At 38.5% G+C, this 144179-nt stretch overlaps 2 protein-coding genes and 2 long non-coding RNA genes across 9 annotated transcripts; 3 read left to right on the top strand and 1 right to left on the bottom strand.

Moving 5' to 3' along the window:
- The first annotated feature begins 7077 nt into the window (after positions 1-7077).
- DAW1 (dynein assembly factor with WD repeats 1) lies at positions 7078-24342 on the top strand. The gene is made up of 13 exons (XM_005527047.2): positions 7078-7141; positions 8592-8664; positions 9902-10046; positions 13216-13274; positions 13938-14060; positions 15461-15560; positions 17330-17437; positions 18119-18225; positions 19632-19734; positions 20111-20225; positions 21297-21373; positions 23290-23452; positions 24007-24342. The coding sequence occupies exons 1-13, from the start codon at positions 7102-7104 to the stop codon at positions 24039-24041; spliced, it is 1248 nt and encodes a 415-aa protein (XP_005527104.2). The 5' UTR covers positions 7078-7101; the 3' UTR covers positions 24042-24342.
- A 785-nt stretch (positions 24343-25127) lies between these two features.
- Positions 25128-69190, top strand: LOC148183597 (uncharacterized). Its single transcript, XR_015773458.1, has 4 exons — positions 25128-25242; positions 59780-59965; positions 67511-67727; positions 69002-69190. It is a non-coding gene; the product is annotated as an uncharacterized LOC148183597 (long non-coding RNA).
- Positions 28663-92895, bottom strand: SPHKAP (SPHK1 interactor, AKAP domain containing). 6 transcript variants are annotated; one of them, XM_088061115.1, is made up of 12 exons: positions 92680-92895; positions 74770-74872; positions 68463-68573; positions 49074-49133; positions 46292-46426; positions 43630-43885; positions 39624-43356; positions 36137-36313; positions 34213-34299; positions 33153-33205; positions 32884-33068; positions 28663-30856 (listed from the first exon to the last, which is right to left on the bottom strand). In XM_088061115.1, exons 1-12 carry the CDS (start codon positions 92718-92720, stop codon positions 30713-30715), a joined length of 5085 nt encoding a protein of 1694 aa, XP_087917241.1. In that variant the 5' UTR covers positions 92721-92895; the 3' UTR covers positions 28663-30712. The 6 variants fall into 6 exon arrangements, with proteins under 6 accessions (XP_087917241.1, XP_087917240.1, XP_087917242.1 ...); XM_088061114.1 differs by having other exon boundaries at positions 36137-36316; XM_088061116.1 differs by lacking the exon at positions 92680-92895 and adding an exon at positions 92365-92467 and having other exon boundaries at positions 36137-36316.
- Positions 90492-95068, top strand: LOC148183598 (uncharacterized). The gene is made up of 4 exons (XR_015773457.1): positions 90492-90549; positions 91653-91853; positions 93878-94144; positions 94543-95068. It is a non-coding gene; the product is annotated as an uncharacterized LOC148183598 (long non-coding RNA).
- The last annotated feature ends 49111 nt before the right edge of the window (positions 95069-144179 follow it).

Genomic DNA, 144179 nt, shown 5'->3' on the forward strand with positions numbered 1-144179 from the left:
TTAAATTTAGAATACTGCATGGGTAAAAAGCAAACATGCCACAGGAAAAGTAGAGACTAAAATACTATTTTTAATTTTTGTTTTGAAATTTACAACTGCATTTCTATAGTTTTGCTTCCATGACTTCATCTATACCCCCAAAATAAAATAATAATTTTACTTGTAAACACCTGCATTTACATTTTCATGTTCCTGAAATTTTCCTGCTCCCTAACTTTAAACTAAAAACTCTTTTAATTTTTTACACTCTTTTTAACAAGGAGAAAATTTATAATCTGTGTTGAAACTCCCTGAAAAAATAGATATTCTCTAAATAGTGTCCATATATGGAATGTGCTGGATATACTTACAAGAGAGGGTTGCATGAGAGGGATTTTATTCACCATTGTGGCCACACAGCTGATGTACAAAAGTGAGGAGAGAGAGATTGCACATGGCACTTTCTCCTAGATTGATACTGCCAGCAAAGAGATATGAGTATCCAAGGAGAAAGAGCCACCCCTATTCTCAGAAGTGGTTGCAGATGCAAGTGGGAGTTGATGTCGTATAGGAATCTGTCCTACAGATAAAAAGTTGTATCACAGGTTTTGTTAAATTTGGTTCCTTCCCAATTCTTAATATTCATGAGATGCAATCCATTCAGGTTCATTAAATTACCACACATATAAATTTAAAACCCCAACCCCTTGATTACATTTGTTTGTACCTAAACCAGGACAGTATCCAATGCATTTCAGTGTACCAAGTTTTCATGATACTCCTCCTGAAGTATCCTGATTTACCTAAAAATCTAAGCCTGATAATGATTATTTTTTCTAGCCCTCAAAATTAACCCAGACAAACCACTGTAAAACAAATGGTGATCATTTTAGCAGCAAAGCTAGTTGCATGATGTTTCAACACCCAAGTCATGTTTTTGTGTAGCAGCTGTAGCAGTGGAATTTAATGGGAAGGTCATTGTCATGTTTCTTTCAGTGAACACTACTTCCAGTTATCAGAAATTATGATCTTGAGCCCCTTTTTCAGTGCAAACAATGGCTGTTCTAGCTGAGGCTGAAGATGTGTATGTTCTTTCTATCTGTTTGGTTTATAGGGTTTGTTTCTCCTTGACTTCTTTACTGCTGGAGAGGGATGGAATGACTCATGGGCTTTAGAGACAATTCAGCACACCAAGGCTATACTTAGATGTGTTTGTGGCACAATGCAGGGGAGGACACACAGGGAGAATACGTAATAAAGATGTGTTTTTCTGTTAGACGGCACTTGTCTAAGAGACATGCCCATGTTAAGAAGGAGGGAGAGAAACAAATGAACACACAAGCCAGCTTCTGGAAACGGAAGCAGGGTAGCCCATCTGGGCCCACGTGGGCTTCCTGGTGAGAAAACCCGAATGATAGGATCCATTTAATAGACAGTTATGACATAAGGCAACTCAGGGAACACGAAACACTGAAATAGCACAGCTGGGGATCCATGGTTAGTGTAGGCATGTACCAAAGTGTTTAAAACAGAGCACAAAATATTTTTAATTTCTTAGCCAAACTTCAGGTAAAGTGATTCAAACTGTAACTCTTCTCTCCTGGCCACATGCCCACAAGCCAAGGCAAAACAAGTGTAGGTTGGGATGTTCTGTGTAGGATGGTCTAGTACTTTACTCTTTCTATATCTTTTGGATAATAAAATTTAATCAAAACATACATTGTTTTTGAAGGAGCTTTACTTGCACGGGGATAAACGCTGTACCAAGAATTGATTTACACAAATATGGAGGTGCCAGTAGATTGCATCATTAGGTGCTCAGGGCAGAGAAACATTACAAATCTGTTGGGAGCTACAGCCTCAGACCTGCAGGGGAGCAGACAGCTATGAACTGACTGATCAAGCCATCTCATTAGAGTGTACCAGCAGAGATGGGCTCAAGTAAGTGGTCCAATTGGCACTGAAATTGTCATTACAGTGTCAAGCTTAAACTAGTAGTTCAATATCCTTGCAGCATCATTGGTCAAGCACAAAGCCAGTGACAACTCTATAAACATTCAAAGTAGGCAAATGGGAAACTGAGAATGACAAATTTAATGTGGCAGGTAAATCAGAGCTGTAGAGTGGTCAGTGTATAGAGTGACTTCAATTCTTCACTCACATTCATGTATGAATATGAATTGTTACGTAGCTGTGTTTAGGGAATGCAAATCAAAATGTTCACATAAAAGTTTGTCATGCATATCTGAAAAATAATGTTTCAGCTATATGTCTGACTACAGTAATTTCTTTTCTTTTCAAATGTACATTAATAGAGTTGTTTCAAAATGATGATTGTGTGTTCCTGAGAGCATCTGAATGTTTCAGATGTTGTTGTGGCTAGGAATAAATGGTAAAAATATATTTTAGAGATGATGCAAGTCTCAGATATCTGAGATATCTGCAAATCTCAAAGACTTGCTCACTCTATAGCATTCCCCAATTTGATGCAAGAATAGGCAAAAATGTTTCATGAATGTGTAAGTGGGTAGTGTTTTATTACTGCTAATTACAATTAATGGTTGATATGCATGCACCTTGTTTTGCACATCCATACAAAGAATGTCAAAATGATGGTAAAGAAGAGAAGACAACGTAGTGGGACTACCACATTGTGATGAAGGAGTATAGAATCATAGAATGGTTTGGGTTGGAAGGGACCTTAAAGATCATCCAGTTTCAACCCTCCTGACATGGGCAGGGACACCTTCCACTAGACCAGGATGCTCAAAGACCCATCAACCCCAACCAACCTGGCCTTGAAACAGATATGGAAAAAGGAACTGCTTAAGTGAAATGCTTAATAAATTTCAAAATTATAGATAATAAATAAGAAATCAAAAATTAGTAGCTATTTTGAATTTTTAAAAAAAATTATTACAAACAATGGTGAGATAACACACTTCTACATCAGCAAAGTAGTTTAGTTTAGTGTTTTCCAAAACAAAGTGGCTTTCACTACTTATATTTTCCAGTTCTATTGTAGACTTACTGGAAATCTTGTTATTTGGTAGGAGTTTTTGCTGCCTCCTGACTCATGGTTTGACCCAATTGTGCTTTATGTATATGTAGAAGAGCTTCTCTCTTTTCCTCACTGCATGCATCCGGAAAGCTCACTGACCGCAGAACACTTGCATTATACTGTCAGCTTCACCGTCTTGATGGGATGATGCAGAGCTCAGCCTAGAGATCTTCAGCCCCCATGCTCTGGGCCATGGAAAGAAAGATTAAAACCATTTTTGAGTTCTTCTCAGAAGAAGCAAGATAAATATATCTCATTGGGGTTTTTCCACTGAGGATATTTTTGTTGTCAGGTCAACTCATAAACTTGGTAAGGTTAAGAGGAGTAATGAAAAGTGGACAGCAAGGAAAAATTGGTTTCAGCTAGGTGAAAATTCAGCTGAAGCAAGTAAGGATGTATGGAATTCTGTGCATGGTATATGCAAGCAGTTTGTCAGAGATGGAAAATGGAAGAGTAAGGAAGAGAAATACTGTTCCTTTCTGCTGCTTGCTGTTGTCTCATTGTAGGTGAACATCACAAGCAACTATCTGCGTGAACAGAAATTTGTGGGTGACACACTTTCTTGGTAAATTACAACTAGTAATTTTTTTAATTTTAGATTTTTAAATTAATGAAAACAGCCATGCAAAGAGGAAAAACAACCTTTGGGAAGGCGAACATTGTTCTACAACACACTCACTTTTTTCTCCTAGAACAGTTCTTATCTAGCAAAGGGCAAATTCCCAGAACATAATGTCCTTTGTATAAGTAATAGTTTTAACATTTTTCATGGTTGTGGTGTCATGATTGACATTGGAAATAACAAAGCAGAAGTGAGAAGGAGCTCTAGCAATGCAGTGAGTCTGTTTGGGTAAGAGGAAGCAGAATATGCCAGAATAAAACAACCTTGTAAAAAAAGAATCATGTAAATCCATTTAATTCACCAAGCAGAAACAAGGAACTATCAGAGAACTATTCTTCTGCATTCTACAGACCTGACAATTATGAGAAAGGACAGCACACAAAAACCCCCCTTAGTAAAAATTCACTTCACCCACTACTGGCATAACAGAAATAGGAAGTGGCTTTCTACATCTTTCCCTCAACTCAGACTACTCTTGGGCTGGCCTCTCTGATTGAGTTTAGCATACCACAGGCTGACCTACTTCAGAACAAGAGTGTCATGATGCAACTTTAAACCAGGAAGCCTAAAGCCCACTCTTCTCTGCAAGCAAATGTGTTAGGGTGAGAAGCACTTCCTTCATCTACTCCTTAGGGTGGTACATTGGCTCAGGAGAGGATTTTTCAGAACCTGTGTTGGCAGGAAGAACCCAAGGTTCTCCAAAGGAAGTTCTTCATTGTAATTGCACTGATTTTGCTTCACATTGTCTGACAGCTCCCTTCAGCACTGTAGATAAATCTACACTGAAGCCTTTCAAAGCCTCTTGAATACAGACCAATGAGTTTTATAGTATCTTAACTTTTTGCCTCTCCTGGGAGCTGCTGACATAAGCAAAAATGCACAGGGAGCAACTGATACAGAAATTATCTTTCCAGGCTGACATCATCAATACTTTTGATCTATGTACATAAAAGCTGATTATCTCATCCTGGATGTCTCAGCATTTAATTTTTCCTTCCATTGTAGATATTTTTGAACTCCCTATGGTGTGCATTCTTTGAAGTTGGCATTTCATGACTCAGAGGCTGTCTGCACTCTTTAGACACTTAAAAAATAGCAGGGCAACAATTTTGCCCCAGCAGTCTGAAAATATTCCCTCTAAAAGTATGCACTAGATTCTTCTTTCCATAAACTTGAAGAAAAGTTACATTTCTTTCATGATACATCTCAGTCTGCTGTATCGTCAGAATCCCTCTTATCTAGTCTGCAAGTAGCACTGGGTTAGAAAATCCTTCATTCACTCCCTCCCCACTGTTTTTCCCTTTTCTGCCTAAAGCCTCCTCAGATAATCCTACCTGTGCTACAGCTCTGGTTCTGTTTTGTCAGAAGGACACACTGTCGTCACTGTATATGTATTTTGTACCAGGCGTGTCCTGGGTAGCACTGTGGGAAAAGCTTTGTCTCGGCACAGTGTTAGCTCCTTGTCCCCACTCAGGTGGTCTGCAGTTTTTTTCTCGTACAGGAGAGAAGCAAATAAGGCCATCACACCTGGCACAGCTGGCACATCACAGTGCCTCTCTGGGTCGGTCTGGAGAGCAGGCACAGGGCTCAGCGGGATTGACTTCTGCCGTAACGCCACTGCTCCCTAATCTTATGCATACAGACACAAAGAAAGAGGTGACAGGTGAGGCCTGATTATCATCTTCCCACTGTCATTATTACATCGTAATAACAGGTTGCAAGGTGTCCATGTTCAGAGGAAGATTTGGAACAAGAGAGGGGAAAACATACTGATTAACTAGGTGCTGACATCATGGAGCTTGCAGCCTTTCCACCTCCCTCCCCTGTTTTAACTGTTTTAATATGACTAAAACAATTAAATGTAGTACTTCCAGATGGTTTTAAGTAATACTAAAGATACCAGAAAGGCTGCATGAATCTGTGTTTATGATGAACAAATTAAGTTTTAAGGTAAGAAGCAGTGTCCATGCCCTGGTTGTTTGTTCATTTCATTTGAGTTAAAAGAACAGAAAAATATTTATATTCTGAATTTATGATCTGGGTGGATAAATATTATGCTAAAGAAATACAAAAAGTTGTTAAGAAACTGGAGACCACCAAGATTTGGGGTTGTTCAAAAATTTATTTTTGAATAGGGTTGGTTCAAGTAAGTAAATTCAATTGGAAAGCTGTTTGGATTGTTTTCAATAAAAATATTTCTTATCTACCTCAAGACTTTCCACATACAAACAAGACAAAATACTTGAAACAAACAAATGAGAATGAAAAACTCAGAGACCACTTTGTTCCCCAGCAGTGTCCTGAAGTAAGTCGGAAATTGGCCATTGTATTTTATTTCCTGGCTTTCAAAAAACCAAAGGACTGTCTTCAAAGTGAAACTGTAGGGAGCCATATGGGTGTTTTTGGAAAAGTCACGTATTGTTAAACACTGAGTGGGACTATCTTGTATTGATCCCTTGTCAACAATGTGGGCTAAGAGATCAGCCAAATGAGAATGTGTTTACTGCTTCCCCCTATTGATGCTCTGCAGCCATTTCAGCATAAAGCTTGACTCAAATTTTCCATGTTACTGATGCATTATCTTCTAATGATTCCAAGTAGGTTATCTCTTTCCAATTACATTTTTCCCTCTCTTTTTGATGAAATGCACATCCAAAGAAAGGCAGTGAAATTGATGCAGAGTCTGGAGCATAAGCCCATGAGGAGCAGCCGAGGGAGCTGGGGGGACATTATCACTCCCCCAGCTCCCTGAAGGGAGGCTGGAGCCAGGCGGGGTCGGCCTCTTCTCCCGGGTAACAAGTGACAGGATGAGAGGAAATGGCCTCAAGTTGTGCCAGGGGATGGTGATGGTTTAGACTGGTATTAGGAACCGCTCAGGGAACTGGTGGAATCACCATTCCTGGCAGTGTTCTAAAGGCGTGTGGCCCTTGGGGACATGGTGAACATGGTGCTGCTGGGTTAATGGCTGGTCTCTGTTATAAGGCCTTTTCCAGCCTTAATGATACTGTGATTCTAAACTGTATTTCCATAGTTGCACTCCAGTCCTGAGTATCTCTTCTTAAAAATTACACCGATTAGGTTTTTCTCTTTTTTGAAACTGAATTAACATTTGCCCTCTTTCCTTAGTAAGTAGCTACTCACTTTCCAAAGAGCTTTCATACATTTGCTGCGCCGTTACGATCGGCTCTTTGGCACTCCGATTTTTATATATTTTTTTAGTGCACCCCTTTCTAGATCCGCTCCTTTCCCCTGAGTGGCGCAGCCCGCAGCACCCCCTCAGCTCTGTGCGGATGCCGCAGCGCCAACCCCCGGGGGCGGGCCGGCCGCGCAGCCATGGCGGGCGCGGCAGCCTCAGCCCCGCGGCCGGAGCCACGCATGCGCCCCCGGGGCGTTGCCATGGCTGCGGGCGGACGCGCGGGGCCGGGCGGCGGTGGCGGCGATGGCGCTGAGGCGGCTCCTGCTGCGCTACTTCCCGCCGGGTGCGGAGCGGGGCGCCCGGGGCGCTCCGGGTGCTGCCGGCGGCTGTGCCGGGGCTGGGGCCGCGCGCGGGGGGCCTGGGGGTGTGGGGCGTGCGGTGGGGCCGTGCGGGGGGGGCGGGCCGCCCGTCACGGCGGGGCCCCCCTGCCCCGCAGGGACTGGGCACGGCCCGGTCCATGGCGCACCTGCAGCCAGCTGGAAACGGCTCATCGCCCGTCGCGGCTGTAATTAGTGACTTACGGCAAAGTCAAGGCAGTCTTACTCGCATCACAGTAAGGAGTTTAGAAAGTCAGCAGTGACTAGCTGACACCAAAAAAAAAAAAAAGTTTTTAAATGGCTGTTTAGCAAAAAAGGTTGCCACTCTCTGCCGCTACTTGAAAGGAGGTTGGAGACAGGTGAAGGTCGGTCTCTTCTGCCAGGCAGCCAGCGAGGAGAGGACATGGTCTTTAGCTGTGCCAGGGGACGTTTCGATTGGATATTAAGAATAAATTCTTCACAGAAACAGCGATCAGACGTTGGAAAGGGCTGCCCCGTGGAGTCCCCATCACTGACACGTTTAAGGACTGGCACTCAGTGCCAGGCTTTGGTTGACAAGGCGGTGTTGGCCTTAATGATCTCAGAGGCCTTTTCCAACCTAGCTGATACTTATTTTTTGTCCTTGATTTATGAGTTTTCTTAGTGGAGCCATGCTTTGAAAAGCAATGCTGCCAGACTGTCGTGGTGTATACTGTCCTCAGTTGACTCAATGAAATTTCAGAGGTGAAACAAGCTGGAGATGGCTAGCTCTGGTAGTGTATTGGAAAATAATATCTTCCTTTCAAATTAAATACTTTTCCTATGAACTTCATAAATGCAGAATGACACAAAAGTTTGTCAAAATTATCCTTTCCTACAGAAAATCAAGGAGCAGCTGAGCCCTTTATCAACTGTTTCAAAACAGGAAGCCGTGTGATTAAACATTTTAATACTCCAGTGCAGTGAAAGCTGCAGAGATGCCAGAGCACGCCTGGAAATGTAAAGTGTGTTAAGATTTTTGATACATTACTGCACTCAAGCCTTTGTGAGCACTAGAATAAATAAATGGCTTTTGTAAAACATATTTTCCAGGCTTCTTGGAAGACCAAACTGCAGCATCTTCAGGACAATTTCTTTGAAATTAATGCTGATGAAATGATGCAAAAAGCTGTTGGAAAAAAGAGCTTCTTCATTTCCAGAATAGAAAAAACTCAGAAATAATATTGTTTAATATATTTTTTTTATATAAGCATATCAGACTTGCTAATGACAATGGTTAATCTCAGTGAGAACAGCTAACCTCCTTCCAGTTCCAAGAACTGGAATTGGGTCTCCTGAAGTCAGTGGAGCTATAAAAGTGGAAGTGTTGCTGTCTACAGCACATGTTATAAAACTCCAGAAGTCTAATTATGACCTGTTTATCACTTGTTTTTAAAGGAATTTTTTTTGAATATGTGGAAGGTGGTGAGTCAAAGACCAGATCAATAGATCTTCTTGATCTTAGACCTGAGTAAGTATGATATTACTTCAGATAACAGCACTCTCTACCTTTTTTATAGCATGTTAATGTACAACTCTATTTAACTGTATTAGACATAATTGAGACCAGCTATTTTGTAGAGCCTATGTGCTCTACTCAGCCAGCTCTGGTAGGAAGGGCTTCAGAAAAATAACAATATGCCACCATTAAATAAAGTTGCCCAAATCCATGGAGTTTATTAAGCAGAAAGACATGAAGTAATATGATTGTCTTAATACCAGCATTGATATGGAAGAGGCCTTGCATGTAAGCCCAAGTCAGTAGACAGTGTAAGCTGGATATGCAGAATGAAAATTCAAATTTAAAAATTATTAGGTTTTGTCTACCTATGACTGTCCAGTACAGTGCTGTGGGTAAAACCTGTCAAGTCTCTTTGTGAAAGAAGTAAGTTGTCTGGTGTTACTGAATATGAGTATAAACACTGACAGGATACTTACAGGATGTAGTGGTGCCCTTTTAGAAGACTGATGTAGAAAATCCCCTTTAGACTTGAATAATTCCCATACTAACAGAAATGCTTGGCTTTCTTGCTAAACTGATTTTAAGAGTGTATTGTGATTTGACTGCTGGGTATTGTCAACTCTTAGTGTCTCACAGAAAGCCAGAAATCAGTAGTTACCTGTTGATGTGGAAAAATGATCCAGTTGCCCAGACCATCTGTGGCCCCCTCACTGCGGGCTCCAGAGACATCAGTACACTGGACCCATAGTAGTTACTGTCACAACTAAGAGCTGTGGAAACAGACATAGATTTCTGAAGCCACAGACCAAGATAAATTTAAGATTTATTTAAGATTTAATTTATCTTATTACTGCTTCATTGGCAATTTGTTTGGAATTTATGAAATTCCAGTTTAATTCAGATATTTAAACTGACAGTTTGGGACACATGTCTGCCATGCCTGATCCTCCATGGAAGTAATTTGAAAAGATAAATTTCTTGCCAAGCTACAGTTTTAAAAAGTTTTTGCTGTACAACTTCAGTAAGAGAGGAAAGGAGGTATAAAAACCAAGAAAGATTTATCCTTATTTCTGTAGGCCTTTATTGAATGAGATAAATGGATAACACTAAATTGCTTACCTCAGTTTCTCTGCAAGTAAATAGTATTCTTGGGTTTAAATTCATAATTGGGGCCAGAGAATAGAATGTGGTGGGTTTGTGTTTGGGGTATTTCTTGAGTTTGTTTTCATTCTTTTCTCATAATTAGCACAGATGTTACAGCCTTAGTAGAAGAAATCCAAAAAAGAGAACCTCTCATCACAGATTCCTGTTTGGAACATGTCATACATCTAGTACAAAGATTGCAGGAGAAGCTAGGGGAAGAACAGAATCACAAATTCTCCCTTTTTAAGGTCAGAGGCATCTTTAAAATAATTTGGGGCATTTGTTGGGGTTTAAGTTGTGATACTCTGAGTATGTTTATACTGCTGTATATTGTGTTCTATGACTGATTTCTTGGCACTTTTCAGTCCTCTCTGCACTTTTAGAGCAACTGAGTCTGGCCTGGTTTTTCTATCAGGAATTTCCCCAAAAAGGCTAAGAGGTATAACTGTTCCCAGACATTGTTTAAACAGGCTTATGCACTAGGGTGTGTTTTGGATGGAGAGAAATCAATCTTTTATTTGTTGAATAAGAGTTTGTGCAACACCCATAGTTACATTTAAACAAAACCTGTAAATAGACCTGAAGTAAATTAGCTATTGGGAAAGGACCAAACTATTTTCATACATGTGTCTGCTTGTTCTTCGTTTTGTGAAATTTGTGGGATTTATGCTATTATTTTATGGGGTTTTACGCTACATGCAGTTGTCATTACAAATCCAGGTTTTCATTACTTTCTGTCATAACTATTATCTTTGAATATTGATAAATTGAGCTTCGGCTTACAGACAGTACTTGAAATATTATTTCAAACAAGTAGGATTTTTAAGATCAATGATTACAGAGACCTTTCAGAGCTCCATTCCAGGACTGAGTCTGACAAGAATAGTTTTAATTGTTTTTAATTGTGGAAATGAAACTTTCTTCCAGATATGGCATGCTACAATCTGACATCGTTAAACGTTGTATCTTTATTGTGTCAGCAGATGGCAATGTGTAGCTGTTAAGCAATGTTGGTCGGTGCTATGGTGCTTATTGTTACCTTAAATGAAAAGAGAAAAAGTTTTGTGTTGGTTTGTTCAGCTAAAAAACCAATTACATATTTCTAGTATCACTTTGGCTCTTTTGAACAACAATATTCATCTAGGTGAATTCTGTAAAGAAAGATTTATTTAACCTTGAAAACAGAGCTATCTAGCAAGACATCTTAAATTTAAAAAGTTTCTCTTCCAAGTTATGCTCTCAACTGAGATAATGCTGTGTTTTTTAAAAGATTTAAAAATTGTTTGCTCATCACAGAGACTGACAAATCTTCAAATACTTGTTCAAACTTGAGTGTAAATAATGTATTTGTTCATTGTTGGGTGTAGTGCTGTGTCTGAGCTTCTATATTTAGAAATAATAGAAGCAGTCAAATCCAATCAGTGGTGGTTTATTTCCTTCACTCAAGAGTGGTTAGAAGTGTGTGAAAAGAACTTTTTTGATGTTTCAGTTTCATTTAAGGCTTCTAAATGAAACACGAGTGCCAGGTCCTTCTGAGGTATTAATAAAATATAAGAGATGGGTGGGAGTGAGATTTTTTTTTTTTCTTTTCCCTCAAAAAAATGATCAGTGTGTGCATTGTTTGGAAATGAACAGTTTTTATTCCTGTTGCACTGGGGTATAATCTGAAGTGTATAAACTCATATTTTTGTTATTTCCAGTAATTGTGGTGATGGTGGTATGTTAGGCACCCTGAAGAGAAATGAGCTTTTATAGCAATTTCTCAGGTTCTAAACTATTCCATGGTAGTGGTGATTTGCAGATTTTTGTCTTAGGTACAGCTGTAGCAGATTTCACAGAAGAGAGGTATATTTTTTCTAATATTGCCTTAGGGTTTGGTTATTGTATCATTTGCACAGGCAATTCTTGCTGGCTCAGGGTTCTGTGGATGAAGCAACTGCAGCACGAGGCATTGGAGGAACAGAATTAGTCTCATAATCTGAAATTACATAAAAACCCATCTCAATTTCCTCCCTTTTTTCATAATTTCAAAATACCTTTGTTGTTCAGAGCTGCCTGCATGTAGTACTAAAAATGTTATGGGTGAGATTTCCATAAATTTCCATAATTATTGATTCTCATATGCAGATGGATATTGTGGCTCTTTTTAAAAAACACAGTATTTTTGTCATTTCCACATCTTCGTTGCTCATTCCCACTCCTGTAGCCAAAAGTACAACTCGTGTGCTTTCTCTAGAGAGCAGAAATAGCTGTTTCTGTAGCATAAAATACATTTTCTGTTTCTCTCTCCCTCTCAGTCCTTCACTTAACAATTGTTATTTCCATTTTGATGAGTCCCTACTCTTCTGAGTAGATCAGTGAGCCTTCCTCATTTCTCTTTTGGAGACAGGCAGCTTGGAAAACTTGAGATAAGAAAAAGAAGTTGAAGCTCTGGTAATATGTTAGTAATTAAATCTCACAGTTCATAAACAGTTTCTTCTTCATTCTTACACTACAGAAAAGACCGAGTGAACCACTGGGGCATTTTTAACATCCCTTTACTGACTGTCAGCAATTGCTGTGATTTCCCAGTTTATGATTTTATTATGCTTGAGGGGAGGGCAGCTTGTAATAGGTGAAAATTGAGTGCAAACCATGTTTTACAGCAGCCAGTTTATTCAATCACCAACTAGATCATATTTTTTTGGTTCTTTTTAAAGTATCATGGCATGGTGACTTCCATTGCAGAATGTGAAACTATTTTCACCTCTGTTTAGTAGACCTTAGTATGTGTTATTATGGCTATGGGCTCATTCACATGAATGATCCTATATTGTCTGATTAAAGCAGTATTAGAAAGCAGTGACCTCCACAACCTACACAGTACATGCAGACTTTAAAGTTGAAATTCTGTCTTGGAATTTTGTCTTGTTGAATATCTTTGTTGTGGTTCATACCTTGTCATGATCTCATAGGACAGAGCTGTAGCTTATATATCTTTTTCCTGTTTTGTATAACAAAGTCACATACCAACTGGAAGCATCCCATACCCTAAAAATCTCAAATTTAACAGGATTTCTTGATTCACTGGCTAAGGCTTAATATTAGTTGGGATTTCTTTCATCAGTGATCTTACAGTCATGGTCTCCTCTTTTGTTTTTCCCATTCAGCTCTGGTCTAGGGTTGCTTTGCTGGTCTTGGAGAGGGTGAAGAAAATGCAAACATGGGAAAAAAAAACAGTTCACTGAAATAAAGTATAAAATTGAAATCAATAATATATAACATCTTCAGTCATCTTCAGTGATAGGATTAATGAGGGATTTCTTCTCCTCCAACAGGAGGAGGAGAAAAAAATTAATCTGTTGAATATTTTGAGCAATTTTGTTTATTTTGTTCACATCAAATGTTTTTCCTCTCACTGCCCCGCTTCTGTTTCAGGTGCTTAGAACACACATATTGCCTCTGACTAATGTTGCATTTAACAAATCTGGTTCCCGGTAAGTTGCTTTCAAATTCAGAGTACATAATCATTAATTGAAGTTTTGTACTCGTAAATTAAATGGTAACAAAACTTCAGTACTCTTGCTGCAAAAAGAATTCAGCTCTGCTGCTTATAAGCAGCTTCAGGCATAGCTGGGGATTATATTTCAGGCCTCTGGGAAAACCAATAGGAGATATAAAAAAGTAGCAGGTGAGATTCAATTTTTGTAATTTTTTTCTTCCACAGCCATAGTCTGTTGACAATTATCATATTACAGAAAGTACCACCTTTATGGCAATAAACTAAATATTGCTAAAAACTAAATGAGTCTGACATAAACTCATTTGGGAGTTTCACCGTTGTGAAAGTGTAGCTTTCATGTTAATTGATTTCATTGTGAATGCATCTCTTATCATTTTTTCCTTTGTATCTTGAAAGCAGCAACATGCTTTCTAGTTGAAATACATTAAAGATTAGAAAAAAGGTGTTTTTGTGAATAAGATGTTAAAAAGAAAGAAGAAAATGAACCTTTATGGTAATAAATCTGTATTTTTGAAAGAGAGGAGATTTAGGGTCTGAGACAGTGCTAACCAAAATCTGTGGAAATAAATAATTTGGCTGTGCATTGGGACCACTAAGATCTTTGCTGTATTAAGAAATTAATTTCTCTTTGCTTTAGCTTTATCACTGGAAGCTATGATAGAACCTGCAAACTGTGGGATACAGCATCGGGAGAAGAATTGCATTCGCTGGAGGGACACAGAAACGTTGTCTATGCAATAGCTTTCAATAATCCCTATGGGTAAATAAATTTGTTCTGAGATTCTTCACAATTGCTAGCACTGTTATCTTGCAAATACTATAACAAAGAACAGACTATTTCAAATTGAAAGACTTCAGCTTCTGATTTTGTAGAGTTCAGCTATAGCTAATCACTGTAGGATAACACTGTCATTATTTGTACAAGAGATCTATTCAAACATGTTTTCTGTTATCATTTTTAAAAATGAAATATAGAAATTATAACCAAAAATTTAATTAGGTATTCAGTCTTGGAAAAAATATGAGTCAGTTGAACATATTGAAACACAGTTTATTTCAGTAATATCTACATGACCAGACTGTGTTCTGAATGTTAACTCTTCTGCCTCCATGTAGTTGTATGTGATGTGAGATATAAGTACTTTAAACAATCTGTGTTGCTTCAGTTAAGGAGAAAGAAGTCAGTTTCTCCATTTGCCATTACAAATTCAATATTATTTAGGACATGATTTAGAAGTGTCACAGCTTTTGAGTAGTTTTTGTAAAATCCACAAGGTGCTGCTGTGTGAACATCAGATATTAATTTTTCCACCTTTTGTTTTCTCCAGTAATTGTTTGCCCTAGGTTGGCATTGCCACCTGTTAGGTGAAGGGAATTCACCTAATATCAGGAAATAAATGCTAAAAGATTTGTTCTTACACTATTTGAAACTTCATTTCTTTCTTCTATATGAAAAGGACCCTGCTGTGTCAATGTCTTATATTCTGATATTATTCTTTACTTTAGAAATGAATGAAGTTCATTTATATAACTTGGTGAAACTAACAACAAAAATCTGTGCAAAGATCAATAACTAGACTGTAACATAAAAGTGGAGAAGCAACATACAGCAAGACAAAACCTGATGAGATGTTTGAACTATTTTTGTATTAAAAATTGATAAAAAACCCCTTTTTTTCTGCCAATCTTTAGGTTGTGCCCCTTGGTGCATTTTCTGGAGACTTCACTTTAATCTTGCTCTAACTGCAGATGGTCACAACACTTTAACTGGCTTCAGTGGGAATAGAGTTCAACTTATGAAATTTGGGTGAACTGCATTTCTAATTGTTGATAAACATGTTATTTGATGAAATTATATAACTTCTTAATAAATCTGTAAGTGCAGCGCAACATCATCCCTAAAGTAGGTCAATCGTCAGTCATGAACGCTCCTCTGCTAATAGGTAGGCACAGCAGCTCTCCTAGAAACTCACTGTGTCTGCTAGTTTTTTGCCTTGCTGTAACTTGTGTATGTGAAATCCTGCTGCAGGATCTTGTAGTGTGGCAGCAGCTACCAAAGTGCATGGGAGCTTCCAAGGCTGAATTTCTGGATTCTGCTGTATCTGGAGTCAGAGGAATTTTCTACATAAAAATTATAGGATTTTTTTTTTTCCCATTTAGTGACAAGATTGCCACTGGATCTTTTGATAAAACCTGCAAACTGTGGAGTACAGAAACAGGAAAATGTTATCATACCTTCAGAGGACATAGTGCAGAAATAGTGAGTAGTGATGGATGTTTCTTATTCCCTTATGTTTCCTCACACCATCGTTGATGAGTGTGAGTTCCAGCTCTCTGTGAGCTCCCACTGGAAGGCACAGTTATTGTGGCACATCTATTCATACATTCTGGTCTTGTTAACATTTCTGCACTGCAGGGGAAGATATCTGTTCTTGAGATAGAATAAATCCTCATTCACAGTTTGAAATTATATTTTTATTTTTACTTTGTTCCAATTTCCCATGTTTGCTTAACATTAAAACATTGAAAAATACCATAGCAACTGGAATTTTCAGTTTATTGTACATATTTTTTGTTTGATTACATATCACATGTTTTTCTAGCTATCTGGCATTGCCTCTCATATTTGCAGAACTAAATACACAAGAACATCATTGCTTGTGTTGTTGTCTTTCACACAGAGATCTGTACTTCATGTACAGAACTGTAGAGGAATGAATTTCTGAGATATAAAGTGTGTTAACTGGGAATATGTGGGATACTGAAATGTCAAAGATCTATGAAATTAAAACAGTTTAAGCTTAAAAATGCTTGATTTTCTCTCCCATGCACTAGGACCCCTACCAGCAACAGCAAGGACCTCAATGCACAAATTTCAGTTTAAAAGATATGGGCAAAGACACTAAAACTCTGAATTTCAATGATGAATGAGGTTTTTTGGTGATTTTTAAAAATAGCTATACAATCACTGTTCAATGAAATATTGCTGAAAATTGTTTCTGAAAAAAAATAATTTGAATTTAATTGTAGATTGAGGGCCTTAATTAGAGCAAGAAAATGGTGGTTTCCCATATTGGAATTTGGGTTTTGTTTTGGTGTGCTTTTGATTCTCTGGATACTCTGAGTTACCCCTTAAAATGGAGAATGTTTGCTTTTTGAGAAAGGCTGCAGTGATTTTGCTTCCACAAATCAATCAGGTAAATGTTTAAAGGCCTCTCCATTTTTTCTGACTTCTTAGGGGTTAGATTAGACCCAGAGTGTTATGAGTTGTGCTGACAAGTAATTAGAAGAAGATAATTGCCAGCAGGAAATGTGTTTCTCTGAATCAGACCTGTTTCTGAAAGCCCATGATTGCGTCTGATACATTGCTGGCAAGGGCATGCCCATGGTTACTCAGGATGAAAAAACTGAGCTACTGTTTTCCTTTTTTCATGGCACCTGCTATTCTTTATTTGCAGAGCAATGACAATGAATAATTACAGAGAATGGGAGGATGACTACATGATTTTTTAATGTGAAAAATGAATTGAAGTAGTTGAGCTTTTGTTCTTGTTTTTCTTAAATATGATGTTGTGGTGATGCCCTTGGCAAATGCCATTGATAATGACACCTGATAGGGTAAGAGTGCACAGAGTGTGTTTGTAGGTACACAGAACTGTTAGGGTGATCTTTGCCCCAATCTCATCAAGTAACAGAGAACACCTACCAGATGATAGTGCTAGGGAGCAGAGTCAAACTAGACAGTAATTGGAGGATTTCAAAGAGAATTTTGAAATAAAGGAAAAACAAAGCATGTGCTTGCAAGGAGTCCACTTGGTTTGAGTACTTATCCAGAGTTACGTGGTAAGGATATGTTGCTGTTCTAGTGAGCTGTTGGAAGAATTCTGCAAGTTTTCTGTATGCCGTACAATATTATCAGACCTTTGTCTTATTTAAAAATATTAATCCTGACCCTTGTTTTATTTTTTTTAGAAAATATATATAGATGGACTTCTTCAAACTTTTTCTATCTAATGTTTCTCGCTACAGGTATGTTTATCATTTAATCCTCAGAGCACACTGCTGGCAACTGGAAGCATGGATACCACTGCCAAATTATGGGATCTAGAGAAAGGAGAAGAAGTAGCCACTTTAAATGTATGTTTGCATTCCTTATGTTTTTAGAGGTGTTCCTTGCTGTCTTAGTTTTCCAGCTGAGATAAATAACAGTGTAACCATTACAACTGTTTTAAACCTTGCAGTTTCAAACTGCAGTTACAAAACAGAATAAGAAAACTTGAAGGGAACAAGAAAGCTGTGGTATTTTATGAGTCCTATTCATCAAAAGACAGATTTTCTCATTGCAGTGACATTACTGCTATAGATTAGAATCCCTTCCATCACTTGTTAAAACCTACTGTTCTGCTGTCAGTTGTGACCTCCTCTGTAAGGAGGAGGTAAACATGAGCAGAGGACAGCCATCCAGTTACCTCTAGATTGTCATCTCTCTTTGCTCTGCGTGGCTTGCTGGCATTCTTCAGGGTCAGATTGGCCTCTGCTGCTTCAATGCATTTCTCACCCATAAATCCTAAGTCATGTGTAGTGAATAAGCTTCCTGCTTAAGTGGTGTGCCTGAGTTTCTGCAGTTGTTGGGATATCGACTATTCCACAGTCGGGTAGATCTTTCTGTCAAAATTGTGATATACTGGACAAGACAGTAAATAAAATAGTGATGAGTTATGGAAGGATTATGCTACTGAGAAAAGACTACATATTAAACTATATTAATGGAAAAGTAACAATTTGTATTCTCATACTCCTTTTTAAAAATTCTCTCAGGGGCACTCAGCAGAAATTATTGCTCTGTCTTTCAATACCACTGGAGACAGGATCATCACTGGCTCCTTTGACCATACAGTAGCAGTATGGGATGTTGGCACTGGCAGGTACTAAAGCACTAATAAATATAACTTTACTTTGCATGATTTCAGAACAAATTCAATTAATGGAATTTCTTTTATGGCACTTCATAAGCCTTTCTTCTGTGTTATTTCTGTGTATCTGATAATGGTTTCTGTGAGATGTTCTCTACATTGTTATTTATTCTGTTTATTGATCAGATTTTTATGTCAAAGCTTGAAGCTCACACTGCCTTTTTGAGAATTGGAAGTTTAAGCTTTCAGCTTTTAAATTAAAACTTGTTTCTAGGTATTACTAGGTATTTTGGGCATTAGGTATTACAGTAACAGCAGTCTTGATAGCCAAATAATATGTTCATAAAATTAAGCTTTCGTCTGTTATCTGCTTGTTGATTTTTGGTTTTACTGTAAAAGGATCTACACGATTGAAACAGTGTAGACCTCACAGTGTTAGGAAGTAAAAGGAGCAATTCTGTAAAATGCTAAGAATGTAATCAAGTTTCTGTTATTATAAACAAATAGCAAATTCAAATGCTCAGGAAATTTTCTTTGCTGTTCATTTAGCACATATAAACATTTATTTACCTGTATATATATCTTGTGCAATGAATAAAAACATTTCAGTCACTTAAACTCATTTTGTCGTTTTTCTAGTTATTAGTTTATGTTATTTACAGTCTGCTTCTATTAATGATGCAGTGATATTAGCACTGTGATAATAACTCAATTTGCTAATCCTTTAATACACGTATATCTCAATTAATCTTTTTTAAGCTTTGTTGCCTTATAGGCCATCAATTAATAGGAAGCAGTATTGGCTAATTGTAACCTCTCTACTCAGATAAAGCTGAAGAATTTAATGGGACTTGTATTGCCAGTCTTGTGCAGCAAGAAACTGAGGATTAATGAGGATTAGAAATCATATTTCAGTTGGGCTGTCATTTGCCTGTTATTTGGGAACATGCTCGCATTAAGTACCTGATTAACTTCCATTTGATCTTCAGTGGATTTTATAAAAGGTTTAGATTATATGGAGTTTTAAAGATGTACTGTTTACAGTTCATTGAAGTAGGATAATGGGAGAGTAATGTGGAAAATCTTGCTGTATATGCTTAGCATGTAGATGAATTAAAGAAATCTCTCACTGGTACTAAAAATCATCATGTTTTCACTGGAAATACATTCACTAAAATATGTTTGAAAGAGAAGGTGGAATGACTGATTTTATTCCTTACTGCCTCTTTTTGCCAAAGATAGAAAATGGAATTGATGTAGTACTAGAATCCTAAATGAGCTGCACCACTCCATTTAATTGCTTTAATGGTAAAGATTTGACACCTTAACTATATACCATTTTCTAAACTTACAATTTATATGTGTATTTAAAAATACACACTATAAATGTAAATGACTGTTTTTAATTTTTTTTGTAGGTTGTTACATTCTTTAATAGGCCACCGAGGAGAGATTAGCAGTGCCCAGTTCAACTGGGACTGTTCTCTCATTGTCACTGGATCAATGGACAAAACATGCATGGTAAGCTGCTTGAGTAGGTAGTGAATACAGCTACTTGACATATAAAAAGTATATTTTTTAAAATTGAGGAGCATTATTTTAAAGTAGTACATACAATGAATTAGAGAGTTTACAACTAAATATAAAACCTATAATCTTACTCCTTTCAGCAAAGTCTAGTTAAGTCTTGTTTAATCAATACATTGAACTAAAAAAACGTATAGGACTTCATTAAACTAGCTAAAGAGTGACTCATTATTGATTTGTATTCAGCTTTCATGTTATTACATGTCAAACATCAGAAAGGGCCTCTACAAGTTGCTTTATCAATCAACTACATATCTATAAAGTAAATGAGTCCAAAGAAGCAATCCAATGCCCCTGTTTGTGTGTGCAGCTGTGGAATGCTGAGACAGGGACTCACATAGCAACGCTAGCGGGGCACAGCAGGGAGGTGCTGGATGTGTGCTTTGACTACGCCGGGCAGCGCATTGCAACCGCCTCTGCTGATGGTGAGTGAGGGGCCTGCCACTGCTGGGGGAGCTGCAGCTGCAGCATCAAACACCATTGTCCTTTACCTTTGGCTCTGCTTTGAATGTAACTTGGTGAAGAGGAGGACTTGATTCAAAACTATAGATCAAGCAGTGTTTGTTGCATTACAGAAATAGGGCATTAAACTAAAAGTTTTCTCCAGTGACAGAGTTCTTATTTTCATACTTCAATCAACTCAATGTGTCTTTCCCCTTTAACTTCAAACTTGGAAGGAAATATTTCACTTGTGGCTGGACATACATTTTAAATGTGTGTGTAAATAGCTTTTGAGGGGATTGATTTAGTGGCTCAGATTTAGGCTTAAATGAAAAGTGTGGTTTGAATTTTACTGGTGGATTTGCTAGCAGACTTTTCTAATGCACAGCAAGAGAATACACAATAAAGAGGTAGTGAAAGAATCAATTTTGCTTTCTTATTGGTATGCAGAAGTTTTGCATGTTTATTATTTGTCTAGGAATCACAATAAATACTTTTCTGTATTCACCTGCTCAGTCATTTATATTATACTGCATAATGACAATACTGTATTAGTTTTAGATACACAGTTCCAGAAACAGGATACCAGACTGGATGGGGAGGACTAATTGGATCTGTTCTCCTGTACTTGCTACATTAAGACAAAAGACAGTGTAAAAAGCTTCCTGATATTTAATCAATATCTTATTAAATATAATGAATAGATTATTAAATAAAATGAATATCTGAAATATAATGAAAGCTTTCTAAATATATTGTACATGCATTCTGAAATAACAGGCTTCAGTAAGCTGTATTCTTTGTGGACCTTTGTATTCATATTTTAGGATTTTTCCAGGAGAATTCATTTCTGGTCAGGAAAGGAAGTCAATCTTTTCCAACCAGATTACAGATTCTTTTTAACAAACTTTACCCTTGGAGGAAACTCTGTGAAGTTTGCCTTCTATTCCTTCCAACATTAAACCTGAGGATGAGTTCCTTCTGACCTTATTGAGATGTTCTTGCTGAAATGGGTGTTTAAGCATAACAATCACATATGGGTCCCACTGCAACAGGGTCAGCAAGAGTCTACAATGCAGGAACTAAACAGTGCATTGCAAAGCTCGAAGGGCATGAAGATGAAATTTCGAAGGTAAGTTGTGTGTGGTTTGCACCTTTTGTAATTTGACTATGTGTGACATCCAATCCACCAGTTATTCCATGATGCAGGAATACTGTTAATCATTATACCACCACATTCTTTAATATTTAAGATTGACAGGTCTGGCTAAGAAGTTGTCTGTACTAAAAGAATATTCCTTTTGGCTAAAAGCTATCAGACAATGATTGTTTACCAGTTCCCCACTTCTGAGGTAAGACAATACTGGGAGTACTGAGCTGCCTTCCTGTGCTGTCATGTGATTACCATTTGATCCTTTAGAATGGTGCCAGCTACTTAAGTCCATCCCTCCAATGGGTGGACACCTGCCTTTGTTGCCATTGGAATGACTGGATTTCCTTAGCTCTTTCCTTTTCCTGAAGCAGTTTATCAGTTGGGTCTGCACACCCACTTGGTAAAGAATAGGGGAGCAGAGAGGGAGATGCTCTCTGAGTGTTAACAGAGCTCCTGTCTGACCTGTCCTAAACCATGCCTGTGTTATTCTGCCATTGGAGTCCCACAGTCTCTGACAGAATAAGCATCAAGTTTTTAATCTCTTGTTGACATCTTAAGGCTGTTGCCTCTAAGGCTTTTACCATCACCCCTATTCCTTGCTTCTACAAGGTGTGCTCCTCTTTACATTTTGTCATTTCTCTGCACACCTGAATTATGCAATGGAACAGAAAAAAAACATATTTCTGTGGAAAAATACATGGAGAATCTCATTTTCAAAAGTGCATAAAGGATTTGGAAATACAAAGCCTGTTTCAAGAATCATTTGGTCATGAGGAGTGTGCTCACGTGCTTTGCTTGTCTGGCTCAATTTGAACACCAAGGTTCTGTTCCAAATACATGTAGTTGTTTCAACATTGTACATATTTTTCAAATTTTGTTATTTATTGCTTGCAGCTTTTCATTATTCGTTCAGATAGATAATCTCCCTTCTTCCAAGCTAGTGTGCTATGTTTGTGCTGCTTTCTTGGATGTATTTTGACATTGAAATATTAATATTTTGAATCTAGGATGGTTCTTAATGAAAAAAAACTTAAGTGCTTTCATTCTATTGATGTCTGTATAATAATTTTGCTGAGAGAATAAGTTCAGAAGAATTGGTCTTTCCTCAGTTGCTAAAGTCACTGCAATATCTCACACTCAGTGTAGACCCACTGAGGACAGTCTGAACCCCTCTCCCAAGAGGGTGGGTTAGAGACAGCTTCCATCAGGACCTTAGTACTGGCATCATTTCAGTGCTGGTGGAGAGAATCTGCTCCTCTGGGAGCACATGGAAAAAAAACACTTTCTGCAGATATTCTATGAAGATGTGACCACTTAGGAATGTTATTACTTAGAAATTGGATTTCTGGGAAGGAGACACTTTGCCCTCAGTAATTAAGGAATTTTGAATTATACAATAAACTGATATTGTCCAGTTGGTGCTTGAAAAATGTAACTGATTATCTGTAAATCCATGCAGTTATGGCAGTGAATGTTTAACAAATATGAAGACTTATTATCAAATTAATTGTTTCCAGTGCAGATTCTGATACTACTGAGATGTTTGTTATTTAATGTGAGACTCTATAAAATATGTATAAATATTACATTGGAATAATGATAACATTTAAATAAAGCTGCTACATTTACTACTAATTCTGATTTTGGGGCTGATATTTGGAAGTTATGATCCTCTAGTAAGGTCATGGTATATAAGCCTTTGTAAATACACAAAGTTTTCAGCCACTGAAGTTTGCCAGCGTGACTCTAGTGGAATACTATCCTTGATTTTAGCTAAAAAACTGAATGCAAGAGTTGCTGCTTTCTATTTTCATTTTTCAGTCACTTTGATGTGCTGCTTTCTCTAGGCATACTGACTAGCTAAGTAACATAACTCATTTCTGTATTTTTTAAAGGTGTGTTTCAACCCTAAAGGCAATTGCATACTAACAGCCAGTTCTGATAAAACAGCTCGGCTCTGGGATGCTGCTACTGGACACTGCCTTCAGATATTAGAGGGTCATGCTGATGAGATCTTCTCCTGTGCTTTTAACTACAAAGGTGACACAATCATTACAGGTAGCTAATATCTAATATATTCTGCTTTTCTTTCCTTTTTTTATTTTTTTTTGAATCACATTTGAAATTTTGCCACAGCAAAGTCTGAAAACTTTCCTGGGGCCAAATGCAGGTACCAACAGTGACTTACAATATAGTCAAGAAAATCTAGAACTTCTCTTTAGAACTGAGAATTAAGGCACTATGACCACAAATAAATTTGTGCAAAGACATGGGCATGCCCTCCCACCTCTCCAGTGGGCACATACCAGCACCAAGCCATTTTCTCACAATGCATTGCTGTAAGGGAGGTGTGGATGAACAAGAGGCAAAGGTTTCTAAATGGGAGCACACCTTTTGTGTATTTGGTACTGAACTCTCATCAGGTTTCCTTCTTTTCAGTCAGATGCAGGATGATCTCAGCTAAAAATATTGCCCTAGATTTTGCTGCCTGTTAGTTGTGGAGAAAAAAATTGTTGCATTAATACCTACATTGTTGATGTAGGTATTAACAGAAATGTATAGACTGTGTGATACACCTAAGTGATTTCTTCACAATATGTGTTTATTACTAGGGAGCAAGGATAATTCCTGTAGAATCTGGCACTGACTGAAGAAAAGGAAGGATCCAGTTTGATGTATTCCTGCCTACTTTGTGAGCTTCAGACTCAATAAACTCAGCCTTTCAGGTCGGTTTCCTTTTACTCTCTTTGTTCACCTTCTGTTGAAGTAGAACAGTTACCTAGATTTGATAGGCTTGACTTAGATATGGCACCACAGAACTGCAGAAGCTGGAAGATCACTGGAGATCATCTAGTACAACAGCCTGCCCTGCTCAGAACCCTGTCAGTCAAGCAGGCTGCCCAGGACTGACATGGGTTTCAGTATCTCCAAGGATGAAGACTCCACAGTTTCTCTACACAACCTGCTTAGTACTTGATCACTTGCATAGTAAAGAAGAAAAGAAGGGGTTTTCCCCTCTTACATTTAAATGGAATAGCTCCTTATATTTCAACTAGTGCATGTTGCTTCTTCATTGAGTAGCACTAGGAATCTGGTCTGTTATTTCAGTCACCAGAGAGAAATCATGATTAGTGAGAATAAATGCATAGGATAGCTCAATTTCTTTATGTGTAATTTTTAATTTGTAACCTTTAAAAAAAATAGAGCATTATAGTAATCTCTGTTGTGAAAGCAGTGTTGGTTTACACTTGCTTTGAAGACTTTTGTATTAATTTTTTGTGTGTGTGTGTCTGTGCAATAAAATATTGAATTAAAATGCTATTTTTTTATTTTTGTACTACAATGCCCCATTCATATTTCTGGACAAAACCAGCAGCCATTTTTGAGCTGCCTTGCTATTAACTGTTGAATGCATGCTGCAGTTAAACTTCCATCTCATACTTTCCCACATCTTTCCATTCAACCCATTTGTTTCTGCTCAGTCCTCATTCTCCTATTTTGAACTGAGGTAAAAAAAAATTACTAGCCGTGGTGACTCCAACTTGGAATCCTGGCCCAGTGATTAAGTCCAGCATGAAGAAACTCTGCTTAGCAAAGATTGGAAGCCAAGGATCCTGACATAAACTGAGAAGTAGATGAGAAACTCCTGCAAGTTATTTACCAGCATACAATGAGCTTTTAGCTCAAATTAGCATTAATTGCCTCTCCCAGAAATTGCCAAGAGGTTTCACCTGTGTAGTTTGCGCCATTTCCTGAGTGCAGCTGGAAGTGCAGTTGCTCTTTGCAGGCACAGTGAAGGAGCAGAACTGACTGGTCTTCTCCAGCAGACTTGAAAGAAAGTTGAAAAGGTAAAGAGGGAGAAAGAAAGTGTAGAGCAAAGAATGAACTTGGAGATATTTTGTTTATATTCTATATCTCTGGGTGATTGTGGACTTATAAATGTTGTTAAATTTAGTAGGAAGTTACTAAAGCTGGTGTGTTGTGACTACCTCAGAGTGCTTGCCAGCATCTTTGTGTGTAAATGAAGAAACAAAAGTGCCTGTCATCACTTGGCAGATTTCCTGGTTATTTCAAGTAGTGCTGTGCTGTAGAAGAAGTGAGTAGAAAGTTGCAGATAATTTAAAATGAAACTTTCACCAGTGGCAAAGTGGCTGATACAAATATCTCTGTAATGCCTATGGTGCTTCCTGGGTTTTTGTGCAAAACCTTTGCATGTCAAAATATATCTCAGTAAGTTGGAATTGAAAGGGTCAGGAAGGGCAGTGCTGTTCCATGTTGGTTTAGAATTGCTCAGTGTCCCTAGATTGATGGGCACCTGTGACCTGGGAGATTCCCAGCTGACAAAAATGGAGGAGAATTACTATAATGAGATATATACAATTACTGATATGTAGTTAAAACCTGAAATTTGACTTTCTGTCACAAAGTAGAACTGTCTGTGACTGAACTGTCACAAAGTAGAAAATATTCTTTGCACTGTGATTAGGAACTAGATTCTCTCCCCACTCCCCTTAATGTTTTAGTCTGGTTTTCTTCCTCTTGCCTTTTCATTTATGATTTTTTTCTTCTACTACGCTAGTGAATCAGATGGCTGTAATAGCTTTTGGCTTCAAGCTCTTGTCCTATTTTTGCAAGAAATTGTGAATTGAGGTTTCATACAGTAAGCATTGGACTGGCAGGAAATCTGGGTTCTATTTCTGATTCTTCCTAGATTCTTGAGTGTATGGAGCTGCTTTTCAGGCTAAGTAATCTAAGTTTCTGGCTCATATGTGAAGTATTTTCACATCTGGTGTGATTTACTGCTGGAAAAGGTACTGGCTTGGCACCATGGAAGAGCTTCAGTAGTACTCTAGATACTCTCTGTGAATGCTTTGATGTTAGGTTCTCTGCACCTTAGTTTACCCATATATGGATTTAATAAATTATAGAGATATACATTAGGAATGTATCACATAAATGTATCTTCCTGGAACCATTCTTTGGGTCTGGTAGCAGCTTTATCCCTTTCTCTGATTCCACTTTAGTCCCTCAGCCAAAATGGTGAATGTGTATGTTCTAGCTCTATTGCCTGGCACTTTTTTAATCTGCATACTTTATATTATCCAAATGCTACTTTAATCACTGTGTGGTTGGAGTGAGATGTAGCTTTCAACATTACCCTGAAATGCTGACAAACTTGCCTCCCTGTGACCTTATTGAAAAGGATTACCTCAGGAGAGCCCTGAAGTGCTTTAGTAAGGCTTCTTACTGTAGAAATCATATTTGCTGTATTCTTTTCTGTCCTTTAGACTTTGAAATCCTTTCAGGATTAACCTCTGTGAATGTGCAATTCTGTTTTTCTGGGAAACAGTTTGTGTCGCATAACTGCTCTAGGACAGAACATACACTTCACAAGGATGGGGATTTCCATGTAAGCACATGATGTGTACTTGGACTTGTGATGCGTGAGATTCAAATGCTTTCTGAATAGGTGATGACAGTAATGCTCACACCCACTCATGTTTTAAAAGTGGCATTTTGTGTGAATTTCTTTTTTTGTCTCCTTCAGTGGGATCACTCACATTTCCTAGGTAGTTAGTGAAAGAATGTGGAAATATATCCTGCTTCTATTTTCCAGTTTGCTGCACTTTACTATCTAATTCTCAGCTGAAGCTGGGAGGAGAATGTAATACCCATCAGCCAGCCCAGTCTTCACTGCAAATTGTTTCAATTAGTTTGATAGTCCAGCTGTCTAATATAAGTGTCTGTCCTGCTAAATGCTGCACAGCTGCAAGATGCCTTCTGAGGTCCTGTTCTTTGTGGTGACTGGGTTCAGAGTGGGTTGGGAAAACTGAAATAGTGATGTTGTAAGTTTTGCTTGTATGTGGAGAAGGCTTAGGAATGTCTCTGGCTCAAATCCTTAAATTGGCTAGTATGGATGTGCTTCCCTTCTGAGCTGCAATTTGTTTTATTTAAGTTGGTCATGTGGGTTCTTTATTTCAATGGACTGGTGTGTTTTTTCTCTCTGTCATTTTGAAATGTGGAGTTCAGGATTCACAGTGGCATTCCTATGCTTGTCTGTCATGCAGCTCTGCATGAAACAGGCCAAGAGCAACTGTAAAACTGGCCTCTTCAGAAAAGTTATCTATGAATTTAACAGGTGACTATTTTTTCACAGACCATAAATGGTTATTTTGAGGACCATAAAAATCTTCAGTGGTATGAACAAAACTGAAGTATAGTTTTTCAGCTTCTAGTCACCTCACATTAAAAGAAACCTAAACACAACAACATTAAAAATGAATTTTTTAAATATCTAATTCAAATACAGAATTGCTTTTTGAAGAGTAGGAGAGCTAGTAGTAGCTCTTCATTATATGGTTGGTAGATTCAACCCTGGGTTGGCAATTCACCTTCCCCTGAAGCCACCTCCAGGAAGGGGAGCACTGCAGCTGTGGCTCCTGCTCTCGTGGGGCGCCTCTGATGGCCAGAGCATCCCCTGAGACATCTCCTGTAAGAACTTCTCCAGCTCCCACCTGAACCTGTGTACAAGTCTTGCATCCTCTCATTTGATAATTCCTCATCTCTTTTTGTTTGCTTTGAATTTGGCTCATCTGATTTTAATTTGTCATATCCTAGTTTTTATCAAGAGAGAAAGTGAGCAACCACCCCTGATGTTGCTAAAAACCTGCATCATGCTCATGTAGAGGGAGATTTTGCCTAAGGCTATATGTTCTTCTCATTTAGGAGTATTTAATACCCACTTCTAAAAAACGGAAAAAATGAAGAATGGATGAATGCTTTTCTGATTTAGTCAGTGAAGTGATGGTTTCCTTTTCTGTGTAGCAGTAGAAATACCTGTGGTATCTAGGCAATATTGCAGTAAGTGCCCCTGTGAACTTACACAAGGAGAAGAAACTCCTGAACTTCTGTCTCCCCACCCTCCTGCTCACTTTTGCAGGTACTGAAAGCAGCCAGAGTGAGCACTAATAGAGGTTTATACATAGGGAGTTATTCTGGGCAATCAGGATATCATTTCTCTTTATTTTATTGTGATACTAAGAATGTTACGTTTAGCCTTTTATCTCTTGAAGGAATTCTGGAACCTGAGTAGCTTTGGCACTGAGGTAAGACCTGGACATTTCCCTGGCTTGTTTTGGTTAAAGCCACGGATCAGATTCATCACTGAGAAGCAGAGTTTGAGAACCTCCAGGCATGGCAGGCAGATATTTATTATAGCAAAAAATCTATAGCTCATTTGTGAACTTTTTAGGAAGGCAAAGAGGACACACATTGTAACGTAAATTTATTTCTGAATAAATTGCAACATTAAGAACTACTGTACAGAGAAACTGCATCACACTGTTACAACTCTGTCATGATATTTGTGCTTTGTAAACATTTATTCTATCACAACAAAAAATTGTATACTGACAAGTAACTATTTGGTTTAAAAATAAATACACCTTCCCATTTATTCACTCAAACAAAGCACTTTAAGTCTATAATTCTCGGTGGTTTTCACTAGCTCTCAGCCTCAGAAATGCTGAGCATTCAGAGTTGCCACTCAGTGGGAGTTACAGACACTCAGCAGTTCTTAGGGGCTGGCCCAGTGACCCCAGCTATGTTCAGTGCTTGCAATAAATTGACCTTTATTTTGACTGTAAAGCAGCCTCTCCTCTTCTGTTTATACTGCAGAGTAGATTGAGAATTACTCACATTATTTAATGTTCCACATTAGATTTTGATTCACTAACAATTTGTATTTTGTAACAAATGAGTGATGCAATCATGCAAGTTTCGTAATGGTTTTAAAGATAAAACTGAGAATATGGCTCTTTTTCATAAATTATTTAAAACTACTTCAAAATTTTCAAAAATATTTAGTGCAAAAGGATAGTTTTTTTTTCAAGAAATATTACAGAAGCATATACTGTTATATGGAAAATAAAACTTCTCTTAAATATTTTTTTTTTTTGGGAAAAGCAGGCAGGTATTCTATTCCTCTATTTGGGTAGAGAGATGAAAAGTATTTTCAAAAAAACAAATTGCAGAAGAGCTGTGATGTCATAAGTTGTTTTTACCTTTAAATTCACACCCAGTCTCTTTGGCAGAGTTGAGAGAATGTATTACTAAGTGCACAATACCAACAGATCATCTCAACAGGACGATAGCAGAGTATATCTTATCAAACAGTTAAAGAAATGTTATAGGAATGTGAACTCTCACATATAGTCCAAACAGTTATCTTCAAAATGAACATGTATGTCTGCTGAAATTTTAACAAACATTTTGTTTTTTTGCAAGTTACAAAAATTAACACTGAGATTTTTAGGAGATGATGGTGCTCTTTTCAGATATGTATTTCTTCACCTCATTAACAATTTATTTTATTACACTAAAATTAAAATAGTACTTTTTTCACTGCTTTTAACTGATATATAGATTGTTACATAGTGCTTTCAACAGAATCACTTTAGGTAACAATTGTACTATCATGATTCCCTTTGCCAGACAGGGACACTGAGGCACAGAGGTGAAAATGACTCGCCCAGGGTTGCAGGGCTGGGGCAGGACAGGGCTTGAGAACTGCTGCCTTGGCTCACAGAGCTGTGTGCAGGAATCTACCAGGTGTAGCTATACCAAACTGCACTGCTTCCCAGGGAAAAGGAATGAGTTTTTTAAGGACAGTAACTGAGACTGGATTTTATTCCTTTGGGAAGGTTGCAGTAATCAGGAACAGCTATGGAAGAGAAAGAAACACAAGGGAAGAAACTAAAATGTGTTTTCAGCAGCTTTTTGTTGTGTTGTCTTAACTGCAAAGGTGTTAAGTGTTCAAAAGCTTTTACCCCTCAGCAGATTAGGAAGATTTCCAAAACACATAAATATTACTTATCTAGGGACAAGGGTGTCTCCAGGCATTCTGAAACACACTCTGCTTCTAACAGTTAAACTGTACAAATATCAGTGTTGTTTTAAAACTGAATATTAGGGTACTATCCCATTTTACCTGACTTAATCAAATTGATGAAAATGGAATATATTAGATAATTAAGCCTTTACTGTGTAGTTCATTAATTTAGAAGGCTAAAAATCCATCCCCTCAGTACAGTGCATCCTATAGCACAACACGTCAAGAGTCCCTCATGACACAGAAAGACACAATAAACACAGGTTCACTTTGCTCCTGGGTCAGTTGTGGCACAGACTTGTGCTGTTCTTGTAGAGTTTGTACATCTTTGCACATTTTGTTCAGTGATGTTCAGAAATCAGAGCGTTACACAAACCACTGCTTATTTAAACTGGAATAAAACAGTAAAGCTGAACCAGTGAACTTCATTAACCCAATTCAAGCAGCCAATCAAACAGGCTGGGTGTGATCTCTCTGCCCTCCTCGCTGAGCTTGCAGTACTGTACCACGGCTTGGAAGATATCCCCCACTTTCCAGGACTTCCGCTGAACTAACTGCACGACATCTAGAAACTAAATAAAAATAACCACAGTGAAATACACTCAGGATTTGGTGAACATTTCCTAAGGTTTTGTGAAATGCATGCACACAAACCTCTGTTAGCCCACCCTTTGTAAATGCACAGCTGTATGAAGGAGTGGACACCACTCAGTGCACAGCAACATCAACGTTCTTGCTATTTATGAAAACTTCATTTCTCAAGTTCCATAGCTCCCCAAAGACTGATGGGCTCTCATGACATTTTCTAAATTAACTGCTTCTGTCAATTATTTCTTATTTATTGCAGTAAGAATAAAAATAGACAAAGTCAGTTTGATAAAGGATCACTATTTGCCATGTTAGCAATAACTCATTGTCAAAAACATGAAAGTGTGATTATCCATCTTAAAATTTTTTTTTTTGCATTACCACTAGCTAAATTTCACTTTATATTTAATTTTCTGTATTTCCATATGCACATCCCATAATATTTTAAATATTGAAATAGTAATAGTGAGAGGGAATTCTGTGTAAAATTTTTTCACATGAAGACATTTATCACAGTTGTGTTTTAAACACACTATCAGCATTTGTATTTTTTTTTAATTTCCAGAGAAACGAGAGGTTAAATATACGTTCTTAAGCAGCTGTTAAAAAAATCCTGAGTTTTGTCCACTTGGTACTTAATAATGGGTTTCACAGGGTCATCCATCTGGTCCCTTTTTCTTCTGAAGCACATAAATGAAAATCAAAGCTTTTCACTTCTTTGAATTTCACAATAATTAGTTTGCTCCTTCTGTTTCCAGTTTTAAAGCACAAAAGAAAAGATTGTCTCTCTAGTTAGTGTAGCTGTCTGCTATTTACATACAGCAGCCTAAACTTTTAATATGTATTTTAATGATATTTAATAGGCACGTGATTTCCAAGAACGCTGTTGTAGGCAGGATGTGCTTCATTATTCTCTAGTGTATTTTTGCAATTGAATTAACTGTTTGCCAAAGCACATGGGTAAAGCTGACAGCTGTTTCTTTAATTAGATGCAATTTGGACTGTTGCTGTTGAATGCATTTTAAATTATGTTTATGATTCCCAAATGCATGTACTCAAGAAAATCAAACAATGTCTCTGCTACTCAAAATGATCTTCCCATAAGAGACCAAAATACTGATTTGTAATACTTTTTTCATTAATTGACTTAAATACTAACATGTTTTTAAGTCTTAAAGCCTATAAGATCTCTTGCTGATCTTGGAAATGGGGTTCTTTTGGTCCTTCCTGAAATGCTGTGGTTGGTATTTGGTGGGGTCTACAAAGGAGCACCAACTGATCATTCAGGAATAGAGAGTTTGCACTTGTGGGTGTTTTGGACTTCAGTGTTGCTCCTGGCTCTGGCTTGGACTAACTCCTCAGCAGGTTTCTCAGTGGTCTGTGTCTGTCCACCCTCTCTGGAAAGAGATTTCTGTGCTCAAAAGCTGTATCCCCAGCTGGAGCAATTTATGAACAGCTGGGTACAAGTTCAGACCAACCTGAGGCAGCTGTAATTGGCATTACAGGCAAGGCAGAACAAGCACAAGGACTGAAAATCTTAAGTCCAAACAATGTCTCACATTATAGTGACTAAGAACATTGTACGTGTGATGTCTACACACAAAGGTTTTTTATTCTTATTTTTGACACCTTTGTACTTAAACTCCATGTAAACCATGTGCAGCCTTTCAAATGCAGCCACATAAAGGATTCTGTTAACTCTGCCTTGGGCATTAGTATTTAATGTATCAATGCGAAAAAGGGAATAGATTTGTCAAAGCATGCTATAGAGACTTTGGTGGAGGTCTCATGGTGACATTTTCTTATGCCATAGACAATCTACTACATGTTTCACATACCTTAAGCTCTGATACACCTGTCCTCTCATTCCTTTCTCTCATAAACAGCAGTGTTGCCATCTTGCTGTAATGAAGATGCTTTTGCATCTGCTTTTAAGCTCAATAACTTCAGTAAATCATAACTGCTACAGGTATGTACACATTAATAGTATGCCCATATCTGTAAACACTACCTTTTCAATTCTGTTTTCCTGAGATTTCTTAAAATAGATAGTTGGAATTCCAAGTTCAGAAGCAGCTATCCACTGCAGGGTGGCTCTCAGCTCCACGTCAGGGCACTCTGGTTCCAGATCAAAGTTTATCACCAGGAGGTCCTTCTGACAGTTGGCTGTTCCCACTGAAAGCTCGGAAGTACTTTCTGGAAAAGTAATCCCACCAGTTACTGTGCAATTACTTGTGTTATCTTCAAACTGTATGTTTTAATTGATATGGTTCAACTTACCCTCAGTGTTTTCTGTCTGTTCTTTAAGGAAAACCTTTTCTTCTACTAATTCACTTAGAAACAAACAACAACAAAGCTTATTAGTCATACTTAGGAACAGTCTACAATATTGCTTCATGATGAATAAACTTCTCCCTCAATGCAAGACCTAGAAAACTGCAAGAAAAAGGTTACATAGGATGAAACAATAAAATGCTGAATATATTTCATTATTTAATCTGTGAATCAGGAAAAACTGAACTGCAGCATTTTTCCATAGCAGGATGAAGTTGTATTAGTTATGTCATGTATTATGTTTCACCAGGACCTGTGTATCTTTACAATTCACATAATGACAAGCAAACGACATTATGGTAAGACACAGCAAGTCTCATAACCTGGGTGGAAATGCTGAATTTCCAATGTCTGTAATTTGCTGTGACAATTCTCTGATGTCACTGACTTCAGGAAGTTCCCATGTTCAGTATGTGATGTACAGTCTGTATGTTTGTGCAGTGGATGTGCCCTGGCTGCATAATGACATTCACCAGCTGGCAGCTTGTACCAGGATCTTTAGGCAGGATGTACTCGCACATCTCTTGATAATTGAATTGCATGTTCAGTAGAAACATTCCCAGAAACAATAGGTAAGATGTACTGTGGGCCAAATTATTATTGTTATTACTATTGGAAAGAATGCTATTGGGTTTTTTTAAAAACGGCTTTTAATTGATCCTTACTTGCTTGACCTTCCTTGGTATTACAGTAGAGTTTTGATAATATTTGAAGTTATTCAGAGAAGAAGGTTCAACAACAGGAAACTGATACCACGGAGAACTGTCTTTTAGACAGGGTGGTTGATGGATCTGTGTTCTCAAGAGATCCACCTGACTGGGTTTTCCTGTAATTTTTCACTGTCTGGTGGCCTCACTCTGCACAGACACCTGCATGTGCTTTTCTCTGAAACCATGGGCAGGCACAGCAGCAGGTGCAAAGCAGGGCTTGGCATGGTTTTGGTGGCGTAAATGATTTGCAGTTAAAATTGGACTAAACATCAAGTCTCACTTCAGTGACTACTTACTTAATCATAGGAGAAGATGGCACGTTCTCCTGATAAATTTCCAGGTCCAAAATGCCAAGACTGCTAGCTGTACTGCTGTTGCCATTGCTGACAAAGCAAAAGTTTAAGTATTAGTGCCAAGCTGTGCTGAACATGTCTCCATACATCTTCTAAAAATTTATTTCTGTACAAAGCAAAGTGGGGAGGAGCCCCGTTCCATAAAATCAGTTGTGCTCAGCAAGTGGTTCCCTGAATGAAGCACACTAGTCTGCAGAAAGTAATGAGGCTTTTATTAAAATAGTTCTAGGTTGAGCATGTATCAAGTGCATCAATGCATCAAGTGATGCTGTAAATTGGAGGAAAAAAAGGTGGACTCTCTTCTTGTGAATGGCTTATGCAATGAACACTTGGCCTCAAAGAAAAACTGAGTCTGCCCGAGTCCTTGAAAAGAAGGATTAGCGGGTACAGAGATGTCCTGCAAGAAACCTGCAAAGATCCAGCTCCCTCTGAACATGGGGAGTTCAAGCACTGGCTGCCCATCATACACTTACCTGTAGGGTGAGTCCACATGGATAACCATGCAGCAGTTTCAGGGTATCACATCATACCCCAAATACTGTTTGGGATCTGATGGAACCCACAGATACAGAGATGGCCCCTCATGTTTCTGACTACTCTGAAAGACTGAGATTTTAATCAAAGCCAATGCTCATTGGGACCACAAATACACAGAAGCATTCTCTTTGGCTTCTTCACAAGGATGAAGTAGCACACTTGAGGATATTTGGAAAAAATATTACCAGTTCACTTTATAACATCATTATAAATGTGACAGTGAATGTTTATGCAGATACTGCAGTAGTCTCATGGACAGGTTGTGAATTTGCTGGCCACAAGTCAATTGCCATGAACAAATTCTGTGTGGCAAGTCATGGTGAACCACTTAATTTTTACTGAAAAACAAACCAATAGTATTTCCCCTACATTAGAAGGATTGATTAGACAGTTCCTTTCCCTGTCAGGGTGTTCTGAGACATTGTCAGCACGCCATGCATTCAGACTTGCTGTAGTAATTTCTGTTCCAGTACAGAGCTGAAAGGTGCAATACTTCAGCTCCCTCAGACCAAGGACTTTGTTAAAGGTTGATACTGTAATAGCAGGATGAGTGTTCAGCTGCACTGACAGCCATGTTTTGTTCAGTAATTTCAGCCAGCTTTCTGACAGAGATTCTTTTTTTTCCCTGCTTCATTACCATAATGTCTTCCCTCCTTGTCATCTTAATACTCAAGAGAAAGATGTAATTACTTGATAATATTTTAAAATATAGTCTAAGAGCATGTGAAGGAAAAACCTTACTCAGTTTGATGCTGTGAAAGGGCTGAAGTCAAACTATTATCACTCTATATGAACTCCAAGAACTAAATAACGTTTTCAAACATTTGTCCTGACTTAAAGTGGAACAAAATGAGCACATAGTAGTAGGAGCTCTTGAATTTATGTCTACATAGGGAAAAAATGGTCATCCTCTGTTAATTTGCACCCCTTTGCCAGTCTAAGCAGATCAGGGCTCAATATTTATTGTCAGTGCATGGATTTTTGATGGGAATGGCAGTCTTGTCAATCTTGGCTAAGGAGGTGCCAAAATAAACATTATGCAAACAACAGCAAATAAAACAAAAGACTGTAGCAATTAACTTGTCCAGTGGCATTTTTGCTGAGACACTTCAGTGGTGCCAGGAGGTTTTTTCTTTGTCTGAATCGAGCTACTCACCAATACTAAAAAGACCTGGCTGAGAAGCAGAATGTGGGTAATTTTTTTCCCTTATTAAAAAAAATCAAGAGATAAAGTCTGCCATTAGACTCAAGCTGTTGCCTCTCACTGCTGATGCAGGGTAGGCTTGGTGGGCAGACCACACCCTACAGTGAGCAGAGACAAGGTGGGTACCTCAGGGAGCGCTCGCTGAGCTGCAGGTAGCTGCTTGTGTCATCAGGATTGTCCTCATCGTTGGCAAGCTGGGACCAGCTGCCAGTGCTTTCTTCACTGCTGCTGAGATGGGCTGGAAATTCTTCAGCTGTTTTTGTCTCTCCTATGATTTCAGCATCCGATCTGCTCTGAGGACTGCTGCTGGCAGGATGATAGGGAAGGCACACTGATATTGTAATACAGGCAAACAAACTGGTGCCACCAATCTTCAGGCAATGCTGCTCATTAAAGTCAACCAAGCTGCAGAATTACAGACATGCAAAAGACTGGACAAGCTTCTAATTTATACATAGAGTCCAGTAGAACATGTGGCCTGAGATGCTCTTAAAAAAGAACTTTCTTATGACTGCTATAAATAAACACAAAACCTAGATTTAAGTATACACAGAAAAGTTTCAGCTTTAACAAAAACATTTAGCATATATAAAAAACCTAATCACTGTAAAGGTTTATTGCTCAACGCACTTCAGTCAATCAGTGGTTGAAATATGTCGTATATGTTACTGCAGAATGACAGCACCTCTTGGAAATATATATTGCTGCTAAATCCCTGTCCTGCTAATGGGTGAGTAAGTTTCTTGACAGGGTTTTCTACTTTGTTAAAACTGTAGATCCCAAAGAAGTGAAAGTAGGAAAGCATTGTGGGTTGTGAATCACTAATGACTCTGAGTCTGCCATGTCCCTAGGATCTTCATTGCCTGGGCTGGGGAAGGACAAAATACTGCAACAGGCAGAAACCAGACTGAAGATGGAGCCCAGACTGAGTTTAGAAAGTAGAGGGTTAAGGGGAAAATGCTTTCTAATTCTGCACATTTGACATGTCACACATGAGTGTATGCCACATATATGTACATGTACTCCCAACAAACACACGCAGAAACAAAAAAAAAAAAAGGTATTTTTGCTAAGTTTTTAGAGCTAAACTGGGCTTTTGATACAAAGAGAAATAATAATCAATGCCTCCAATAATTATATCACTGTAGTGCCAGAATAGCAAGTAAAGCAAAACTGTAGTTTTATTATATTCACTGGATAGTCTGCATTTGCAATTTAGGATTAAAGCAATGTTATGTTCTGTGCTGACAATCCTCTGCAAAATCTCTCTAGAGAAATTCTTGCCTTCAGACCTTTATCTGTAGTTATGGTTAAGGCATCTGTCTTCAGTTAAAGCAGGAGATCACTCCAGAAATTCTACTGCTCCTGAGTAATTATCTTGATTAGGCATACTGATACTGAGACAATATCATTGTGGGTATCTCTTTTTGCCAAGCTCTCACTCTCAGAAGTTGCTGCATTAATGCTGGATGACAGAGAGATGCAGCCTGTGCAGGGAGAATGGGACTTGCTTGCCTGGGGCTCTGCTCCCCCTGGCAGTCAGCTCTGCCAAACCCCTGTGCCTATCACCCCTGCGCCCAGGACTCTGCCCCTGCACTCTCCAACTCTTGGGCACTGAGCAGCCAGGCCACAGGGCAGGGGTGTTATTCAGGTTCTTAGTACAGGACAGGTAGCTCCTAATACCTGGTCCAAAACAGAAGAGATTTGTGTGTGCAATGTCTCTTGGCATTTTTGGTTTTGTTTGATTCATTATGCAATTACATCTCACACCAGCGATGCTTTGAACTGACAGTTCCCCACTTGTGAACAGTCACTTGGAACAGTTTCTGTGTAACTGTGACAGGACTGGCTCTGTTGCACTGCCTACGTACAAAAAAACAGCTTTTTTTCATTGCTGAAGGCTTGCATGGCTTTTTTTTTCCCTAATTGACTCTATGTCTGCTTGATATTTTGCCTGGAGTCCTATATGCCTGTATCTGAACTAGCAAGTAATTTCACGCAGTAGGAGTGGATCAAAGCAATTTCTACTGATATTTTTATAGCTACATTACATATATTTTTAGGTTTTCACTTCAGCATAGATTTAGTCCAGACAGCAATGCCACAAATGGTTCAGATCTGTGTGAAGAAGCACTGGAGGCTCTGCCTTCCCAGCAGGGATACGAGCACATCTAGAGAGCACTTGGGCAGCTTCCATTTGACATTGCTTTGGAAGGACTCTGCATTTCACACTTCAGATGAGGCCAATGGATAGAAATGGAGACAAGGTGAACCAGAACTGCATGGCATTTCTGAGCCAAGATGCTCAGGCAGGTGTAGCCCCTGCTTACTAATTCTGCCCTACCAATCCTATTGCTTTATCCATGTCATAGCCATGTTGGGAACTCTGCTTCAAAGGCAGAGGAAAAGTTATGAAAGGGCTCGTAAACTGCACAAATAACTTCATTTTCAAGCAGTCAAGATTCCAAATAGGTGAATTTCTAAATTTATCTTACTAAAAGCAGGTTGCATTTTAAGGAAGAGGAAAATTAGCGTGGCAGAGTCAGTATGAAAGACTAGTGACACCATGGTATTTATCCACCTAATTGCTGACATACACAGGAAAGTCTTACAATCTACTTGCTCACTTCAAGAGAGAAAGCACTTGTGCTTTCTCACTTCAAGCAGAGCTCTGTCAAATGCCAAAACACAGCACTGCCTAGAATAAAATGAGCTCCAAAATGGTTTCTAACACCAGCACCTGCACTCTTTGTGCCACTCTGAAATAACGGGGTGCTGCCGTGCTCCCAGAGACTGGCAGTTTAGATACCACTAAAGTAATAGATACAATGAAGTACAGTGGTAAAGAGGCAATGCCTTGAAAGAGCATTCCCTTCACCTCAGAGCACCCACAGCAATCCTCTACATTTGCACTGCACTCTCATGCTGGCTCACACTTTACCTTAACAAAAGCAAGCTGCACATTTCCTTATAAAAGGAGTACAGCTGTACTGAGAGGGTGGTAAACCGTGATGTAAATGCCATGAAATGACATCAAAATAAAATGCTCTTCTTTTCCCTATCTAAATACTACCAGAGAAGTCTTGAACTAAGAGGTGAGGGCTACTTTTATTCTTGTATTTCCTCCACTAAAGAACTTGTAGCTCCTAACTGTAAACACAAAGTTAAACTTCAAGCTCTTAGATGTCTGGTCTTGTTTCCAGGTACACAAAGCATTGCCTGCAACAAGTATAGCAGAGAACTACAGGTCAAATCCTGCTATCTTCTGTTACACAATAGCACTGATTTTTATCTGTTTTTTAGTTCAGATATCAGCCTGCACTAAATAAAAGTTTAAGCTTTTGTCCATCTTTATTGTCTTATGTGAGACTTAAATCTGTAGAGAGAGAACTTGTCTGTGCAGTATTAGATTCAAATCTTAAAACCATAATGTCATATTCAATACAAGTTTTCTCCAGAAAGTACTACTGTGACACAATTGGTGGTTTTATGCCAAAAGAAACCTGTAGTCAAAACTTAGCCTGCTTATCTTATTCCATTATCAAAATAATTTTTACTGGGAAAATGAAACAAAAACCAAAGCAATGTGCTGATTTGCTGTTTCGTCACTTACCTATTTACTGGGGAACTGGGAACCATGTGTTTCCCATCCAAAGCTTCTGGAGGCTTTTCTTTGCTTTGATGCCCCTTTCCAGATGAGCCACATGAAGTTAAGGACTCAGAGTCTTTGTCTGGCTCATCTCGTTGATCAGTTTCTATCTGAATTAAAGGCACTTCCCTGAGCTGTCCTGCAGGGAGGCTTCCAGGGCTCTTCACGTGCTCTTTTTTCTCATCCAAGTTTACTTCCTCCACTGTGGGTTTTGGCAGTATCTGGGTTGTGCTTTGGGGATGTTTGCTTTCCAGCACATGTTCTCGGCTTGTATAATCAAAGGAATCCTGCTGGACAACAATTAAACTTTTGCCACTTTCAACAATATTTGCGGCCAGTCTTTTTGCATATTGTTCCACATGTGGTGGAGAATCACTGTAAAACTGCTCTGCCTCTGTAGCCTCTGCCTCGTCTGCTATGATTTTGTTCTTGCGCATCAGTGACTCGATAGAACTGGCCCATGTCTCGTGGATCAGCATGTCTGTGATCTGGTCAGTCTTGCCTCTCTGGTACAGGCACGAGTCAGACTTGCAGAGCCCTGCAGAAGCCCCGGTACTGACAGGCTGTACACTTAAGGAATCCTGGCGATGGTGGGCGAACCCATCTAAGGAATTTGCTTTAATTGGGACGTTCACTGTAAGCCTAGAGCCTGAGGACCTGCTGTCGGGCATCGACGACTGCCTAAAGCAGAAAGGTGACCGTAGAGAGGGTGCCAGCAAACTGCTACACCAGTCTTTTGAATTCCGAGAGGATGATGCATTGTCTTTATTTTCCTTTTCGATTTCTCTTAGCATATACCTATAAAACTCTTCTGTTATACTTTCTGTGCTGGACTGTTTGGATGGGCAACTTGGTCTTACATTAAGATGGCCATTTTTCTTGGCTACCTGTTGTAAGGCAGAAGTTAAGATATTGTTCGCATTTTTTCCTGCATAATAATCCAGTAATAAATCAAAACCTCTTCCTTCGTTTTCCATCTGGTTCACCATAAATCTTGAAAATTCATCTGTAATACTTTCACAACTAGACTGCTTTGAGACAGAACTCGTCTGGCTCAGCGAGTGACCAAAGCTGTTCATGAGGCCTAGGGTATTGAAAGAGGCTTTGGAATCTGAGTCCTCCTCTGGTATGCTCTCACAGCTTGAGGCTTTAGCTCGGCTCCACCTTTCACAGTGCAGTCTGTTCCTGGGGTGGTTTGGACCTTGCCAGATGCTATCAACCATGGAGAGTTCGGTGAGGTTCATGATCTTGGCAGCCACTTCATTTGCAAAGAGATTGACTGAATCTGGTGTGTCCTCAAGGTTTATAGATTCATCTACTACCCGATTCATCAACTTTTCCTTTAGCTCAGGATGCTCATCTGTTTTTCTTTTGATCTCACTAAGCCGAGGTGCCCTGTGCTTCCGAACCACAGAACCATTGTTATGGGTTTCCTTCTTCCTTTTCATGGTTCTGCATGATAAACTCTGGGTCATCAGATATTCATTGCCTCTCTTCCATGCACAGAACCAGGGTTGCTTGCCATTTGAATTCTCTAGACAAATGGCAGCTATTTCTGTTGCCATAGAGACAACTGTTTCTGCCAATTCTTCTGCAAAGTCTGTTATACAATATTTGTCCCTTGAATTTTTCACCTGTAGCGCAGGCTGAGAAGGAAGCAAGACATGGTTTCCTAACAAAGACAAACTAAGCTGAACATCATTATTTAGCACAGGATCACACTTAATCTTGGCTTGGTTTTCTGTATTTATGGTGGCACTAGAAGACAGCTGTTCTTGAACACCGTGCCTGCATTCACTGTTTGCAAAGGTATTTTCTCTGTCTGAAAATGATCTGTAGTCTTTCTTCTGATGATTGTTATTCTGATTTGGGGCTTTGTAACAGTCTCGAGCAGCTCTTTTCAGGTATCTCTTCTTGGGAGATGTTTTTGCACCAAATGTGTTATGCCCTGTATCTCCACTCGGTTCTGAATTCAGTGTGGAACCTTCATTGCTATTTACATCTTTGATATTACTCTTGCAAGTGCCTGTGACCTTTTCAAGATCTTTGCTAGTACTGGTGCTGTAGGATGTACCAAATGGCTTAGAAGCGGAGTGATCAAGGGAGTTCTGTGAAGTTTCACAAGCTGTTCCCAGTGTTGGCCATCCTTCTGCTCTTGTTACTTTCTCTGCTTTTGTGCCCTCAGAAAAGAGAAGAGAACACTCTTCGACTTGCCTTATATCGTTCATTTTCTTGCAAGTGAAATATATTATATTAAAAAGCAACTCATTTGCAGTCTCTGTGAAAATGTCTTGTGTACTTGAGCCATCCTCTGAATGGACTTGTAGCTGTCTCTTCTTCCTAACCTCTTCCATAGAATGTCGTAGAATAATATTGGATAAGTTTTGTGCAAGTTCATCCCTGATTACTCCATCAGCACGTGGAATATGTGGTCTTGCTGCTGTTTCAATAATTTTCCCATTTATGGATTCCATAAAATGCCCCACGTTTTTGTACGTGTTGGGTTTTGTAAGAATTACGGATGCCTCTTTGAGAAGTGCCTCTGCAATGCTCTCATTCAGCTTCTCCATGCTGCTTCCTACAGCTAAGCTGCAATGCAGAGTAATGGCTGCAGAAGCCTGGGCAGCAGACAGAAGTCCACTGGAAGTTGCAGGGTACTTCTCTTCCTTTGTTTCCCCCAGGCCACAGATGGCTACAGCACTTGCTACTTGAGTCATGCCACAGAGCGCAGATGGGAATGAGTATTCTGTGCCAGCACAGTTGTCAAGGAGCTGTGAGGATGCTGTGTGCACCTCTTCATTAGCAACCACTCCACTTCTCCAGTCTGTGACTTCCTGGTCCCGGCGGAATTTTTCTGCAGCCTGGGGACTGGAAATGGTTCCAATGACAGTGGCTGCACAAGCCAAAGCCACTTCCAGTGCACTTTGGTCATGTCCGTTTGAATGTTCTTCCTCAAAGTAATCTGAAACCTCAGCAGAGCTTTCTGCCTCGGCCCAGTGGCTCAGGCTGGGGAAGGCAGACCCTGGCCAGTCAGGTACATTCTCAGAACTGTCTGGACTTTGCACTATGACGATCTTTGGAAGTTCATTCCATGACCGGGAAGCAGATACATCTTCTGACTTACAGGAGCTTCCTACAGAGATGCTGACTGCAGCCTCTTCACTGAAACTTGGTCGAGACTGTGACAGTCTAATGAATGCATCCTGCAGAACAGATTCTGCTAAATTTGTGGCATACTGACCTGTGGTTGCCTGCTCGTTCTGGGAGGGAGGATCAGTTTTCCTGATACCTGTGCTATCTTCCCCATCTGTCTTGCTGCTGTGTTTCGTTGTGGGGTGACCCTGAGGCTCCAGCTCCTCTTTAGCCATTTTGGTTACAGATACATCTTCTAACATGAGTGCTGAGTTTTCAACCCCACTAGTCAAATCAGTAGTACTAAATGATGAAGTACCTTTTTCAGTTAATTCCTTCTGCCACAGTATTTCCTGGTCTGACTTATCTTCAGGTCGTGAGATGCCATCTTCAGCTACAACATTCACAGTTTCAGAGACCTGAGTAGCTGCATTATCTTTATTAATGCAGTTCCCTTCAAGAATGAATGGCAACCTGGCTTTTCTATAGTGAATGTTTTCAAATCCCTTTCCTTTATTTTTTTTGATATCTGAAGATGCTTCTGAAACATTTAACTTTTCATGACCTGTTGAAAAAAATAAAAAAATTAGTTGTTGCAGAGTAACTTATGACTTTTAAAAGAAAAGAGCTGCACAACTTTGTACTCCATTACTGCTCTGTAAAAGTACTGCATAGACATGTACCTTGTCTTTGAACAAAAATTTAAAAATATGAGCGGCTGTCCATTTTTTAAATTACACATGCATGAATTAACAGCAAGTGCAAATTCTGTCAGCATTGCTATAGCTGTTTTGCAGTACGAACAACAGCAGAATTATGTTCGCCCCCCTGCTTTTACCAGCTTTATATTCATCAGCCTCGTTGTCATCCTCGAGGTGCTCGGAGGCTGTGAGGAAATCTTCTTCTATTGAGGACACGGAGCAGTTTGTGTCATCCTCAGGCTTTAGGACACGAGTTTCTATCTGCAGCTGCCTCTCCTGAACGAGCTCAAGTCCAATCAGAAACTTGTTTATTTCAAAAATGATGCAGCTTGTGCTGTTCCTCCTGTCCCCCCTCGCACACTGAACCAAGCAGACATCTGCCAGCCAAGGACACTAGAGGGGAAAATAATCTCAGTTATTCAATTAAAATATAAAACGTATTTTAAGCTTCCTTCTATAAATATCTCAGGAATGTTCTGTTGCAAAGATGAAGTACGATTTGTCATTTCAATGTTAGTAACAGTGTGTGGTTACACATATGCCAAAATAAGATTTCTTGGACTGACAGCTTTTGGTATACAAGTGTTTTAGTAGAGAACCCAGCTGTATCACAGGGGATACTTGGCAATTTTGTTGAAATTTGCAAGTTGTTTGTTTTCAATCAACTTGTTGTTTTAATGGAAGAGACTTATTTGATGTTAGTCATCTGACATGCTGTTATTAATGGCCTCACGCTACCCGGTATTACCTCTCTAGAGGGAATTGTTTGTGGGCATAATCATTCCTGTTGCAATGCTTGTTTGAAGACAGCCCTGTAAATACTGGCTGATAAAATTGTGAAGAGCAGGTCACCTCTAGATGTTCCAACAGACCATTTTTTAAATAATGTTTTCTTTTGTTTCTTTGCTGCTCTTCCTCTCATTCCCTCTTTGTCCAAAGCCCCATTATTTCAGGCCAATACAACCTCCCACTGGAAATGGGGCTCCAGTGCATAATGTGCTCAGCCTTTATATAAAACTGCCTTCCCTAGAGAAGCTGTACAATTAAGTTGAAAGTTGGACAGAAACTGAGAGGAAGGAACTCTTGTTATCCTCATTTTATTGATATTAAAACATTTGGAGATTTATCCAACAGAGCTGAGTCAGTGTCTCTGCATGGGACCACGCTTGCTGTATGGATGTACCCTGAGCCAAAGCCAAGCTTTTGCAGCTGATGATGCTGTGCTTTGAACTCAGGCTGCCATGAAAGAGCCAGCTTAAGTGGGACCAGCTTTAGATTGGATTGCGGCAGAAGTTTTAGGCTGTGCGAAAGATGCCCTGGACCCGCTGGGCATTTGCACAGTATCTTACATAAGGTGACCCCATCCTGGACCTTTTGTCTTTGACTGAACGCAAACCAAATATCTACTAAGAGAGTGGGATGAGTGTTATGCTGGATTAACATGTTTATTAGCTTGCTCTTCCTTTCTACCTAAAAAATGTGTCTGAACAGAAAACCAGTCAGTTAAAACGGAAAAGATAAATTAGATAGCTACTATGGAATTGAATTAGGCTCAAGCATGCACCATATTGTGAAAAATGTTATGAAAAACAGATGCAGTGTTAGATCAGACATTCTCCTGCTTTTTCCCCAATCCACAGTTTGTGGGGTTGTACTTGTGAAAATGACTTGAGAGGAGCGGCATAAAAATCCTTGTACAAAAACTCTGCCAGTCGCCTTACAAATTAATTTCTCTGAAAGCCAAACAATAGGATGACTGCGGCATGTCTGGTCAATAAATCTCATCCAGTCTCAATGTAAAGCTTTACTTGACAGGACTTTATTTAGTTCCTGTTTGTCTTTTGCCTCCACTCTCTATGAGAGGGCTGTCAGTCTCAGTCTGTAGTCTTGTGGAGATAGAGGTGACTTGGGTATTTCCCAATATGACCCTTGTTTGGGTCTCAGAATACCCCTGTGTGTATTGCAACATCTTGGCATGTGGGGTTTGGAGCTCCATCTCTCCCACCACAGGCTTGTGCTTGTATTTGTTAAACATTTCTAAATTCAGCCATTAGTCACGAGTGGCAGGAAACTCAATAACCAGGTAATTGCTCTCTTTAATGATCAGCTTATTGGTACACCATAAAATTCAGTGATCTTTGCAATACAGCTGTCACAGGGTCTGCTTCAGGAAGGCTTTTGTACACAAGGTAATTTCAGTGAAAGAAAATTTCCTGCTTTTCTTATCTGCAGCAGGCAAACCTGGAAATACCTGTTCACATCTTAAATTTATTGAGACAGTTTTGTACTCCAGGGTAACTCTGCAGTTTTAATGAAGTTGGGAGGTGAAGATGGATTGGGAATGAAAGTAGGAAGTGGCAAGACCACTGGAAAGGGAGTCTGTAGGAGCTGTGCCCCGGCCCAGCTCTATGCACAGAAGTGTTGCTTCTTTCCCCCTCTGCTGCCCTTCTGCTACTCTTGAAATCTGGGCTTACAAATCAGTCTCTTTGCCACCAGTGCCTGCCTCCTCTGAAGGATCAAGCGCTAATGTGGCTCAAAGCATTGCCAGCTGCAACCCAGACATGTGCAGGATCCAGAGGGAATAGCAGGATCTCTTAGCTATCTTTGGGTACATGCTGTGTGTCCCCACACTGTGCACCACAACTTAAATCTGTGTGACAAAGGCTGCTGTTTGTATGTTTGCCAACTTCCACTCATCTCAAATTGATCTCGGGTCTTTCCTTTCAGGTTCCTTTTCCCCATTTTCCAAATTCCATCCTTCACAGACATGATGTGATTTAAAGATGAGTTGACTCCTACCTGGGGAACCTCATAATCGGCCTGAAGGTTTCCTGATGTCAATCCACTCAGCAGGACTATTTCATTTTCCTTCGGTGGCTGTACGTTCATTGAACTGATGAGTTTGGGGAGATTGGGTGAGACGCTGATCAACTTCTGTAGTATGAAACAGAGATTTTGCTCTCAGGTAATGAAGTCTGAGTTGCACAGTTATAAACACTAAAATTAAATAGCACTTATAGGCATCCTTTTAGAAAGCTCACTTGAAAGTATTACTTAAAGTAGATTAAGAATAGAATTAGCAGCATTAAAATGCACATTCCTTCTTTTGAGACACCAGACACGACAAGGATGACTGTATAAACTTGTGCTCAAGTTTCCAGCAGGACAATCTGCCATCCCTCACACTGTCATGCGCTGGACAGCTTGATTGGATTGGTGTATCTAAATACTTCCTATTACATGTGAGTTACTTAGACTTGTGAAAATGGTGTCTCTCTCATGGTCTGAAACACAAAAATTTCAGTAGGTATGGTAATGAGAACAGGGAAAATCTTCCTATTTGTGCTCCTTTCTGTACAAAGGCCAAGCCAAAAAGACAATATCTACTCTGAGAGTACAGTTCTCTCTGCCAAGGTTCTTAGCATCCTTGTTCTGTGAACAGAGAACCAAGGCTGCCCCCTTAGAGCAGGAGCAAATACCACCTCTGTTTTCTGCACCACCATGGCCCATGTGTTAGTGCAGAGCATGTGGCAAAGCCCTTCAGGGAGTGCAGATTTGGGCACCCAGCCATCTGCTTTACTTACTAACCAAGGCAACAATACTTCACTTCTTTTCCTTTTCATCTTCAAAATATTAAGCTTGCACTGTTATTTTTCCTTGGATTGAATTAGATATAATAAAACTTTCTGGCTTAGAAAAGCTAAATCAATATTGGGAAACCATTCACTTTTCAGGGGTCTGATCTTCAGATGAGACTAAGTATTTTTATGTGACATAACTGAATTCAGTGTTTCAATTTAGTTTGATGTTTCACTGTAGCATAAAGAAGTTCTCATCTTTTTTTTTTTTCAAATTATAACCTTTCTGCTATGGCAAACACTTCCTGAAGTATCTCTATTTTTCTACTGCCTAAATTGCCACATTTTATCAGATTTCTTAGGTAGGAAGTTATGGCATTTTATGTATCTTTTACTTCACTTCTTTACCTTTTCTTCAGCCAAAAAAAAAGTCTGGAAGCATAATTATTTTACACAAAACCCCCCAATTTAACCCATTCAAAGGTTCAATCAGTAATTCAAAATCCTAACAGTACCTATTAGTAAATCAAGTACCTTCTAGTAAATAGTTATATATTTCATATGAACAACAGCTGTGCTAACATCTTCAAAATTATTCTAAGAAATGCTTTCACCACATCAGTGTACTGTATAAAATTCCATGCCACTCAATGCTAATTTACGAAACCTGCTTATTATACACAAAAATGGGGATGAGGGAGTTTCCTCTTGGAAAAGAAAGCACAGCACCTGTGCTAGCAGGGAATTTTTATTACCTACACTGAAAACTGAGAACAGATGTCTAGCTCTAAGACTGAGGGAGAAACTTTGGGTGTTTCCTCTTATAGCTTTTGTTCTTCAACAAACACTGTAAAAAACAATAAAAGCACCACATTTTAGAAAACAACCAGAGCTTCTGTGGCTTCAGTAAAGTAAAGCCTCTCAAGCTGTTCTGCACAGTTAACCTGCTGATTCAATAGAAAAATCATTTTGCTGCAAGATACCATATTTATTTTTGACAACTGAATTTTCACAGATCCAGGATGCAGAAAACAGCATAGAAAAATTGTTCCTGCTAACAAATGACTTGAAGGAGGCATCAAGGTGCCAGCACTGGTTGTTCTATGAGCTGAAAGTGTTGCCAGCAAATGAACTGTCATGGTTTAACCAAGGAACTGCCTGGGTACTGTCAGGAGATCCTACCTGTGTTCACTCACTACCTATTGCATCTGAGCTGGTGTGTCAAACATGGGCATCGAGCCAGGATGAGGGAAAGGAACTGATAAAGGCAGATGTAAATACAAAACTGACACCAGGCCCTTTCTTTAAAATGTGACTTCTGCAGATTTAAGGTTGGTTTTTTTTTCTGCAATGGTATGTGTTTTAAATATCATATCACAGTTTGTTTCAGTGCTTGTAAAATAACCAAGGTTTTTTTATTGCTTTTTAAATTTTTCCTTTTTTCCTGCCCTTTTAACTTTCAGCTAAACAGATCAAACATAACTTTTGGTCTGTTTTATCTAGCCCATCTCCTCAAGACCACATAATTTACCTATGTGGAGCTTGACTGAATGAGATGGCTCAGCCGAACAAGACCTAGATGAGTGGAAGACTTTCAGAGGCTTTTTGGCAGTAGGAAAGCAAAAGAAATCAGAAACTGGTGGCAGAGCAGGACACCAGAAACTCTTTTTATGTAGTATTGTGCCAAATTGAAAAAAAAAAAATGGATGTATGACATGTTCATGTTCACTTCTCTGATAAAAGCAAGAAATCTACTCATATAACTGCTGTGAAATGAGAGTGCAACAATTCATTACAAATTTCTGGGATGGGAATAAGAAATGCTATGTAACATAGTCCAGTGTTGAGACAATTTCAGATTTCTTAAGTATTGCTCTCTGTAATGCTTAAAAATCTGGGGTTGGCTTTGATTTTTTCATAGAATTTTAATCAGTGTTTTTACTGGAGAATCCTGATGAGCCTGAGTAGATCCACTGGCATGTTTTTAAGACCTAAGCAGTTACCTGTTTCACTTGCTCATCACTGCAATCATCTCTGTTGGCATCTAAATTCACAAAACAAACCTGTAACGAGAGAGAAAAAGCACTTTACAAAGTTGTATTAGAGTGGCAGCAACCCTTTTAAAGTCACTATATTTTAATTTTTTAGCCTTGTAGCTGAATCTGTGAAGCCTTTTCCGAAAGGTAGAAAGGTTAGTAAAGAGAACAACAGAGTAGATGTTATAAGAAAGGAGGAAAAAATGGAGTAAGAGTCATGACTTTATCTGTGCTGACAATCAGCTTGTCTGATGAATGAGCAAATGTTGCAAATAAATTCTAATACAGAGGATATTAGTAAAGGTAGAGAAAATGTTAAAAATAAATTTGATTATATATCTGGTAAATTCTTCATGTCTTCCTTTTCCAATGACTTCTTCCTTTCAGGCACTTGTTGCTAAACATTTTGTAAGTGCAATTGTTGCTTTTAGAGTTTTTCTGTGCACCACATAAATATTGGAGTATTTTTCCTAACTTTCCAGAATGTCTATGAGAAGTTTAAAACTTTATGAAAGTAAATTTTTATACTTGGTTTGTGAGCCAATATTCAAGAGGAAGTTTTCAGCACTGCTAACTGAGCACCACAGAACATCTTAATTGCCTGGTGAGCACCTGATTTACCAGAAAATTCTGCTTTTGATTACAAGGGTTTTTGCCACTTCTTTGATTATTATGAGTTTCAGTGACTATTTAATGGTAGTGAGATTGACTTAAACAGAAACTTCAGACCTAAAGACCATTTAATTTCTGAAGAATTTATTTTATTATATGCTTACTGGAAGGCCATTTTCTAATAAGAAAATCTCTCCTGCAGCTCTGAGTTAGAAGCAGAGACTCCAAGGCCAGGCTGACTGTGAAGTGTATGGGAGTTTGGTGTTGTCCTCATTTAACCCAAAACCTAACACAAATTCAAGGCACAGCTGAAGCCAACACCTGATTCCAAATAAACTGCAGATCCAAAATTTAACATAAAAGAGCTGAGTGATGGGCTCTTTTTTGCCTCTTTTTCAGTGAAGAGGAAATACTTTCCCTAATTCCATGTAAATATCCCACAGAAAATGAAAATGCTCTAAATTGTCCCCTTCACCAACACTGTTGTGTTAGGCACCCAAGCTCCTGTTGTGTGCCTGCTTTTACACCAAGACAACCCTGATTTCAGTTTATATATGCACATGCCATATGTACAGATTATGACCATCTGCAGTAACAGCCAGAACAGCAGATGGAAAGATCCAGCCAGTGCTCCCATTATAAACCAAAAAAACACCCAGTGAAGAAGAAAGCTTTTTACCCTTTTAAATAATGTCATCTTTACATAAACTTACAAACATATTTTCCAGCCCTTTTACAATTTTAGCAAAAATATTTCTGTGGCCTATAATGATAGCAATCAGGATATGCCACTGTCATCTGCTGAATTTTAAGAAATAGTTATAAAAATGTCAAAGGTAAAAAATAATAAAAATACCCTCTAGCGACATAGTATGGTGGTTATGTAACGTCCTAAACATTTTACAGTTGATTAGACAAACACTTCTCTTACTTTTTACTGGGTTTTCATGTGTAGGCATTTTACATATAATATAGAATATTTACATACCAACAATAGGTAGTTACCAAAAGGCATTAGAAAATTACACTCTTGATTTGCACATGGACTTGCCCACAACAATATGAGTCTGCAGGTGCATGGGGTGTGTTTGCTTAGGGGACCATTAACTTGGCACCAGGGTAGGAAGTGTGGGAAGGTGTGGAGCAAGTTTCAAGCCCTCTCCAGCATGGTCACCCCATGTTGCAGGTAAGGCTTTTACTGAGGAGTGTTGTGAAGAAGCCGCACAGGAGCAGTTGTGTTGTCAGGGATTCTCTGATTAAACCTTGGTTTTCCCTTTGCTATCTCCATGGGATGATGGCTCATGGCTTTGCTGTGATGAACACTGGCACTGCTACCAGTGACACTGACTGCCATCCTAAAGCCAGGCCCTCTCCAAGCAGCCAAAACAATCATCATCATCATCTATTATGAAAAATTTCTCCCTGTTTTCTGATTATGTAATGAAAGTTTTAAGTACTCATTAGCTTGCATTGCTTGATTAACTTCTAGTAATTATCAGGGACACCTCCATCGAAACAAGGTTAAACAACACTAGAAGAGAACAATTAATAATCTTTAGGATGGAAATACTGCATAAATTACAAAGAAAGAGCCAAGGTGAGGTCAGGATTTGCTAACCTCAATTTAATTCTGATTATTTCTTCTTTGTATCAGATGCAGTATAGTTTAGCTGTAACCCAACCTTCTCCTTATGATGGTATCTTTAAATGTCAGTCCTTATCCAGCCACCCCTTTACACCCCTTCACAGCCTTGACTTCCCACAAACACCTTTTCAGTTCCAAAGTGTGTCTGCTTTCCACTTACACTGATCTACTGCCTGGAAACCACACAGAAACTTCAAGATATTACCTTTTTTTTTCTGTCTTAGGGAATACTTATTTTGGAGGAAGAAAACAACAAAATTTAAATGGTGTTGCATAATATGAAAAGGAAACAACCCACCGCCCAAATTCAGGCTTTACACAGTGAGATAGTCACCCACAACTTCTCGAGTAGATGCCAGAATCTCCTTTTGGTTCAGTAGTTTTTCCAAGTTTAGAAATCCCACTTGTTCAAGAGAGAAAAGTGCTGTTCTTTTGGTGGACATGTACCACTGCACTGAAATGTAGAACAAAGCAGGATGCTACATGTCCCTAAACCATTTAATGCACAGGCAACTGTAAATAGCAACTCTTTCACTATGCAGATTCTTGTACATAAATAGCACAGATTTGGGTCTGACCTTCAACCTTCCTCTCATCAAACCCTCTAAGCATTTCTATTAGGATAGTTCCAGGCAGGTTATCATCACTAACTTGCTGAGCTCTTGAAGAAGTCTTTGTTTTCCAGGATCATATAAAAAGCAAATAGAGAAACTTTGCTTTTGCTTTTTCTTCCGTATTTTGCATGATAATTTCTACGATTGGTAAGAGGTGCATGGGGTAAATTCTATAGATCAGTGAAGTCCTGAAATCTGCTCTTGAGTTGGTATAGAAATTATGTAGACACGTCATTTCTTAAAAGAACAGTACATTAAGAAATTATTTTTAATAAAGTATTTAAGGATGTAATATAAACGTAGTATATTTTCCTCACTGACAGATGGCCATATGATATAGTTAACCTGGTAAGCAAAGTGAGAACCAGAGTCCTGTGTTCTGTGCTCTGAAGGACTATGGTCAACACTTGCTTGAAGTGCTGCAGCAGGTGGGCTTTTTTTCCCCCATAAAATCAAATGCATCTACATTATACCACCCTCCCTGAAATTTCAATATCTATTTTAAAAGAAAGGAAGTTAAACTGAAGAGACAAGACTTGAAAATGAGAACTATATACAGATGGCTTGTGCAACCTGAATTTTACCTCATATGCCCGCATTTATGCAATGCAGTATTGCTGCCTGATTCAGTGAACAGGAAGCCTGCAAAAATGGGGAAAATTATGTAGAATCACAGTACTGTGCATCTGCCATTTTGTAACATTTGAGCCCATGACTTTGTAACCTAAAGGACACTCCTAAACACAGTTTCTTAGTTTCCAACCCCTCAATAGCTGGATTAAACACTGTTAAACAGACTATCAAAGTGGCAGCAGGACTATATGCAGTGATACAAACGGCTTCATCCCTGTCATTCCACCACTGCACCCACCCATCTGATCCTCAGCTTTGGCCTAGGTGTCACCAGCAGGCTGGGTTTGGTGCCATACACATCAGCACAGGCTAAATGTTTGTGCAGATGTTTGGATTTGCAGCAGAACTGTGCAGAACTCTCCATGTTCTGTGCTGTCCTGGTTGGTATGTCAGGATGTAAATGCTATCCAGAAAATGAGCTTATAGAGCCTTTATCTCCCAAGTCTGTGCTGTTCTGCCTTTCCCATCCTTTTCCTGACACATCACTGAGTCAACTCAGGCCAGGTGCCAATTCAGACACCCCACGAGACACCTAGAGGGTACAACTGGTTTGGGACTGCTCTTTCATCTGCCCATAAAACTCACGTTTAATTTCCTACAAACAGATGTGAAACAGGTAATTAGCCCCAGCAGAGATCTAAGGAGAAAGTAGTTCTGAGCAGGCACTTCCTGGGTGCCAAGTTCAAATGGTGTAAATGCCTAAACCTGTGCAGGATGCAATTGAGGGATATGAGAAGGTGAGCAACAGCTGAGCCCAGGACTGAAGGCAGTTTTACATAAAAATCCAGTCAAAGTGGTGGTAGGAATGCAGTCCTCATGGCAGAGAACTGCAGCAGCAACTGCAGCTCCACAGCAGGGAAAGCAGCATCAGACTGTGCTGCCCCTCGCATTCCCTCATGCCCTCAGCAGTGATTTTGTTCCCTTTAAATGCTACCATCTGTTGCTGACCAGAGTGCACTGGCAGGTATGTCAGGACAGCCAGCCCTGTCCTCTCTGTCCTGGTTTGGGTGACCAGTGTGCAGCTCTCCCAGTGTCACTTTTAAATTAACATGCACCTTGCTGTGCTTCTTTGCATCTTGCCTTGCTGCTTGTGAGCGACATGCATCTTACACCAGTGCAGTGATGTTCTGATTATTTTTTAGCATTATCCTTTGAAATACTAAAGACTTGGCATTTCACTTCTATGTTGTTTCCCCTCCATATTTTGGGCAGGTATTGTTTATTCTCAGGGTGTTTGTTGTTTCTTATACACTACTGTTCTAAACACTTTGTCTTTTCAAATGTAGGGATGTGAAGGTACAGTTTGTGAAGAGGGTGATTGAATTTTACATCAACTGTGATTGCTGTGACAGTTGTTTTAAGGATTTAATGGAATCTTTGACCACAATAATTTCTGCTCTTAGCAATAACTCTGTGATAGGATGGCAGATTTGGAATTCTGAACCTATTCTCATCTCTGCAAAATAGAAAAACAATACAGTTGCTCTAAACTTCTATTAGACCTAATTCTGAGTCTCCTGGCTTTAGAAAGATTAGATCATTGTAATTTCCCCACAGCACAATAAAAGAATAGAGCTGCTCCAAGGCATTGCTCAATGGAATGCTGACTGTTTCAGAGAACCTACAGGTGCATGATGGGCTCCCTCAGGAGCTGAAGTCAGCAAAAGCCTGAGGAAAAAATATTGTTTTACCCTGTACTTCTGAGCCAAAGTAAACTGTAACTCACAGAAAATATCAAAGGAGTGGCAATGTGCCAGATTTTGTCCAGAAAATTGCTGTGAGCTTTGTCTCTTTGAAAATGACCAGAATCACTCATATACTTTTGACTTATATTAGGATGGCATAAAGTACCTTTTCCAGCAGATCGTATCCATACAGCCAGTTTGCATGACAGGAGCATTTGTTTTGATGGAACAGCAAAAGGCTGATCTGCAAAACTCCCAAATATAACTTTGCATTTATTTTCACTTGTCTTATTTACGCTAATGTGATGGCTAAATAAAACCTCTTGGACTTGTGATATATAGATATAAATGTGTGTGTATATATACATACACACACACATATATGTTAGTATATATATATATATATAATATATTTATATATATACTGTCTGTAAGGTCCTCTAATCATTGATCTCCCTGTTCTTTAAAATTGCAATTTCTTAAACCTTGAAATCCCAATGGAGTTTCAAGTACCACTTTTTTCAGAAAGATAAAAAACAAATAGCTGTGAAATTAATAAATAAATGTTCCAATATGCCACATAAGATCATCCATTAGCTAATAAGGAAACAAAATAATAGTTTTGAAGATTCTAGGGATATTTTTATTATCTAGGTCTGGTAGGACTTGTGTGAAAGGAGGGTGATTGCAAACTTGTTTTGGAAGCTTATGGCTTTGGTCATCTCACCACAATTATTTACTAAAAGAAAATTTTCATAACTGATGCCTATATAGCTCCAGCTCTCAGTATAAATTCTACAATATAGTTCTGATTCATGTGCTGAAAAGCTGCTGTCAGGTTTTCCCTATGACTCAGGCTTTGGAGAGTAGAAGTCTCCTTACATTACATCTTCAGACATTTGAGCTTTTGGGAAAATTCACTGCATTTGATGGGAATCTTGTTATCAACCACTCTGTGACTGCCCCAATAAATATGCACATGTTGGGTGTAAAACTTCCTTCACAGAAATTACTTTGCACCCATTAAGGCCAGGAGCAATAGCCAGCCACCAGCTTAATATTTCTACCCTTTGCTTGTCTCTCATTACCATTACGTTAATTTTTTTCTGTCACTACTCTTACTTATAGACTGGCATCAAAAGGATTTTTTACTGCAGAATAGAAATAGAAATAGAAAGTATTACTGCTTGTGCAAGACTAAAGAGTTAACACACATTTCTGTAAAACCTTATATTCCTGCATTAATATTCTTGATTTTTTTTTTTGATAGGTCTTATTATGCTTATTTATTTTCTTTCTTTCTGTATCCATTTAAATGTTAAATAGGATCTCAGAGGACTAGGTAATATAACTGTGACAGTTAGCAGATCTGATTTCAAGGCCAGTCCAAATAAAAAAATGATGAATATAAACCAATAAACCATAATTGATACCATCATTTGGCTTTGTTCAAGTTAATCTTTACTTTTTCCATTTCCTGTATTTGAAGATTGTTGGTATGGAAAAATTATGGTTCCATCAGACTGTTGCAGGAGGTGGTATTTTAAAGGAGAATTTGTTCATGAGCAAAATAAGTATTAACCTGAAATCAGTCTGTGGGTTGCTCAGAAGCCAGTCTTGCATCTTATCCTTTTCTGCCTCCTCTGACCTCCTGCTCAGCAGGGTGGACCTGTTACTGAAATACACACACAGTCTGCAACAATGGGTCAGTGACCAGGCTGCTCCAGAAAGAAAAACTTCATAAAACAGTACTTCCGAATTTTAGACACTTCCAGGGAAAAGATTTCATAGAAACTGTTGCAACTTTAAATTGCCAAAATGCAGTGATGCAATAAAGTTTTAACTGTTGTGGTTAATTATAGGCCAGACTCTGCTAAATAACTCAGCAGAAACAGAGGTCAGTCCCAAAAGGTTTTGTTTAAAACCTTTGAAAAGGTTTTTTTAAAACCAGTGAAACCATCACTGGCTAAGAACACTGTCCCAAATGCACCAAAGAGTATAAAATATTTAATGGTTTTAAAAACCAAGGTATTTAACAATGAAACCAAGGAGAAAAACAGACTCTGTGCAGCCCCAAATTCTGATTGTCTTGGCAGTCTCTGCCCAGGCTGGTTTTGGTAAGCCAAGAAATACAACTGCCTGGAGTCTACAAAGCCAAACAGATAATTCTTTAATCCTATAAGCAACTGAAGCAGAAAATTATGATGATGTTTGATTTACAGAAAAGAGAGCATTGATGGTACATTGCTAAATGAATGCTCAGATTTCTGGGATAGTTGAGTATTTGCTTACTGTTTCCTTTAACACACCTAGATACTTTTATTTGGTTCAGCATTGCTCTAAACTACCATAAAAATAAATTCTTTTTCTCAAAGACATTTGTATGACATACAGAAGCACAAAACGAGATTAAAGCGTTATAAGTACTTAAATCCACTCTGCTTATCTTGTTGTGCACAGCAAACTGCTCTGTGGTGCTCTACAGGGTTTTTCAGTACTTGAGAAAGATGAGGAAGTCAATGTGGCTAAGCCTAATTAAAAAATGCAAATGATTTTGCTAAACAAAGATGTCAAGTGAAAATACTCCATAGCAGTGACTATGAGAGGCTGATCAGACTCAAGTTCCGCCTGCTCCGGGTCTCTGGGGTGTCAGGATGAGCAGGTATTACCCAGTGTAAGTGTAGCTATCAGTGGATAGAGAGTCCATTATGCATTATAAAACTAGATACAGGCTGTCACATCAGCAGCTAAAATACCAGGATCTGGAACAGTGTATTTGGTTTTGAGTTTTTAAACAGAGCTAATTCTTCCTTACTTGCCTCTACTACTATAATTATACTTATCACTTCATTATAATTCACAATTTGTCATGTCACACACCCCCCCTCCCCCCCATCTTTTTAAGTAAAATGTTAGTACACATAATAGTTCAGACCATGTATGTCATTTTTGTTCTGCTTTTCACACAGTGGAGCAGGTCTGCTGTATTTTGCAGTCTCCCAGGCTTAGGTGCCTTTTGTCCTGGACTACACTGGGGGAAGAAGGAATGGGGAGGTGGCACTTTGCATGGAAAACCAGCAGCTCCATGGTTGTCACACCTTATGAAACTCTTCCTGATAAATCTCTACTGAAAGCTTTCTGTGAAGGGATTTCAGGACTGTATCCAGTAGACCAGAAACTGTCTCTAGATGAAAAACAGGCCCCTTTTCTCTTCTGATTAAAAAATTCTTTACTAAAAGCAGATCATTTTCAGAGGATGGGGCAAGAATTAAGGAAGGAAGTATGCAGGTTTGATGATGGGTTTTGATTGAGCTCAGTCTAATGATAAATATGCACCGTTATACACCATAAGAAATTAGGACTGTAAAATCTAACTGATCTAGATAATTTCCTCAGCTCTTCCTTTTCTCCACCAGGCCCCAGTCCTTCTTCTGGCTTCCTGGCTCATTAAATTAAAATTTTAAACCAAGACCATTGTTTTTTCTCTCCTTGAAAAGGATCGTTTCATCCTTCCATTCACAGAATTTACATTCAGCATACAAAATATCCAGCTACTACTGGCCACTGTTACAAGTGCCAGATATTACAGCTTTGTGATGAATACAGTTTGGTGACAGTGATGTTTCCTGTCATTTTTAACCAAACCTTTTGGGACTGACCTCTGTTTCTCCTGCAGTAGATATGCACAGCATCTGTCTGCTTATGCATGCTCTACAAATTGCAGGGCAGCTCTGCCCCAGCTGTTAGGTTATAAATAGGTAGCGCTCTGAGGCAGCAAGCTTACTTGAAAAAGAAGGAATGGTACAGGTTCCTGTGCTTATGAATCAGTCTGGAAAACAGTCTGACTGGCTGTGTGAGTGCTGAGATTAGAAAAGTCTGCTTATCTATGTATTAACATCTTAACGTTAACTTTTCAGCACGTTGATGTGTAAGCTCTGCTACTGCCACTTTCCTCTCAGTAGACTTTAATAAAGTGTAGCCCTGGTTTCTCTGTTGTGTAAGGAAGGTTTGAGTTCACATCCTTACAATTTCTCAATTTCATCTGTATTCATGAAACCTGCAGGAATTCTGGCTCTGGAACCTCTGGCCTATTGTCAAATTAGACAGATATCACCCAGTAAGCTCAAAAGTGACTATTTTACTTGAGCCTGAAGTTATTTCTGTTGGTAAAGAGGCAACCAGAAACTCAAATCATGCATCTTTACTGAGTCTGTAATCCTAGCTGTTCTCTTGATTCTTTAAAAAAAATTAATCAAATTAATTTAAATCTAATTCAACCAGATTGTCAAATTATTTTTATTCACACAAACCTTCAGCTGCTTTAGGAAAATGTTTTGCCTAATCACATGTATTTTTGGACAGATTTAGGTCTTTTCCCAGTTGAGGTCTGCTTTATTGAGTTCCAGAATCCAGTATGAAATAGTAAAACTAAATAATTTCCTCTCATAGAGTTCTTCGAGCACTTAGAGGGAATGGAAAAAAAGATGGATGTGGGGATCTGGAAGGACTTACCTTACCCTGTTCAATACACTGTTCAAGAAGCAAATGGGAAATTTTTTTACACTCCTCAAAGTAAATAAAGTTATTTTAACTGGGGAAACTAACTTTGGTGTATTTGATACTAATTCTTCCCATATACCCAGAAAAAATTACTTAAAAATATGACTACCCACATTTGCATACTGTCAGTTAAAAAGAGCACGGAATATCTCAATTAATCTGGAGGAGGTGGCCATGACATCAGAATTATTGAATCCATCCCTAATCCCTGTGTGTCAGGAAGAAGTACCTGTACTTCTACAGACATCCATCCCAACAAGCTCTGCATTTCCAGAGCCAGACCATAGAGCTGCTGTCATCATAGCTGTTTTTCTACTAAATTACATAGCAGCTGACAGAAATAAAGATCTGTCCATGAGTCAGTCAGTTTATTAGTTATATCATTACTATTTTTAAGCTCTGCAATTTAAAAAATTAGTTGTTTGTTCCACATAGTTGCACACACGGTTGGAGGAAAAAAAAAACAACCTGAATAACACTTCCAAGGGGTTTAGAACAAATCACTGGAATAAAACAATAATCTCCTAGCTTTCATCTTCTTGCATCTGAAATAGTAAAGCTGGGAATTAGAAAGGTATTCTGGTCTAAACTTCTTTCTCTAGACATCCTTCTACCAGGAAAAAATCTGCTTTCCTCATGGCCATCTTAAATCTGCAGGTCCACACTCATATTACAGAAAGGGGCCTGGGTACTCCTATATTGATGATTAAAGTCAGGGCTTCTGTAGCTCCTAGTCTCTTTGCAGAAGACTAAAGAGGTGAGAAATCTTGGCATCTACTTGAGGACTGGATTGGATCTTTTGTGAAAACAAACTGGAAATCTCAGCCTAAGCTAGGTTCCTGCAGTACTGCAAGGAGTGATGTTTTTGGTAATTTTAGTGACACTGAAATGTGTTGTGATTTCTTTTTGTTCTTTGACTTACAGATATTGCATGGACATCTGCAGTTCATCTTTCAGTTCACAGGGCACATGGACACACTCTTTGTCTACACAAGGTCCTAAGAGAAGCTTTTTGGAGAAGAGACCACCAGTGCAGTTAGGTGCAACCTACAGTGGGAGCTAAGGTTCCACACTAAGAGTACAAAGCTGTGCAGAAGAACTTCCACCCTGGTATGTTCAAGTTCTCACACTGTCATGGGGCTTCTGTGTTTATCTGTGTGATAAACAACTGCTCATTTCACTCAGGAGGAGCTCTGCTGCCACAGTCAGCAGCAGCCTCAGCTGCAGCAGAGCAATTAGACACTCTGCCTGGGGGCACACGGCTCCTGCACCCACTCAAGCCCACTCACAGGTTCCTCAGCTATTTAAAGATAAAACTATGCAGTCCCACACAGACGCTAATGAAGAGGAAATGAGGATTATCTGAAGGAGGAGTGTGCATGTGGCTTTCTTTTGCATATGGTTTTATAATGCCCAACATGTCATCTTCATTCATCTCTGTTCTGGTTTTATAGTAGGCTTTAAAATGCCTTCCTGCAGAGCAGTGAGGTTTGTGACACTGTCATTATAAAGCATGTAATGGAAAATACACTTTCCTGTAATTTCTGGGAAAGAGAGAACTCAACCATTAACAAACTACTAGCTGAAATGTGTGAGTTTCAGGTAATATTCTTCAGTGTTCCTTCAGAGTATTCTGCCACTTTTTTTTTTTTCATTATTATTATTATTTTGCCTCCACTTACTTCACCTCAGAGTAGTTTTGGGAAGTAGGCAGGAGTTTGTTTCATGCCTTGCTGTTGAATTGATGTGCTGTTTTGGGATGGAAGAATGCAATCAGGTAACTTCTGAAAAGTGTCTCCTTTTCTTGAGCATCCAGGAAAGTAGCTACTGAAGAAGTACATATAGTGTGTATGGTATATAGTGCTTTAATGATTGAAGGATATTTTTGTGAAGATCTGCATTCTTACAACAAATAAGGAAACTGAAACTTACCAGTTGTTGCTTTTCTGTTGCAGGTATTTGTTTTTAGATTACAATTTCCTTTCCTCCACTTAAATTCTGGTGACTTATTTTCACTGCCATTGGCTCTCATCACTTCTTTTTGGGGTCATTAGCAGTTATCACTAATATGCAGAATGCATTTTTAGTAGATAGGAGACTGGGAATTGTGTAAGAGACATAGCTCTCTCCTCCTTGCACAGTAAAATCTGACCTTTTATATTTAAATGGTTAAAGAGCATCTTGAGCTGGAATATGTCTTATATGAGGTGTTTGAAATGGCTTGATAGTGACTCAGAATGAAAAAAAAAAGTTTCTGGAAGACAGAGCTAATCATCCATTAGCATTTGGATGCAATGCTTGTCTCGCATTAATTTCCATGCTTGCCAAAATGATTCTGGCAGAGGAACCAGCTGTGAAATGCAGAAATTAAAATATTAGTTTGGCAATAGTAGCTATGCCCCGTAGCTGCTTGCAAAATGACTTGCATGAATGAAAATGTGAGGCAGCAGTATTATAAAGGTGGGAGAATTTCTGTTCCCCCTTTTCTCCTTGTCACCCCTGCTTTCTGTGCTGAGCACAATGTCACATCTATGGAACATCCCTTGGGCCAGCTGGGGTCTGCTGTCCCAGCCTGCTGTGCACCCTAGTGAACTCACTGGTGGGGACAGTACAAGGGAAAAGGACTTGTTTCTGTGCAAGTCCTGTTCAGGAATACCAAAAGCATCTCTCTGTTATCAGTCCTGTGTTCAACAGAAATCCAGACAGCCCCACACCAGCCATTGTGAAGAAAATTACCTCCAGCCCTGCACACAGTGGTAACCTCAGAGTATGAAGCAGCTCAGGGCCATCTTCTGTACTACAAATAACTCAAAAGGCTTCATGACATGTATCCCTCTGTGGTACACAGCAATACCTTCCTTATCTCACCAGTCAGATCAGGCTACCATCAAAAAATCCATTTGTGTCAAAGCAGGACCATGGAACTCTACTGACAGTTTCTCTGCCCAAAATTGCGACAGGATGCAGGGCAGGTTGGGGAAACATCAACTTGAAATGAGGTCTGAGCCTTCCTTCTGTTGTGCTGTCCGTTGTATGATTAGAGAAAGGCAATTTCCATCTCTAGCTGTGAGTGGAGGAAGTATTTTTCCCATTCTTGCCCTATATTTTCATTGGGATGGCCATAAAAGCCACATTACTCCTTTCAGTTTCCATGTAAAAATCTCTCCTGTGAGCTCCACAACTGCTACCTAACATGAGATCAGGTTTCCAAACACTCTTCTTGCAGGCCCTAATGGAGGGTTTCCAAAAGCAGACAACTCAGTGCATCTCCTGTGAGTCACTCAAATTCACCTAAATAAGGTTCTGACATGACTTTCCCTTGTCTGCCCAGCCCAGACACAATTCTCTTTTAGGTACACCTTAGGTACATCAGAAGGTTGTGTTATACTGCTCTCCTTCCAGCATTTTTAGCAGCAATGTGTTTGAAATTTAGTCCAAATTATTCTTCAGAAGGTGCTTAACTCAAATGACTTGGTGGATTTATGGTTCTTGACATTTTAGAGACTATCCCTATTTTAATGGTTGGACTACATTAATGAATCTTCCCAAGTTATCTCTTCATAATCCTATGCTTCAAAAGCAGCTGTGAATATTTTCTTCCCATTAAAGCTTATTCCTTTGGGTTTGATGTAATTAATTGCCACTTATGATGTAGAGAAAATATTCCAATAAATATTTATGCCACATGCACCATCTACTCTCTCCAGTGCCCTGTATACTTAATGTTTAACAAATTTCTGCGAACCTCAGCCTGCAAGTCATGTTAGAGGGAGCCTGTGGTTCTAACAGCAGCACAGTCACAAATGTCCACTCTGGTGGTAGCACAAAAATCTCATTTCTTGATAAAGCAGATCATGGAGACACTGAGAATATACCAGAGTGGAATGCTGGAGAGGATACAGCTGCAATGCCACGCTTGATCCTTCCTGTGCTTATTTATAGTTTTGTCAGAGTAAGGTTAAACATCTGCTTCTCTTAAGCACAGATAGAAAACCACTGCAGTGTGAGACTGCCATGGAGGGACAGGAAGGGAGATGGCAGATCTAGACAGAAGATTAAAGATTGTCCCAAGTCTGAAGTGACAGGAAAGAGAAGAAAATCTATTGTCAATCTTCCACACTCTGAAATTCATGAGGCAGCTTTTGACTGCTGTATGATATACAGGTGATACTGAAAATGTGGAAATGCAACCCTTTAAGGGCATACTTGAGTTCTGTCTTAACATTAGCTCGTATGTGAAGATTTATTTTTTGGAGCCAAGTATGGACAAGAACAGAAAGTGAAATATAATTTACAGATTATACAAATAATCCTTTCAGTGGTCTTTTAAGCAGGTGCTCAGTCTGCCTGCTCTGGGCTCCACAAGGCAGAAAGCAATTGGTGAAGAGGAAGGATTTTATTTCCCTGTGCAAGCCAGAGAGGGGCTGTCTGGAAGGTACAATTCCTTACCACAGCAGCATGAACACCTACACATGCCTGAGAAAGGACTACAACTCAATGCCACAATTTAGCCTGCTGCTGTTGATTCCTGCACCTTGTCAGGATGTAATTAAGGTATCGTCAAGCTGAATAGGAAGATGAGACTTAAACCTAAAAATATCTCCAGTAATTATGGTTTAGATCTGGAAAGCAACGGATGGATTTTGATTTCTGAAAGAGACAATGCTGTTCCTGAAGATGGTTGAGTAATTACGGAGTGAAAGGTAAAATAAGCATCCTTGTAATTCCCTGTCTATGACATAGTGCTGAGGTGTGCAAGCAATCTCATGAGGGAGGGAAAACGTCTTAGTATGTCAGTCTGGTGGTTTTAGGCAGAAAAATAGGGCTTTGCCATGTTTGCTAGCAAATGCAAAACTTCATTCAAACACAATAAAACGAAGCACCTGTTTCAGCTGTGCATGGTCACTATTCAGGAGCACACGTCTTTGTTTATAACAAGCCAACAAACAAAACTCTCCTCCTTTGGGATTCATGATTGCACTTCTGTATTTGCCTGTGTAAAAAGCCTTGTTGACTACTACCAGCCCTGGGAATAATCCTTCTTTCTGAGCTCCTGTAAGACTACACCATCACTCCTCAGTGAGGGCATGCTCTCATTCTTTGGATGCTCTGAAGAACATATTGGGTATGGGGGCTCTAACTAAAGGATAGAAAATGTCCCTGACACAGTGTCTGCACTATTGTTAGCAAGTTACCTGGAAGTAATCTAGTGTCAAAGACTGATGCAAAAAAAATCTGTGTATTTGTACCTAGACATCCAAAGATATGTAGTGCTATATCTTCAAAAAGACTTGGGTGAGAAAAAGAATGAAAACCACTCATCTATTTTAATTCAAGTGAAAGCTGCTGTCCTTTGTTTCATCAAAATACACCTTGCCAAAGATATTTCCTTTTTGCATATATTATCATTCAGTTTGAATTAATTTGGGGGAACTGTTTCCTGGATGATTTTGTTCCATCCCTTGAGTGAGCACTGGCATTTATCTGACAATATGTTGAGATGATTCAAGGAAGACTTGGCTAGAAAAACTAATTTCTTAATTTCATAGTTACTTTTCTCTCTGAATTGATTTACTGCACATTTGTACAAACACCAGGGCAGTAAATGAGATGAAGCAGGAGCTGGAGGAGGAGATGAGACCACAGAAGCCCTGATTTGACCAGCTCAAATTAGTGCATAATGGCATCTTTAACCTCCTCCTGAAGTTGTTTGAAAGCTTGATGGCTAAACTGCAATTGCAATAAAAGTGATAATGCTGAAATACCTGCTTAGGACAGCAAAGCCATGCAGTTGCAAGGCAAGTAGCCAGTTCTGAAAATCCAGCTGCTCTGATAGCAAAACTACATTCTGCACTATCTCAGTTAACAGAGACACCACAGACCATGTGATCCATCATCACATCACCTGTTTGCTTTGGGAACAATCTGGTTTCTCTCTCACTTGTCATTTCACTGAGGTAAGCATTGCTTCCCTTCTTTGAAAAGCTCAAGTTTGTCCCTATGCTGGGTATGTTATCTCGCACTAAACTAATCAGATTACAGTCCTAAACTATAATTTTTTCTCCTGTGCTGCAGATGGATTAGGGTTTTTCCATGTGGCATAAGCCCACTCAGTGGTTGCTGCTACCTCCACTGTCCCACTCCCTCAGTCATGCTGTCCTCCACTCTCCTCTGTGTTTCCACCATTATCAGACCACTTCACAAAAAGTGCCAATGGCACAGGGGCACAGAAAAACAGCCAACAATTAGACAAGAGGGTGTTTTACCATGACTGAATTTGACTGAAGTTTGGGCTGCTGTCCTTGTCCTTTCCCTCTGCTCTGGCCATGTATTTCTGCTGCTCCCTTGGGCTGGAGCTAACCAATATCCAACTGCCTATGTCTGTGCATACAGCCTGCATTACTTACATTTCTGTATGGAGCATTCTGGAGTGAGCATTTACGTAGTTACAGAGTAGGAGCATTTGCAAATGGAAAAGCTGCTGGACTATTTCAAGAATGTTTTGAAACCTTTAGCACTTCATTGAAACTGTTCTCTCATCCATCTGCCTGCAAATCCATTTTTTTTCTCAGCTTTAAGGAGATATAAAACAATTTAAAATGAGCCCTTGTCACATCCTGACTTTTTAAAAAAATGTTATCTTGTTATGCTAAAGTAAGAAATGAGCACTGTTTCTTAGTACTTTGTTATAATTGAAAGGCAGGTATTTTCCACCTTTCGTACCTATACAGCCATTTAGGGGTGTAAAGTTTCTGCTTCTCCAAGATATTTGACAAGAAGTTTGCAGGATTTCTGCCAGTCTGGAAATCCACTGCCCCTCATACAAAGGCACACTGCTTTGGAATGAGAGATGCTACCTTCCTGCATCAGTGGTTCTCAAGGACAATTGCTTGTTATGCTGTGTGGAGTGGGAATGTCTTTCTCCCAGCCTCTGGGTTGGGACAGGATGGTCATGCAAAAAGTGATGGGTTGTGAGGATTTTGTGGGGAGATCATTGGAGCCTGGGTCTGTTTTGAGAGATTTTTTTTTTTTTCAGTGTAAATATGAATTCTAATGACTTTTTGCTGGCCTGGAGCATGAAAGGCCAGAGACTTTCTTGAAAATTCACTTATAAGCATCTTGAACCAAGTGAATGCCAAATATCTTGCAGGACTATACCTCTTTTTTTTTTTTTTTTTTCTTAATTTAGTTCTGTATCCTGCTTTTTTCCTAAATAATAGTTTCATTACTATGTTTAAGAAGAATTCCTAAAAGAAAACTGAGATACATCTTTAGCAGTGTGGCAATACCATCTTAAACATGGAGATGCTGTAAAAGCATTGTGAAGAATAGTGTTAAATCTTACCAACTGCTAAGATAAAGTCATAATTGACATTCCTGTGTGCAAGATGAAGAGACTGTGCTTTAGGAGAGTCCAATGCTAGAAGAAAACTGTAAACCATCTAATTCAGCAAGAATTTAGATTTCTTAAATTGTACTAACATAAGCCAAACACAAATACTAAGCGTTGGTAATCTAGATCTAGATCTTTGGAGAGAAAGTAGGGACAAAGTAGCCATCAGGTTTTTCTTTTCTGATAAGGTCTTCATAAAAGCATGTCCAAAGCAGGAAAAAAATTTTCTAAGTCTAAAGAAAGAAAGCTGGCAATAGTGGAGTAAGCAAAAAAAACTACTACTAAAACTGCTTTTATTTTTTCAGGTCACTCCATGAGGTACGAAGAATGCTACATTACAGAAATTTTAATTGCATTTATATCACTATGTGGAGCTTATGCATGATTATGTCTCACAAATCCAAGTATTTTATTCTATTAGGTGGATTTTGATTAAGTTCTCATTCAGTAGAAACAAACAAAACAAGACATCCATAATTAAAGTACTTTTAAAATACTACCTGATTATATTAGCAGGAAACTGTGTATCCTAATCTCAGTGGTAAACTGCTGCTAATCAATACCATTGTTAATTGAAGTAAGTTTAATGAAATTTTTAACAATTAGATGAATACCCTCCAAAGAGAAAAAAAACCCTTATAATATTGGTATAGAGGAGAAAGCTCTTTGAGGTAGTTTAACCTTTTAAAGCAGACAGCATGGCAAAATCAGACAATGTTGCCTGAAATAAGGAGGGTAGCAATGGCATAATCTTTCTATAACAACTTATCTTTGCTTTGTATGTCCAACCTATCAGAGATAAATATAATTTCCTCTAAGATTCTATGGAAAATTAAGCAAAAAGTCAAAGCTCAATGGGTCAAAAAGCAATAAATTAATTCTTATTTTTTGAGATAATAATTTCCTCTGAGAAAATAAGCTTTATTTTTAGGATATTAAATACTATATAGTAAAATTAAGTTGCTGTAGTCAATATGTTTTGCATTAAAAGTAATCCCTTCCTATATGAAAAACAAGGATACCACTGATTATCTGCCTGATGAATCTGCTCTGGTTAAGAATGTGTTCAGGTTCTCACGTTGTAAGGTTGCTCACTTGCACACTGGGATTAGGCTGTGTATTTTGCTCACTCTGGCGAGCAAAATTGTCTTGTCTTGTGGAAACTGATAGACCAGTGGTCAGTATGACTGATTAAGCCAAATAACCTCTGACCATATTCCTAAATTTCATGACTGCAATGACACTGCTGTGTCACTCTACAGCTCTCAGGCACTCTGCATCACCCCAGGCAGGACGTGAAGCCTCCGGCCGCCGCCTCCATGGGATGGAGATTCAGTTTCCTGGCAGCAGCAGCCTGGGTTCATCAGCTGGAGCTGAATGCCCAAGTCCTTGAGGGAATCCCAGCAGACTTCATGATAGCCCTCAGCTGGTCTTTAGGTTGTGTGCAGTACAAGCAGCGCTGGAAACCTTTTACTTGAGGTAAAGCTGATCTTTTCTAAAGCCCTTCTTTGCTCACTGAGACCAGGGAATAGCATTCAAACAGGATTCTAAGGAAGGATCTGCTCTTGAGTCCTCCATCAAGTAAAAAAATATATTAAAAACATAGCCATGTATTTCCATCCATGCAGACAGTTTATAAAGCAACAGAACTCCTATTTCTTCATGCACATCGTTGAACAAGAGCTGATCTTAATCGCGTTATAACCCACAATAATGAGATTGAAATTTAATTTCAAGTGCAAAATAATTCTGTTTGAGTTCTTTAGCAGCTTCCCCTCATCTAACATGGAAAGAGCTTTTTCTCTTTAATTGTGTCTCTCTGCCTTCAGGAACATTGAGCAGCCTTTTAAACATCTGCTCTTTCCAACCTGCCACTTAACAAGTTATGGTTCAGAATAATTTTCTCTTTGGCTTATTTTTCTCTCTTCTGAGTTGCAGATTATGAACATAAAAAAATACAGAGAGCCACCAAAATCTGAAAGCCAAAAGTGGGGAAACCTCTGCAGTAGTCTTTATTAATGTGCTATTAATGTGCTTTATTAATGTGTGTGTATTAATATAGAAATCTATATTTTTAGTTTATATGTTTGCTTTTAAAAGGAAGCTGGAAATTACAGACTATTTTAGTTTAACATGTACTGTTGTCAGCCCCACACGCTACCCAAACAAATCTCAAGGAACTTTTCTCCAGAGGAAACGGCAGTGAGTACTTACTGAGGCACAGTTGCTTTCTGACTTGTCTTCTAGAAAGCCAATTTGGCATGGTGTCCTCTGATTCTGCAGCCAGTAGTCTGTTGATTCTAGCAGACTGTTACTGCAGAGAATCTGTTAAAATAGTTAAAAATAGTTAAAATAATTGCAATTTTTTATGAGCCCTACTGTGCTTTGGGGGCCTGAACCCTATTGTTGTAACTCAATGGAAATTTTGTTGACGAAATTGGGCAGGACAGTGGGCTGGGGAGAAAGACGGACAAGACAGATCCGTTTTATTTGGACTCATCCAGTTACTGCACCTTAAGTCAAATCACTTAGATATCCCCTGAACATGAGCCAATTTTCTTCCAGAACCGAGAATCCTTGGAGAAAGACACTTGAAGAAAATGCCCAAACCCAACATTTTTATTGGAAAATATTGCTATGAGTTTTGTTCTGCGTTAAAGTGAGAAACAGATGTGTTAGGAAAACTAATTATTGAATTACACCAGAGTACACAAACTTGCAGCCTTTATGACTGACCGTATCTCTCTCCACAGTAGATCTGTGCTGCTGTCAGCAGCCTCATTTCTGGGACTTCCAAGGCTCCAGACTCCTTAAACAAGTTTTTCTGCTTTCTGAGAAGCTGAAGTACTTTGGACCTTCTGTAATGAGTCCTGAGGTCAGTCAGCACCCTGAGATCAAAACTTTGTGTTTAGTCTCTGTGTTGACTCAGCCCTACAGCTTGTGCCACAGCTTTCACTCAAACAAAACCAACATGGGGCTGTAGAGATCTGTAGACTTTAAAGAGGCAAAGCCAATGTGCAAATCTGATGCTTAGAATAAATGGAATTCTTTACTTTGTGCCTCTGTACTAATATTCTACCATGAACAAGAGGGACCATTAGTATCTTTAAAACAGCTAGGGAATAGCAGGAAAAATATTGCTGTACCAGTGGTGCAGAACATTTTCTATAGCTTATCATCTTCCTTAGGCAGCAATGTTAAGAAGTATGTTTGTGAAATAGATGTATGTTTTATTTGTATATTTTATTTTATTCTTGGAATTTTTGTATTACATAGAAATATCCTCTGCTCTACTTTTTTGACTTTTAATAATGATATTTAAAAATATTAATTTATTGCTATACCTAGGGAAAGAAAATCTATCTACAGTGCTTTACCTGACTGCATGTTTTGTACTAACACACATTTGTCCTACTTCAAGAACATTTGACCTCCAAGCCTAGATCCCTTCCTTGTGAAGAGAAGAGAGAATAACTTGTGAGGCCTTCTCACTTCTCGGGGAAGATGAATGACTGTGGAAAGCTCATCTGGCCAGTTGACAGAATTTTCTAATACCTGGGGGCATCCAGAAGTAAGCTTATTACCATCCACAGACTAACACCCACTCTAATTTTTATTTTTCTGGTAGAAAGTCAGTTACACTTGATATTTCACTCCCTGTATTATACTTATATTGATTTCTGAATAAAAGTCAGCAGGAGAGGGATGAGGAGGTAATGGGGAACACCACAGGCCCTGAGCTTGGCCTGTTTCAGTGCCCTTTTTTGGTGCCCTTCACAGAGACTTTCCACCTTTGTGGCTGTTCTCCCTGCTATGTGTTTTCTTCCAAAGAGCTTTAAAATTCAAATATAAGGTTCACAAAACACTCAGAGGAAGTATTGTGCCCAAAGACTTTTTTTTGAGAATGCCAAAGGCTCACAAATGCTTCACATGAACACCAGCCTCTTCCTGGGGGCTGCTAGCTAATCTTGTTTACTAGTGCAACAACTCTGCACTCAATAAATTTTGTAACCTCCTGTCTCAGTGCAAAAAGATTCCTGCTATCATAACTAACTCTGAGACTAGATGGGGAAAATAATATACTTCATATCCCAAAGAAACAATTTCCTATTAGTGTAATAAACTGTTGTGTGGGTTTGGTTTGTTGTTTTGTTTTGGTTTTTTTTTTGAGGAAATCTTGAAGCATTATGAACTGGTTGGTAAAATCTAGAATTAACATTCTTTTCCTCTTCACAAAACCACACGTACACATATATACATATATATATACACACACATATATGATTTCAGATTTAATTAGATTCTAGACATTCCCATCCTCAAGGGCTGAAGTTCTAATAACCTGTTAAAACATAATTTTGCATACACGAGAAACAGGGTTTTTTTTTAACTCCAACAGCTTTTGCTGTAACAAGCAATCTTGTTTAATTTCCTTAAAGATCACAGTGAATTTTTTTTCAACCTTAATCACTTTAGATCTCTCTCAAAACTCAGTTTCTGAAAAACTGTGATAGGCAGAAATTTATCATGCAGAAACAAGCTGCAGATATCCTTGGTGCTGCTCATCTTTGTCTCAGAAGGACCTGGTGTGCATTTCAGACCAGTTCAATCATAGCAGACGTATATTGTACATGATAAACCCATGAAATGAGCTGGGCAGTCCACACTTCACCTACTTTGTCTCCTGTGGGATGTTAAATAACCATTGGTAGCTTTAACTTTCTTTCAGAGGATGCTTTTATCAGGAAGCCAATACTGGTAAAGCAGCTGCAGAAGGAATAAGTCTCCTGAACAAACATTTTGGTCTGGTCAGGTCAGGTCATGGCTGCCAAACTTGAGTCACTCCAGAGTGGTTTATGATTCTAAGGATTTATACTGCACATAATTTTTTGTATGCAGCTTTTCATATCAGGCTTTGAAGTTAAGGGTAGAAATTACTACATGGAAGTTTTGGACAGCATGTGATTTCTAAATAACCTGAAAAACCTAACCTAAGAAGATGAACAGCATTATTAGGATTATGTTTTCCCTGGGGCAGATTCTCTTCTCCTGTCCTTAAGTAGTTCTGCACACACACTTAAGGATGTATCCAGAAGTATGAAGAGGGGTGAATAGGTGTAATATTTTTAATACTGGTGGTTAGGGAAAATAATTTACAGCAATTTGGATTAAAAAAAGACAGGTGAGAAAAACAAATAGATAACTATTTGATATAGAAAACAAAACAGATATACTTGAGTCCACACAGAAGAAATTAGCAGAGGTCAGCTGGTCAGATCTAAGGAACAGAATTCAGCTCAAAGTCATTTGGAAAGGCTCCAGAACTTCTCTGAAAAGCCAGCGCTGTTGGAATGGGAGAATGCAGGAACGTGTGCCAGAGGTGTCCTCACACATGGTCTGGTTTCACACAGGTCTGGGTGGTGCTCAGGAGATGGAGGTGACATTTGAGTCAGTGGTGGCAGGAGTGGGGGGTAAACCTTGGATCATTTTAAACTCCATCTTATGAAGCACAAGTTATTGCATTAGGACCATTATAGACATGATGTTGCTCAGAGCTTTCCCATTAGTACTTCTGTGGAGGAAGGATAATTTGGGCCACCCTGCAATGCTGGAAACACGTAGGGTTACACACACCTGCTGTGCAAAAGTGTATCTCTAGAAGCCATGTGTATATTTGGGCATATTTCTTTGGTAACAGACAGCTCTGTGGTCAAAGACACATATATGGTAAGAATAAATGGTATATTTCTTACAGCCTCTTTCTATTGTAAGGCAATTCTCCCTGTTAAATAGGTTAATGTGTTTAGAAAAGTGGGAGTTTGCATTTGCACATGCACAAAAAATTGATGGGATATTCATGCTTTTAAATGAATACAATGAAGTCCTTATAGTAAAATAATATATGACTGCAATTATCAAAAGTGTATAAGCTTGAAGGAGTTATTCTAAATTAACAGAGCTAGTTAATTAATCAAAAGCAATGTGAGAACTGGTATTCTTTGTACCTCTACCAGAATATTACTACTGCCATTCTTGCATTTAAGCATTTTTTCAAAATATACTGAGGTGATCTGTCCCAAATGACAAGAAAACTAATCCTCTTCTCCTTCAGTTGTCAGTCTGCAGTCCCGCACTTTAAGAGTTTAAGAGTTTAAGAGTTTCACTTGACAAAATTTCATTCTCCTGTCTTGTACTTCTCTTCATTCTTATTTAATTAAGACAAGTGCAGGGCCAATCCCACTGACACACTGTTAGGATTTTTGCTATCAGCTGGAAACTGAAAACATAATTTGATTCATTGACCATACTCATGTGACAGCTGCACACACTATACCGCTGTATATCTGGTTTGGAGCAGGATCATCACCCAGAAAATAATTCAGGATGAATCTGCATCATGCACTAAATGTGAAATCAGCAGTAATTCATGGTTCTAAAAAAAAGTTTTCCACTCTTATCTAGAGACTCAGCCGTCAGCATTACTCAGTGTGTTGTGAATCAATGAACTAAATCAGCCTCTAGCAGAGTGTGGATTAGAGAAGTCACTCTCTCCCAGAGGAAAATACTGCATATGAGTTTAGTGTAACAGCTTCCTGCTCCCTGATTTAGATCACAAGACATTAAAATACAGTAAATATCTATAACTGAGACAGCATTAAAAAGGCTCTGCTCCATAAATGAAACATCTGCATTTTCATGACTGAACATCTTAATTGCTTTGGTTAATTACTACTCATCAAAAAAAGATAGGAAAGTGGGACATACAGAATAAAACGGGATATCAAGGGGCACATCTTCTGCATTCATTTAGGTTGGTCTGTGTAGTAACAGGCTACATCTCATATGGTTCCTGACAAGAGCCATTCATGCCAAATATAACTACTCAAACCTGCAACTGTTTAAACTGTTCCCTTGCAGCCAGAACCCACAGCATTTCACTTCACAGCCAATTACATATCTAACTTCCAAATCATCTAACACAGGCTGGAAGAGAATTCTTCATCCTTTTATACACACACACACACACACACACACACACACACGATAAACTTTCTCTGACAGCTGTGTAAAGAAGCCCAAAACATCCTGCTGTTTGTCAGAAGTAACTTCTTTTAGTGTGCTGACAATCATAAAATTGACTTGTTTTACAATGAATAGCTCAAATGTATAGGATTGGATGGGTGAAGCAGCTCTCAGCCATGTGATACAGGCTACCCTTTAAAAGAGAGTGATACTTCTGAATGTGACCAAGCAGGAGCCTTTTTTGTAAAGGCAGTGGTGGCACCTAGTGCTGTTCCACTGTCCTTCACTCTTACATAAAGTAGACAACTCTTAGATTAAACAAAAAATGTTTTCCCACACAGTAGATTTTCTGTCTATATGAGGATTCCAATTCCAGTCAGAAGTATTTTTAAAACCCAAGTGTTATTTTGCAAATGAACCCTTTGATCAAATGAAATATTGACACTTTATCTTTTAACCATGTTGGGGTGAGGAAGAGAAGCCCAGTCCCAGTATACACATCTGTCTTATTGAGTTCACTTTTTATCTCAATGACACTATATCTAACAAAATTTCCGTGCATGGTTTTCAGTACAAGAAAATTAAATCTTTAGCACGTACATGTTTTATTCTTCACTCTTGTTACATAAAACAAACAAACAAAAAACTCCAAACCCAAGAGGAAAGCGTTATTAAAAGTCAGAATTATGAGAAGACTGAATGAACTGTGAAAGTTTAAAATGAATGCTATCTTTTCAGCTCTAGAATGATGCCTGTGGGAGACAGTAGAGCTCTGAGGCTTACTGCAACATGAGAAGTGAAAGACAGCCTGTCCTCCTCAAGAGTCTCTGGTAGTGTCCCCTTCCCTCAGACTGCACTGCCAAAACAAGCTCCTAGGAAGGAGGAATAAAAGGTCTTCACTTTTGTATTATCAGTTGTACTGAAATTAGCTACATGCATAAAATGATATTCAACCCCTCCTAATGACATACATACACACACAGGTGTCACTTCCCACCCCCCTCCCCCCCCCCCGTTCTAAATGAAGTTATTGCATATAAACCTGATTTTAGGAAACAATAACAGCAGTCTATACCACCTCTTGTAGAAACTAATCCAAAGTTTTTTCAGGAAGGACCCTCCATTGCATTGACCTCAGAGAAGCAAAGCTCTGTCTGTGACCCAGAAACTTGTCATTTATTGAAGAGCAGTACTGAAGGTATTCATGCTATGCACTGCTTTTGTTTCTTATAATGAAATGTCATATAATGAAGTAAATTAGAAATGTTCAATGGGAGTTTACCTCCCATATAAGTATAATGTATTTTGGGACCAGACAAGTATAGACTAGGCAGACAAAGCTTGCAAGATACCATAACAGCACCACTGAGTTATTTTTCTGTATCAAACCTTTTCTAAGTATCACTTAAATTTTGTATTCCTCACTAAAGCTGCAATCTAAAAAGCAAAGCTATATATATATATTAGACTTTGAATGTAACATAAACTTAAAAGTTACCTTCTTACATGCTGTGACAGAGCTTCCCAAACTGCTTGCAGAACTGCCTGTGCTGCTGCCTTGGTGCTCTGGGACCTCACGCATCAGTGGAGATTCAAAGTTGCTGAAGAACAAAAAAGAAACAGGCCCCCAAAAACCTTTCCAGTGACTCAGCTACATAAATAACTCAAGTAATACCAAAACACAGGTCAGTAAAGAGATGTAACTTAGAATACAAGATGTGGTCTGTACTCTGATGTTACTAGTCAATTTATTGCTAATTTTCCCTTTTTGGAAGACTATCCCGAGCTACACGCTTTGGATACAAAATAGCAGACTGATGTCTTTTGAAGACTAGAGGAAAGCATAAACTGCCTAAAACCAGATCTGTCTCAAATGCCAATGTAGAAAGTGGTACTGGCTTGTTTGCATAAGCAGGCAGTTTGGAGCAGCAAATGAAATACGCACTGCATTAATTCCACTTGGTAAACAACAGAAATATTTGCTGCATTTTTACCTGCCAGGATTGAAGTAAAGGGGTAGTGATTGCAAAGTAAAAAAAAAAACCACAACAGGACAGGCAATATTCTGTAATCCAGATGGAACAGCTCGATACACCGTAGGTTTGGAGCTAAGGTAAGTCGTGCACATATTCTGTTTTGTGATTCAGTGGTACACAACAAATACGTTTACTTTGGGACTGTGCAGATGTAAAGTACAAAACCATAAAAACAAGTTCCCCCAGCCAAATTATCTGCACACACAGCAAGAACCAACCCTCATACTTTTCTTTTGGAATAGCTCAGGCCAGTCTTCAAAGATCTTCCATCATACAATAATTGCATAGACAAGATTAATGAAGTTTCTCCTTCTGGTCATGACATGATCACAGTTAAAGGCCACGTGTGCTAAAGGACTATTTATCCAGGAACATACCAGGGGAAAAGTATCCTACATGAACATGTTCTGCTTCTCAGACTGGGTCTTTGGAATTCTTTTAATTATTGCAAGCCACCTATGAGAACATGTGGAACATGTTGTGATGGACACCCAGGTTACCATGGCTTGAGCAATAATCTCTCATTGGTTCCAGTGTGATAACAGACAGTGCACAACTTCCTGCTATGCCCAAACCTAAAGTGCATTTTCCTGTCACCTTTACTGAAGAGTAAACCAGTATGTTAAGAGCAGGCCAGAAGCACCTTTTTTCTTTTGAAATCCAAAGCCAAGTATGACTAAGGCTACCCTCAAAGATTCATGCATGTATCTTTCACCAGATACTGCTTAGGACTAGCTATGAATATACGCACTCCCACTGGTAAGGAACTTTGTCAATGAGAATTCTGCTGATGTGTGTGGCGCTATTCCATAATAATTTAAAGAAGTATCTAGATGTGCTGAAATTAGAAGAGTGAATAAAAAATATAAAACTAATTTAGGACTTGTTAATTGCTAGCTGGGAGGAAGTTTCATGAATCACATCAGATGACTGAATATAGATGAACAAGAGACCCCAGAGAGTTAATTGACTTCACTTGGAAAGTATGTTACCACTTAATACTCTGGAAGATCACCATCATTTGTACTTAGATGACTTTTGCCTGTTTACAAAACTCTGCTTCATTGCTCAGATGATACAGATACACAGTAATATTTCTGGGCAGTAATTTCTCTGGCATTTGACACAGCAACATAGCACTTTATAGGCCTAATACTGAGTTCTTTAACAGAATGAGGAAAATTAAACATGTGAAGCCAATTCTGGCTTTCTATCTCCATTTAAAGGAGGAACCTCATATTCAGAGGGTCAAATCTTACATAAGTTAAGTATCCTACTTGATAAGTCCACATTGAGATGCAGCCTTTGGACAAGGTAAAACTCGCCACCCCCAGAAGAAGCTGTGCACTGCCTCTTTTTATAAGATGCATCACCTCTGCAATCTAATAGAAAATTACAGATCAAGGCTGACCTGCAGGTTGAAGTACAAGGCCTGTTGTACTGTTTTCTCCTCTTCACTGAGAGAAAGACTGAGGGACTCTGCCACAGGAAGCTGATGGGCTGCTAAAGACTATTTGCTCTTAGTTCTACTATGTGCAGGGAATTGAACTTCAGTGCGTGAAGTGCTGCTATGTCTAACAGCAACAAAGATAACAATTTCACAACCATCTGAAGGCCTTCTTTGGAACTTAATTAAACAGCACAAATAGAGTATCACAATAAAGCATAGCTGGAAAATGTAGTTGAAGAGTCACATTCTGGAGTATCAACAAATCTGTGCTATCTCTGGACAATATTCCTGCGGGGAGCAGCACATGACATGTCCCATACAGAAGTAAAGCTCTCCTCCAAGTCATGCGGAAAGTTAAATGATCTGTCAAAGCTTCTTAATCCTTTAAAATCTGTGTTCTTTTTAAAATAAGCCCACTTTTCATTTATAAATATAGAAAATCTTGTTAGAAGCACATGATTGAAATAAATATAGAATGTCATTAAATATTTTAAATGAGACTAGACACCCACTCAGACTAAAGTTCAGACAAGAAACCTAAGTGCCCTTGGTATTCCCAAAATTTGGTAAATCTAAATCCTCTTGTCACCCATCCCAGTTCTCAGAGTTGTATTTCACACCCAGTTGATTACTTGGAGCACAGGAAAAATCAGCAACTGTGATTGGACAAGGGACAATGCATTTACAAGTATCTCTAACACTTTCAGAGCATTTTTGTCTTAGCTTCACATTTTGTGTTCTGTAACTGCAGAGCAGAACCTCTATTCTCATGCTGCACTGCAATGAGTTGTGATCAATCCTGAGTTGTGCCAGGGACAGGAACTCTGGACTCCCACTGCTTGCAAACAACTTCAATGGTCAGGGTTTGGTCACTGAAATGCAGAAAAAATTTAACAAAGAAGTGCCAAAATAGGAGAGCTACATTCAGTTTTAGACTCCACAGCCTTTTCCTTATTGAGTTTATGGCTACACAATTTCTAGAAGAAGCACAGAGAAATCCCCCTGGCCACTCCTGCTGGTCAGTCAGGTACATGAGCCCCTCTAGGTGTGACACAAAGGAGATTTGCAGCAATGCATGTCAACTGATGGGAAAATGAGCACCCAGCTGTGCTTCTGCAGGCTGGGAATTCAGCACCACAAATGCGAGTCTTCCATAACTCAGAGAGATGCTGTGAATGAGGTCTTGTATAGAATACCTTTGGGGCACAGGTCTTTCTTCCAACAGAGAACATGGATTTGGCTTTTCAACATCTCTTTTTCAATTATCTCAACTCTCAGTAAGGGCAAAGTTTCCTCTTCTCTTTATCCCATGGGTATCCTTTCTAAGCTTTCATTTTCAACAGGTGTTTTCTCAAGAGACCCTCCTCAGGCCATACAGCTCTGCCACCCTTGCTCTGTATCAAAGGCAGTAATATAAACCTATTTCTCATTAACTCTCCAGGGGAAAAACTATTCTGGCTTTGAAAAGCTTCTGCTCTCATTAGTTCCTCAATAGCAGGAAGCCAAAAGAAACTCTTGCAGAGTTGTAACCAGCTCATCATGAAGCGATAGCTCTGCATTCACATACTACTCATTACTTCACATTTCACAAAGTGCTGAACTTTCAATACATCTGGCACATATCGGAGCCTTTTCACTACAAGATAAAGAAAGCTGTTGGAGGTTTTAGGTCTCAGGTCTCAAGTTTTCTTGGCTCCCTTGTTTAGTATATGATGGATAATGCTGATCTGTGTTCGATGTGCTCATCTGACTCAGAGGTATCACAAAAAGCCACAGGCATAGTAAACAATCTCTGTTAAGGGATGGCTCATTTTAAGTGTTCTTTTGGTGTGAAAGATCCTAATCTAAAATTCAGCTTTTGAAACTGAACTTGGGAGCGTGGACCTAAGGCTTGGTGTTAAGTAGACCATTTTCACTTCAGTATTTACATTAACAGAGAAGTCTCCACATTCATTTGCCACTAGATGCTGTCATACTGATTCATGAATTGTAACTGATAATTTTTTTCCTACAAGCTATATGCACTCACAAAGAATACAAACCAATTTCCTGGAAATTAGAGGACTGTAGTAAATAGCTATGAGGTTTATATATAGTTATGAGATTTATATCACTAACTGTAATAATAACACATCGTGCATTACTGTCCAAAATGCAAACAAATTGCTTCATCTTTCCTGTGTTGAATAATTCAAAAATACTGACCTCGATGACTCAAGACTTAATCAAAAAACCCACAGCTGCTCCTAAAAATAATTATCTCCTTTGCAGATGTGGCAGATGGTACTACATCAACTAAGATGAGGTAATTTAAAGAATTCCCCAGGTTATCACTAAAGAAAATTAATCTTGTGAAACAATATAAAAAACTTCAATTTCCTACCATCTTGAACAAGAATGACCAGCTTCCCAAAACTTGCTGCTCAATAATCATTCCTAAGGAGCAATCTCAATAAATAATGTGACCATTTCACATATATTTTTTGAATCAATCATATTACAGCCTGCTGTTTTTAGTCTTTTCATTATGAGTCCTAATCTTAGCATCTTAGTTGTAGTATTAACAACAAAAAAGAGATGAATCTCGTTTTGAAATAGGAGTATGAGAGAAGTGAAAGCAGAGAAAAATACTTAGCATCTTCTTACTCCTACCTTCCCAAATAAACCTGAAGGCTACTAAGCAACTGAGGAAGGCAGCCAGCTTAATCCAGACCCTAAGCAAGGAGCAGTTTTGAAAGCCATGCAGTGTTCAAACAGCATCTCTTAACTTCAAAGCCTTTTTGAAGTGGACAGACTAGTCATACTCTTTCCTCATGCTACCTTTCAAATTTTACAGTTTTAAAATTTACCTTTGCAAGTAAACAGGTCAGCAAAGTCACTAGGAGCAAAATCTTTAGATGTAACAGTGTCAAAGTTGCTATTCTAATCCACATAAATGGTTTTTATTCAATCTGGACAATGTGTATACTTCAATCAGAGCACAGATGGTTAGCCAAGCAGACACTCTATAAATACCTCAAACAAATGTCTTTCTGATTTTGCTATGGATTTGGAACCCAAGTACAGAATATAATCACTGGCAATATCAGGATTGCATCTTTTAAAGTATTCATAGACTTGTTTCAGTCTCCCTTGGCTGCTATTGGCTTCACTGGAAACAAAAACACTGAGCACTTCATTGTCTGTGCACTCTAACAGGTACAGGATTGGGTTTTACAGATCAGCACACTAAAAAGACTGGAAGTTTAAATGCTTTATATCCAGATTGCTCATTTCATAGTGTCTATTGGGTACTCATGATTTACATTTCATTTTTATCAGTGATACAGTTGCGAAAAGACCAGGTCTTTAGCTACATGCTGATGAAAAACAGATGCAGAGAAAAAACCCATCTGGGGTACACTTCACAATGCCCAAAGAGCCCTGAAAGACCTTTATTCTGCTCCAAATTAAACTAGTAAATAAATCTGTAAGTCTCTGTAAGAAGTAGCAATCATCAGCCTTCTTTCAAATCGTGTTTTTAAAATATTATAAAAGAACAGACAAGTTTTACTGAAGAATAAATGTAAACAAAACTAACTACATTTTTTATTATCTACTAAGAAATATTCCTTCCTTCCTGAGTTAACTGATTGAATTACTAAGGGTAAAACACAAGGCTTTATGTACAAGTCTGACAAACTCCTCCACATTCAATAGCTATGGCAGGATATATTCAGTTCAGAGTGCTGACAATCAAATCAAAGAGCTGGCACTCAGGAGCTGAATGACAGATGATTGGGTTGGTGGGTTTTGATGGTTAACTGTATTTCAGTAATTTACTGACAGAGAGTCAACCCAATATAAACTGGCTTTTGCACACAGCTGATAGGCTTCCTGCCTTTTTCCCACCTATCCATGGATTTGACACAGCTTTAATTCTAGACAGACCTTTGTTATTCTGGTGGAATGGCTACTTACTAAGGAAACCTTCCACAAAGGTTTGGACCTTACTCAGAGGAAACTACAGAAAAGGAGGAACTGTGAGATCTCTTCTGGTGGGAAATGCCCACAACAATTCACAGGAAACAGAAGCTTCTCCTGAGTTCCTGAGGTGGAGGGTGTTTTAGAAGGTACAAAAAGATGACCTGGATCAACAGCAAGGTCTGATGAAGAAGAATTACTAACTTGGAAAAGATTAAGGAACAAACCCTTAAATGCAGGGAAGGCTAAAGGACTTTACCTTACGGAGATGGACTGAAAGACAACTCAGACTGCTTTTCTGCCTCAAAAGCAAGGAGTCTGTACTCAGGTCTGGAGTGCCAGCCAGTGGGAAACTAAGGCTCTGCTGAGGGTTTGACTGCAGAAAAGATAAGAAATCTTGTTAAAGGAAGGATTCTTTGAGCAATTAGTCTGTATACACATAACTTAAGTGAGCAGTGCGGATTGGGAAGATGATTTTAGAGAGATACAGGCACAGGTATCACAAAAACAGCAGATTAAGGCAGTTTCCTTTCCTCTACAATAAAGCAATAGAATTGCTACAGTTTAAGCCTACTAAGTCAGCAAAATCAACATAAAATCTGAAATATTCATAAAAAGATATCCCACAAAAAATTCCTTATTCACTTAGCATATGTAGGTGTACTGCACAATATTATTGGTCCTTGTGCTGTGGGAAGGAGGACAAAAGAGGAAATAATTGTTTTTCCATTCTAGAAAAATGTTCATGACTGTGTATTTAATAAAAAAAAAATATTATTTCTACATTTTTGATGGCAATCCCTATTCTTAATATAGGATATGTAGTTAATGCAGCACAATTTAATAGTCCAAATGCATGATGTTATCTGACCCTCCTTTAAAAAGAATGGAAAAAACATTGTGACACAGCTGAAAACTGGTGAAATTTGTCCAATTTAAATACATAACAAATGTGCACACAGCTCCCACAGATTTCAACTAGAAATAGAAATTCTCAGCACTTTTCAGGATGAAAGCAAAGACACTGAAAATTAGGCTTTCATGCCATAAACCACTGGGTAATTTTTCACAGCCTGCTTTATATGTTTCTTGTATCTAACAAACAACTTGTGTTCACTGCCTGCTCTTCTCATCCTTCTGCTGTGCACAAACTGTCAGCTGGGCATTTCAGGACAATCAGTGCAACATGACACAGGAAGACACCAGTGTTTTTATGTGGAGGATGTATATCTTGCCTTAACTCATTCATTAAGTATTTTTGGCATCCTATTTATATTATATAGCCAAACATAGATTGAGGAGTCAAGCTCCTCAATCAGCTTTTGTCATCAACATATGTGATTCTCATTCGGAGCATCAGAGCAAAAACAGTCAAACACTGATAAAACAAGCCATAAAGCACAGCACATGCAAACAAGTATTTCACTATCTGACAATTTTTTTAAAATGCCATTCTCTAAAGATCTCAATTTTAATTTATAAAAGCTTTTCAGTGATTATATTCAAGACAGATATTGAATATTTCTGAAGGGAAGAGTAATGTGACAAAGATGTTAATAACTTAGAAGTAAATGCATATGTCATGATTTTGTTTGAATAGAAAATGTGTGTAGCTAATCAAAACTTGCTAGCTGTTCGTGTGTTTTTCCTTTTTAGATTGATTACAAATCAAATAGACTGTACAAGCATAATTGAAATGTGGTAGGCAGTCAAGATTATGTGCGTGATCAGAAGGTGAACATCACTTTCATCTTTTGAATGGCATTTTCCTAATGTTCAGAAGACTTTCTGAAATTCTTTTTACCACCTCTCCACAGAAATAATAAATCTACCTTTGGAATTATAAGATTAAGAAAGGGGGTCCTATCTGTACCTAAATACAGATATTTAAGATAGGAGTTTGGGAATTTCCCACAGTTGCAGCATCACTTTCAGCTACTTCTGAAAACATAAAGGGCAAAACTGTTAGTGAAAATGGACTACTGGTACTGGAAAACCAGATTTTTCAATACAGAACTTGAATGATGGAACAGCTTGAGGTCATGGAAAAAGAAAAGTATGCGTATGACAAGCCAAATGGTTATAGTATCATGATGTACAGTGTTCTTTATTACAAATCATGAGAATTGACTTCAGTATAGTGAAGATGCACCTTTCCATATCACAGAAGTTAATGTCTCTGAATATTGTAGGAAATTGTAACATCGTTTCCACAGCTGGAAAATGAAGGCAATTTGTAGCCTATTGTAATTAGTTCTATTGGTCAGGTACCTATGCCAACATATCCATACATTAAAAAAATAACTGGTCAAAATTACACTATATAGTTGTGATATTGGTCCCTACTAAACTCAATTTGTTTATGGCAAATATTTTATCTTAACAGTATCTAAACTACTTTCAAAAGTACCTATCCAGCAAGTATATTATTTCTAGTGAACATATATATTTCTTCAACTTCATTCTGTTTCCCAGCCCTTTCAATTTGCAAGAAAGACAAGTTGTTATAGATTCCTACTAAACTTTCCAAAACATTGTCTAGGATTATAGTAGAGTTCAGAAAGCAATATGTTTTTACCTTGACTAATGATATTATAAAAGTAGAACAACAGTCTCAAAACAAGTGTTTTCATCTGAAATATTAACAGAAATTTCCTATTCTCTTTAGTTCAGTATTGTTTTAATGACCACCTGCAGTTACATTTGTAAACTATCTAGTTAAAATGTCAGGGTACATTCTGCTTATTTTAATGCCAAAGAATACACTTTGTCATGGTTTATTCACAAAAATTCTTATTTTAACATATTTTACATACCTGAAATACTCTTGAACAATTCTGATTTGCTACCAATATCCTAAAGAAACACAAACCTTATAAATTTTGATGCTGTGAATATGTCAATGAGTACAATCTGTGATTAGATAGGAAAAAAATCAAAAACCTCATTTTCTTAAAAGTATGTTATTTTAAAAATGCATGATAACATTGTGAGAGATGTGAACAAAATGAAGCTGCCTCTAATCAACTTGGCTTTTAATATGACAAAACATGCTTTGTGTCATTCTGTGAAGATACTGCAAACATTGTATTTGGTTTAACTTCAATTTGTGAAACTTTCTTTCCCAAGGACTGTAATGTGATTAATGGGATTGAGTGGTAGGTGAACATTCACAACTTTTTCTTGACTTATACCATCTTAAAAAGGCATGAGATATCAGCCCAAGAACTATGATTGAGCTTTTTTGGCAAGATGAATGCTTCTTTCTACTCTCTAAAATCTACAGCCTTTCGTACCCTATACAATGAACATGGGACATGATCTCTAGGCGTCTAACACTGAATCAGGTCAATGTGTTATTAATTTAATTAATTCCTTGGTGGCACGATGTAGATAAACTGCCACTGCTCACAATGAACTTCAGAATTATCATGAAACTGTTGTGATATTTGGGCTTGACATGGTTAACTTGTTCCCACTGGGATGCACAAGGTCCAGCAGGACCATCTGCACCATGAACCGAGCTCAGGTTAAGCTCTCAGACAACTTTATCACTGCCTGCAGCGTGATTCTGTGAGCACTTGCCAAATGAGTATTCCTAGTCTTACACCTAATGAAAAAACAATTATAAACCAGCTCTTCCTATTAACTTCATTAAGAGTAGAGGTTGCCACTTGTTTCATGCCTTGAATTCAGGTTTCACCAAATTCCTATTGTTTCATTAGTGGGGGTCACTGTAACAATTGCAGCTACAGAAAGACACAAGTAACACAGAAGTCTGGTTCTGTGTATGCAAAAGCAACCCATGCAAAGTAAACCCATCCCTACAGCCTCTTTTTTTATTTCATTATTGGACTTGGACTAGTATTTGTATTTATATTACTTGTTTGTGGTCTGTCACTATTTATTTCAGTAGTTAATAGTTTTTCTTATACGTGATGCCTTAAAAGCCTTGCTTTCTGAATCAGAAAATCACCTGCTGCACTCAACAAATACGTACTTACCTATGAATTCATTTTTCTTGTGTGAAGTAAAAATCTGCTACTGTTGCTAGTACCAAAAGACACCTCTCTCTTGTAGTCATATACACTGTTCCATAATACACAGATTTCCAATATCTTAGAAGTATGGGTACATTTGTAAAAGTACCAAAACTCTGTGTTTGGTTAGCTATACTAACACTTAAATTACATCATGCAAACACTGTTACAGGTCATATATGCTGCCTTTGGGAATGTGGATAATGTGACCATTGGATTTCACTGGATTTATTGCATGTATTGAAGGTCTTGGCAGACACAATGTGATCATACCACTAAACTCCCTAAGAGCTGTGCTGTTACTGCTGTATTTTTAAATATCTGAGAAGCAATTCTTTTTATTCCAGTTGAGGGGAAGGCCTTATTCTGGAGTTTATGTGAGGAAAAAGGGTTTTCATTTCAACACTACAGCATGCAAATCTTTTCCTTTTAAAAACAAATGACCTGTTCATTTTTCTTAGATGTCTACAATGGTAATACACATTTTTTACTAAGAAGGAGGACATTGCCCTGACAACATAGAAGAGGAACAATCTATAAGTATGTTGTTAAAACATTACCCTGCTGATTTGATCTCTTCCCTTTTCAAATTGAAATAGCACAGATGGTTATAAATGTGTGTTAGGGGAAATGGATTTGGATCTAATTTAAAGACAGTTCTGAAAACTAAGAGACACCATTTCTCCCTTTAATATTCTGAAGAGCACTGCATGTAATGAACAGTTCCACTGCTGACAGAATGCCTGTATATGAAATTCTGGTAACTATGCAATCTCACAGGGACTACATGAGGACCACACATGTTTTTCATACTGAAAGAAAACACAGGTCCTATGGAACTCTGTGCATCTTTCTGTTTAAAAAGTTTTTACTACACCACGACAATGTATTTGTTCAATCAGTTTCAGTTTCCCAGCAATTCATGTAATTGATCAAAACTTTTCCAGAAAACAAAAATCTTCCACAACACTTGGATGATAGTTATTGCAAGTGCATGGAGCCAGCTCAGGATAATGCACGAAGGGCAAGTTCCAGTCTTAAAAGTGACTGCTCAGGGTTATACAGGACTTGTTGACAACTTCTGAATTTCACTAGCGGTGAAATATGTACTCCAGCATCAAGTTCTGTGTTAGCAGTTTTAGAAAAGAACTTTTTCTTTCAGTTATAAATGAAATTTAATCAAGACTTACAAATGGAACTTTCTTACACAGCACTCAAGAATAATTAGATATAAAAGAAACTGTGATGCCGCAACCAAGAGGAAACATAACTTTGATAAAAACCACCTACCTATTGTGTGTCATGGGTACTTGAGGTAGCCAGATATTTAATAATAACCAGGCAAGGCTTGAAGTGAAAAAAATTACCGAGGGAAACTAAAGAGATTAATGACAACAATCCAAAGGTTGACAAGACTGAAAAAAGAAGTCTTAAAATTCATTCTGCACAGCAAATAAATTCCAGATATCGTAGTATTAATCTGCACATGCACAGTTCTGGTTAAAAGAAAACCAGAAATATGCAGTATGTATTTTTTTCTCTCTGTTTCAGTGAAGAAGGTGGAAGGGAAGCTGTGGAGGGAAGCTATGGAGTGTGAAGCACTATTGAATCCACCGATAAGGAAAAAGATTGCTAAAAAATTGGGAAACAAGCCCCACAAATTTCTAACACAGATCCTGAGAGATTTGAAATTTTTCAAAGTGCATCATTCCTGTGAGTGCCAGGCAGCCTTCTCCTTCCTGCTTCTCCCCAGAACACAGACAAGAGCCTGTACAACACACCAGGAGAAGACGAGCTGCTGGTGCATTTTATCCAGTGAGTCAGTAATTAAAGCTATTGTTTTGATGTGGAAGTTTAATTAATTTTCCTTCTTCTGAGAAAAAAACTAAAGCTGCCTGCTGCACTTCTGAGTAAATGCTCAAAACTACATGGCTATTAGTGCCTGCATTCCTGGTCTTTCATGCTGAAGCTGCTTCTTCAATGAAGTAAGTCAATAAATACTGTGTCTGAGAGCAGGTGCAGTGAGTGTAATACAGAGTGGGGAGCCTCGAGGGACCACTGCTGGGATCCTGCCATCCCAGGTTGGTATCCTCAGAGGAGGGAGCTCTCTCAGCCTCCCTCACCCTGCTCCTGCTCATCAGCACCTCTAGCACACCTCACTGCTGTCTGCATATGTGAATATCTGGCTGTTCAGGTGCCAATCATGGCTTAAAATGCTGTTCTTTAGAGGGTGTTCTTACACTCAGGTTTAGGGAAGGATAGCTGCATGAGGAGTGACCAGGGTTCATATCCACAGTGCAGATAAAGGTTCCCATGAGTCTATGCCTCCCTCCCCCAATGCCTTCTCAGGTAGTAGCTGAGCCAACCACATGTAACAAGAAAGAGTAAAGTGATTAATGTAGGGCTGAGGAAGGAGATGACAAAACCCTGATGAATTAGTAAGTGTGCCTACAAAGATTACTGGGAGGAGGTCATAACCTAAATCATATACAAAATGAGGAGCACAGCAACAGATTATGGATGTTCCAAATTATCACTGATAGTTGTTAGTTTTTCTCAAATCTGTCTGGAGAAGGTGAGGACTGAATGAAGGAGAAGGGGTGGTATGCATAGGCAGACTGTGAACAGAGTGACTGACACCAATGGAACTATTGCAGTCACAAAGGGGAGAAGGGATGCACGGGATTAAAGCCAGAGCTGAAAGAGGAGATTAATGGATATTTTCAGGAAAACAGTGAGAAATTCATACGGGAGGCTAGGTTGGGCAGGATTAAAAAATTCAAAACAGATGGGATTGGTTAAGTAAGGAAAAAGTGGAGATGCCAAGCCTGGACATAAGCAGTATGGTTTTGTCACTGTAGTGTGCAAGTTGGTTAGTGAAACAAAGCATGGAAATTCTATAGTTAACTTTACCACTTCTACAAGTGTCCCTTCTCCCTTTGCCCACAGTCACAGTCCTCAAGGGATCAGATTCCTCATGCACAGACATGACCTTTGACAATTTATGTTCCTTCTGGTTTTAGCTGATTTTTTTTCTCACTTCACCTCACTGAAGGAAAGCATCTCTGAGAATTTTGTCTATGTTTAACAACACAGGTTAGCCAGCTTAGTGAACTGCTTAAAGTAATTGCCCATGAAAACAGGGAACAGCATGTCATTTCACGAATTCCCACCACCTGAGACTCAAACTATCATTAGAAGAAGTTAGTGAATATTGAAACTTACCAGATAGTTTTTCTGGCTGCTCCACCCCTAATATCTGGTAAATTCATCTGCTAATTTGCAAATAAAAAGCATACCCAGCAAGTATTAAACTGATTCCTCTGGTTGGGCTGCAGTACTGGTTCTTCATGAGTACAGAAAAATAAATTTCATCCTCATATGTGATGCCAGCTGCTGCTCTAATGAATGTAGTTTCCTGATAATGGGAGTTCTGACATTACTCACTTGTTCAGGGGATTTGTTTGCTCTCCTTCATTTAAATAAGATTTGTAATACATTTGGTTTTCCTTTACTCATAGAGGTGGAAAAATATGGAGAACAGACCTGTAAGATGTGGTCTATGTGGTCAGCCCAAACAAACACCACCTATTGCTCCTCTTCACTTATTTCACTCATCACTGGTAACTTTTCAGAATAATTTTTTATTATTTATTTCTGTTTATGTGTTGCTTTTCTGTTTATTTTTGTTGGCATTCTCTTTAATGATTTATTCAAATTGTTATCTGTAGATTAGTCCCATGGCGATTGTGGAGTCTTTGCCTGCAATCTTGTCTCCTTAAAGGATCAAAGTTTTATTCCACTCATTCCTAAAAGCATCTTAGTTCAAATCTGTTTTCTCTGCTATACAAGATCCAGGCTGCTTTGCTGGAGCACAAGAGCAGCTGTCAGCTCTGTCTGTGACAGTGTTATGGTGTATGTTCCAGTGGCACTGAGTGTGTGCCACATGCCCGCTGCCTGTAAGGAGCTCTGATACAACCACAGCTTTTGGATCTCTTCTCAGCTTTAAATAACTTACCTCTTTTTATCTGTGGTCAGCCCTAGCATGTTCATCAAATGTAAACAGTGCTTGGTTTCCGTCAGGATCCTGTGAAACCAGAGAGGCTTTTCCTAGCCATTCTTTGCGCACTATGTGCCACACCAGATACTTCTGAGATGACCAACAAAAACAACCATTTTGTGTTGGTGATACAACACTTTTTTTTATTACATGCAGAGCAAGTTCTCAGAAATAGCCTGACTTTCTTTGGGCTTATCTTTTCACTTTTTAAAATGTAAAACTTGCTCCTTTTCATCTCTGTTGAGTGTAGAGGCATCTTAATTTTTCCGAATTACTGCTCATTCTAATGTTGCTTCTAAGCTCCACTGCTGTTTACAATTCTGAACTGAAGAACACTTTTAATTCCTCCATTTCTTTCTAGTATTTACACGAAAGGTGTGTTACAACAGGTGCCAGTCCAAAAGATATTTTGGAAGACTTATTTGGCAACCAATATTTTTTTCAGATACATGATTGGCCAAAAACTGTGTATGTTTATAGGTTTGGTTTCATAAGCTTGAGCAGAGAAACTGCAGTTTTACTGAAGGGGGTGGTTATATGTCCTTAAGCAGCTGTGCAGCAGCATCCCAGACAGTCACCAACACAGGGGCCAGAAACAAGGAAGTTCCTGCCTCATATGTAAAAATTCAAGCATTTTTCTTCCTGTCTATCACCTGATGAGGCAAAGTGCAAGCTGGTATATTTAAGATTTTAATATGGGGATATTTCTCCTCCATAAAAAACCCTACCAAACCAAAGCCAACCTCCCCAAACAAAAAACCCAAACAATAAATCCTTATAGATCACATTTCCAGCTCCCGAAATGCAACATGCATCCAATGTCTTTTAGCTGCTTGAAGGAAAAGTGGCAACTACCAGTTCTGTGCTGTTCATCTGGCCCCCAGGCTGTATTCACTGCAAGAAGCTGCTGCTGGAAATGCTAAATTACCAGTGGAAGCCTGAAGTCCAATTGCCTGCTCTGCGGTGACTGCTGGCATTGTAACCCAGGGCTTACGGTTTTGCCTTCAGCTGTGGAAGCCAAAGGAAAGGAAGGTACTGAGCAGGAATTGATGTGCACCCTGAGTTTTTGCTGAACTCTGGGAGTGACAGTGATGTGTGGTAGTCAGGAAGTGGGGCAGAGCTGTGGCCTTGACTTAGGAACGTGTGTAGGTATAATATATCTAATTACTAATATAAGGCATAAACAACCACAGAAACAGGTTAATGCCTGAAGTGATTCTGTAAGGAAAATGAAAAATACCTTTATAACAGTTTAATGTTGAAAACTTTCTTTGGTGAGGTCAGTCAAGCTAACTCCTAAATGCTAACATTCAACGTTTGTATTTCTCAACAGCTGCTGTAACTACATCTCAATTAAAAGTTGCCTAAATATTGTATGGTGGGCATAACAAGCTGAAGGTGTATGATGACAAGTTATCTGTCCCATGGCTTCCCAGATGTGCTTTTTTTTTCACAAGGTCTCTTGCTGAAGACAGGAATGACCTGAATAAGGTATCTGCTGTTCTGGTCACCCTTCCTGGAGTCCTGTGGTTCTTACTGACAGACAGAAAACTTACAATTAAAGCTTCAGCAAAGAAAGTGTTACCTTGATTACCAAATAACAAGCAGCTGTCAACAGTGGGCCTCAGGAGATAAAAGAGATGAAAGAGAGAACAGTAGCTCTTGGCATAGGGAAGTCTGACCTGCATAAGCTCTTGGAAGAGAATCACTATTCAGGAAGATGAAAGAGGTACCTTGCTCACATGCCTTGGCCTTGCTACAGAAATAGGCAATTTTATCTGGGTTAATAGGCCTATAGCAGAGGTGCAGAGATGACCAGATGGCAGAGCTCTGGACTGGAGTAGGACTGGTTTCCTACCAGTTTCTAAAAACAGTGATGAAAAGCTTAGCAACAATCATGGAGTTGGAAGATGGCTGTAGGCTTATGAGGAGGTAAATTTGTAACAATGAGAACAAGACCATAGGCAAAGAAAGCAGCAGCCTGTCCAATTCTTGATACCTTTAAGACTGTCTTGTTGGAATATGTGTTTATCTTGGGGTTAAAATTGCATTCTACACAATTTTTGTAGAGTGTGAAATACAAGATGCCATATCAGACAATCTAAAAGTCTCTCTTGCCTTAAAATCTGCCACCCTCTCTCTTTCAGACTGTGACTTCCTGCAAAATACTAAAATTATCTTCGTTATTATTATATATATATATATATATAAAGTTATCTCTTTGTTATTCATAGTGTAAAAAATGCATTAAAAATTACTCACAATGATTAACAACAAAAAAAAGCTAGATCCTTTTTATTTCACTCTGAAATACCGAGGGAAAAATTGGGAAGGACTATTTCTAGATCAGGCAATTCAGATCAAAGTGCAAAAGCATTATTAAGCTTTGGTCAGTTAATATTTATTGATATGAAACACTATTCAGTCCAGTCTCTCTAAGGGATTGCTTTAAAGCTTTTTGTTTCCTTCTAGTAAATAGAAGCAATTTCTCTTCAAAGTAATTATCAGCCACTCAGGTGTCATTGTTCCTCCCTCCGACAAGTAGTTCCTCTTGTGTGTTTAGGTAGTTATACATCGTTTAGCCAGCTTTCTTATAAGGCTGTGCGTTCTCCAAACTTTATTTTCACAGGTTTTTTACGACTCACTTAGACATTGCACTGGGAGCAACTAAACCAAAATGAACTGTAATAATTGACAACATAATGCTTTTTATCTATGATAGTCTTAAATGGTACAATTTCTATAATACTTCTGTCTGCCTGCTACTATCAAAATGTAATTTACTTGTGATTGTTGAAAATTATGCTTAACCACATCTTGCATCTCCGGTAGGCTCCTGCTATCCGTGCATCCATTTCCGTCTTGCAGGAAGTTTTGCGCTAATCGGTTCTTCATGACCGCTATTACTGCGCGTTTGGTGGAGCCAGGATAACAGAACTACAGCGATTTTTAGGTTTTTCTTTGATCGTGAAACAATCTGATTTACGCGGTAGCGGGCACGCGTCGAAGTGATTTAAGCACAACATCCTAAAGGTATCATTAAGCACTAATTAACTTACCGACTCTCTCGAGACGCTACGGCATGAAAACCAGCTGTCAGAACCAATTTAGATGACAATGTCTATTTTTTCTTTCTATTGAAAGCAAAGCCCTCTAATTCCCGCTTCAGGCGTAGGGGCAAAGCCGCGGCGGGTGACCGACCACCCCCTGGCAGGTGCAGCGCGCCTCCCGCCCTTCCGCAGCCACACGCGAATTCCCGGAGCCCCTCCGCGCCCGGCAGCGGCTCCGCTCCGCCGCTCCCCCGCGGGCACCGCAGAGCCCAAGCGCGGCTCCTCCGTGACCGTTCTCAGGCCGGAGACCCCTGCCCAACCCGCGGGCTCCCGCGCCGTGGAGAGCCCGTGCGGGGTGCTCGGCACGGTGCGGGGCCCCGCGGGCGCCCGGCGCCGATACTCACCCGGAGGCACCGGCGGCTCCGCGGCCGCCCTCACGCGGCGCGGCCCGGAGCGCGCAGGCGGCGGCGCGCGGGGAGGGGCGCGGGCCCTACCTGGGGGCGGCGGGCGGGGGGCGCCCGGCCATGGCGGCGGCGAAGGCAACGGGACCCTCCGCTCCGGCCGTGTCGGGGCAGCGACGGCGCGTCCCCGGCGCTGCGGCGCCTCCCGGCCCTGCCCTCCGCCTCACTCCTCCCCCGCCCGCCCCGCCGCCTCCCCCGGCCCTCCCTCGCGGCCGGGCCCCGCGGGGCCCTGCGCTCCCCCGGGCGGTGCGGGGCTGCGGCGGGGCCGAGCGCGGCAGCTCGGGCACAGCGAGCCCCGGCCGGCTCCGTCCCCCCGCAGGGCAGCGCCGTGCCCGGCACGCCTCGCACCTGCGAACCGCTGCCTGGCAGCCGGGGCCCGGCCGGGACATGCGGGAGGCGGCAGCCGGTCGGGAGCTGTTCGCCGGAGCGGTGGAGGTAGCGGCTGCAGGAGTTCAGGACGGCTGCAGAAGTTGCTGGCGTAGTGCTCTGGCTGCAGTGTGGGAGCAGGGACGTGACAGCGAGTTGCTCGTTGACTCCAGAGAGAAACGGGCGATCCTTGCTGAGTCCTCGTTACGAATGTCATGATGTTCCTGGAGCCTCAGCCCCGTAAACCATGTGATTTAAATGACGGGGATTTCTTTCTGGCTGTCTCAGATGTGACGCTCAAGCATTTAGAGAAGGAGCCTAGAGTTAACTACAACTTACGTCTTGTTTTGAGCTCATTTAGTCTATTTTATTTGGTAGCTTTCAGCAAACTTTTCCTGGTTTGTTTTTTCTTTTCAGGAAAATACCGAGTTCGTTTAGGCTTGGCTTTATCATGTTTGTAGAACCATGTCAGAGAATCTGTGCAGTGCAAATGTTTAGAATTGGTCTCTAGTCATTAAAAACACTTGAATCACAAGTGGTGGATGCACGGTGCAAACACTGTTTTGAACCCAGAGCCTTCTGGGTTCAGCAGGAGTCCTTTTGACTCGGGTGTGAAATTTGGAGGGCTGGAAACAACTTGTATTGCCTTGTAGTTGCTGGCAAGATTCCACTAACGCTGAGATTTGTTTTCAGTAAGTTTAGTCTTAAGGTCGAAGCCCAAGATCTGACCTGTCCAGTTAGATGATGAGTATTATGCTTCTGTTATTTACATAGCAAACATTGCTCAAAAGAATTCGGCAGTAAAACCATGGCAAGAACTTATATAAACCTACAAATGCCTCTGAAAGTTTAACTCATGTATGGTGAGCCCTGCTCTTTAGTCAGTGCTCTGTTCAGAGATTTGTTGAGTGAATTCAAAGACAAAGAGGAAGAGCAGGGGGCAAGGGCAGTAATTCCATGCTTAGACCACATTTTATTATCTTTTTTCTGTAATAAAGATTCAGTGTTTCTCTTCTTTAAGTACATGATTCCTTTGCCTTTTCTACACCTTGCTATTCCCTTTAGTTGGCACATCATTATGAAATCGTGAAGTTTAGTGAGTTTTGGAAAGGCCTGGGGCATATGGAGAGAATTATTTTATATATTAAATCAGGTTTTACTTCTCTGTTCCAATTTACAGTGCGGAAATTTCTTAACCGACTTTGGCCAGAGGCACAGCATCATTTCACTACTGAATCAACACTTTTTGTTGTCAAGAAAGGCTACCTGAAACCTGAAGGGTTTTTTCTTTGTGACTTCCATATAACCAAGAGGAAGAAGTTTCATCTTAATTTTTGAATATTTCAAGATTTTTTGCTAAAGATATGGATTACACCTTCTGTCAACATGTGAAGTGACATAAGAGACAGAAAAGCTAACAGCTATGTCATGGTCACTGAAGTTAAAGGTGAATCAAAGCAAAGGGAAGTATTGGGTTTTAAATGTAAAGTGGAGAAGCTGAGGAAATAGAGACACAACAGCCTAGCAGCGGGGTTGGACTAGATGGTGTCCAGAGGTCTCTTAGCCCCTGATTTCTGTGGTACTACCTAGGTGCCCCTTAGACTGCATTTAGGCCACTGATTAAAGCCAGTAAAGGTTTATTTGCTTTGCAGATATGGTTTTCAAATTTGTATGTCTGGGTTTGCAGAATAGCTTCTTCAGTATTGTTAAAATGTCTTGCTTCTCTTGTGAAAGGGAAGGACAGACAGAGCTTCAGTTGGGGGCTGAGAAGGGAAATGACCATTTTCTCTTAGTGACGTTGTCACTCCAGAATTTCATAACAGGTTTTCTACTCTCTAATTTCAGATTTTTTGCTCTTGTGATTTGATAAAGGGGAAGAGCTCTGAGACAGAAAAAAATAGGTGAGGCTTTTCCCTCATTAGGGGTGGGGGCTGTATGTTGCTTTGTTTGATTTTTGTTCCCTGATGTGATAATTCTCTGAACCCTTGTTTTTCCATCATAAACACTGCCATTCATTGGTCCCTCACTCCAACAGACAGCACTGACATTACCAATGTACTGGTTCTTTATTTGATTTTTATCATATCCTTGTAGCTGATGTGAAGCCCTCTGATTCTCCCCACATAATTTGATTTCTTCTCTTTTTTGTTTTTGCATTAATAAATCTTTATTTTCTGTTTCTGTCATCCTGCAAAACCTCCATAAGCCTGTTGAACAGGCATGCCCTCTTCTATTGCTTCTTCTCACTATTTCAGAGCCTTTTGAGCCAGCCATTACAACTTCCTCACAATCTACCAGAATTGTAATTTTCTCAGGTAGCCAGCAGCCTTCTTCCCTGCGAGGCCATAGTCCTTATTTCTGAGGGATTTAACCAAGCACTACTTTGTGCCTTTGTTCTTATTCCTTGACAACGTTGGCACATAGCCTTAAAAAAACCTTTTATTTTTCCTGGAATCCAACTTGACAGAAGAGAACTGATTACTGTCACACATTGACTTGTTTCAAAGCTGTCACTAGGAGTGTATTTTTCTCTCAGCTTTTAGATATGAATTGGCAACAGGAAGAGAATACTGTGGCATTTTAGTTAGCTGTCTTTTATGTGTCAGCCTAGGACACTGTTCCCATACTGGATGACAGAAAGTTATGGCTAGAGACTGCAATATTCTTATGTTTTAAGGGTACAGACTATTCCAGTTGTTAAGATTTTGCTGATTTCAGCTTCTATAATAACCCAAAGGGCTGCTTAAAAATAATTAGTCAGCCCTTCTGTTGGGAAAAGCAGAAAAAGCTGCTGCAGAGCTGTTAGTTTGAACTGACAGGAACTGAAACAATAGCACCAAACCAAGCTGACTGTCTCCTAAGAAAATATGTCAGTCATTCCTGAAAATCAGAGGGAGCCAAACTTGCACTAGGACTTTGATTAGACTTCAGCCATTCTTTGAGATATTCCAAACCCCATCTGGACATAGTCCTGCACAACCTGCTCTGAGCTGTGGGGTTGAACTAAGTGCTCTCAAGGAATCTCTTTCAATCCAGAAGATTCTGTGCTTCAGATTTGAAGTTTTGTTCACTTGCAGTGAAAAACTCTTCCCAAAAACTGTGCTTATGCATGACTTGGTTTCTCTCAGGAACTCTACAAATCTGTACTGACCTTGTAAGTAGATGGTGTTTTCAGGAATGCATCAATGTTGTACAGGACTGGAGGAAACAACATTTTTCTTTCCACTTCTCTTTGCTTGTCCTTTAGCTGCTTTGTACAAAGCTCTCCTAATTAAAAGTACAGAAGTGGAAAGCTTAGCATGTTGCAAAAGCAGGATCAAAAACCTGTCAGCATTTGGGCATTTTCTGGACATACACATAATATTTCCAGAATAAATACGATATTGTCAAATCCTGAGTACAGGGACCATCTCTCTTATATGATAAAAGAATTTGATGCAGTTAGAACAAGCAGCACCTGATCCTAATAGGGGCCTTTGGACACTAGTGTTTATCAACAAGTATTTTAGGATGAACCTCTATTAATCCTTCTCACCCATGTTTGCTGTGGTTGGTGTGTGCACACAGATTACTTTTTGATGGATATTTAGTTAGTCTTTTACAACTAAACTATATCCCTTTTCCAATGACTATTAAAAGGGTTTTACATGATTGTCCTGTAGTAACTGAAAAGATTTTAGAATCTAAGCCATCTAACATGATTTACATTTGTATACTAGATGTTTGTTTACCAAAATGGAATTACACTTGGCTGTCTTACATGTGTTTGATTATTGTGCATAAGCAATGACCTTGTGCAGTCAGGTTATTGATGAGTTGCATAATTTTTTTGTGATGTTGCTCAATAGCTTGGTTGAGCACTGACACTATAGAGGGACGCCTCTTTTACCCAAAATATCAGGTTTATTTTCCTTGTAGAGATACATTGGTTAAATTGTTTGCATTCCAGATTAGGTTGTTACCTTTTGTATGTAATGTGTTTCAGACAAAGTTTGTTGTCCAGTACCTTGGTTTTTTGTTTTATTTGTTGCTTTGATTTGATTTAGGTTTGGAGTTTTTTACAGTTACAAAGCTTTGTTCTGTCAAAGTCTTGTTCCCTTTGAGACAGGTACTTGGGCTGTGACTAAAGCACCCTCAATCAACAAACCTGAAGAGGTGTCATAATGTATTGCAACAAGTAAGCAGCATGACTTACTTTAATTTATATCAGAACAGATCTGGCTGACAAGATTCTTACTGACAGTGGCCAGGAGCTTTAGAGAAGGATGGTCGGGCCAAGACAGTTGTTGAATGTTGTCAAAAGAGAATGAACAGTTGTTTGTTGCTTCACTCTAGACTGGTGACATGGCTCCTTGTTTAATAAATGCAGCTCATTGCCATAGGGCATGGGTGCAAGATGATTTTTCATCTTTACATATCTGCAACTACAAAGAGAATTTTTTCTAACATAACCTCATTTTTTTTGTGTTAATAGACAAGTTTAAATATTAAACCTACTCACTCTGTCTGCCTGTCTGCCTCTAGCTCCCAAACCTTCACTCTATTTTCAGCCTACCTGCATCCCTGGATAAGATGAGGGAAGAGAAAGGGCCAGGAGACTGCATTTAAATTCTGAAAGATAAGCCAAGAATAATAAGTTGATCCCAGATTTTTTTAAATTCTGAATAGTTTGTTGTCACTCTCATTCCATTCTCTCCAAACTAGAGAGCTTCTATAACTGAGTGTTCTAGCTGATCTCAACTATATTATTCCACAGGGAAATACATTTCCCATACAGTTCCTCTTAGGTCAAAAGTAATGCACTCATTTTATTCAGAACTGGGCTAGAAGCTGATAATAACCTGCTGGTGGGCAATGAGCCGTCATGTGTAGTATTAACTGAAATCTTTTAGGCATCTGAAGGTGATGATGCATGTAGAGTAGACAGAAGGTGACACATTCCCAAACACACTCTGAGTTCATCTATGCTGCCCTGGGTTTTTAGCTAAAGATGAAAAAAAATGCTTTTGGCTTCCCCCATTCTCTGAGCATCCAAATCTGATGTCCCATGAGCTGTGAGAATATATGGTACAACTGCTGTGTGCTTGCTCTTGCCCCTTCCTGCAACTCCAGAGGTTGTTCAGAATGCTGCTTACTTAAAAGGCTTTGGTGATAAGGGTCAGCTCTTTTTTCAGGATACATGTATAATTTTTAGATTATTCTGAATAATTAATGAAAATGGAATCTGGAATTCTGAGTGTTCCTGAAAATCACTGGCGTTTTTCATTGCTAAACTATTTTCGGAAATTTTATCTAAATTCTAGCTGCCATCCTCCAATGTAGTGTTTCCCTCAGGCTTCATACTTTTGGCTGTTCTCCTGGGTGAAATTTTCAAGTGCTGGGAGCAGTTAGATTTTAAATAGTTATTATATTTTGTATGTCCCTAGAAAAAGAGGTCAAATCAAGAGACTTACTAAACAAGTCTCATAGTAGCTATCAATAACAACTATCCATTTTTCCTTCATGTCAATAGGCAGGTAGAAAACAAGAAAATATGAAAGAGGTTAAAAAAGTGGCTTAAAAAGAAAATTTAAATACCAGTGATACTGATAATGCAGAATGTTTGATTTGATAGGGTTGTTTGAAGCTGTAGTGTTCTGTGCCTTGTAGGACTGCTATTGAAGCATAAAAATTGCATAGGTGGTATGAACATACAATTAAAATGTGAAGGAAAAGATTTACTTTTTTGGTAGATTTTTCATCTAAGAGTATACCAACTGCTGTGTGCTAATTTTCTGTGTGGATTATATATTCATGAAGTTGCAATGTGAGAAATTGCTCATGCAATATATTTGAATAAATGACAGGATATGCTGACAATAAAATGCAGGTGTATGAAAAGAACAGGACAGTTACTACCAGTGAAAAAAAAATCTTCAGTCCTTCAATCTCATTTTAAACATCTCTAGCTAAACTTGCAAGAGAACAACAAAAAGCTAGCAACCTTTTTACAATCCAGAAGGACTTATTTAAGTGTGAAAACCTGACCTTTCATGTTTTTCATACTTTAGGCTGCTAAATTACCATGTAAAGTTGTTTAAATAGCTGCAGGAGGGGAGACTGTAAACAGATGCCTACAGTCATGTACAAAATCCTATGGAGTTAAAAGTTTCAAAATTACCATTAAATCAATTTTCATCACCATAGTAGCTAATGGTATTTCTAGAATCATAAATACCAGTTGTTAAACTGAAATGTGTATTTCCACTGTAACAAGTACACAGGCATGAAAGCCCCTCTGCACAGCCCTTTTATCATAGTTCAGACCTGCACTGTGTTCTGAGAAAATTTAAATAACACGACCCCTGCACCTGTAATCCTCTGTATTTTCTCTCTAAGCTTGTTAAAGTTGCAGGATAAATTTTTGAGATATCTATGAGACCCAGGATTGCATCAGAGCCTAAATTTTTAAGGGCTGAAACAGTTTTGAATGAAATTTTATTTGTAGGGAAACCTAGGGATAAGACAGATAACTAGCAATAAGACATTCATTGGGAAGGTTTCAAGCACGCAAAGACAGTTTCATTTACAGTCCTGAACTGAAAGAGCTTATCTAGACTTGGGGAGAAGATGAGAGTGTTTAGAGCTTGATGACATTCTGAAATAATTTTCTGATTTATGAGAAAAAAATTAAAATTAAGATCCTATAACTGCATGTGATGGCAGGCATTTCATTCCACAAATCTGTTTACCACTATATGCTTCTTTACTTCTGTCAGTGAGTTTGCACTTCAGTGTTTATTTACATTTTGATATGGAAACAGTAATAAAAATGAAGCAAGCTACATATACTTCTGCAATGTGTCTGACTTCTAATTCCTAAAAGCACAATTAGCTGAAGTCAGAGAGATGCCTCATTTAAAAAGGTAATTGAAGATTCATCTAGGGAATGGTATATTTGAGAAATAAGTGAGCATTTCATGTGGATATGCATTGCAGCTTTGCTTGAATTGGAAGAATTGCACATGATTGGAAGAGGAATGGGTAAAATAAAAACATTTTTCTTTTAATGAAAAATTTTGAAATGTATGATTCCCACCCCACAGATTTTTAGAGGGCTGTTAGAAGACAAGTCATAGTACTTTGAGAGACATTTTCATGGTGTATCTTGAGAATTTATGGAGGACAAAATTCTGAATATTTCTGGCATGGTTAAACATACCCAGAATGAGCAAAAATGCAGTTATTTATTTATTTCTATTTAATGAGTCCTAGTTTGGTGATGATCAGGGGTTTTCTAGGTCTAAGTTAATATTTTCATAGTTTTAATTTGTGGTTGCATTTAAAGCACTATGAAGCTCTGCTGTCCTGGCTGACCACAGTACTTAGGGGTTCTCAGAGTCTTAAGAAATTTGGTTTAGATAACAACAGGACAGTCAGTCACTGAAAATGACTGTGGGATCACAGGATGCTCTTGGGAGTGGCTAGGAAGCCATCAGCATGGAATGAATTTAGCTACACTGAATGAGTGTATTAGTTACACTGATACTACGATAGGGACTTGCTGACTTCATTAGGTTCTTGCCAGTACCAGTTTCTGCATGAAACATGAAAAAAATTGAAATTAATTTTGCTTGTTTGAAGAAAACCACAAACAAATCCAAAGCAAACAAACCCCAACTATATTAGCAGAATAACAGATCACACTTCAATGAGCTCTCCCATGAGATTATCTTCTCATGCTGCTATAAATGAAGAGTTTGGTCCTGACATTGTAGAGTAAACTAATGAAGGAAGGATTGGGCCCTTACTATGTGTTATGTTGGGCCCTAGGTGTTATGTTAAAAATTGGCCCAGGTGAGTAATGCTGTTAAATTTTAATTCTGGCAAAATGATCTCTTCTACTAAACTATTAAATGATACAAATATATTTCTTATGCTATTTTGGTTATGATATTCTGATGTGAAAATCAGGAGATGGGAATAAATGTGGCTTTTTCTGCTGTAAACCATAGTTCATATTTTGTGGTGTAGTAAAATTTTATCCACAATTTATATGGTTTTATACAGAAAACTGCTCTGCAAAGCTCTAATATTTACAGGTTGTTTTGCATTTGGAATATGTTTGTGTGCATATATTGTGTAGTACCCAATTTAAATCTTGATAAATGAAATTTAATTGAAAATTCATCACTTGGCCTCATAGACTTATAACTGTGGACTCAAAGATACAATGCATAAATAGGAACATCCCTTGAATAAAACACATAATTAGCATGGGAGTATGGAGTGCAGTGAAGGCTGTACTTTCTCAGGTGAGTTTTGTTCTCTTTCAGGTATTTTTGTACCTCATTGATGCTCAAAACCTTTCACATAATAGAGTAACTTCAGCATTGATATGTGGGGTTTTCCATCTGAAGCTGTCTGGGGTGACAAAAGCATCACTTTGACAGATTGCTTTCATGGCTCTGAGCCTAGTGAAGAATATTAGAAATATTAGAAATACTGTGAAATACTAGAAGTGTGAAAGGTGCCTGAACAGATCAGGTGAAACAACTCTAATGGGTGGTTGGTTCCCCTGGACTCACTTCTAGATGTGTGTGCATTGATTTTTGCCTTGAACTCTCCCCAGACTATTAATCCTGTCTGTGTGGATTCACCATTTGTCCAATATCTCTGCATATTGCACTTGTCAGACCCTGGTTAGTGTTTTCTGTTGCTGCAGAAGGCGACCTGTCGCGGTTTTGGAGAGACTAGTTTGCTCTAGTATGAGCAGATAAGATCAGGCACACAACTGGAGAAAACCTTGTAAATGTTGTGGTGTTTTACTGCACTTTGGAGATATTCTGCAGTAGGAATATCTTGTGTGAGAAAGGTTGAATGGAATTCTGAAACACAAAGCTCTTGGAAGCCCTCTTCAGAAATTCTGAATAGAGATCTGTAATTTTTAAGTAATTGTTTGGGGTTTTTTTAAAGCTTTGTGTGACAGCCTCCTGAGCAATGTGTGAGTAATGTCACAGGCTCAGGCTGTACTTGATGCACTGTGTGTCTTTAGAGAAGACAGTGCTACTCTGGAACTGTACAGCTACTGCTTTTGTGTACTTTTAGCACTTCTGCTCTCTTTGAAACAAGTAGATATATCTTGTGGTAGTCTCTAGAGACTCATCACCAGAGTAGCCATGTCATTAAACTTTAATCAGGCCACAGTAATTCAGTGACAATAAAGATGTGTATAAGGATAACCTTTCAGTCTAAACAAAGGGAGACTGCCTCTGTTTAAGGACCTACAGAAAATGTGAAAATCATTATTGAGAATTTTCTTACTGCATGTAGATATTCTGACAATGAAAATACATAATATGAAAAAGGGTGTGACAAAATGGAAAGATTTTATTATACCGATAGGGATTTCTTATATGCCTTAGATTTCATGGTGTCTGTTACTCACCTTTCAATTTGCCAAAGCTGAATCATATTTACTTACAAGTAGATAAGTAATTGCTATTTATTCATTTTATTTTGTAACAGGAAGAATTAGCATTTAGATTGTTAAAAAAAAACCCAAACATTAATTACTAGGTATTTGTTCTTGAAATGAAAAGTATTTTTCAGAGTCAACAGAAGTCAAGACCAGAAATGATAGGAGGAAGAATTTGTCAAAATATCTGTCATGGACATCTCATTTTAAGCCTCTTAAAATAAGGCAGAGGTTTTGCTAGTCTTTGGTTGGTTTGAATGTAGAATGTTGCAGTGTTGCTACTTACTGAAGTTTATAACAAGTTACTGCCTAATTCATTTGAAAATTATGACAACTTAAAAATTAAAAAATCACTGCAAAGTCCAGTTTGTTCAGTTTTAATGTATCAGAAGAGTTGTGTGAAGATCCTATGCAGACCCACAGAACTCACCCATACTCACATTTTGCACTAAGCATTTATCACTTGTATGTTTGGCTTTTACTGGCATGCCTAATGACACTTCCTACATTTCCTGTATTACATTTTCAACTGGCAATATTTTTCAAAACCAGTCAGTGTTATCCACACTATCTATACTGAATGTCATACTGCACCAGTGGGATTTTTAGGAGTCCCACTGTCAGTCAGTAATTGATAATTCAGTAAACTTAAGAACTGCTTCATCTTTCTTCATAGATTTTTCTTTACCATTCTGTCATATTTCCTCTTGTGATCACCTGAAAACAAGAAAAATACCGTGCCAGCTCCACTTTTTGCAGAGTGAAGCTGGTCTTTAATTATAACCTTCAGGACTGGAATTTCCAACTACCTTGGAATCTGAAAAATGTTATATTCTGTGCAAGCCTTTTCATAGGCACAGCAGACCTAATTTTGGTCCTCTGCAGGATTAACATTTTTCTTCTTCTTAAATTGTACCTGTTCCCTCTTCTAACTGAATCTCCAGCACCATGAGTTCTGTGTATGTGCTCTGTATCTGTACAAGAGCACAATGCATGCATGAGAAATGTAATCTTTCCCAATTTTTTAATTTATTCCTTATGTATTCTGCTATGTGCAAATCCTTTTGCACTCTGCATTTCCCCAGGAAAGAGGAGTTTGGGAATTTTGGGGTTTTTATTTTAAGTAAACATATATTACCAGTGTAACAAATGCAGTCTACGTCTTCTTCCCTGAGTGCTCTTGAGATGTCAGGAAAGAGAACTTATAAAAACCAGTCTCTTATTGACTTCTCATTGCACTTGAAACCCATCCTCATAACAGCCACAGTCTGGGTTTGGGTGCAAGTACATAGATGTATTAACATTGATTTTGGGCTTTTTGTGCTTAGTGACCATGTCATCTGCTGGGGATATTTTGGCCAAATTCCTTGAATAGCTCTTGAAGTTAATTATTGTGTATGATTTTTGAGATGTAGGTCGTGATGGTATTGCAGAAAATTTTGTTCTAACACCTCAGGTCTCTGAGGCATCTGTAGTCCTTCTAAAGACATCTGCTGCTGGTCCTGGCTGAGCAGGGACAGTGCACTGATACAGGGCCAGTTCCCTCTAAGCTTCAGTGCCATTCACAACTCCTGGAAAGAGCTGGCATATACAGTAGGACTGATCTTCTAGTTGACTTTTGCACCTTTTTGGCTTGCCAAAATGTTTTTGCTTCACAAGTGAGTGGCGTATTTCACTGTGCCTTTATAGGAACCCAAATTTCAATTCTTTGGTTGGAGGGGGAAATGCAGGAAGCCTGGACAGGATTGTAAGAAATGCAGTGTGCATAGTGGTCTGAATTCAGGCTGGGCATCCCTATTGACCCCTGATCTCTCAGATTGCATGTCCTCTCTTCCCACTGGAGTCAGTGGCAGTTTCTTCTGTTCCTGTTCAAGTTGCAGTGTACCACCTGCTTTCAGATTCCTTAAAGTCATACCCAATTTTAAGCTTTAAATTTCCTGCCAAATACACTAGATATTCCACTCATGCAGCTCTGACATCTGCCACGTCAACAGCTCAGCATATTCCTGGATGCAATTCAGACAATCTGAGCACCCACCAAGCAGCTCAGACCTCTAGCAAGCAGCAGTGGAGCCCAAGTGAGAGTAGGCTCAAACTGGTATTTGGGCTTCAGGTTTCTGATTTAGGGCTCTTTTGTTTCCTTTCTAATTTTTTTAAGCACCTATTTAATCAGCCTTCAGCAAGATATTATACTGCATGTACAGACCTCATTAAGGGCAGTCCATTCTAACAACAGAAGTATATTTAAATAATTTCCTGAAGGTAAGCCTTGCATTTAAATTTTGGTTTTGGTAATAAAAATTAAAATGGAATAACAGTAGAGCCATACTAAAGCAGCTTTGTCAAACCGAGTTTGTAGTTCAGTAATTTAAGTAAAGCCTGATAAAATTAGACCTACTTTGATGGGGGTTTCCCACAGCTCTCAATTACAGGTTCTTAAACCTTAGGGAAAGGCAAAGCTGACGGTAATTGTATCGTGGCTTGCTTCTCTGAACACCTTACTTATTTTATGCTACACTGAATTGGTATAACTTTGGTTGAGCTTTATGTATACATAATATATTTGGAGTAGACTCAGGAGTATGCAGTCACTCACTGCTCCATGGTACATGCTCAAATTTCTTCACTGTAAGTCTTCCAAGCCAAAATCCCTACAACCATTCCCCTACTCTTATATAAAGCTGAACACTGCATAATACTACCAGGCCCTGCACTTATTATGATTATTTTTCTGTTGTTAAATCTACTTTAACATCCAGTCTTGCTCTCTACAGCAATCATGGCAGAACTCTCTTGCATTTCCCTAGCACAGTTGGAGTCTTATAAGTAAATACTACCTGCTTGGATATAATGGGACTGCTTTTTGAAATGTTTGGGACAGCTATGCTATTCATACTCCATAGTATAGCTGAATAGAATAGCTGAGTTTAAACATGTGCTGGGTGAGGAGCAAGTGGACAAGTAGGGTAATGGGTGTTATTCCCCTTCCTTCAAACACCATCAAGATTGCACATTAATATGTAGTACTTAAACTGAATATAACACATTAGTATGTGTGTATGATTCTGGATAAAACAGAAATGTTTGAATGTAAACTAGTATATATACTTTCTGATATCTTGTATATATCTTCAAATCCAACATTTGTGCAAGGACCTTATTATCCTTCTTGGAACTAATATTTCAGCTTGGTTGCAGTTTATTGATCTTGTTTCTCAGTGGAACATCAAAATGTCTTGTGTGTTGACTAAACCCTTTTAAGTTTCAAAACCCTTGTGTTGAGGAGCTCTCACTAAATATTTATGTAGACAAGGGCTTGATCTTCACCTTTGATATGATGTTAAAGGGTGAGATATTGCCCACAGCATGTTTGCTTGGGTTTTAGGATTTTTTTGTCCATCTAAAGGACAAAGGGGGAAAAATAAAAGACCTCATATTTTAGGTGTAAGCCAATGGCTTTACTTAATCTTGCATCAGGAATTGTCTGATATGTATATATAGGTTTTAAATCATCTTATTTAGGGGAGAGGAGAATTTTTTTATTTGTTTGTTTTTAATTTATTTTTTTGCATTTAATTTATTTTGGTTCATTTTATTTCTATTTTAAAAAATCTAAAGGCAAGCTCAGTCTTAATTTCTGGTTGATTTACAGGAAAACACCGGGAAATAAACATAAGACTAAGGTTAAGTTTTATACTGTGCAGGTTTAGTTGATTTGTCATTAGAATACAAAGACTACTGATGCCATGGGATTTAGATGTAACTCCTCCTCTCCTCCTTGGATTGTATGAACAAGGTCAGGTCATATGAACCTCTTAAACTTGTCTGAGTTCTGTTTTGTATGAAGCATGGGGTTTTGCATGGTTTTCGTGTCTCAACTCAGTTCTCAGCATCAACAATTTGTTCTTAAATTAAGGAGTAAGAAACCAGAAATAATAATAATAATGATGATAATAATAATAATGAGGGGGGAAAAAAAGGCTTTGGAATATGAGCTATGTAGCCCTTAAGTTTAAGGGGAAGAAAAAGCTTTAATGGTGTTTTGGACATAGCTAGTTTTTCTCTGTTGACAGAATTTTCAAATGTTCTTGTTCTTACGGAGCCATGAAGATGTTTTCTTGTCAGAAAACACTTGCTAAGAAGAAAATTCTAGAGAAAGAAATAAAATTATTGTGTGGGTTTATAATACGTTATAAATACATGTAAATTGCTCCATGGCTCAAAAGCTCATTTATACTACCTGGTAATGAAGCTAGTTGTACTGAAGATTGAACTCAAGAACACTGAATATTTTTCTAAGGTGGTAATGTCTTGCTTGTTTCTTTATTTCTGTGTTGAGATATTAGGGCTGACTCAATGTATTACATACTTCTGATCCATTATATATAGGGAAAAGTGTTCACTGCCTCACAAACTTAGTTACACAAAAGTTTATTGCTGTAGCAGCCAAGTTGTTACTTCTACTGCAAATTAAAATTTAAACAAGTTTTTTTCATTGTTGTGAACATTCAACTGTAAATACATTTCAGTCTGATGTGAAGATTTTTCAGAATGGTAAAACACATTGGACAAATTCTAAACATGTGGAAGTGTCCACCAAAATCTTACAAATGGGGTGCTTCCCAGAGGAAAAGAGAACAGCTGAGAGAAATAGAAGGGGAGTACAAAAAGATCACAATATGTGTGCACACATCAAGATTAAGGGTAAGAAATGGGCAGTAAAGAACCATCTAGGCGTGTTTGTCACAGCCTCTTCTATAAATTTCCATATTTGATGCTTTGACCTCTAAAATCACAGTGGGGCACAGAGAACAGTGGATCCACGACAATCTGTGCAGCCACACAGGGAAATTGGATAAGTCAGGCTGGAAGGAACTTCAGAAGGCCACACAGTCACGCCACATCCCAAGTTATGTGAACTGCTGCTGTTTTATAGATTTGTACCATGGTTTTAATGCTGGCATACCGTGAAATTCTACAAAATAGGTCTGGGAAAACCCATGAAAGATAATCCCCTTTTCTGAAAGTAATGTCAACTATACTTAAGCAACTGTCAGAAGCAGTTAGTCCAACATGTTCTTAAAAATTCCCTCTGCTAGACATTTCCATAAGCCCTGTAGGTAATCTATTCCTGTGCCTCAGCATTATTGCAGTGTCAGGTGCCCCTGTACCACAGGTCAAAAGCACAGAGCACTCACTGAGTTAAAGCAGCAGGAGACAAATAGGCTCAACTTCATTTATCTATCAGGTTCAAGATACTGTCTCACTTTGGGGTTCCCAAACAGATAAATTCTGCTACATTTATGCTGTGCTTTGAACTCTCAATCATCATGTAGTCATAAGAATATTTATCTTGGGATGTTTCAGCTGGAAGCACTTAAACTGAGCCTAATTGAGAGAGGCTGAAAAAAAAATCATAATAAGAGGACTGAGCTGAAAACAATCAAGAGTATACTTGGATAATTATGAACCTACATCAATTCAAGGACTTTTAGAAGAGGAATTGAGTGGAATTGTCTGGAGGATTTGCTGGGTTTTGATACAAATGCTGTTATGCTTGTGAAAGTTAGGTAACCATTAGCTGAAGTAGTTTGTACAGCTGTGAAAAAAAGCTAAGCTATGGAATTTGTATTTGATCAGAAGAACATAAGGCAAAGCCTGCTGAATGATACGAAAACTGGGAGAATATCTGCATAGAGGCTTGGATTTTGGGAACAGAAGTGCAGAATTTACCATTAACTCTTGTGTAAATGAGCCCCTCCAGGCTTTCCAGAGTAGTTCAGCTAACACCAGCATTATGCTGAAGGAAGGTTGCTGTATTACACTGAAAAATGCCAACTGATTTCTACAGAGCAGCAGTGTAATGATGTCAGTAATGCTGCAAAAGCCTGTATGTGAAAGTCTCATCTTTAGTCCTTGGTGCTGCTAGAGGTTATCACGACTTGCTACTTTGATGATGTTCTAGGAAAAAATATGCACTACTAGATTATCTGTTATCAATGTCACAGCCCAGCCCTCTCTGCTGCTAACATAAAATAAAATTATAAGCATCAAAGGGAAATGAAAAATCAAATCCAATTGCCTACTGAGTGACTCAATTGCATTTTCTGTTTATTAGATGTGATGACAAGATAAAATACCATCATTCCTGGGCAGTTCAAAAGCAATCACTGGCAATTTATTTGATAGTTATCTCTTTAGGCTCTGCCTTTATTTCCAATCTGCACAAGAAGAAGTATTTATCTGCCTAAATTTAGCCATTTTCCTTGGATGTCTGTGTTTTCTGGCTTGTCTTCTAGTCTGCCTAGGAGAGACGGAAACACCTTCAGAGGATTTTTGAGTAGGTGTAGAACTCTGAATCACTGTCTGGGAGAGCCCACTGAAGCCTGTTTTTCCCTATTTTGTTGGGCAAGTTGCCTCCTTTATATAACAGTTGCAAGTTGACAGTGACTAATGTGACTCCTCTGGGTGTGAGCTGAGATAAACTCCATGTCATGCTTCCCCTTCTTCCTTGTGCTTGGGACTAGGGTGGGTATTCAAGGAGAAAAGTCAGTACAGGCCAGTCTTTGGGAAGAATAAAATAAGATGATACAAAAAAGCATCTCATTAGATGTGTTCTAGGATCTGTCTAATTGAGGTATTTTTAAAATCTCTGGGACTTCACAGATATATTACTTGTTCTTTGTGGCTTACAGTTACTTGAGAGATAACAGCATGGAAATAGCTGGGTTTAAGTTTTAAATTTTTTTAATAAAACCCTATATCCCAAGGCCCTGCCTCCAACAAAAATCGAAGGCAAATATCTAGGATTGAGAATGAGAACAGGACAAACACACACACACACACATATATATATTTATATGTCTCTCTAGTCCTTTCCCTAGCCCCAAGTATTTTTAATACAGAAGCATGTTCAAATAACATTGCGTAAAAAGTAATTGCTGGCATATATCTCTTCCACAATTTTTTCTAGTTTCTCTTTAATAAAAAAAACTTTATAAAATTTCACTGTTATATGAAAGGGGATCCACAGCTTTATTAGTTTTGTATGGAAAAAACAACTCTTTTTGTTTAAGGACTCCTGCTTACTGTGTCAAACTTCTTGACTGCTGTCTTTTTTGTTCAGTGGGTCAAGAAGCTGGTGAGGCAGTTTCCATGCTTTCCCTCTTTCATGTCCCTGCAATGCAATTTGAATTTGCTACAACACGTGCTTTTTATAGGAATGATAATCATGTTGATATGACTTCATGCAAAGCAATGCTGAACCTGGTTTCATGCTTTTGCACATGTATTTGAAGTGTACTGCAGCAAAATGACACACCACCTCATCTTCCTTCAGTAAAAACCCTCTGGGCTGAATTTACAGGCCTTTTATGCAAGCTGCAGCAGAACAGTAAATCCTATTATGGGATTTCTGAAGCCAAACTGAAGAGCTGACCGAAAGATGGGTCAGTTCAACTAATCAGCTTTGTAAATGTATTAGCATTTCTTTCAAGAGAGATGACCTAGAATGGTCAGCTGCCTGCAGTGTCCATAGGACTGAGAGGACCAAGCTGCAGAGCCTCTCTGTGCAGGGGTGTGGTGTTGCTCTGTGCAGACAAGCTGCCTGTTCACATCTCTGGGTGATGGGCATGAGAGATAAGCACAGTGAGTTCACCATTCAGTTACACTCACATATTTTGCTTTATGCCATGATTAATCTGAACAAGCATCCCCCAAAGGATTTCACCCAGTGATCATCCTACAGAGGGTCTGTGTGAAAAATAGATACTTGACAGATATGCAGCTGATGTTGCTAATTGTAACACAACTGCAAACAGCAGGCAGCAGCTATTCTATTCACAGGACAAATTTTAGCATAAAATGGCTGCAAGCATTCTAATGGCTCTCTTGATCAGACCTTCAGTGGTGAGGCAGCAGAGACTCTGATCAGGCAAATTTTGGTGGTAATTACCTGTGTCAAAACCAACTTCACTGAAATCAGAACAACCACTGTTTGGAATGAATGTGTTTGTGCAGAGCTGGGACCCAAATGATTAAGGAACTACAGGTTTCTCTCCTAATTGTACTTCACTGTCTTTACAGGCTACTGTCTATGAATTTGAACAGCCATTTTTTAGCTTGTAGTGCTATACAAGCTGCAGAAATGCTTGCAAAAGAGCCCTGATCCTGTGATTTAGAAAATGGGAGTGCCAAGGGTAAATGAAAAAGGGTTGCTTCCTAGAAGCAGTCAGTGATATGCAACAGGCAGGTCCTGAGCAGCAATTCCCCAGTGCGTAAAAATTATCTGTTGCCTGCAGTGATGATGTGGCTCAGAGAAAGCAGGAGCTACTGCTGCTAGTGTAAATAGAGATGTCAGTGAAATAATTTGAGTATACAGAGCATTTGTTGGATTATTACCTGTCTAACAGCAAGAAGGTGCTGGATTTCCACAGCCATGTCATTGTTCTTTTATTTAGGCAAATATCAAAGCCAAAGGGAAGCATGAATTATGTGAATGATAACTAATGCTGGCCAAGAACAAGTATGTGTGTGTGTTTGGTCTTTTCAGTTTCTTTTTTTTTTTTTTTTTTTTTTGGGGTGGTGGTGAGGGAATTTAATAGCAAGTATTACGCAGTCAGACATTTATATAATTACACTGACTCTCTGTTTTTGATGCACTGACTGTTCTTTCCAAATGCATGGAGAGTATCAAGGTATATTATGTGGGAAATTGAACTTTGAGTGAGTGAGGTGTGGTGAAGAGTGGCTCTGTAGAGTTCAGTGGTCTTGGGAGAAATAAAGAGCTGTGGCAAAACACAGAATGCTTTAAATCTATTCCTATGAGCAGAAGGAAGAATGTGTTCATATTGAGTCTAGTTATAGCTCCTGTTAAAAATCTGCTGTTTCAATATCATATATGTTAACATCAGTCATGTTAGATACTTGGGGTGCATGTGCATTTCCAATGGGTTGTTGATGCAAAGATCTAAAAAGGATTTTAGTGCAGAAGTACCATTTAATTCTTGATTCATCATATGCCCACGTATTATCTAAAATAATAGGAAGCCATTTTGTATCTGCTAACATCTCAGCTAGATGGCTACTACTAGAAAAAGTTCTATTTAGGGATACTTTAACTAGTATTGTTTATATGTTGTTACTTTATATTGAAAAGTTCTACTGAACAAGGACACCAAATATGATTTTTTTACACTGAGAATGCTGCAGATTCCTACATATGTGGAGTTTTGTACATGTTCACAGTAGCAGATGAAGACATGATTATGCAAATAATTGTCTGTTAAGTCAAACAATGCACAGATAAATATAGACCGACAAAAGAAATCTAGTAAAACATTTGACTTCATAAAACAAAAGCTATGTAGGGGGACAGCAAGGTTACAAACTTAGCAGTCACAGACAACAGAAACAAAAAACTGAAATTTACTTTGTGCTTTTGGTCTTTCACCTGCAGCTTTCTTGTTTCTGTCTGTGCTTTTTCCCAGTCTCTCATCCTGGCTCTTGTCCCACCTGCCAGTCTGCTTTCCTTGCCATATTGCCTGGGTGAGAGGAACAGAAGCATTGAAACCCGGGAGAGAGAGAGTGTTTCTGCTTGGGTTTCTCTGCCTATTGCCTCAGTAGCCTGGGCTCTCCTGCTGGTGCCAGGAGACTGAGCACTTATGAACTGCATGGGAGCAGCTAAGTAGTATCTTTCATAGAAATGGTGAAGAGCACATTCCTGATGAAAAAGAACACATATACATAGCAAGATATTAAAAAAAAATGTTGTGGATACTGTTAACAGGAAAAAAAGAGAAGTTTCTACTAATGCAAATTTTTACAAATAGCTGAAGTGCTTCTGACACAATGTCCAAAACCAAAAAGACCCAGTAAACCCAGTATGGAACAGACAAAGTGAGGAATCTTCAATTCCATTTTTTGGAATATGAGAAAATTCTAAAAGTGCCTAATATTTCCATTATAACAGTTATACATTATAATGGTAGACAATGTACTGGTACCTGTAGGCAACATTGCTTGCTCTGATTATTACATATCTGCTATGATTTAGCTCATGGGCTTTCCCAAAATTTTTCAAATGCATGAATAGCCTCTGTCTCACCAGAGACAGGCTATTCCCAGGCTGCCCTGTTTTTCCCTGTTGAATTGTCTCTACTAGGGAAAATTTCTGTGACATTGCAGTTTGTTGCATAGATCTGACCATTGCTTGAGCACATCATGTGTTACAGTATTATAAGTAAGCCCTTAGAATAAATTAAATGGGTTCTTATTAGGAATTATTTGTTTAGTGCTATTTATTGACTTGTTTATAATCGAGAATTTTGGTATTAGGAAATTAATATGATTAAGGTTATGTCTCTTTTGGAGTGTTTAAGACCATAGATTACTCTGTACATGTGACTGTTTCAAACTATTTGTTGAAACAAAGTAAGATTTATTTGCTAACATTCTCATGACCAGCAAGACAAAAATAGCCAATATGTTATTGGTCTAGAATCTTGTTTTGTTTCTTTTTAATGGCAAGCTGTTGTTTTTGGAAGTTTAAACTACTCTATAAACCTTCCTTTGGGTAACTGTTAAAGTATGTTGTAACATAAAGAGCAGTGCAAAATAACAAAACTCTTAAATTTCTGCAATAAGGTCATCTGCACTGACCAGTGGATTGATCTGTGTTCATATTAGTTCTGATGGAAAGGATCTGCAATAAAATTACCAAGTAAAAATTTCAAGGATTAAAACCCCCACATAAGTAAACTATGTGTAAACAATGACAGGTTAAGAAAAAACAAAGTTTTTTTCTTGTTATCTTTACCTTTAGATTTTCTTTGTCTTTGATGTTTACTTTTTTTGTCTCAGTCATGAATATTGCAATGTTTTTGTTTTTAAAGGAAACTAAGCTTCTCAATTAGTGCCTCATGTCGGAACTTGACCCTTCAGAAATAAACTAAATAGCACAAAACTTGAAGCAGAATAGAGAGTAAACAATGCTGTCTTGACGTTGCACAGAAATGTTTATTAAACAACTCCATCAGTATCATGCTTCCAGGCTTGCTCTGCACTCCTGAGTTACTGGTATTGTTTGAGACCTGGAGTCTTGAGCAGTTCAGCTGTATTTATATTAACTTTGCATAGAAATAGAACAATCTTGCTTGTATTAAATGACTGCTGTATGTGTTAAGGATTGCAACAACAGATGTGAAAGAAAAGAGATATTTTAGCAAAGGTCATTTTCCTTGGGTTGCCTCCCACTGTTGTCTCTTTAAGTGTAGAATTCTATTTTAACAAATGACAATTAAAATTCAAAGCTTTATATTTAGATAACTGGCTGCCTCCTCAGAATACGCTCATACACAGGATTTAGTTTTCTATTTAGGTTGGTTTTACAGACATCCAAATGCTGTCAGGCTGAGCTCCAGTCTCCTCCAGCTTTATGGAACAATTCCAGAGGAAGTATTGAAATGGATAGATTTCATGTCTCAGTTGCTTCCACCATTACCTGATGTCTGCTCTCAGTTGTAAATTAACTTGGCACTTTTAGATATTTGTTCTTCTTATTCTTTGATCCTATTCTGAATTCTTGAGCTGACTAATATTTTCATAATTATTTTTGGGTATGTAAACTTACAGAATCAGAACCAGCATCTGCTACAGCTAACAGTAAGTTCCTTACAAACAACTAGAAAAATAGCTCCATATCTCTTCAAAGCAAAGTAGTACAGTGAATAATATGACTTTTAAGCTAAGACGATGAGGCTGGGAGCCGAGTGACTCTCATCTATAGTAAGCTGGGCTACTCAACCTATTGGGCAGTAGAGGCAGTAGGATTGAAATTGTAGGTAGGTTTTGTCTGCTGAGGATTCCTGAAACTGCTTATCTCTGACAGTGCTTGGACATATGTTTTAATTTTTTAATGTTATCATAGCATCTGAGTTAATAAACATTTGAAACCTCAGAAGTGTTCAGCTCTGAACTGTCATTGTTGTGTGGTGCTTTTCAGAGTGATCAAGATCCCAAAACCCATCTGGGGTTATGTTACCTAGAGAGTTGGAATTTCTACTCCACCTTACTACATCCCTGGCTGTCTTAGAGCTGGGATGTGGCAAAGAAAATTATTCCACAGGAGCCACTCCCAGCTCCTTAACCCCCAACATTAATATATGTGAAATGTACATATACTCCTGATTTCCACAGCAGTCTGATGGCTGCCCTACTACAAAGTATTTCCTGACATGGATGAACTAAAAAATTTGGGTTTAAAAGGGCTTTAATTAAAACAATTTGTTTCAGAGCCTTATGCTGACTAGTGCGCTGTGGAGCTAAAGGTGGGCTATACTATAAAAGCTTTTGGATGTAATGGAAAAAAAAAACATGGTTTGCAGTCCATGATAGATCTGCTATGTGTTAATGCTAAATATGGTATAAAATAAATGAATTTAAGGTAGAGCATTCTTACTATCTGGAAAAGTCTAACTGCCCTATTTAGAATGTTTGAAGATACCTATGCCAGTTTATTTCCTCAGCAATTGCTAGCAGGAGTAACTATTTAAAAGGCATCTTGATCCAGTTTTCATTTAAGGTTTGATGGTTGGGTTTTTTATTATTATTTTTTTTTAATCTTTTTTTCACATGAGCTGGGCCATAAAAACAAAACTTAATTATTTGCATGGCCTTTCCCTCCTTGCCTAGCACCCTCCTGCCAAAGGCCGTGCCCTCAGCAGAGCCGCGTGGCACCGCGGTGCCAAAGTTACCAGGCCCAGCCCTCAGTGCCCTTCCCTGCGCTGTGGCTGGCAATGGCGCCTTCCCACCTTGTCCCACAGCTTCGTTTCAGCAAAGATCATCAGAAAATGCCATCCCATACTCCCAATTCCCTGGCAGACAGGGCAAAGAATGGCTATGGCTGACTTTGCTGGAAAGGGCACCTTCATCAGAAAGCAGTCCAGGTGAAACAGAGGTTGTTTATAAGTTCATGACCAAAATTAAGGTACGAAATTGGGGTCCTGGCCCTCAGTTCCTCTCAAGGGCCATGTGCGGCCTGAGCTCTGAGAGTGTCCCTTGCTGTGGGTCCAGAGGTTGTGCCTCATACATCCCAGTTTATAAATTTATTTCTGGAATATCAGTCTTTCTCTTCCCTAAAAATGAGTCCCTGTTTGTTTTCTTTGAAACAAAATTATATTTCTTTTCAAAATCCAACTTAGAATTGCCTACCTAGTTTCATGGAAACCTGTGAGGAAGCCTGCTTTCCCTGGACCACGAAGAAATTCAGTGTGTGGGTGAAAGGTATTATTTAGACTCTTGTAAAACATCAGGAGAAAAACCATGTAACATAACATTATCAGAAATGGCTTAAAATCTGTGGGACTTTATTGCAACTGAAGGAAACATGGTTGAATGTAACAACATTAAAAAGGCATTAAAATGCCTTTCATTAAGGAATTATTTCTTCTTTGTCTTCCTTGTTGTATAAAGCTTGCAAATATCAGGCAGTTGTGTCCTGGTGAGGAAGCAGCTGTGAGGGGCCTCTGGGCAGTGGCTGTGGCTGCAGAGCCAGCAGGAAAACATCATGGCACACAGCTAAAGGATGTGAAGCAGTAAACTGTGATCCAGGCTAAAGAACACCTGTCAAGGACTGCAGCTTGTGTAAAATTTATCTCAGGTGTTTTCAAGGGGTGGGAAGGCAGATGACTCATATGAGGTAAAGATTCTTCTTTTCCACTTCAGAAGACCCCAGGGATTTAGGTATCTCCTGGCAGGTGTCAATACTAAGCTGATGACTCAAATTTAACTTCAACCCAAAAATACTGCAAACTCCATTCCCTTAAAACTTAAAGGAGATTTTTATCTCTCATATTGGCCCCCTCATCAGTAAGCATATTTACTGGAAGTCTTTCATTAGGAGGCAGAAGTTACCTGATACAGGTCATGCACTGAAACATCCCTTAGGCCCAGCAGTCACCGGCCTTGGTGCCTGCGGCAAATGTTACTGTAGAATGTTGACTTTTTTTTAAACTTCTATAAAACATTGTTTTTGTTAAATGTGTTGGAGTCTTATCAGAGGAAATAGTCTTAAAGACAAAATAGTTGTTGTTTTCTTTGTTTTTTGTTTTTTAATGGTAGGTTTTGGCACAAAGTTACATGATATTACAGCCTCAAAAGAGCTCAGTAGGCAGATTAATTTTTTTAATATAATTTTGTTGCTGTTGCTGCAATAGGAGAATCTGTTGTGTTCCACACAGAGAGCAATAGTACCCTTATCCAAAGCATTGCCTCAAGCTAGCACCTCAATCAATGTCAGTTTGGGATTTTAAACCCGACTTTTTGTTCAGTGTCTGGAACTACTTTATGAAAAAAATAGCTTACCCATACATTCATAATATTCAGCATTCACCTGAGAGACCCCTCAGTCCTTTATTCCTCATTATGCAGAAAAGCGGTCTTTAATAGAGACATTTATGACTTTTTATTACTGTAAATGATAGACCTGTCTCTGTGTTCAGAGTATATCTCAGCTGGAATGATCCTAGCCAGCTGCTCTAAGAATACTTACCCTTTAAACTGTCTTGATAAAAACAAAATTTCTTTTTTTTGATGCAGCCCACGCTTTTCATGCAACAAACTGATACCTTTTTGGGACTACCTAAAAACAGAGGCTAGACAAAATTAAAGGAATAAAAAAGCAATTATTTTTATTGAAGGGCCTTCAGGTACATTTAGGGCAGACGAAGCCTCCCCAGGGGCTACAACCAAAAAATGGACAATGGGTCACAGGTTTTCATACTTTTAAAAGTTTGGTCCATTTGCATATTGGGGGTTAATCTTCCAATTACAGATTCAGGTAATGAAGTAATTTATCCCAAACTTGCTCCTGCCCAACTCACTTTTGTTTACATTTTTCGGGGCCTGAGGCAGTGAGGTGTCCTTGATTCCCAGGCTTAGAGAGGAATTGTTTTGTCTGACCAAAAATCAGTAGCTAACAGTCTATATGAAGTTTAGAGTTATACAGAAAAGAATTACAGGATTAAAAATATAAGAAAAATAAAAAAGCTAAAATCCTAAGACATTAAACTAATTATATTCCATAATTACATAAATATTTTTATACCAGTTTGATGCTTATTTTGGGGGAGCATCTCAGAGAATGTTTTTCATACTTGCATATTCAGTTCTGATCATGCACTTACTGGGTATGCAGGATGGTCTTCAACGGGCACGTGAAGGATGTCAGACACACCAAAGATTATTCATGTGCTTTAACAAGGAACTGCTTTAGTAGAACCTCTAACGATGGGAAAAAATGTAGGAATGTAAGAATATGTAATGAATACAGGGTTTGTCCAGAAAAAACCCAGCATTTTTCTTCAGAAGTTGGACACTGATGGATTGAGGAAATAGTGATAGTGATAGGGATGTGTGATTTCTAACATAAAGGAAGGATATATAAATATAAAGCTCTCTGGCTTTATGCAATGCATGCTGGTAAGATTAAGAGCCATCTTACTGTTTTATCACAGAAGAATTGGATTTTGGCATGCACTAGAGAAATGGGTTTAGCTGCATCAAAAAGAAACATAGTTTTATAGGTCTAGAAAGGGTTTCATATATTCAAAGGGAAGTACTATCAGAAGAGCAGAAAAAGAGAACTGGACAAAAAAAGTCTCTTACCAGCAGGCTGAAGTCATGGTCTTGGGCCATCTAGGCAGGATGGGAAGGAATCTTGGTGTAGAATTCTTAATGGCAGTCAGGCATCCTATATTTTTACTTCTTTGCTCAGATATGGTCAACTTGGTCCTTTGTCAGCAAGGCCCCTAAGTGCCTTAAGAGCACTCTGACACTAAATGGAGGAAGTGCTTGAAAGGATCTCACAAGCAGACTTGGAGATTAATTCCATAATGACCCTCTTTTTTTGGAGTGGTTGGGTGGTAAGACTAGGAGAATATCAGTGTTTCTCCTGCAGAAGCAGATGTAAGTTTCTGAAATGGCTTGTGTGACTTGAGGAGGAGGACCTGTGTTTTATGATGCTTCTCTCAGTTTTTCCATTCCAGCCTTTAAGAATGCAGTGCAGAAGGAGGTGACCTGTTAAGCATCTCCCAGCTTCCTATGCTGCCCTGCTGGGGGTTGTTTTAAGAACTGCATAAAAAGGGAAGATATGTTTAGCCCATAACTGCTGTTGAGTCATCATAAAGTATCAATTACTTCTCCATATTGAAAGTTCTTATTTTCTTCTGATTTAGTTAATTTAATTTACACATTTTCTACTTGGCTTAACTGCACTTACAGGTGCATTTTAGTATCTCTCTGTGCCTAATGACTGCAGGAGAATTTATACAGTTCTTGTTACACCTTCAAAGAAACAAGATAATGCTAGTCGATTTAAATGAAAATACTGCACTAGAGAGTTGCCTGTGCAGAATTTGCTGTGACTTTTGTAATCCCTGTATTTATTTTTTCATACACCTACTTGCACATCATTTATCAACATGTTCAATGTAATCCTCAAAGGCTATAGTACTTGGATTTTTGCTTGTGAGCATGACTTGTGCTTCTGCTATTACTTGGAAATCAGTCTGTACATAATTTCTTTAAATTTCTTTCTGTCAGAATCAAATGTATCATTTTAAAGGAACAAGCCCACAGGGCTTCCATATTTTGTCAATGTGCAGCAAGTAATTTCATGAGAAATGTTTTTAATATCAAATCTCTGCACTGGTATTTTAATATTCTCAAATTTTACTGTATGACAAAATAATGTTTCTGACAAGAGTGATTACATCTTTGGCGTTAGGACAGAAAGGCACAGGTTATATTCTCTGCACTATTTATCTGTTTTTCCCAGCTCAAGAAGGACTTTAACATGTTCTAAGACCACTTAGGAACTTATTCATTTACTTGTGATTTGTGGTTTGTAAGAATGTTAAAAAAATATACCTCTTCCATGAAGACATCTGACTGCTGCTGGGAATTTCTGCAGCAAATACTGCAGATACTCCTTCTGAATCTTTTTCTATAGCAGATCCAAAGGGATCCCATCTGTCATAGCTTGCATGATAAAGATTTGAGCATTTTTACTTTGACTGTTCAAAAAAAAATACTTGAAAAATTAAAAAAGTAATTAAGACTGAGTGGTTTAAACACACATTCTTGCCCCTAAAGGCACTCAAATTTGGACTTGAATCTTCAGTTTTATTTTTAGAAAGTATACAGTCCCCTGTAGATGTCTTTGGAAGATAGAACTCAACAGCTTTTATGTCGTGAACTCCCTTCTTTCTTTTTGAATTGTTAACCATGTGCTAATGGTTATAACACTAATTCTAGACATGTGCCTACCATTTTGCCAGCATCCAGTTTGCAAAATATACTTCAATGCATGCAGAAAACTACTTGTTGAGCCAGCTAGTAACTTAGGGGTTCCTTCTGTCATGTCTTACCACCTTTGAGGCAAAGAGAGCTGCTGCTCTGAACTACTTGCAAAATGTTAGATTGAGGACTAAGACCTTATCTGGCCAGAGGAAGGTAGTAAAGTTGTAATAGTCAGCACTGAGGAATCTAAGCCAAGCTGTGGGAGTCTTGTCAACAAAAGTCTGTTTTGAATTAATCATTGTCATAGGAGAACTCAGGTAGGAATGTTGCACAAGACCATGTATATCTGGAACACTTAAATGATTCAAACTCTCCTACAGTGCCCTTGGACATACAAGATAAACCTAATTAATGTGTTTAATAGTTGATACCAAGTCTACCATTTGGCACTTGTAATACTAGTGGAGAAGACTGTCTTTTTATATATTGACAATGTTATGGAAGATTCCTACTGTTCTTTCCTTTTCCTGCAATATTTGAAGAACTCAGTGTAAGGCAGATGGCATGATGGAAGTTGCAGTGCTTTTTTTCTACAAAAAGAGGTAGAAATATGTTCACTATGTAGCACAACAAATTGCTTCCCTACTAGATCATGTGCCTCCAGCCACATGAGCCTGGTGCTTCCTGTACTAATATTCTAATCAAGTGCCCATTCTAGCCCTTAAGGACAAAGGTCATGTATAATTGTAGTGCTTCCTTGATTCACAGAACACTGAGCACACACCCTTTTTTTTTTTCTTTTTTTTTCTTTTTTTTTTTTTAATTAGCATTTGTCTTTGTCCTTCTGTTGACTCCCTCGTGTATTTTGTTGGTATTTTGCCTCTCTTCCATGTTGCAGGTAGAAGTGTTATAAAAGTTGCACAAGGATGGGTGCCCTAACTGTTAACTTTGATGGCTAGCTCTGTCACAACCTTCTTTTCTTCTTAACAAAAGGAAAGCAACTGCCTTGAGTAATGCATGAAAATTGGCAGAAGTTACAGATGGCACTGTCAAATAGCAAAAGAAAAAATAATGTCCCATCTACTGTGATTTGTCTGGCAGAATTGAGGATGCTTCTGTCATTTCCCTGACACGATGCTATACTTATCCATGGCACATGGACAAGACTTGTCATTTAGATAAGAGCTGAAGTGAACAGAGAAAGCAGAGCCGCAGCAGATTTATTAGTTTGGATTGAATTCAGAAGAAAAACTGCTGTTGAGAATTTTGATATTCACTTTATGTGATTCTGCACTTGCTGTAAACTATAGCAGCTTGGCCCAGTAAAAATGCTCCTATTTTTTAAATATACCTTTGTCTGAAGTTAAAGTGCAATATCTCTCTGTATACCTTGTAAATGGCTCATCTATGCTGGTGATAAAACTTATGCAAAACTGTGGCATCAACCTTGTGTCATTTGTGTTTTTAAAAGCCACCAAAATAAATAGAGCAATCCCAGCAATCTGGATTGTTACATGCAGGGAGTCAGTTCCCAAGCTTCTAGCCTTTTAATGTTCTACACTGTGTTCTGTACAGCAGCCATATGTCATTTGAAACAGTGTGTTGCCTTTTCAGGTGTAATTTAGTTTACAACATGTTTATTCTCAGCAGGCTTTTCTCTGGTCTGTGCGTGACTCTGAAACCACTTCAAGATGACTTGCACAGTGTGATAAACGTCAATAATAATAATAATAATAGTAAAAACAACTAAAAAAACCCCAACAAAAAACAACAAACAAATCTAAATCAAACAGAAAAAGCCCCTACCCACCTAACTGAGATTAAAGTAAAAGTTTGCTTTATTAACATTGCAATAGATCCAGAATGTGTCAGTAGAGGAAAGTGAAAGAATTTGTGAAAAAGGTTTCGTCTTGGTGAAAGAAATGGGAAAAGGAAGTTCCAGAGATGGGCTGTTAACACAGGTCTGAGGATCCACCACTTGTTACTTGAATTCTGTGCAGTCCAAGCAACCTTAAGGGAACTCACTCACTAGTTCTCTGTGCCTTTTGCTGCCTCCCCTCTGTGCTCTCTGTGTATCCAGCCTGGCTGGATACAACCTGGTCCTTGAGGCACTGCTGCTCTGCTTGCAGTGGGGTGGGAGGAGCTGTGCATGTCCTGCAGGACTCTGCCACTGCAAAGCCCTTCCTCAGTACCTGTCTGACACGAGAGGAAAGGATATGGCAGTGCTCAGAAAATGGGTTGGTTTGGTGTAAAACCTGGCAGCAATTCTTTGATCTGCAAGGTTTGGTCACATGTTTGTGACCTTAGCAAGGTCTGTTATGAAGGATCTTCATGTTCTGTACCCAGGATATTGACAGGTGTTTTGATTTAGAGGATAAGTTCATGAGAACTGTGTCTTCACAGGCATACTTCAGAAAATTGAAGAAGTCACAAAGCCTTAGTTACCCAGCCTTGAATGGCTGAGAAAACATGGTTTGGAGAGAAAATGGTTTGATTGGTAGTGGAATATACTGACTTGTTGCATGAGATTTCTTCCTTTCCTGTTGTAAAAGTTTTCTTGGTACTGACCCAATGACAGTGTCTCTCCTAGGAGGTCGTGCTTAGACACAATAACCTTGGATGCCATTTTAAACAGTTCTGAAGGCTCTCCTGGGTGTAGGTTGTTTATGCTGTCCTGGAGTGGTGATGGGGTGAATTTCCTGGGCATGAGAGGTCCCTGGGCTGGTGTAGAGTCAGTGTGGCCAGATGGTGCATCTCTTCCATGGCTGTATCCCTCTGTAAGGAGGAGACAGTCACTGATGGATCGCAACAACATCTTAGGAGCTTTAGAATGTACATTAGAGAATGTGGGGTGAGAAGAGCATTGGTGTTCTTTACCGGTGTACAGAAGCAATAGAAACCTTCTGTACTTCCCATTGTGTATGAATGCAGCTGTAACTGGTATTTTCCTATTTTCCAAAGAATTTGCAGACTGTCTTAATATCTTCCTTACTTTTTAAATTGTTTTTAAGTTTGTAAAATACTAACTTCTTAGAGCTAAAAACTAAGTATGTATTGGTAGGTTTGGTCATAACAAAGATGGGACCTTGGAGAAATTGTGTAGTGGGGGAGGAATTCAGTCACTATAGTTCAATATTGCAAACAATAAAGGAAGTAAATATGGAATTGGAAATAGCTTGAGAGCACACAATTAGTAGGAACAAATATAAAATAATGAGGATGCAAATCCAAAAAACTCAGAGAAAACAGAAAAGAGGCATAAATCAAGCAACTTAGTTGCTAGATATAACACTAATTTTTTTTCTATTGCACTCTAAAGGACAATGAACATAGCAAGCAGCTGAGATGTGGGGCTGTATCTTTCTTTAGAGTACTCTTCTCTGGAGTCAATGAGAAGTAAAATGTATATTAAAGGCAGAATTTGAGATAGAATTCTCAAACCTTTACTTAGATTCATTAAAACACATCGCTGCAACTAGAGTAAGTGGCTCAAATCAATGACCAGACTTTTGGAATAACCTCAGGTTATCTACATTTTTCCCACATAAAATCCAGTATATCCATACAAATATTAGGATTCTAATTAAACTTGGTGGGTAAGGACACACCATCAAATGGAAGCATGTGAAGGTTATGTTTCAGCCACATACTTGGTAGTAATAATGACATAACTGCAACTCTCTATTGTTCTTCAGAGCTGAAGAATTAGCTAAGCAAAGGGGTGGCATCAGCTGTCACTAATGTAGTCAAAGTCCCATCTCACAGGCAAATTTACCAGTTCCCCTTTGTGCGTTGGGGTATCTAACAGACTGATCCTAAAAGTGGATAGTGCATGACCTTAACTGTTGTGTTGCCTAATAAGAAGCCACTGCCTGTAAGGCGCCATTGCCAGCAAGAAACACTTCCCCCATTGGAAAATATCATACTTTTATCTTCCTTTTTTCCCTTGGAAGGCATTAATTTGTTTACCAGAATGTCGTAGTAATTAAAGAAAATACAAAAAAACCAAAACAAACCAAAACAAAAAACCCAAACACAACAAAAAACAAACACAGGCATAATTTTACCATGTCAGATCAAAATTCTGTTTAGCCATCTTTAGTCTTCAACTATGGCAGTAGTGAGCAGATGTAAAAGCGGGATAAGTGTAGAGTGAACCATTTCCACAGGCTGTGGAAATCTGCAGGTAGAGCACTACCCAAGTGGAAGACTGCATGGAATGTGTTAGTGTCCATCAATGGACCTATTGTCCATAAATTGTTTAATTCTTTTTAGAACTTGCTTGTTTTCCTGATCACCCCAGTCTTCTGTGGCAAAAGAGTTAATGAAGTATGTAAAAATATTTATTCTTCTATGTTTTTAAGAGCAGCACTAAATAGCATGACTTGGGTAATTGTGGTGTTCTGAGAAACAGTCAATAATCACTTCCTATTCATCTTCTCCACATTGACATGCATGAAATGAGCATACTCTATCTTTATTGTCAGGTTTCCACTCTGAAGAGTCCTCTTCTATTTAGTCTCTATTTTTAGAAAATAATTTTGTCTCTAATCATCCTTTGTTGCCCTTTTCTGCTATGTGTGTTATGAGGTTACTAAAATTGTGCTCGTGATTCAAGATGTGGGTACCCAAAGAATTGAATATGAAAAACGTAATGATGTTTCATGTTTTGTTCTTTGTTGTTTCCCTAACAATTTCTTATTTATATTTAGAGTATTGGACATTGAAATGATATTTTTATCAAAGTAGCAGTTATTTTTGATCAGTATCAGAGATACTACATTACTTTTTGAGTAGGAAAATGTAATTTCAAGCACATAATTTTGTACTTATGTTTTCCCTATGGACATTTCTTCATTTATGGATGACGAATTTCATCTGCCTTTTAATTACTCATTCAGCATTGTTAGGTCTTTCTGGAATTCATCTGCATTTGTTATGGTCTTTATTGCCATGACTATTTTATCATCAATAAGAGAATTGTTTATTCTTATAATTTGCCTTCTATCCTTTAGCAAATTATCAGCCTGCCAGAGGATGTTCCTCCTTATCCAATGACAATTTATTTTCTTTAAAGGTCATTTAGAGAGTTTTCTAAATTAATTTCTTTCAGAAGATCTAGGATCCTCCATGGCTGAACTATGATTGTTTGTTTGCAACTTCAGAAACTTAATAAATTTGAAATTTTACTTTTATTGAAAAAGGAGAAAAGTTGATTTGCTTTCCATTCTGTCATATTTTTGAAAGTACCCAGCAAATTTATTATTTATTTTAATTTCAACTTCTCTACCCAAGTCAAAAGCTTTTGTCAAGGTTTGTAGTTGGATCAGCTTCCTCATATGGAAGTCAGTTTCAGGGATAAGTCTTTTCAGAGTAACAGGCAGTAAACAGGCAATATCAATAAGAAATGATTTTAAACTCTTGACTATTATTAGGCATGGTGTTCAAGCGGTGATTTGGCTTTATTAATGTAATGGATTTCCATAATTAAACCTTCTACAGACACTGCAGATTTTAATGGATTCTTAGATGTGACCTGGTGATTCTTAGGAATGCTCTGGTATGAGAAGGTGCCCACAACTCTTCCTGCACTGTGAACATCAGCACAGAGGGATCATTGACATTTATTCTATGGTTTCAGCTTCACTGAATATTTTGCCTGCCCTTCAAGCACTATCCAGAATGGACCCTGGCTTTTGTGTCTTCAGCAAGTATTTTCTTTAAAATCTCTGTCTGACCTTCATAGTTTCATGTTAAACTCTAGGGTATTTTGTTTTGTTTTGTTTTCCAATTAATTGTGTTTTCTATTTTCTTAAGGATTTCAACTTTCTGTTCAGTGAAAAATCACCCCTTTAAACTGACAGGGTAGATGTAGATTAGATATTAGCAAGAAATTCTTTGCTGTGAGGGTGGTAAGGCCCTTAATAGATTGCTGAGAATCATGGATACTCCATCCCTGGTAGTATTCAAGCAATGGATGGTCTGTCAGTCTGGTTCAGTGGAAGGGGTCCCTGCCCCTTGCAGGGTGGGTTGGAACTGGATGATCCTTAAAGTCCCTTCCTACCCAAACCCCTCTGTGATTCTAGGCTGCCCTGCTGCCTGATGTGGACTGAGAGTTTACATCAGCTGAGCATGGAAGAAGTTCCAGTTAAAAAGGGGGCTTTGGCAGAGCTTTTTATTTCCACACCTTATTATATCACCTTTCAGGGAAGAAATACTCTTTGTCTCTTTCAGCAAGAGCCTCTTTTCATGCAGCCTATGATGAAGATTCACAATTCAGTCAGTTGCCAAAATACAATTAGGGTAAAAGAAAAAAATTACATATCACTTCAATAAACTGATCATTCCTAACAGCTTCGGTGTGGTTAGATTGCTCACAAGAGAACCCCCTGAAGACAAAAATTAGGCAAATTACCTAGGCCAGTACTGAGTGACTGAGAACTGGGAACTTTTAATTAAGTTGATATAAAACATTTATATGTAAAGTGTTCTTTACTTAATATTGGCTGCATAAATAATTCAGCTGAGAAAGAAGATGAAGATTCTTAGACTAGTAGATTTGACAAGCCTAATTGTGCTCATGAAAGTGTAGACAGAGCTTAAAAATTATGTGCTCAGAACAGGGATCCTAATGTCACCATTATCACAAGTTACTGAAATGGAAGAAGAGCAGCCTTAGCTTTTATTTGCTAATAAAATTTGGCTAGTAATAGCAGCAGCAACAAAACCAGCAGGTGCTCTGTGCCTATTAGTCAAATTTATTATATAACAACAGTATTTGATTACCAGACTGATGACTTGTGAAGTGCTTCTGTGTGTACAATCCAGCGACTGACTGCAAATACCTGATTGCCAGACAAATCGTGTTGGGTTATTTGGATTTAGTTCCTAACTGGATGAAGCACTTGTGCAAATAGCTATTTGCAGTGAAAGTCCATTTGAGAGTCTCCCTGGTGGAACCAGAAAATACATTTGGTTGCCTTTTCCTGTCTTATCACAGGGGCAAGACATAAACTATCTGAAATCACAGTAAACTCATATTTATCAACAATTCTTAAAAAATAATCCTTTTTTTTTCCATTTACCATATTTGTTAATATTTTCTACTGTTAATTGTGCTACTGGAGTTATGAAAAAGCTTAATCCACATCAGAAGTCTGGAGGCAAAGAGATAGTTCCTTCTGCGAAACAGTCCCAAGTGTGATGCTAAAAATGTTGCTGTGTAGTTCGTGTCCTAAAACAATTGTTATAAGGATTTCTGCCTTTTTCTATCTGGTATATGCAGGTTTTGGCTTCATATACATATGGTTAATTTCCATTTGACTTTAGTGAGTGTGTGGATGAGCTTCACCTGCTAAGCATAGCTTCAAGAGGGAGCAGCCAGACATTGGTATTGCTGCACAGAGTTAAAGGTGGGCAAGAGGGAAATGGAAAATGCATCCTGCAAGTCAGAGCTCCTATTCTTCACTCCTGCCCATGGAGGTAGGAGGGCTGATGTGGCAAAAGTGAAGCTAAGCACTGTATATTAATTTCAGACAGTTGTTCTAAAAAAGCAGAACATTTTGTTTACTTGGGTTGGGTTTAACATAGGCATCAAGGGGACTATTTTGGTTTCCCCATTATGAGGAGAGGAAAATGCAATTTTTACCATTTTCTCACTGATGTTTGGCTGCAGTCTGGCTCCCTTTATTGTACTGGAATAGCCATAGCTCTTAGTATTTTATTTGTTCCCTCTCCCCTTCAGAACTCTACAGCCCATCTGGAATAGGCAGGAACAAAGAGCAGGGAGACAGACTTTTAGCCCCAGGTCTGTGAGAGAGGATTCAGACAGTTAAGAAGAAGCTGTTAAAGTAACACCAACATGCTGAACCTGTGTTTGTGTCCTAACCTGACCTCTCTGTATGCACTTTCTGTTTTGCAACCACCTGTGTCCTCTTTCTCCTGGGGTCTTCATGACACATTTGTGGCCAGGGTAGGGTTAGCACATGGGCTGCCTTGGGGCTCACATCCTCTCACAACATGTGGGGGGACATCTGTGTGCAGCAGGAGGAAGGCAGGAGGCTTGACCTCCTGGCTGTGAATGACTAACTGTATCTTCCTCTCAGTTACCTCAAAATGTTAGAGAAAATTTGTCTTTCAGCTTTTCAGAGCACTTACCCTGAGATGAAGGCAGCACAGAAATCAGGTAAACTTTCTCTATTAGTGAAAAATACACTTTACTTTGTTTATTGCTATCATATACAAACAACAGACTGGAAATTGTTTCACTGCAAAGTGAAATAAGAGATAAAACATTAGAAACACTCATTACAGCCTAAAGTGTTAGGAAATGAAGTGTTGAAAAACACAAACAGCTGAAAAGAGATTTAAGTATTTGTATTTAAATCCCTAAGATCTCCTCAAAGAGAGTAACACATGATAGAGAGGCTTCCTACATTGTCTTAAAGCATCAGTTTTTCAGAGTTCTTGAGTATGTGTGTGTGAAGTTACACTGCAAGTGAAGGAGGAAAGAATATATAAGATCAATTTATTTATCTATTCATTTATCTAAACATTTATATAATAATATTTCTCTTAATAATTTGATTTCCCTCTAACAATGTATTTCCACAGTGCATGCTTTGCTCACAGAGTGGACTGGAAGGGACAATGTGGTACTGCTGAGACTTTGCTCTGGTGAAGACTGACTTCTGTGCAGCACAGCGTGCTGTTTGCAGACAGTTCATCTTCTAAACAAAAATTAAATATAGTGGTTGAGAAATTGTGCTTTGAATGTGAAATGCACTGAAATAGCATTAAAAATTTATTACACTGAAAAGGGAACTCTTGTGCCAAGCCTGCTGTTGGACTCTTTAGTACCCTGGGTGCTGCAGGTTGAGTCTGTGTGGGCAGAGTTTATGTGCAGAAAACACTGCATTTCTTGTTGGGAATCCTACTGAGCCCACACTGCTCCTATGCTGCAGGTGTCCTGGCGGGGCAGGTGTGCCCGTGTGTTGCTTTGATACACGTGATTGTCTGCAGGTTTTTTAATTTCTTTTTTGTTTGTTTTTGTTCACATGTTTTTCATTTGGATAACATAATCATGTTTTCAAGAGTGGACTCATTCTTGAAGTCTTGTCTTTTATTTCTCTTGTAGCTGGCTGTGAGAAGAATACTTCAGTTGTAAATTGAGAAAATGTGATATGAAAATCATCAAGAGGTAATAAACATAAATAAACTTGATAATATAATTAAATGTGCTTCTGCAATAGACATTATTTTCTGGCTGTAAGTACAGTTCAGCTCTGAACCCTTATGCAGTGATCTCATTAGTGGTGCTGGTAGAGACTGCAGTAGGAGTAGCAGCAAGTCCTCAAACAGGGAAAATTAAAACAAATTCCACATTCTAGTAATTGAAGCCTCTGCAAGCTAAGAGTTCTAGAAAATTGCTTCTCAGTTTCATCCCTTCAAAAGCTTGAAATTATATTTTGTTTGCTCCTCTGGTAATTTTGCAGTTTTCCATTTTGAAAATTTTGACTCTTTTCTTCCTTAGGTTTTTAAGGGAAGTTGAAGTTGCAGGATATTTTTTTATGTTTTTGAACAAATTGGGCTTGTGGCTAATTGTGAACTATTGGGAAATAAGATATAGAACTTTTTTCTGCATTAGGTACAATTTCTGGCATATGGGTACATACAATCTGGGTTATTGCTTAACAGCTGTTTTCTTTGCCGTTTTGATAAGGAAGTTCATGGGAATTATTCTGTAGATTATGGTGTTAAAAATGTTTGTGATAAAGAATTAAATGTGTAAGTGTTGGTTTATGAATAAATATTAGAAAGTAACTTTCCAAATCTACACAAAATTTCTAATTATTTTAAAAGGTTCCCAAACCAAAATATATCTTAGAGCAGATTGGCTACAAAGTAAAAAGTGAACATGTTTCTAAATGCATTTATTAAGAGACAGAACAAAACTCTTATTTTTATAGGGAAGTAACTCCTCACAGGTCTCCATGAGGCAAGAGGCTATCTGACATGTATAGGAAGTGAAGGCAGAGCTATACCAGAGATTTTTCTGCAGAGAGAGTTCTCCAATATTAAAGACCAGTCCACACGGGAGGAAAGGCTTTGAAGGGAGCCCCTGCCAAACTTTGGTGTCTTTCTTCCCAGTACCTCTCTCAGTTCATTCAGCTTGTGAATGAACAGTCCCTTTAGTCACATTGATGAGAATTTGTGGAAACACTGACCAAAATGAGAGATATGGCTAGGCTACTATTAATTTATAATATTAATTTAGGAACTTAATTTTAGTTTGTACCTCCAATATCTCTGAAACACATATTGTCTATAAAATCCCATGTAAACAAATCTTTCAAACTTAGAGGGCCCTGTTCCTTCTGGTAGGTACTGACCCAGCCCCTTGTGGGCCAGGTGCCTGGCAAACTCAAGCATGCCGGTGAAGAAATTGACTGTTCTCTTCCAGCATTGTCTTAGCTGCTTTAAAGTATTTGAGTCCTGTCAACAGTGATACACAGGCTCTGTGATGCGGCTGAGTGGAAAACAAAGTCAGTATCACAAACTGCTCTAAAATAACTTAGCAAAAGAGGAAATGAAGCAATTCCAGCTCTGGGATGAGTATACTGACACTTAAAAGCTTTTGTCCTTACATTAAAAATTATAAAATAACAAAATGCATATTTTCAGCATCTTGATGTTCTAGAGGATTTGGAATATGCTTATCTGTTTGCTGCTTAATGCTTGTAAAGCAGTGGGGATCTGAGTTTTAGCTGAAGAAAACATTTAGATCTCCTTTTCATTTCCAACATGTGAATAGTTTAGCTTAGGTCTGGCTTTAAGCCTGAATGTGCAGAAATACCATGCTGACATCTTTAGTCTTCCTGTTTCTTTAAAGTTCATTTGGACTTATGGCAAGAGATGGGATTAATTCAATTGCAGAGAATCTAGTCAAGCCCCTTGGGATAAGCCAAGCTAAGAGCCAGTGTTTTTTCTGCAAGGTGTTTTGCAAATTACAGCAATGCTGCAAGCAGGCCTGGACCACAAAGGTGTTTTGGGGTAAAAAAACAACACAGAGGAACAAGAGCCTGGAGGCTTCAGCATGTGAGATCATGACTGCTTTACCTTGACAAAGCTGAGTCAGGTTTGGCCATTTCCAAGTGCCCTCAAACCTGGCCCAACTCAGTCAAGATAAAGCAGTCATGATCTTGTATGAAGAGATCATGACTGTGGCTGTGGCTCACAGTAGAAGAACAGATAGTAAGAAGTGGAGTGAAGAAGTTTAGCAGTAGCTGATTGTTTTGCATTCTTACCTGCAGCAAGGTTGTAGGATTTTTCTTACCAATCCTTTATCAGTTTTTCCTGGGACTCTTGTGAAGTGTGAAGGAAAATGTGCACAGCAAATTAACACTGGGAATGAATCTGTGGTGCTGGCATAATTAATTTTCTTATTCTGCATTGCCTGAGCTGTAAACAACAGCACAAACAGCTGGTAAATGATTCAGTTTCTCTTGCATGTAAGAAAGGTGGAGATAGCCATTTTCCTGGCTTGACATATTTGTTCCTTTTTCTTCACTGTACTTAGGTGGCATTAAAGGGTTTCTGCAGGTCAGATACGGATGGCTCTGTGGACTTTACACACTTCCCCCCAGGTAACTACAAGTTCATAGAAATACAAATACAAATCTTTCTGTATCAATGTCTCTGTTTTGACAAAGTTTCTATCAGAAGAATCTTTTAAATTCTAGCATGTAACTCCTACCCATTCATCCCTCTTACCCATTCCTGAATAGTCTCTATATTGCTCTGTACTTATAGTTTTTATCTGGTACTTGGAATTCAAGAGCATTTTCTGTACTGTATCTGTGTGCTAAAATTTGAGTGCTGTAGAGGAACCTTTGGTTTTGGTGCAAATGAATAATGCCAAAAGTTTGCTAAGTAGATGTCTGGTTTTTAAGGAAATTTTAGTGAGAACAACTGCAGGAGAAACTTTCCTACTAATCTGAGACTCTCACCCATCCTTTCATCTTACTACAGTGCCAGAGTATGTAGGTGGAAGGGCTGATATTCTGCAAGATGTGGCAGACCTGAGCTGTTAGGAGAAATCTGTTCTAATTGGGTTTATCAATGGCAGGGTCAGTGCTGGTTTTAAGATAGTATTCCTACTGTAACTGTGTTTTCTTCTGCCTTTCCCTCTCCCTGAAATGAATACTTTGAGTTCTTGCTGTATACATATATTTGTGTGTAGATCTTATTTGTGGAAAAGCATGCCTACAGCTGTAAAGCATCAGCACTACCCACTGCCTTTCCCTTACAATGCTGTGAAGCAGAACTACCCTCCTGCAGTGTTGTCACATTCAGTTACAGTGCCTCACTACAAACCACAAAATGGAATGGCAAATTCACATCTACATTTGTAAAAGAGCATCCCTGCATAATTTCTAATTCCAGTGCTGCTTGATCCTGCTCTCCTGGTGCCCTGAATTGGGAGGGATGGTTGGAAGCTCTGTACTGCACAGTTCTTGATGTAAGAGTCTGTGCCAGCAGGCACACAAGGACAAAGCTAGAGCATCTGAGAATTCATGGCCTAGCTCTGAATTCGAGCCTATTAATGATTTTTTACAGAAGAAAATACCCATCTTTTAGTTGTACTTATATAGTGTCACATTCTCTCTCATTTTATTCTTCCTCTGTAATGTATTTTTATCTATGAGAAATTCTGTTAACTAACAGATATGAAAACCTTATGTGTTCTTTGGATTTTTTTTATGGTGTTAACAGGTATGTATGTTTGCTTATGTCATATTTCTTACACTGCTGGTGTGGTTTGAGCTTAGAAAATGTTTTGGGATATTATTAGTCTTGTAGCAGCGTACAGGATGGTCATGGAAGAGTGTTTAACCTCCCATGGGGCTCTGTGTTTTTTGCAAAGCCATAGAGAGAAGATATCGAGAAGAAGGCATAGAAAGGCATATTATAGGCAGTATTGCAACTTTGCCATGATGTTAGATTAGATTTTAATATACCTACAAGTAAACTATGTTCAAGGCCACATCCTGTGAATTGTGAAAGATCTGGAAAATGAAGTCAAATCTTGCATCTTCACCCATTACTTTTTCTGAAGACCACCTCAGTTAATCACTTCTAACACTATTTTCTATTTACTCTTATAAGTTGCAGTGGAAGACAAATGGGCATCTGCTTTGCATTTCAGTATTCTCACTCTTATGTTAATACTGTGCTAAATTCTCTCTTTTCACAGGTTCAGTTTCACAATATTTTTTTTCTTTTTGGTTCCTTTCCTGATCCATGTCACAGAATATTATCCTTGCCAATGAAAATAGCATTGAAAATTCATAAAATACCCAGTCAGTTACAGTGGGAAAGTAAAAATTAAGCCCAATTCTAGCAAAAAGTATGCCTTAGTAGTGCTCATTCAAAAGATGTTATTGTATTGGTATATTTGGATATTCTGTGTGAAAGTACATAAAGGAATTAAATGTATATGTTGTGTTTATAAAGCTGTTAGGTTTAATGACATAAACTTAAAATGGAAATGCTACAGAAGACAGAACCTTGTAGGGAAAAGCTACTATACAATTTGTATACTAGCTACTATACTATTTGTATAAGTCCTACCATCTGTCAATATGCTTTTGGATCAATTTATGAAGTAACTTATCCCCTTTGGTTAAGAATAAATCATTAAGCAGACTAACAATTTTAGTAAAAATACCCAAAACCAAACCAAAACAACCCACAATAAAATAAACCAATCCCAAAAAAACTCTCCACAAACTGAACTAAAAAAGTTAAGAAAAATTAACTTAATCAAGTTGAAACAAGTTCTATGGCCATCTTAAATAGTTGCAATATTTCTATTCACTTTGACAGGTTTATACCAGCCTATCTGCCTGGGATTCCATATATTTGACTTTCCTGCATGAAGCCTACTGACTTCTGTGGGAACAATATAAATTATATGAAAGGCATATTGAGCACCAAGGCATATAAAGCACCACAGGTCCATACAGATAGGAATCCAAGTAGTTTTCTTGCATCCCTAAGTCTGCTTTTTTTTTAACTGAAAATATTTCATTTTGAATTGTTTCTTCTGTTTACCAGTACTGCTCCCCTCGTTCACTCTCTAATACCGTTCTTCCCCGTGCTGTGCTTACTGCCAACACTCAATATTAAAGCATTATATATTGGGAGAATTCTTCTATGAGAAAGTCCATTGAATTGATTAGGCCATTTTTAATGGAATGGAATGCTGAGTATTTATGCCTTGAAAAATACGAAACCTAGCTAGTGTAATATCGTGGCTGTTGCAAAAGTTGCCCCTTTTCATCTTACGTTCTCTTTCTTATAAAACCATCTTGATTCTAAATGTATCCTGGGAAATCTGTTCCATGCAACATGAAACTTTGTTTCAAGTTTTTCCATCTAGGTGGAAATGGCACAAGAAATGAAATGCAGCGGGAAGACCGGGAAAAGATGTGGCTTGTGCTTGTGTCGGAGGAAGACACAAGACTTGTGTTGTATGGTGAGAATAACACACATGTCTGTTTGCATGCCCTGTGTGTACATTCAAAAAAAGAAATATTTTATATCTTGTTAGTAACCTGAATAATTTTTTAAATAGCATTCTTCTCTAGAATATTTTTTTCTTTCTCTATTTAGGTATTCTCCTTCAAAATTCAAACAGTAACTTTCAGTGTTCAAAAAAAGAAAGTTGGAGTTAGCCAAGGTTCCTTGGGAGTGTTCTTGTCCACTTGCCTTTTATCAGTTTCTCCACTCTTGCTCCACTCTAGTTTATCACTGCTTGTGACTTATGACTACTTCTACTCTTCCATATATATTGTCCCTTAAAACACAGGATCTATTTATCACAGGCTCCAGACTATATGTTTATGGCAGATTACTAAATGCTACTAAAAGCTCTTGGACATGAAAGGCAGAAGAGCCCAGATCCAGAGCATAGTCCAGGAGAGAAGCAAATAACACTCTCAGGCTTGTAGTGCCAGGCCTCTGAGCACAAGAACTGAGAGCCCCTTCTATTAAATTGGTTTGGCAAGTCTGCAAGAATATGTTTGTCCTGATACTGGCTCTGCTGCTCTTTTGTATGATCTTCAAAAATGCCTGGATTCCTCTGATTCTGAATTCTATAAAGGACCTCAATGATGCATTAATATCAGGCAGGACTTCTATGAACATTTGTGTTGGTAAAGCACTCTGAAGATGTGAAGGGCAATATACTGTAATTATGATTATCCTGTTTATTTAGTTGGTCTATCACTCTTTGCTTTTTTTAAGCTAAATTATTTTTCATCATTAATGAAGTACTTGTCATTGTGACAATTTTCAAAGCAAAGTTAAGAGTATTTTCAAGTAATTTGAGCTAAAGTACATTTGAGATTCAATAGAAATCAAGGTGTTGCTCAGCTTTCTTAATTTCTTCATGAACAGATATACTCTGGTGTGTAAGAGGTTGGACTTATAAAACTAGAAGAAGATAGCTGCACTCCCCAAAGGGTAGCCAGACTTGTGTTGTGTTATGTGTACCTTCAACAGAGAACTGACTACGTAAAGTAAATCATGATAAAATAAAAATGTGCAGTAAATATTTTGCCATTATGTAGTTTGTAAGTGGCTAAGAAATTACGAACTTTTATAGTTATCCTACAGGAAAAATGAGGAATTGGTAGATTTTGGGGGGGATTATGCTTTATTTTTTTTTATGCTTTGTCTTTTGTTATATCCTTCCAAAACTTCAGTGAAGTTCATGCCACTTTGCGTTATGAGAGTAAAGCTAATGTCTTCAATCTGGGGCTCCACTGGAATTTTAAAGTAAAATTGAATAGCTGTCCAGTCAGGGATGTCTTTCACTTCTTTGGTAGCAAATCCAAATACAGTAGGATTGAAAGCAAATGAGTAGTTCTTGGTGCTGCTGTTTCCCATCAGTCTCTTTCCATGCTGGTATCCAGTCCTAGACCTAGGAGAGATGAGCACTATTAGGAATTATTCCCAGCCCCTTCGATAAAGTACAGCACATTACCTGAAACAGGAAAATCCCTGTTGTCCCACATTGCCTCTCCTTTCACCCTGTTCTAAAGGAAGGTGTATTGATTTTTTTCCCCCCATTCCTTACCTGGGGCTAAAAAAAGAGGTTATATGTCACCAGTATAGATACTAAAACTACCAGAATTCACATCATACAATGAGCTAGAGTTCATTAAAAAACTCACATCACAAAGTTTTAAGAGGGCTGCCTGAGGAGCTGTGCAGGCTACTGACTATTGATCTGTTTAGCTCATTTCAGAACACTGGAAGAATTTCCTAAAAGTGAAGGAAGATAAAGCTATTTATATGATGGCTGAAAGTAAAAAGGAACAATCAGTCACTGATTCCTTGTCTAGTTTTTGAGTAGTGGTTATAAAATTCAATAATAAAGTACTAAAAGAAGGTTACAGTATAAGAAGAAATAAGTGTATTGCTAACCAAACATCATTAGAAGATCTGTTTGAAAAGATCTGTCTCTTCTGTCTGGGTTACAAGTTTAATTGATGCAGGCAGTACTGTTGATATAATTATTTTCACAGAAAATATGAGCTGCTGATGGTCAGAATTTTGCCTATGAAATGAGAATGGTAAAAACCTCACCAGTACATAGAGAAAGGATTAAAATTTGGATAATTGTCAAGCAGCAATCACTGTCAGGGAACTGCTTTGTTGTTGTGTGCAGGCTGTGACATTTGACATTGTTATTTTCAAAGTAGTTATTAGAACTGCTAAAATAACTATTAAAACTTGCATATGACACACAAGTGAGCAATCAGACAATGTGAGAGGACAATGGGAAGTTGTTTGTCTAGATTTGAAGCCCTAGCTGTAGAAACAGAGGGTCTTTCCAGTAGGAGGAGCGGGTATCCTTCACGATTAGCAGCTGTCTCTGTTTCTGGAGCACCATATTAAATCCTGGGGTGGTAGCTCCAGGAGGATCTCAGTAAGGAATATTCATCTATTCGGGCAGAGAACTAGAGTGATTTCACAGAATCAACTGTTTTAGTTTAGCAAATCACTCCTAAACTTTTTCCTTAACAATTTCATGTCCCACCCATACATATACTGTATCACTGTGACAGTCTGGGTTGAGGTTGGTTTCCATTGCTAGCAATTTGGAAACAGGTATCCTTCTCCCTTTTCTGATTTTTTTTTGTCTTTCTGAATTTCTGAAAATTCAGTTTTAACATTAGGCTTAATGTCTTCAAACTGTGTTTCTATGCTCAAGCTCTCATCTGTGTTATTTGGGAGAACATATTATTTGTTAACAGTGGTACCCTATACCTTTTGTACCAATGTGAGCCTCCCTGACCTCAAAAGCAGCAACTCATTTCTTCCAAACAAAATAAGTTTCAGAAATATGCCTAAAGGTGAAATCCCATAAATAATAAACTACTGGCTTCTGTCCTTTTGTCAACAAAACATATAAAAATGCCCTTTCCTTTGACTTTATAAAGTTAAGTTATTACAATTCTGTTTGTGCTCTCTTGTTTCCTTGGAAACAGTCAGTCTAATTTTAGGGAATACTCTTCACTCCTGCCTCTCAGTTAAGGATGACATAAAATTATGTAGTACTGCTGGTATCTCTTGCACTGTCATCAAGAAAGCTCAAAATGCTGTTGGAGATAGTGTACACATCAGATAAGGAGAATGTAAGTGAAATTTTCCCAAAAGAAGAAAAAAACCCAAACCCAAAACTTGAACAAATGAAAAACAACAAAAAGTGAAAATAAAACCAAAAAAACCCCAAAATCTACACTTCGTGATATCTACACGATATCTACACTTCATGAGCTTTGTGAGGCACCTCTATGCTAAATTAAATGTACTGTCACTGGATTTGTCTGAAATAATATTAAAGGAAGAAAGAGTATAGCAAGAAGTGGGTTATATTTAACTCAGATATATAGCAGATCTCTTCCTTCTGGATATTTAAATTTTAAAATAATTAAAATATGTATTGTCACATGCCCATGAAAAAAATTAAGTAGAAAAGCAAATTAGAAGAGAGGTGGAGACAGTGCTGTTGAATTTCTAATGACTGGATAACTTCGTCTTATAATAAAGATGAAGCTACCTAATATAACTGATGAAATGTCACCTATAAAGGCCAAGGTGCCTGTATTAAATCAATAGTGCCAGTGTGTTGCATACAACACACTAAGGAGTAAAAATGAGCTGAAATCTCATATCTCAGCTGTCAGTAGAGTATCAGCAATGGAACAGAACCATGTTCACACCCAGGAGCATGAACTTTGCTTCTGCTCACACTGAAATGGGGCCTGTCAGAGCATCAGAAGCTCTCAGGAAAATTGTGATTCCAAAGATTAGGGAGACATGAGAGAGATTTAAGAATTCTAGCTTTAAGAATGGCTGTGTCTCATGATTTAAGACAAATAACAGTTCTAGAAATATATCTGTGCTTTAGCACAACCAATGATACCCAGGACATTGCACTAGGAAGTGAAGAGAATGTGTGTAAAGTTCTTAGCATTGAGATGTATTGAGAGCAAAATTATCTGTATTGATGAATGTAAAAGGAACAGATGTCATCTGCACAAAATTTTATTCAAGGAGATTTAGTGCCTTAAAGAGTAACTTTATTTAGTGCCATAAAGAGCCAATTATTGCCTCTGGTAATTGTAGGAGGCCTAAAGAAATTAGTGTGTGCATAGTGCTTGTTGTTTTTGTTCATGGCTGAGCCCCAAACAGCTCTCGGAACTCTCAGAACCCTGAGTGTAATTACTTAGGGGGACTTCTCTCAGGCAGTAAATAAATGTTCATCTATAGCACTGCATGCCTTTGTGTAATCATATGAACAAAGCTCCATCATTTATTTCTCTAACAACAATGAACTACTGTAGAAATAAAATCACAGACAATGGATTGTTAATTGTCACCTCCTTAACCTAATATTATTGTCGAGCTAGCAATGTTTGTCTTCTCTCTTGTTCTCTTATATTTAATCATATTATGACCTAAGAGAAATTTTAATGAATTGAATGTGTGTGTTTGTGTTTTCTTTTGGCTTTGGTCTTGAAATGTTAGACTACATCTATAAATATGAATGAGAAGCCTCTAATATAGAAAGTAGCATCATAGAACATGCAGATGGAAAAGGGTCTTCACAGAAAAAGTAATGCTGCTTTATTTAAAGTTGCCAATAAGGAATCTGGGATAACTTTCACATCTTGTTTTCAGAGAGTTGAATCCCAAAACACATGTACTAAATTATTCTCTTCCTTGAATTGATGTGAACAACGTAGCACATTTAGATTTACACTCAATAAACTGAGTAGCTTTAAAATATTTTAGCTATAATTTGCTGTTAATGTGCACTCAAGGAAGAGTAGTTCCCATTTAACAGTAGTCTGTCGTGTTTTAAATATTTCACCATGTTTTTATAAAATGTAGCAAAATATTTTGAGAGCAACATGATTCAGAGTAATTAGGCATCCCATACCCAGCTTAGAGATTCCTCTGGTTTGCAGAGATATGAAGTAGCACGTGTGCCATGACCGTTGTGCTATCTTCACTTCTATCTTAAGGTCATCTCTTTGACACTTCTTCTAGAACTCCCACATAACTGGGTTTTAAAATTAATTTTTAGCTGTTGTTCTGTTTCTAGTTGTTTATGTCTGGTGGCAATGAATCTCTTCCTTCTTTCTGCTCGTGCTCCAGCAAGCACAATTTTTCTGTTCATGTCAGGAGACCTGTTGCAGTGCTTTAATTTGTGATTTGTGAAATACATCTTGTTAGAAACAGAAACAGCTACCCCCAGAAGAGTACAGTTGGTGACAGTGCAAGCAAGACAAAAGAATTGGCAGCAGAACAACACACTGCTGGGAAAGCATCTGTGCTGTGCTTTCAAAAGTAGTGTGGGGAGGGAAGCAAGAACAGTGTGAGAGGTAGAAGCTGTAACTCCTGGCTTATACCTCATACAAGGTCAAAATAAAAAAATTAAAACACTATTAATAGCTTCAATTCATTTACTCAGTTTTATTATTTTTCCTATTTTGACAGAGTAAGGAGGAATTTATTCTTTCTGAGGGCTGCCAGAGATAGGCTCAGGTGCACATTGAAGTCTTTAGACCACCTGCTAAAAAGCCTTGCTTGTGTCCTGACCCACCCTGTGTTGCCTTCTGTTGCTCTTCAGAGAAGAAGTGTATATATAACTCTCAGCAAGACGTAGCTGGGTGTTTGATCTGTTCTAGTGCCCTCATTCCTTTTGATGCTTCTTGACAACATTAATGGAAGCTGCTTCCTGTAAACTGATGTGTTAGCTGAAAGAGGCAGGGCTGTTTGCTTTTTGTCTAAAACTTCTACGTGTGAGGTGGGTTACACTGGAAGAGGGCTTATGTGGCTTTGAAAGCTCTTGGCTTCCCAAAGGGCACTGTGTCAGATGGAGCTCAGGAGAGAGCCTTGGTCTCTGTGATGGCACAGAACTCTTGAAGAAATGCTCTTTTACTATTCAAAGTGCTTGTTAAAAGTCCAACACGGAGCTGGCCCCATTTGTGCTGTCAGCTTTACAAGTGAAAGGCAGGAGTTGAAACTTCTTATGGAAACCAGAAAATAGCCCCATGGCTTTTGGTTGTCATCCTATGGAAGGACCATTTCACAGTTTCCACCCACGTTCCACAGCCTGGTACTATGCCTTCTGCAAAATATGCCAAAAACCACCAACCCAACCACTTTTCCAGTCCCCACAAACTTAGGTAAATATTATATTTTTCAGAGAAGAAAAATTGGTGAATCCTGGTGATAATTTAAGTTTGTAGACTTTTCTTGGCCTTATTCAACATGAAATTGGTGTATGGTCAGAGCTGAAGTCTAGATTTTCCTCTTATATAAAAAAGAAAAAAACAGCCTTTTAATTTAATTTTAAACCCCCAAATTTCTTCTGTTGTATAAGTTGACAACGGAAAAAGCCAGATTTGCTGCATGTTCTTATAACTAACAATAACTAATTTAGAACAAAATTAAAAGCCCAAGAATACATCATAAAGTCAATTTTTTGTATTTGTTTAAGTGCATGGTTAAATTCAAAGTTAACTGTCATTTATGTATAAGATGCTAGACCATTTTGCTATATTTTTTCTCAGTAAATTGTGCTGCAGCTTTTGGCATATTTTTAATGTTTCCAGAGGAATAATGCAATCAATTTTATAAAAAGCAACATTGTGCATCAAGCTCAAAAAGCATGAAATGAAACAGTAGTAGACTAGACAAGAATGCTGGCATCAAGTGCTGTTATCATTCTCTTAAGGGCACAGCTTATGGTCACTCTTGCCTGGCTCACAGACCTAAGAGTATTTCTGTGTTAAGCTGGAGAAGTTTCTTAGCAAATGTTAAGGATCACAGAAACTGTTTGCAGAACAAGGATCTTACCGTATTTGCAATATCATTCTGGTAAATTTTTCGTTGCCATCAAAGAAAAAGCCAGTAGTTCTTCTGGAACTCTCACTGTCACTAAGCACTCATGATGTTAAGGGAGCTCATGGGCTGGTGATGAGATGGTGCAAGCCCTCAGTGTTCTGGCACCAAGCTACAATAAACATTTTCTAGTTAGATTATCAAAATTCTTAATGTCTGCAACAGCACTGTTGGTGCTGGAATGCATCTGTGCAGTGAGGATTAAGCAAAACAACATGTTTTAGCCCTGTGGAGCTAGAAGGTGCAGCCAGCTCCAGTGTGCATCTGTTTAAGTTGTGCTCCAGGAGTTCTCCAGCACAGAGGCCCTGCTGTTCTGAAATGGGAGGTACAAAAGAGAAAATGTCCTCAAGGCCTCCCTGAGCTATCCCAAAGCCAGGTACTTTGGATTTCCTCACCAATGAGTGGCAGTGCTTGTTCTGCAATTTGGGCTGCAACATCCCTGTATGGGTTTACCTGAGTTAGAAAAAGCATATTCTGTGTCAGTTGTACCTGCTCTGTGCTTTGTTGTTCAAAATAATTGCGCAGTGCATTGAAGTTCAAATATGGACATGAAGTCAGAGCTGTGAAATGCATTTGTTCCATGGGAGAAGCATTAAATCTTGTCTCAAAATACTTGTTTTCTTTATATACAAGTGATAAAATGAATAAAAAAAAAATGCCTGTGTGTTAATCTGAAAGCTACATGTAATAGCTGAAGAAAGGAAGCCCACAGGTCATGTAGTAACCTTTCATGAAAGTCAATGAAGATTTATCTGGAAAAGAAGTGAATAGGAAAGTTAGAGTTTGACCAAAGCAGTGTTATTAAAAATGTTATGATTGATAATCTTATAAATTCTAGAAAGCTTTTATTAATGCAGTATTTAATTGAATGTCCAGTTACTAGTTTTGAATTTCTGTTGTCCATTTCCCATGCTTGGGAATAGTTTTCCATGTGTGGGGTTGCTACCTGTACTCATTTGCCTTAAAATGAACTGATTAGGTAAGTGGAGTTCATGCAAGAGAGACACAGTCTCCAAAGAACACTTGTGTGCATTGTTTTCTCCCTTATTCATTCTGGCGAAGCAGAGGAAGTCTGTGTTCTGTCACAGAAATATATCTTTTTTTCATAAGTGCTATATAGGCGCAAGGAGGACATGAGAATTGTCTTAATTACTCATAATTTGTGTCTTAGAAGAATTTAATACCTTGATGCAAACACCAGCATTTGGGAAAAATAGCAAGTCTTTGCTTTCCTCCCCCTCTACCCCCCTTTTTTTTTTTTCTTTTATCTATTGCAAACATTCATCCTTCATCTCATCCATTAAAGCTCTTTGGGAAATGCCCTGTATTTGCTCCCTCGCAGAAAAATCATCAGAGTATGTCTACATTAAATGAAGATTAGAAATTTGCAGCTGACTGAACATGAGTGCAAATTCACTATTCATATTAATTAGTTATATTTTTCCCAAACTAATTTCATAGAAATTGATCCTAAACCTACACAATAACGTGCAGCTCTCCATGGAATTGTACTGATAAATATTTTAGAAGGAAAATCTTAAAAGGTGTCAAACATCACCATTAACAGCTTTCTTGTGTGCATGATAGTAAAAGCAATACATTCAAAGGTATGTCTATGAGCTAGGTTGAAGAGATTCATTGCACAGATTTTAGGAGAAAAAGAATTCTAAGCTTTGAATTATCCACTATTCTCTTAATTGTGCCCCAGCTGAAGTCAGTGAATCTAAGTGAGCTGCCAGTGCAATTACGGGGAGTTGAATTTAGCCTGTCTACTGCCAGCTCTAGCTGAGAAAGGGAAATGTGCATAAGCAGAGTAAGAACTTGAAGTCCTTTCTTTGATAGTCTTTTCAGATTCTGTGATCTGCTATTTCAATAGCAGAAGAGAGAGATCACTTTTAAAGGGTGGAAGAGTGTATCTTAGTAAATGGGCAAAACCCTGTAATTGTACACCCCATCAAAGCCAGCAGATAATGCAGCTGAAGCACCATGTACCTGCTGATGCGGACAGTGAGAAATAGAGAGTTTCAGAGTAAGAGCAAGGCTAGCAGGCTGTGTAAAGACTGTTATTTTTGTGCTGGCTGGTGTATTTGCCATGGGAAAAGCTGCTGTCTGGCCTTTGTGTTGGAATGTGTCTATTTACCTGTTGCAAGGAGGGGGCATTCAGTCTGACCTTGGATGATAATGTGTCATACTCATTTTATCAATGCCCTTCTTTCTTGAGGCTTTTTATGAGGTTTGATTTCTTCTTGCTGTTTTCCCTTGCTATTTAATGCTCTCATTAATATTGGCTACCAATCTAAGAGAAGCAATATCCAAAAGAGCTGGGCTGGGGAAAGGCTTGGCTGTTTCTCTGCTTTCACTTCCAAGACCTTTATGTTGCCTGTTTATTTATCTCATATTATTGAAAGTTATTAGAAAGATGTTTAAAATTATCTCTTTCACTATCACTGTTGGATTCCTTTAGCTTTAGAGAGAAATATATTTTAAAAAAATGCCAACCCAACAAAACAAACGATGCAGATGTTTATGGCTGGTGTATCTTGATTGTAACATTAAAGGACATTCAAAGCAACAGCAATAAATGATGAGGAATTACAATTATCTCACAGTTTTTTGCACTTGTAGTACCAAAACAGTCTCTGTATCTCTGTAAATCAGCCGGTTGCTGAAAGCCGAGGAGAAAGGGAGTGATAGAGCTTCAGAACAATTGCATGTTAGGGCAACAGTGTATTCCTATTTATTTTTTTCAATCACCAGAGAATAAGCATTTTAGGTAGTCAAAGAATACATGTCATTTATTCCCTGGCTTGTTTTTCTTTCCACCATATTTTTGACTTGCCTTTCTGCTGCTACTAGGCCAATTACAGGAGCTGAAATGCAGTTTTCCTGAATATTATTCTTCTTTCCAGTAGAGAGGCTATCCCTTATTTCAAACAGAAGGATTGTGCTCCCACATTACTGTGGCAGAATCCTTGTGCATGACTTTTTCTTTTAGCCATTAGCTTTGTCATATTCTGACTCATAAATCAGCCAGGGGGTAAAGGAGAAAGAATCAGGCTGTAAGTTGTGTTACATAGTGCACCATGAATCTGGCTTTTTGATACTGAAAATATATATATATATTATTTTGTTCCTTAGTAGGATTTGGTCATGTCCAGTTATAAAGACATCATTTCTGTGCTTTGGACCTGGTGTGTTCTAGTGGCCTGAATCATGTTTCTCCACTGATGCGCATTGT

The sequence above is a fragment of the Pseudopodoces humilis genome, chromosome 11, assembly GCF_049639895.1.
Source record: "Pseudopodoces humilis isolate 2021_Gansu_Grassland_sample_001 chromosome 11, ASM4963989v1, whole genome shotgun sequence".
NCBI classification, from domain to species: domain Eukaryota; kingdom Metazoa; phylum Chordata; class Aves; order Passeriformes; family Paridae; genus Pseudopodoces; species Pseudopodoces humilis.

What these genes read in the sequence shown, in the direction of transcription:
- DAW1 (XM_005527047.2), top strand. Translation starts at nt 7,102, where the DNA reads ATGGCGCTGAGGCGGCTCCTGCTGCGCTACTTCCCGCCGG. An exon ending in ACAAATTCTCCCTTTTTAAG is followed by an intron (nt 10,047 to 13,215) that starts GTCAGAGGCATC and finishes CTTCTGTTTCAG; the next exon opens with GTGCTTAGAACACACATATT. An exon ending in AAGAAGTAGCCACTTTAAAT is followed by an intron (nt 17,438 to 18,118) that starts GTATGTTTGCAT and finishes AAATTCTCTCAG; the next exon opens with GGGCACTCAGCAGAAATTAT.
- SPHKAP (XM_088061114.1), bottom strand. Translation starts at nt 92,720, where the DNA reads ATGTCCCGGCCGGGCCCCGGCTGCCAGGCAGCGGTTCGCAG. An exon ending in CTCAGCGAGCGCTCCCTGAG is followed by an intron (nt 34,300 to 36,136) that starts GTACCCACCTTG and finishes TTGCTTTGTCAG; the next exon opens with CAATGGCAACAGCAGTACAG. An exon ending in AGGAAAACAGAATTGAAAAG is followed by an intron (nt 30,857 to 32,883) that starts GTAGTGTTTACA and finishes ATTTTTATTTAG; the next exon opens with TTTCTAGATGTCGTGCAGTT.